General features: G+C 39.5%; 3 protein-coding genes across 8 annotated transcripts; 1 reads left to right on the top strand and 2 right to left on the bottom strand.

Moving 5' to 3' along the window:
- Positions 8,918-54,943, bottom strand: LATS1 (large tumor suppressor kinase 1). Its single transcript, XM_005659149.3, has 8 exons — positions 54,709-54,943; positions 46,784-47,258; positions 39,549-39,696; positions 28,680-30,190; positions 25,591-26,173; positions 22,208-22,390; positions 21,905-22,011; positions 8,918-13,090 (listed from the first exon to the last, which is right to left on the bottom strand). Exons 2-8 carry the CDS (start codon positions 47,123-47,125, stop codon positions 12,581-12,583), a joined length of 3,384 nt encoding a protein of 1,127 aa, XP_005659206.2. The 5' UTR covers positions 47,126-47,258; positions 54,709-54,943; the 3' UTR covers positions 8,918-12,580.
- NUP43 (nucleoporin 43) lies at positions 62,262-80,405 on the bottom strand. 2 transcript variants are annotated; one of them, XM_021086883.1, is made up of 9 exons: positions 80,167-80,405; positions 77,939-78,025; positions 77,510-77,632; positions 76,579-76,656; positions 74,488-74,668; positions 72,973-73,108; positions 71,367-71,518; positions 68,213-68,335; positions 62,262-64,809 (listed from the first exon to the last, which is right to left on the bottom strand). In XM_021086883.1, the coding sequence occupies exons 1-9, from the start codon at positions 80,377-80,379 to the stop codon at positions 64,580-64,582; spliced, it is 1,323 nt and encodes a 440-aa protein (XP_020942542.1). In that variant the 5' UTR covers positions 80,380-80,405; the 3' UTR covers positions 62,262-64,579. The 2 variants fall into 2 exon arrangements, with proteins under 2 accessions (XP_020942542.1, XP_013847949.1); XM_013992495.2 differs by having other exon boundaries at positions 77,939-80,351.
- Positions 80,019-127,039, top strand: PCMT1 (protein-L-isoaspartate (D-aspartate) O-methyltransferase). 5 transcript variants are annotated; one of them, XM_021067017.1, is made up of 9 exons: positions 80,354-80,606; positions 95,247-95,351; positions 96,568-96,599; positions 105,883-105,987; positions 109,502-109,622; positions 111,492-111,577; positions 116,273-116,442; positions 124,410-124,553; positions 126,237-127,039. In XM_021067017.1, the coding sequence occupies exons 1-9, from the start codon at positions 80,378-80,380 to the stop codon at positions 126,247-126,249; spliced, it is 1,005 nt and encodes a 334-aa protein (XP_020922676.1). In that variant the 5' UTR covers positions 80,354-80,377; the 3' UTR covers positions 126,250-127,039.

Here is a 128,731-nt window from a genome sequence, read left to right as displayed (position 1 = left end):
AATGAATACATATTAAATGACTGCATTTATATGAAATTCTAGAACAGGCAAAACTAGTTTACAGTAACAGAAAGTTGGTTGGTGTGTGCTTAAGGCTGGATTAAGGAATGGGAGAAATGGAAAGGATTGGAAGGCAAAAAGTCCTGAGGAAATGTTTTGAGGTGATAGAACTAGAGTAGTGGTTAAGCAGGTGAATATGTTTATTAAAAACTCATTGGGAGTTCCTGTTGTGGCGCAGTAGTTAACGAATCCGACTAGGAACCATGAGGTTGCGGGTTCGGGCCCTGCCCTTGCTCAGTGGGTTAGGGATCTGGCGTTGCTGTGAGCTGTGGTGTAGGTTGCAGACGCGGCTCGGATCCTGCGTTGCTGTGGCCCTGGCGTAGACTGGTGGCTATGGCTCCAGTTAGACCCCTAGCCTGGGAACCTCCATATGCCGCAGGAGCGGCCCAAGAAATGGCAAAAAGACCAAAAACAAAAAACAAAAAAAAAAAACCACCTCATTGAACAGTACCCATAAAATGGATGCATTTTATTGTATGTAATTTATACCTCAATGAAATTAATTTTTAAAATTAAAAAAAAAAAAAACCCTCCCAGAGTTCCCATCGTGGCTCAGCAGATTAAATACCTGATGTGGCCTGTGTGGTTGCTGGTTCCATCCCCTGCCTTGTTCAGTGGGTTAAGGACACAGCACTGCAACAAGCTGCCCCTGTGATTTGACCCCTGGCCCTGGCACTTCCATATGTCTCTGGTGTGGCTGTGAAAAAAACACAAACAAAAACAAACAAAAACCATCCCGAGAGTGGCTTACACTTACTACTTCTGTTTCCTCGCTAGTAGTACTAGTCCAGGAAGACTAGGGTACCTTGTAGTAACCAGTAAATTGAACAGATTTCAAACAACAGGAATTTTTTCCTTCTCATGTATTCTACATGTTCATAGTAGAGCAGATGCAGACACTGGGACCTCTGATAATGAAAAAAAGAAAATGAGATAACTTGCATTACTTCTGCCTGCATATGAGAGATGCCACTTCTGTCCACATTTCATTGGCCAGACCAAGGCATGTGGCCAAACCCGATTTCAGAGGGATGGGATATCGAGCTCCCCAGTGTGCCCTTAAAGAGAAACGATATCTGTGTACCGCCTTCATGACCACGACACCAGTCATTGCTTCTTTTACAGGGTGGCTTCTACAACCACCGTCCTTCTAAAATCATTGTGTTCCCACTGGGACTCAAAAAATTGGAGATTATTTTGTTCCTGGTGAATGGTGAGATTAATTTAGCAGGATCAAAGAAGACATAAAGGGAAGTTATGGGAAAGTAAGTAAAAAGGTAGGTGCCAATAAAGAGTTTCATCAGTTGGCACAACGGAGCAATCTCGAACATGTTCAAGTGAAGGCCTCATGTATACAGGAAATAGATTAATTCAACAACTGTGAGTAGAAAGGTTTGAAGGGGAGAGAGAATAGAGTGGGAGACTGTTGTAAGACGTGCTGTGACCTCTGAAATTACACAGAAGGGAATGACATGAAGACCATCTCTTGGAGTTCCCATCATGTCTCAGTGGTTAACGAACCCAACCAGTACCCATGAGGATGCCGGGTCAATCCCTGGCCCCGTTCTCCGGTGTTGCTGTGAGTTGTGGTATAGGTCGCAGACGAGGCTCGGATCTCGAGTTGCTGTGGATGAGGTGTAGGCCACCAGCTACAGCTCCGAATCGACCTCTAGCCTGGAAACCTCCCTATGCCGAGGAGGGTGCAGCCCTAAAAAGAAAAAGACAACCAACCAAACAAAAACCCACCTCTTGACATTATGCAAGTAAGTAAACTTAATGAAGTTACTTACTTCCTCCATTTAACAGGGGTAATATCTGGCATATTGTAATTAGATAGTTGTAGAATGAATTAATATGTTAAGTCCTTTAAAAAAAAGAATTTGGAGACACTTTTTACATTTTCTCAGAGAAATCTAAAAGGACTTTCAGGACCAGTTTTAATCACCTGGTCTACTGCCTGTGGCCGTCCCCCTCCGCCTACATCAAAAATTTAAGCCATCTCTTGGGATACAGAATATGTATAAGACTAGAAAATTGTAACCATGATTTAAAATATGCTGAATCTTTAGATTGTTACAGTGTTTGCAGGAACAAACTAGCACAGATCCCCAGTGCTGTTCACTCACCTTATGCACTTTAGGAAGAATGTGGAATTCCAGCTTCTGGAGTTCCCACCATGGCTCAGCAGAAACGAATCCAACGAGTATTCAGGAGGATGTGGGTTCGATCCCTGGCCTTGTTCAGTGGGTTAAGGATCCGGGGTTGACCTGCGCTGTGGTGTCGGTCAGAGAGGAGGCTCAGATCCTGAGTCGCTGTGGCTGTGGTGGAGGCCGGCTGGTGTAGCTCTGATTCGACCCCTAGCCTTGGAACCTCCATCTACCTCAAATGTGGGCCGAAAAAAGAAAGAAAAAAAAAAAACAAAAAAACAAAACAAAAAAAAAAAACAAGGGAACAAAAATAACAGCTCCCATCACAGACTTGCTACTCCCAGATTGCTGAATGCCATCGGAAAAAAATCAGACCACCTTGAAAACGGATGCACCACAATTGCATGATGTCTGACCCACCTGAAAGGTTTTTTTCCCTGCATATCCCACCTCTGTTATCTATCTTACTCTTCACATTATTTCAAAACTTTCACCACTGACCTCAAGCCGGCCACCTACCCCTCTCATCCCTTCAGTAAATGACTGTCTCCACCTTCAGAGAAAACAGAAGCTATCAGCTTGGAATTCCCTCAACTTGCTCACTGAGGCAAAGCCGGCCGTCTGCCCGCCACATACTCATTCTCCTCAGAACAGAACCTAGCTTGATTAAATGGGGCTACCTGGAATGAGTAGTTTTGAGTCCCACTGCTTGCCACTGACAAAATCAAACCTCAGAGATGCTTTTAATTAGAATGCTAGCATGTGGCATAGGCCAGTGGCTACAGCTCTGATTTGACCCCTTGCCTGGGAACCTTCTTATGCCATGGGAGCAGCCATAAAAGACAAAAAAAAAAAAAAAAAAATTACAATGCCAGCAATATGAGATGGTGGACTCAATGTCCGTACCTCCAAAAAACCACCTTCGAAGATTCTGCTTGGCCATGAGTTTTAAAGGGACAGTGGGGAGTAATCTCGGTTAACCATTGAGATAGGTCGGGGGGTCAGAGTCCTCGAGATGCCCCAGCACATGCAGGCTCATCGACGCTGTGTGCTCTTCCTCCAGATGTTATCTGGTTCACACTGTTTGGAGATGACTGAAGGGGAGGCTAGGGAAGAGATCTGGTCATCTGTTAATTACTTACTCTTCATTTCTACCTCTTTGATCTATGGAAAGAACCAACAAGTTAGGCAAAGTATTGTGTGATCAGTTCGTTACAATATTGCTTTGCTTAAGTGGCAAGAAAAGGGGCTTCCTGCTGAGGGTGTTTTCCTGTAAAGAGCTGCTTACTCAGGGACTGCGTTTTCCAGAGTCATAGGCAGCTAGGTGTGGCCGTGGATCTAAGGTCTAGCAAGTGGAAGAGCTGAATTCCACTTTTAGGAAGGTATCTGAAAGGGAAAGGCTCTGAAAATCCCCCTTTTACTCACTCCATCCCCTCTTTTCAGCAGAACAGGGAAAAGTGTAAGCAGCCAGCTGCTGACCACAAATGGCCTTTACTATATGGCCATACGATGAAGATGGAAGTGTGGAAGAGAGGAAGTGTGAGCTGACCTCGTGGAGCTGCTGCACTGGGTGTGGACAGATGGCTAACTCTAGATATTGAAGGTCTAAGCAGTGGTTGTTTTGGGGTTTCATATGCAGCGTAACCTAATCCTAGTACTTTTACTCTCCAATTTACAAACGTCTCCACCTCATACTTGACCTTTGGTTTTTTTCCTTTTATCTCAATTAAAGTGTATCTTCCTTTGTCTAAGTCCAGATCATCCACTAGAACTTAAAGATTTTGTTTTTTATTTCCATTTTAGGTACGTATAGTTGGATAAGCAATGCATTTACATGGTTCAAAATTTAAATGATACAAAACCTTATATAGTGAGAAATCTTTTTACTTCTCTTGCTGCCTAAGAAATCCAGTTCCCATTCCCAGAGACGATAACATCAAATTCATAAACTACCTTCCAGAGATACTTTTATTTATTGGCCCTCTCACAAGCTTTCTCATCATCTGCCAGTTTATGTCTTTAATCAAGGAAAATTTCCTTCTGGTAACTTCCTATAGCTTCTATATTCTTGTGGGATTCTGTCTTTACACTTGGAAGAATATTTTTCTTTACATTGTCACAGTTATAAGAGCCATTGTACTGTCTTTGTTTGCCAACTCTAGATGTAGGAAATAGGATCTAGAGGTGACCGTGACAGTGTTTCCTTTTGAAACTGGGTCGTTTTTATTTTTTTTTAATTTTTATTTTGTTTTTTGCTTTTTAGGGCTACACCTGAGGCATATGGAGGTTCCCAGACTAGGGGTCGATTGGCGATACAGCTGCTGGCCTACACCACAGCCACAGCAATGCATGATCCAAACTGAGTTCGAGACCCACACCACAGCTCACAGCAACGCCAGATCCTTAACTCACTGAGTGAGGCCAGGGATTGAACCCTCAACCTCATGATTCCTAGTCGGATTTGTTCCCGATGCACCCTGACGGGAACTCCTAGGTCATACTTTTATATTTTTTTGTAGGTCAGGTAAATCTGGAGTGTATCCTGGATGTTGGATATATTACGTTACACCTGGATTGTGTGATATGACTCTGGGAGTGTTTTGTTTTGTTAAGCAGGTCAATTTACTTGGTTTGATTCTCATCTCAAATGTCAGGTCAATTCTTTGATTCTTAGATAGGATGCTTGAATTCATCCCTACACGTGCAGTTCATGATTCAGCTAGAAAATAGGGCCTTTCTCTGGCAAGATCTCATGAGAATGAGACATCTAGTGCCATTCCTCTCCTTTGGGGGTTGTCCAACCAGAATCTGCCTGCCTGCTCTAGTTCCACTCGAGTATCTCCCCCTGCCCCCCCGCCGCCACAGCTGTGGCAACACTGGATCCTTAATCAACTGTGCTGGGCTGGGAATCGAACTCACAACTCTTGAGACAACGCTGTGTCGTTAACCCGAAGCGCCACAGCAGGAACTCTGCACTTGAGTATCTTTAGGAAGGTTTTTCTTTTTCATTTTTTCCCCGAGTTTATAGTTGTTATACATGATAAAGACAATCCATCAGGAGCTTACTGGGTTATACCAGAAGCAGAATCTGGAATTGTCTTTCAATTATGTCATTCGGTTGTCAGTTGGATAAAACTTGAAGGATGAGAATGAAATCAAAGCCTCCAGTTAGAAAGTTACTTAAGTTTCTTGGTAGCTCAGCAGGTTAAGTTTCCGGAGTTGTCACTGTTAGAGCTTGGGTTGCTGCTGTGGCACAGTTTGATCCCTGGCCCTGGAACTTCTGAATGCCACAGGTGGGGGCCCCCAAAAAAAGTTATTACGGGAATTCAAGCAAGAGCTGATGAGGGCCTTAACCAAATTAGTTTAACTAAACAATGAGGATGATGATAAATTAGAGAAAAACATACCAAGAAACTGCATTTCATGACTCACTGCATGGGAGAGAGTCAAAGTGTAAAATGACCTCCTTAAATTGTTTTGCAAATCAGATTACACACTAACACAGATTATACACTATATTGGGGTACAAGTTCAGCATTAACAAATTACACATACACACACATATATGACTTTTTTTTTCCCCTGCTTTTTAGGGCCACACCCATGGCACATGGAAGTTCCCAGCGAGGGGTCGAATTGGAGCTACAGCTGCTGGCCTATGCTACAGCCACGGCGTCTGCAACCTACACCACAGATCACAGCAATGCCGGATCCTTAACCCACTAAGCAAGGCCAGAGATCGAACCTGCATCCTCATGGATACTAGTCAGATTTGTTTCCGCTGTGTCACAATGGGAACTCCCTTCTTTTCTAACTTTTCTTTAAGTGTTGGCAATTGATCAGACCAAGCTGGACAGACAGCCCTGCCTCACACAGTCTTTCAGGTAATCAAGTTTTATTAATTTTGTTAGTCCACCATCACTAGGGTGTTTTCCCAGTTTTCGTGGTCAATATAAAATCGCGACTCTGTCCATGTTGCATCTTGTGGGAAGAGGGAAAGAAGTGGAGGAGTTTCCGTCGTGGCTCAGTGGTTCCGACTAGGAACCATGAGGTTGCAGTTTCGATCCCTGGTCTTGCTCAGTGGGTTAACGATCTGGCATTGCCGTGAGCTGTGGTGTAGGTCGAAGACTTGGCTCAGATCCTGAGTTGCTGTGGCTCTGGCGTAGGCCAGCAGCTACAGCTCTGATTGGACCCCTAGCCTGGGAACCTCCATATGCCGCAGGAGCGGCCCTAGAAAAGGCAAAAAGACAAAAAAAAAAAAAAAAAAAGAAAAGTGGAGAGCAAACAATAAAATTGAAATGTATCAAGTCAAATTAGCATATATCACACCTGCTCACATCCCAGTGGCCAAAACCTAGTCATGTGGCCACAACTAATTACAAGGGAATAATGAGAAACATGGGCTCTAGTGGGACAGTCCTAACATGAACAGGGATGGGGGCTCTGTTAGTAAAAGGGAACCAGAGAATGGAAGCTGGAGAACAGGAGCAGCCTGCGTCATTGGGCAACGCCTCTGGGAGCCGGGTACTCAGGAGAATCCTTTTCCTCGACAGAACAAGTTTGACCCTTCTGCAGGGGAAACAACTCAAAAGAATCACCCGATTCTGAATCCAGCAAAATGCTCAGGATCTCTGGGTGAGTTCATGGAAGGAGGAAGGAACGACTGGATACTAGCAAGGACAGTAACTGCCTATGTTTCAAGCATATATTTGACATCCTCCCTTACCCTTCACATGCATAAGCAGATATATTTTGTGTATTTGCTTCTGGCCTAACAAAGGACAGTCACAATTTTAAGCATGCCAAATATGGATCCAAAATGTAGTAAAATGAGGAAGCTAGTGAGCTGGAGAGAGGGCTCCATGATCATGCCCCCAGTACCAAGATCCACTCAGTAGAAAGAGCTCCCAAAAGGGGCTGCCACCAGTGTGTGTCCCCCGAGTGAGCTGCAGCTGTCCCTCCACCTCTCCACAAGGCTCTCCAAGACCAGCAGTGTATTCCACCATTCAGTCTTCGGCAAGAAGATGCTATGGAAGTCAGGGAGAAGTAGCTTGGACAAAGGAAGAAATGAAATTGCGATGCAGGTCTGCTGAAACGATAACCAACCTCACCAAGGGCTCTCAATGATAATGATGATGATGATATATGAAGGCAAAGACAATTTTTCCTGGAAACATATAATCAGAGCTAGAGAATTAAAAGGGAAGTTGAATTGCGTGGAGCCCTTATCACCTCCCATTCACCAACAATATACTAGCTAAATAAAAGGATAAATACAGTAGTTGTTTTTTCCAATTTTTTCCAATGTAGTAAAATGAATCATAGGCAAAATATAATTTGCATCAGTTATACAACAGCCTCATGTAAACTAAATTTTAAAAGTGATGGTAAACAAGAGGATAAAAAGAGACCCAAGAATGATGGTAATGCTTGAAAAAGGGAGGGGGGAAGAACCTAAATATTTGTTCATCCATGTAAAGTTGATTTAAGATAATAACATCAACATATATATTTGGTAGGCAGTTCATATGATAAAGTAAAAGACTGTAAATAAAGGAAAAGAGATTTGACAATAGCTTCAGATTTAAAAAAAAAATTATAAATTGGACTTGATACTAAATGAAGAGTTCATAATTAAAAAGGTTTATACCTGTGCTGATATAAAGGGAGTTTTGGACATGAAATATTTATTGTTCTTATGTTGGACAAAATGAAAACATTTTACTGGGTTATACTAAATCTATACAGCTTGCTTTAACCTAAAGAGTTTTTATCATTAGCTATATATGTATTTTAAATCCAAAGTATCAAATTTTTAACCATAAATTTTCTAATAAAAAGATTAAAACACATTTTTGAATTAAAAAATCAACTTTCTTTCCCATATTGCAAGATGGTGGGTAGAAAAAGCTGAGAGGTCAGAATAAAAAGAGAAAAAACCTGAAGCCGAGAAGAATGATGGCGGTGGCAAGGTTCAAAAGGGTAAGAATGTTTAGGGGAAGCCCTGCTGTGGGTGAAACCCTGTCCTGGTCAGAGGAATTAGCAGATATTCCCAGCCAGCTATGTACTCCAGAGAGGCCTTGTGCAAGAAAAGGTATTTTGGAGTTCCCGTCGTGGCGCAGTGGTTAACGAATCCAACTAGGAACCATGAGGTTGTGGATTCCATCCCTGGCCTTGCTCAGTGGGTTAAGGATCCGACGTTGCCTGTGAGCTGTGGTGTAGGTTGCAGAAGTGACTCGGATCCTGCGTTGCTGTGGCTCTGGCATAGGCCGGCGGCTACAGCTCTAATTAGACTCCTAGCCTGGGAACCTCTATGTGCCTTGGGAGCAGCCCTAGAAAAGACAAAAAAAAAAAAAAAAAAAAAAAAAAAAAGGTATTTTACAGCTAAATCCTTAGTTGAAAAGAAAAAGGTAAAATTCTTCACCAGAGAAAGAGGGATAGGAGATTACAGAGCAGTGCGAGGTTGATCAGAAAGCTGCGGACGACAAATTCTGTGAAGGATCAAAGCTGTTCCTCAGCTCCAGGGCTACCTCTGCTCTGTCTGCCCTCACAAATCAGTGTTCTAAACTTCTTACAAAGAAAGCTATTAAATAACTGATCCATTAAAAAAAAAAAAAAAAAAAAAACCCAAAACTACTTAACTAAGCAGCTTAAAAGTCAGCTTTCCACACATAATTTAAAGATCTGAATTTTGCTTTTTTTTTTTTTTATTATGATCCCAGCAAATGTTACACTAGAGAAAATGATTGGGAAATACAAATAGATTCATTAAAAACGCAGGCTGATTATTCATATCTACTACATTCAGAAGTATGCCAAACGATTTAGTTATATTGCAAAGCTGTAATTCCTTTCCCTAACAAAGCATTATTTTATAAAATTGTAGTGTTGTATTGATTCAATTTTAATACAAAATACTTATATACACAATATAATATAAAAGTAAACTGTAGTGCCTTCACAAAGGGATATATTAAGGCCCTTTACAAATATACCAATATGTTGACCCAAATTATTTTGTTTTAGATTAAAACAAACAGGCTAAATGTTTCACTTTAAATACCAAAGGGATTTTTGTTTATTTTTGTTTATTAAAGAAAATTTTCTAAAGTACCTAAGGTAACAGCAGCAGCAATATCTAGAAATCCTCCCACTGTATTCTCTAATTTCAACATATTATTAAGTCAGAATAAAACATTTCCACTCACAGTTTTGCACTTCGCAACAGCAGAAGGTAATAACTTTTTAAAAAAGTCAATCTCAAAGTGACTTCTTAGTCATACATTCTATAGTTTCTATTACAAATAAGGTAGAAAAGATACAGCAATAAGGCCTGCCTTAGGACATCACTGGACAATACGTAACTGTATCTACAATTACACAATTATAGAACACATTCCATAAATACTATTGATATGCATAAAAGGGGGTGAGTATAAGAAAGACAGCAAGTTTTTTTAATGAGTGGGAAAATGATTTTAAAAAGAAAACATGAATAATCAATGTTTTCACTCCATTTCAACAGAGAGCATATAGATTTTTGATGTCATTCTCACCTTTTTGGTCAGGAAGCACCAAATTCTATACGGGAAGAACTGGATATAGTTTGGGAATAAGACAGCTAATAAGTACATCCAAACTGTTAAAAATGCAGATGCTAAAGGCTTGTACACTGCTCCAGATAAATACAAAAAGCTTATACGATTAAGAGGAAATTTAAAAGAATATAAAATTTGTAGTGTTTGTTACATTTGAGGAATAAGGGCAACACAAATTTTGTGGTGGCTGCGGGTAGTGGTGGTGAAGACAGCACCTTAGTTTTCCTACAAAGTACACGTAACAAAGTTGGTTTTGTACTGTTTTGCACCATAGTCCAGAAGTAAAACAACTAAGCGGAAACTTAAATAAATCTGACTGAGAAAGCCTGGGAGCAAGAGAGATAATTTTAAAATTTGAGTACTGAGTTAAAGTTCTTGAACTGATATGTTTCAGAGAATTTTAAAGGACTAATCAAATGTTCCATGAAGTGAAGAATGCCATCTTATATAGTGCATTTTCTTACAATTCTCTGAGTAGAAGTCCTTCAGAAATATTTCCATATCAAACCTGTTAACAAGCCAACATCTATTTCAGTGCCCTCAAAATGGTTTGTTTAAAATGTCTGAGTTCTGTACCCACAAGAGAGGCATTCAAAAGGATATCTTATCACATGGTACAGACCTTTTCCCATCATAAATTATCAGTGTTTATACAAGATGTGCTAATTTGAGTACTAATCAGTAAATTTAAAACAAAGTTCTTAGTTTAACATATCAGTGTTCTTATAGGACAGAGGTTCTTAACTAAGAGTTGGTGACAGGTTTCAACAGGTCCCAAATCCCTAAACTGCATGCAACATTTTATGTGTATGTATTGACGTGCATTTTTCTGGAAAGGGAGCCCACAGCTTTCATCAGATTCTCAAAAGGAACAATGACTCCCAAAGACCCACCATTACAGTGGGTTAAGCAATGGTTTACAAGTTGAGCTCTAAGAAGGCCACCTATAAACAAGTGGGAAGTGTGAGCTAATAAATCTTCTCTGCCCTTCCCAATTCGACTGGAACAGCTCTGCCTTTAATTCTACTTAGATATATGATTCCATTAGCTTTTCTATGAAGAAAGCTAAAGGTTTGAAAAAAAATCACTAAAATTATGCTCTTATCCACAAATATTAAGTTTTCATAAAACAATTTCCTATCAGTGGAGCTTAAGAAAAGGAAATAAAATACAAATTTTACTAATGTCAGAATACAGCCCTTTCCCCCTTCCTAAAAGATAAGCTAAATGTATTTTGGTATGAAACCACAAGTCGTCCTTAAAATCTAAGTATTATATATAATAGTAATGCTGAAAAATGTATCCAACCTTAAATAAGTTAGGATTTGAATTTTCCACTATGACCACTAGGTATTTTTTTCCTAATTATTAATGACCACCTTAATTAGGAGTTAAATAGTAAGTTTTCACCAATTAATCTGCCCACAGGTAACATACAGCCAAACAGCCAGATTTTCCTTTGCCAGTAACAATTCGTGTACGCAGCACTGTTCTGAAAGAGGAAATCTATTACCATCACAGATGACATAAATCAGGAGTTCCTGCTGTGGCACAATGGGATGAGCGGCGTCACTGAAAGATGCAGGTTCAATTCCTGGCCCGCCAGAGTGGGTTAAAGGATCTTCGGTAGGTTGCAGCTGCTGCTGGGATCTGATCCCTGGCCAGGGAACTCCATATTCCATGGAGCAGCCAAAAAGAAAAAAACAAACAAAAAAAACTGTATAGAAAAAGTCCTTTTCTAGTAAGTATCCAAAAATTTCTAACCAAAGTTTAATATAATATTGAAAGTAATCTCTCTGCTAAGGATGTGGAATTTTTTTTTAATTTCAAATATGAAAGATCTTAGCTTATTTATTTTTTGGCTGCCCCACTGCATATGGAGTTCCTGGGCCAGGGATCAGATCCATCCACAGTTGCGACCTTAACCTGAACACTGCATCACTGCAGTGCTGCAGTGATGCTGAGGATCCTGTTGCACCACAGCAGGGACTCCATGAAAGATCTTAGCTTTGATTATTGAAAAGTTAAATTTATGGCAGCTTTGTTCCCTTTAAAACTGAAAGCAGCATTAAAAGTACCAATACAGAAAGAAAAATGGTAGTGCTTTGCTTCTTTTAAAGCCAGTAATTCTTGAGATACATTAGAAAATTAAATATTCCACAGAGGGGAAAAAAGATAAACTGCATTATTTTTTGTTCTCATGAACATATTGTTTCAACCTTGTATTTATTAGTTCCTAAATGTGAATTATACAGATTACCATTAGTCTAGGAATACTCACCACCATGATGGCTTAATTTCTATAGCTTATTTTTTTCTCCAAAAACAAAGGTATGGGGGAACAAAAAAAAGAGCTCTGTATATGTGGGATATATTTCATATTTGGTTAAAGCAAGGTAAAACTAAAACTGTCTTTCAAAAAAATTTCAAAAATTCTTGTCTTTTAAAATTATTTAGCATTATGTACAAATAGATACCAGGCTCTTCTTTTAAAAAAAGCACTATTTTTTAAGTACTTTAAGTACCAAGAACTGACTATAATATTCAGCTCATAATTTACTTTCTTTATAACAATTTTTTTCTAAGTTACTGATTAAAAAGGCTGAAATAAATTATCATTTTAAAAGGGTTTCCCATAATTTAGGAACATAAAATATTGTACACAGAGCAAATATACAGAGCCCTGTCACACTTGCATAATTTTACTCTGAGTTTCAAAAAACCTTGCATTTCAGGCCTTTTTGCAAATCCTCATTATAATTATTTCCTACTGTGTTAAACATACACTAGATCACGATTTTTGATCTCTGAGCCTGTGTGCTGATCATCTTCATCTGACTGTTGCTGTGAGCCTTGTGAATTAATATATTCATACTCAATAGGCTTTGGATAATTATATGGGTAGCCATTGTCATCAAAAAATCTCCGAAAGGTAAATTCATAGAAAGCATGTTCAGGGTGCTTTCCATTTTTATACCATCCATTGAGAGTGTCATTTACATTTTCTTCCTCATTATCATCACTCCATAACTTATCAGGATCGACAGGATCAAAATTTGATGTATCTGTTGGGTGTGTGATTTTAGGAATGTATGAAGCAGACTGCTGTCTCAGGTCACTGGAGAAATCAATTGTTTTAAAAAACGGATGAGCTTTTATTTCATCAGCACCATTCTTGCCTAAGCGATCTTCTGGTCCTCGGCAGAGTTTAATAATAAGATCAGAGGCTTCAGGACTCAGTTTAGCTTGTGGTGGGATATGAAGAGATGTTTGCCAGTTGATTACCTTTAAAGAAGATTTTCACAAATTAGGAGGAAAGAAGAAAACCAAAAATTTCCTTTCCTCAAGTTTTATATGAAAAAGCCTTATGGACAACTTGGGATTTTTATCTCACCCTCTTTACTTTTAACAATGAATCACTGGTGGAAAATAACCTTTCCTCCCATTCTTTCCTCTCCAGGCAACTTATACTCATATTACATGACTCCCTTTAGGTTTCAGCTCCCCTCCTAAGCCCTTCTACCTATGGTAGAAATGACTTTCTTTTGTGCCTCCCCGGTTTGATACATTTACTTGTATCATAGTATCTTTAACACTGTGTGGTACCTATTTATATCTGTGTCTGGTTATAGCATAAAATTCCATAATGCTTTAGACCATGTTTTGTCTCTGCATTTCCTAGTGCTTGGCAAACTGCCTGGCACATAATTAATAGAATAGATATTCAATGGAGTACCCATTGTGGTGCAGTGGAAACAAATCTGATAGGAATCATGAGGTTGCAGGTTTGATTCCTGGCCTTGATCAGTGGGTTAAGGATCCGGCGCTGCCATGAGCTGTGGTATAGGTGGAAGATGTGGCTCGGAACCCTCACTGCTGTGGCTATGGTGTAGGCCGGCAGCTGCAGCTCTGATTTGACCCCTAGCCTGGGAACCTCCACATGCCACTAGTGCAGCCCCAAAAAGCAAATATATATATAATAATACATATTCAATAAATAATCCTGTTTTGAATAAACTGGAATGAAGGAGGAAGGAAGAAAGGAAGGGAAGGAACGGGGTAGGTAGCTCATAAATATTAAATAAATGAACCTCATCTTCCTTATTCATACAGGAGCTTATCAGAGCTATACAGGGAAGAAAATTAACCCCCCTCTTCTAGTGTTGTTCATCTTAGAGTCTTCTAGAAAGGGAAATGCCTCAACTAATAACAAATAATATTTCTTTGGATTCATTTTGGAAAAAAACCCCATGATAGTCGTTATTTATGCCTGGTTCCATATCTATTTCAAATAGAGGAAATGAAAATATACAATCAGCTGGATGTTCTTTATTTAAAGTTACATTCAGGATTTTTTAGTAAGGTAAAAAAATAAAGGCATAGCAAAAAAAAAAAGATTCAGTTAATCTAAAGATCAAATTCATTAGAGATTAATGTAGACTGAAGCTCAGAGACAAAATAAATGGAATAAAAAAAGAAAAAAGCATACGAGACATGTAGGACAATATCAAATGTCTACCATGGATACTAATTCAAATCTCAGAAGGAGAGAAGGAAACAGAAGAAATCTCTGAAGAGGTAATAACAGAGAATTTTCCCAAATTGGTGAAAGTCATAAACTCTTAATTCAAGCAGCTCTGTGAACCTGAATCAAGAGGAATGCAAAGAAGAAGCAAACCTAGGCAACATCATGGTAAAACTGCAGAACAGCAAATTTAAAAAGAAAAAAAATCCTAAAGCAGAAAGACAGTTCTAGTTCTAAGTAAGATGCAATAGTTGTACTTCGCCCTGACTTTCCTCTGAATATAGATAGCTACACCAAATGGACAGAATGCATGAAGCAGCTACCTGAGGATCCTGAAAAGGACACAATAACAGGCAACCTGGAGACAAGGATGCGAATTTGAAGCACCAATCAACCGGTGGTGCATTTACCATTTTTTTCCTCTAATATACTCTGGCCTGGACTCGAGATAGCCCAGACCCTGAAGAGGTTTAACACAGACGGAGTGAGTTCCAGGAAAAGCCCCCTCTGCACAGGCTCAGGGAGGGAAAGGAACTTCCTGGCCATAAGAGGTGCAATAAGGGCCACCTCAAACTTTGAGAGAGGGGACCCTTCCTTGCCGACTGAAAATCAAATCACACAGAAAATGGTCCCAAGAAGATGGATCGAATCCCTGTTACTTTTTTTTTTTTTCACTCTTTCTGTCCACTCACTACTCTGTCTGGATATAGGCACAGACATGAGACATGTATGGCAGAAGAGGATAAATAAAGCATTATTTTTCTGGTCAAAGGACTGAAAAAGTAAGCCAGAAGGAACTGCAAAGAACCTAGGACATAGCAGAGAAAGAGGAGGTTGGGAAATCAACCCCGTAAAGTTATTTACAAACTGCTGGGCTCACCTTCAAATTCTGTGTGGATCTAACCCCAAAGAGCATATCAAAGACTCTGAGAACTGAACTAAGGAAAAGACTACAGATCAGGGAGAGAGCTGTCCAGTCATGCAAAGGCTTTGATAACAAAACTTACAATGAAATCACAAGCCAATAAAGGCTCATTGGAACTTGTAGTCTATATCCAACCAGGTTTATTGCTCGCCAAAACAATATCAACACTGCCCATAAGATTTAAATAAGAACCAGCATCTCATTAATATTCAAAATGTCCAGGATATAACCCACAATTACTAGGCGTACAAAGCACCATGACAATTTCAATCCAAGGAAGTTCCTGGGGTGGCTTGGCAGTAACGAGCCTGACTAGTATCCATGAGGATGTAGGTTTGATCCCTGGCCCTGCTTAGTGGATTAAGGATCCAGAGTTGCCATGAGTTTTGGTATTGGTCACAGATGTGGCTCAGATCCTGTATTGCTGTGGATGTGGTACAGGGCGGCAGCTGCAGCTCCGATTTGACCCCTAGCCTGGGAACTTCCATATGCTGCAGGGTGTGACCCTAAAAAGCAAAAAAAAAACTTCAATCCACATAGGAAAACAAAACTAATAATGTCAGTGTTGACAAGACACTGATGTTAGAATTATCTGACAAAGACTTTAAAGTAGCCATTAAAAAAATGCTCTAGGAGTTCCTGCTGTGGTGCAATGGGTCAATGATCTGACTTGTCTCTGTGGAGGTGCCAGTTTGATCCTTGGCCCAGTGTAGGCTGTAGTTCTGGCTCAGATTTGATCCCTGGCCCAGGAACTTACATATGCTGCAGGGGCAGCTGAAAAGAGAAGAAAAAAAATATATATATATATATATATATGAATACTCTTGAAATGAAAGAAAGTCTGAGAAAAGAAACTGAAGATATGAAGAGGTTCCAAGTGGAAATTTAGAACTAAAGAATACTACAACCAAAATAAAAGCTCAGTGGATGGGCTCAATAGCAGAATGGAAATGTCAGAGGAAAACAGTGAATTTAAAGAAAAGTCAATAGAAACTATGCAATCTGAGCAACAGAGAGGAAAAAGTTTGGAAAATATGAGAACCTTGGGAACCTGTGGGACTATACCAGAAGGTCTAAGATTGGTGTTATTACAGCTACAAAAGGAAAAAGTATGTGGTGCAGAAAAAATATATGAAGAAATAATGGCTGAAAATTCCCCAAATCTGATGAAAGACAAACCTGTAAATTTAGGATCCTCAGAGAAACCAAACATGATAAGCCCTAAGAAATCCATGCCTAGACAAATCATAATTACAACACTGAAAGCTAAAGAAAATCTTGTAAGTGGCCAGTGAAAAACGATGCATTACTTGCAGGAACAATGATTTGAGTGACTGTAGATTTTTCTCTATTTTTGTTTGACTGCGCCCACGGCATGTCGAAGTTCCTGCGCCAGGGATCAAACCTGCTCCACAGCAGTGACCAGAGTCACTGCAGTGACAATGCAGGATTCTTAACCCACTGCACCATAAGGGAACACCTGAATGACTGTAGATTTCTCATAGGCCAGGAGGAATAGGATAACTTCTTAAAGTGCTGCAAGAACTGAATCCCAAACCTGTTCTAGGGAGTTCCCGTCGTGGCTCAGTGGTTAACAAACCTGACTAGGATACATGAGGATACAGGTTCAATCCTTGGCCTCACTCAGTGGGTTAAGGATCTGGTGTTGCCATGAGCTGTGGTTTAGGTCACAGACTCAGCTCAGATCCTGAGTTGCTGTGACTGCGGTGTAGGCCGGCAGCTGTAGCTCTGATTTGACCTCTAGCCTGGGAACCTCCATATGCCAAGGGTGTGGCCCTAAAAGGGAAAAAAAAAAAAAAAAAAAGGAACTGATGTTGCTGAAGGCTGAAGTGTAGATTGCAGATGCGGCTTGGATCCTGTGTTACTCTGGCTGTGAATTAGGCCGGCTGCTATAGGTCCGATTTAACCCCTAGCCTGAGAACTTCCATATGCCATGGGTGCAGCCCTAAAAACAAACAAACCTGTTCTAAAATATTTGCCAAAGATAGAAGAGATATGATATAGAAGGAATCTTAAAACATCAGGAATGCAAGAAAAGCAAGGAAAATGCTAAATACCTGGGTAAATATAAATGACTTTTTCTCATCTCGAGTTCTTTAAAACAAGCTGATAAAATAACCTCTTGGATCTGGCGTTGCTGTGAGCTGTGGTGTAGGTCACAGATGCAGCTCTGATCCCGAGTTGCTATGGCTGTGGTGTGGGCTGGCCGCCTTAGCTCCAATTAGACCCCTAGCCGGGGAACCTCCATATTCCACGGGTGTGGCCCTAGAAAAGACAAAAAACCCAAAACAGAACAAAAAAAAAAACTCTTGGATGAGGTCGAATGGGGTTTTAAATGTATATAGATGTAATGTATAAGATAACTAAAACAGAAAGGGTAGAGAATAAAGGGACCTACATGGTAGTAAGGTTCTACACTGAACTTTTAGTAGTAAGGTATCAATTCAAAGGAGACAAGGAAAACTTAGCACGTGTTCTGAAATCACTAAAACAATGTCTAACAAAACTATACACAGAGATAACGGTCAAAAACACAGCAGCAGGGGAGTTCCTCTTGTGGCTCAGGGGGTTAAGGACCCAACACTGTCTCTGTGAGGATGTGGGTTGGATCCCTGCCTCAGTTAAGGATCTGGTGTTGCCATAAGCTATGGTGCAGGCCTCAGCTGCAGCTCTGATTCAACCCAAGAATTTCTATATGCCACAGGTGAGGTTGTAAAAACAAACAAAACAGTAGAGGGAGATCTCACAAAAACTGGCGAATCGGAAGCCTCACTGGTCAGTGCTTCCACAAAAAACCCATTAAACTGGGAAAAAAAACAAACTATTATCGTAATCAACTGTTTTGGAACTCTGGAACCTGATCAGACACTTAGAGCAACAAAGAGAGTTCTTCATGAAGAGGAAGGCTGCTAAAATTTGGTAAGAGAGCAGTGTGCACAAACCAACTACCATTCACCACTCCTCGGCTCCACTGTACTCATGGAGGGGCAGCCCGTTTTCTTGGAATGGCTGTATGGTGCCAAGGTGGGTAGTAAGGACCTTGCCTTCCAAAAATTTGAAGTTGTGCATTTTGGTTGGTCTTGGGGACTGGCTGAGGAACCAGCCCAGAGGCCTGTCTTTCTTTTGACCCTCTCAAATATTTAAAGAGACAGACATGCTTTTCTTTTTGGATCCAGACATAGAAGAAAATATCTATCAGGTTATTTGGCTTAGTCTGTTTCTTTGAGTTTTGAGAGTTATATTCTAAATATGTGATCTACAAATATTTTCTCCAAAATCCTGGCTTGTCTTTTCATTGTCTTGACTGTGTCATTGGTTGGCTGAAAAGTTTTAAACCCCCCTCACCCCTCTGCACTCGTGGCATGGGAAGGTTCCTAAGCTAGGGATCAAACTCCCACCACAGCAGTGACCCAAGCCACAGTCCTCACAATGCTGGATCCTACCTGCTGACTACCAGGGGATCTCTGAAAGGTTTTAATTTTGATGTGGTCCAATTTCTCAACTTTTTCTTTAATGGGTCATGATTTTGATGTCATTTCTAAGAACTTTCACCTAACCCCAAGCCACAGATTTCCTCCTACATTTTCTTCTAAAGTAAAGCTCTATGTTTTATCTTTAGAGCTATGACCCACTTTGAGTTAATCTTTGTTTGGCTTTTGGTTTCTTTTTGGTTTTTGTTTTTGGCCATACCTGTGGCATGCGAAGTTCCCTGGACCAGGGATCAAACCAGTGCCATAGCAGTGACTCAAGCCACAGAAGTGACAATGCCAGATCCTTAACCCACTGGGAAGGGAACTCCCCAGTCTGAATTAATCTTTGTGTAAGGTGTGAGGTTTATGTTGACATTCAGTATTTTTTTATATGGTTGACCAATTTTTCCATCTCCATTTGCTGAAATACTATCTATCCCTTCTTCCATTTGCATCTTTGTCAAAGATTAAATGGCCATATTTGTGTGCTCCTTTGTATTTTTTTCTCTTTAGGGCCACACCTTGGCATACAGAGGTTCCCGGACTATGGGTAGAATTGGAGCCACAGCTGCCGGCCTACACCACAGTCACAGTAATGCCAGATTTGAGCTGCAACTATGACCTGTGCTGTAGCTTGTAGCAACGCCAGCTCCTTAACCCTCTGAGTGAGGCCAGGGATAGAACCCACATCCTCATGGACACCGTGTTGGGTTCTTAACCTGCTGAGCCACAACAGGAACTCCATATTTGTGTGTTCTTACTTTTCCATTCACTATCCTGTTCCATTAGCTGTGTGTGTATACTCTTACCAATACAGCTTGTATTACTGTAACATCATAGTAAGTCTTAAAATCAAGTAGTTGATTCCTCTTTGTCCTTCTTTTAAAAAAAATTCCTATCAAGATCCTTTGTCCATTCATGTACATTTTAAGAACTGATTCATCTGTTTCAACAAAAACCCATGTTGGGAATTTTTACTGGATTTGAGTTAAATCTGTATTATTTTGAAGGAAATTGATAGCCTTACTATGTTAAGTCTTCCATCCATCACATAGTATGTTTCTCCATTTATTAAGATCTTGACTTTTTTTTCATCAGAATTTGCTTGTTGCTTTTGGCATTCAGATTTGTTTGTGTTCCGTTAGATACATCACTAAGAGAACTACAGGTATAATATAACCTAATACTATACTTAATAGAATTACATCTAAGTAGTTTATTTCGGGACATCTACCATAAATGGTATTGTTTTAAAATTTCAGTCTCCAGTTGTTCACTGCTTGACTACAGAGATACGACAGACGTTTATTGTTACCATTATCCTCCACAACTTTGCTAAACTCACTTATTAGTTCTATGATGTTTTTCAGATTTCCTGAGATTTTCTATACAGAAAATTATGTTATCTGTGAATAAAGGAAGTTTTAATTTTTTCCTAATCTTTATGCCTTTTATTTCTATTTTTTGTTATATTACGTTGGCTAAGACTTCCAGAATTATGTTGAACAAGACTGGTTAGAATAGATATCTTTACTTTGTTCTGGATCTTAGGGAGAAAGCATCCAATTTTTCACATGCAGCGCCCACATAATCATATATATATTTATACAGATGCATATGTTTACATATATATGAAAATCAAGGTGAAATAAAGATAATTTCAGACGAGGTAATGACACAAACCTGAGAATGCATTAGCAGTAGACTTGTACTAAAAGAAATTCTAAGAGAGTTTAAATAGAATATATTAAATGCAATGACAGAAGTTATACTTGAGGGGAGCACTACAGTAGTGATATCACAAGACATTCTCGGAGAATGATTAAAAATGATCATAAGTGAACCAGAAAGGGAGGAAAGGAGTTTCTGCTGTGGCAGAGTGGGTTAAGAATCTGACTGTGGCAGTTTGGGTCAGAATAGAGTGTGGTGGTGTGAGTCTGATCCCTGGCCTGGGGCAGTGGGTTAAAGGATTTGGCATTGCTGCAGCTGTAGTGTAGGCTGCAGCCTTCAGGAACTTCCCTATGCTGTGGATGCGGCCATTAAAAAAAAAAAAAAAAAAAAAAAAGAAAGGAAGAAAGAAAGAAAGGGAGGAAAGCTGTAAAACATGGGAGAGGAGGAAAGAAGGACATTCTAGACAGAGGGAATGGGATGAAGAAAGAAACAGAGGACAAATTTGGACTTTAATCCACAGACAAGGGCCACTAAAGGTTTTTTTTTCAAGGGTCACATCAGTGGCATACAGAAGTTCCCAGGCTTGGAACTTCTATATGTCACAGCCACAGCAATGTGGGATCCAAGCTGCATTTGTGACCTAAGCCACAGCTTGAGACAAGATCAGATCCTTAACCCACTGAGCGAGGCCAGGGATCAAACCCACTTGCTCACAAATATTAGTCAACTTTTTAACCCATTGAGCTACAACAGGAACTCCCACTAAAGGTTTTTTTTTAATTAAAAAAATTTGTCTTTTTAGCACTGCACCAGTGGCATATAGAAGTTCCCAGGCTAGGGGTCAAATCAGAGCTGTAGCTGCCGGCCTATGCCGCAGCCACATAGGATCTGAGCCACATCTGCGACCTTCATTGCAGCTCATGGCAATGTCAGATGCCTAATCCACTAAGGGAGGCCAGGGATCGAACCCGCATCCTCATGGATACTAGTCCGGTTCGTTATCGCTGAGCCGCAATAGGAACTTCTAAAGGGTTTTTAAATGGGACAACTTATGGTCAAAATCATGACAAGCTTCTCATTTAAGTGCCAGAGGTAATTTCAAGTGGAGATACAGACATTTGTTTGTAGTTTGGGGCTAGAATGTGCATGGAAGGAAAGGAAATGTACAAAGCCAGTAGTCAATAGAAAGACAAGGAGCAAACTGGAATAAAACTTCAAAAGGTCCTAAAACTTTCTATGAGAATGAAATATGAGTGTAGTACATGAGTGAGGAAGGATACAAGAATACGCTAACAGTGATGTGATGGAGATGAGTTCATGCATGGCATTTTAGTGGGCTCCTCTATCTGTACAAATTCATTCTTTAGTTCTAGATTAAGACGCTCTAAGTAAAGGACTGATAAAGGTCTACGCTCTAAGTAAAGGACTGATAAAGGTCTACGGTGTTGGGACCTCTTAACTCTTTCGGTACAGATTTTCTATCTTACCTTCATTTGTGTTTCAAATGGTGTTTGTGCCAAGAAAGGAGGTTGTCCCACCAACATTTCAAAAAGAATGACACCAACACTCCACCAATCACATAACTGTGTATAGCCTAAAATGAGATACCAAAGTTATGGTTATTCATAAGCACTTTAAAAAAATGCTCAGAATATAATCAAAGTTAATATTAAACCACCAATTTATACTGTAAAATTAATACTTTTATTATAAACTTGAAAAATAAGTGATATTCTAATGTAAGTTTCAGTTGATCTAAAGGCATATTATTTATGAAACAAACATTTTACCTGTTCGTAACAACACTTCAGGTGCAATATAATTGGGAGTCCCAACCAAAGAATGTGCTAGACATCGTTGGTGCTGGCGTGCAGCTCTCCGCTCTAATGGTTTCAGTCTATCACCACATCGACAGTTAGAGGGGTCACCCCATTCATTACTGAAATCCATGCTATCTTGTCGTGGATGGTCACCTGTATAGTAAAAAAATAAATGAACAAAAATAACAAGAACAAGAGTAAACCTTGAGTCTGTTTACTCTTTTGACATCGTGATTTAGAGTTAACAACACTCTCCCCTGTTGACAAGACATAATGTATGCCATATCACTGATGGTGTTTATTAATGACTAGGGCCTGCACTCTTGAAATATCAATAGGAAAAGTTCTATGCTAGGAAAAATTAGCCTAAGATGCAGTAATTTGCTCAATATTAAATGATGACAATAAAGTCATGAGTGGGTAGGATTGAGAATTTGTTTTCCAGATTGCTCCCCAATACTATTCTGGACAAAGTTTCAAACATACTAGATTTGTGTTTCATTCATTAAGAAAAAGACAATGATAATAATAAAGGCAGTATTTTTCTCTCAGGCAGCTTCTCTGTAGGAAATACAGACACACACGTGTATGTAAGAAACATGGTGATGCCTCCCATGCAGACCATCAGCAGGGGGTGATATGGCAAAGTGTGCTGAGGTGGCTTGGAAAGACCAATTTAGGTGACATCTGTAAACAAATAAGAGGAACTCAAGTATAGTTCAAAAACCAGAGCAAGGCATTCTACATGCTCACAACAGCACCTGGGAGTTCAGCATGGTTAGTAGAGCAGAGAATGTAGGCGAGGACGTGGGAGCCCGTGCATATGGGTTTCGCAAGCAAAAGAAATGGTTTGCCTTTTACTTCAAATACAGTGGGAAGAGGGAGTTTCCATTGTGGCTTAACAGAAACAAATCTGACTAGTATCCATGAGGACGCAGGTTTGATCCCTGAGCTCACTCAGTGGGTTAAGGATCTGGGTTGCCATGAGCTGTGGTGTAGGTTGCAGAAGTGGCTCAGATTTGGCTGTGGCTGTGGCTGTGGCGTAGGCCTGAGGCTATAGCTCCCATTCGATCCCTAGCCTGGGAACCTCCATATGTTGCAGGTGCGGCCCAAAAAAGACAAAAAAAAAAAAAAAAAAAAAAAAAATACAGTGGGAAGATACTAGAGACTTTGAGGCAAGAGAATGGCAAGATCTGACTGATGTTTAGAAGAGAAAATTTTAACTGCTATATAAAGAATATATTATAGGGAGGACAAAGGTGAAAAGAGACCATATAAGAGGCTATTAAAGTTAAGCTTGGACTATGATGGTGCAGATGAAGAAGAGTAAACAGATTCAGGATACATTTAGAGGTAGAGTAAGCAGGTAAAAAAAGAGAATCAAGATATCTAGGTGGGTGGTGGTAGTACAATTTATTAAAAGGGAGGAGGAACAAATACGGAGGGGGAGAAATTAAGAGTTGTTTGTTGGCAATGTTAAGTGTGAAAGGCCTATTAAGAATCCTTGGGAGAGGGAGAGGCAACTTCTGAAGAGAGATTTTCAAGTCATCAATGTAGCAACAACAGTAATTAAAGCCATAACCAGATGAAATCACCTAGGAGAAGAATATCTGAAATTAACCTAATTGTAATAATCATCTGGGATGTTTGGTAAAAATACAATTTCTACACTCCAGTGAAGATTTTCAAGCAGAAGACTGAAATAGAGCCTGAGAATCATATTTTTAAGATGAACTCAAAGTAATTCAGGTGACTCTAGGGAGAGATTAAATTATGTTAAACTGAACATTACAGTAGGTTCAGGAACGTCAGTTCTTTTTACTTAGAACTACTAAGCAGTTCAATCCACTTGCGTTTGCAGAAACACAGGAGGTCAATAATATTTACCTCAGAGGACTTCTGTGAGCATTAAATTAGCCTATATGTAAAGCACCTAGTCATAGTGAGCATTCAGCAAATGTTAGATGGACTTCCATTAGTGCTTGGAGGGATCTTGTGAGGCAACGTGATATAGTAGAAATAACGTGGGCCCTATCATCAGACAAACCTGGGTTCAAAGCCTAGCCCTTATACTTATTTTCTGACTGTGGGCAAGTTTCTTATTCTAAGCCTCAGTTTCTTCATTCTGCCTTACAGTGACGTTGTGAGGATTAACCACAATCATGTACATAAAATGTTAAAGTTAAGCAAGTTGTGTAAATCATACAATGGAATCCTAAATAGCTATGAAAATAAATGCTACATGCAGGAACACAGAGGACTCTCAAATAAAAGAAGTCAACATAGATGAATACATATGGAATGATTACACTTAAATAAAGCTTGAAGAGTAGGCAACATGAAATACATTGTTTAGGGATGTATATACATATGTGGTGAAAGTATAGAGAAAAGAAGTGATTATAAAGCCCTGAAATAAAGGTTACCTCTGTAGAAGAAAATGATTTTTCAGGGTCTTCAAAAGTACTAATAATCTAGATCTTCAGCTGAATGATGGGTATGGAGCTTCGTTTAAAAATTACTTTCAGGAGTTCCTGTCGTGGCACAGTGGTTAACAAATCCTACTAGGAACCATGAGGTTTCGGGTTCGACTTCTGGCTTTGCTCAGTGGGTCAAGGATCTAGCGTTGCTGTGAGCCGTGGTGTAGGTCGCAGACGCGGCTCGGATCCAGCTTTGCTGTGGCTCTGGCATCGGCCAGAGGCTACAGCTCCGATTAGATCCCTACCCTGGCAACCTCCATATGCCGCGGGAAGCAGCCCTAGAAAAGATAAAACAAACAAACAAATAAATAAATAAATAAAATAAAAATTACTTTCAGGAGTTCCCGTCCTGGTGCAGCAGAAACAAATCCGACAGGAACCATGAGGTTGTGGGTTTGATAACTGGCCTTGCTCAGTGGGTTAAGGATCTGGTGTAGCCATGAGCTGTGGTGTAGGTCACAGACGCGGCTTAGATCTGGTGTTGCTGTGGCTCTGGGGTAGGCTAGAAGCTACAGCTCCAATTCGACCTCTAGCCTGTGAACCTCCATATGCCGCAGGTGCAGCCCTAAAAAGGTAAAAATAAATAAATAAATAAATAAAAATTATTTTCAAAATATTGTTAAAATTTGAATGTTAACATTTCAAATTAACAAAATGTAAAGGGGTTAACAAAAATGCTAATGATATTTAGATATAATTAATCCTAACATTCATTTTGTAAGTCTTAAGTGTCTAAGGGATTCACCCACATTTATCCAACAGAGTTGAGACCTGACCCAAGACTTCTGGCTTCTATCCAGTGATAATACCATTTTATATGTTGCTGCATTAATAAACTGTATAAATATGTACAAATTTTATGATTTTACTCACCACTCTGATAGTACTTAGAATCATGTGTCCATCTGAAGCCAGTGCAGAGGCCGAAGTCAGTCAATTTAATGTGACCATCACGATCAATCAAAATGTTATCAGGTTTAATATCTCTATGAATAAAACCCATTTTATGAACACTTTCAACTGCACAGGTAAGTTCTGCTATGTAGAACCGTGCCAGATTTTCTGGAAAGATGCCCATTCTAATTAATAGGCTCATCATATCACCCCCAGGAATATAGTCCATTACAAAGTATAAATTGTCCTTATCTTGGAATGAATAGTAAAGACGAACTACCCATTCGTTGTCAGCTTCGGCCAGGATATCTCTCTCAGCTTTAACATGAGCAACTTGATTTCGAAGCAGAACATCTTTCTTTCGAAGAGTTTTTGTTGCATACAAAGCCTTAGTATCTACTTTTCTTGCTAGACAGACTTCACCAAATGCTCCTATTCCTAATGTCTTTATCTTCACAAACATAGACTTGTCCATTTTAGCCCTTTTAAGACGGATGTAATTAGACTCTTTTTGGCAAAGCATCTTTCTCATTTGATCTTGGGCATCTTGAGATAATCCAACCTAGGCAAATAAACTAAATATTAAATGAGGAATTATCTTCTATACTGAGTATTAAGAAATCGCTTGGAAAAAATTCAGGCATATATTTAAAGGTTAAATGCATAATAATTTTTAATAAAGCATGTTAGAAATCTAGAATATATTTCAGAGAAAATTATCAAAAGTGCAGCCTAAGAGATAGTTAACAGGATATACAAAGTGAGTTATATATGCAGTCTGCTGTGGACAGCAAGAAGACATCAATGGTCAGCTTTCTACTCCTCTCTAATGCACTCAAAAAAATGCTCCCAGTGCAATAACCAAACATGTTAACATGCACCCTCATCTCTCTCTCCATGCATATTCAACCCAAACTACATAATTAGATTGCCTTCATCATATGCTTCTCTTTGTGGAATGCCTAGGAGTACACAGTCCCTTACAGAGTATAAATTGTCCTTATCTTGGAATGAATAGTAAATGAATTAATTTTATCCTTCATGAAAAGAAATTCTTCCACTCCAGGCTCATTTATTCTAAAATACTGATGTATTAAGAACAAAAGAAATGTCTTCTCTAACCTAAACCCTCATTAAATAGTCAGTCTTTCCTTTTGTAACTCTCAGGGCATCGGGGTAATAAGGGTAGGACTCACAGCCACCACTAACGCAAAATGCAAAGGGTATGTCATGTCTTAGTTAAAAGGGACAACTTGTTTGATTACAAGGTATCTGTTAGATATTCTGCAACACTTCAAAGAATAGTCAGTGTGACTTATGAAGATTAACAAAAAACCAAATTCTAAGTACATATGGAATACCTAAATTTAGATGGAAGGAACGGTTTATTTTTGACTAGTTAATAAATAATTTAAGGATTTAAATAGAAAAAGAATTTGATTTGAAAGGTAGAGTATAATTCTAGAAATGCAAAACTAATTAAAATATAGCAACCTCATGCTTCTGTTAGGATGCACATTTGCATGCAAAATCTTTTAAGAAAGGTGGCATGCCAGACTTAGTATAGAACTGTTTCTCTTAAAATCTTACTTGCCTACACAGTAATGGAGGCTACAGAAGTCAGCAAAGCTTCCAACACCATAAAAGTATAAATCAGCTATTAGTGAAAGTGAAGAGGAAAAAGGAAAAATAAACTAAGAAAATACATACAGACAAGACCTTAGTAAGAAATCCTAAGAGCTAAAATGCGGATCAGTTATATAGGTAATCATGGTATTTCTCATCTAACAAAATTCAACTTATAGCAGGAATAACTACACTGTGAAATCAGATTTAGAAAAATTATTTTGCGAGAATGGCTCTCAGAAGTTCCCGTTGTGGCTCAGCAGGTTTTGAACCCAACTAGTATCCATGAGGATTCGGGTCCATCCCTGGCCTCAATCAGTGGGTTAAGGATCCGGTGTTGCTTAGCTATGGTGCGGGTCACAGGTGCAGCTCGGATCTGGCATTGCTGTGGCTATGGTATAGGCCGGCAGCTGTAGCTCCGATTTGACCTCTCGCCTGGGAACTTCCATATTCTATTGCAGGTGCAACCCTAAAAAGCAAAAAAAAGAAGAATGGCTCTCACCGGAGCTCCCACTGTGACACAATGGGATGGGCAGTATCTTGGGAGCTCTGGGACACGGGTTCAATCCCCAGCCTGGCAGAGTGGATTAAGGATCTGGCGTTGCCACAGCTGCGGCTTAGGTTGAGACTGTGGCTTGTATCTGATTCCTACCTGGGAGCTCCTTATGCTTCGGGTTGGCCAAAAACTTAAGAAAAAAAAAAAAAAAAAAAGAAAGAAAAGAAAAAAAAAAGAATGCTTCTCACAAATTTAAGCCTCTTGGATTCTGAGCAATAGCAGATTAGGAGTCAAACCTTTGAACTGTAAACATATGATAAAAATAATAATGGTAATATAATATCTAGTGAAGTGATCGATATGGAACTACAACAGATATTAAGCTACAGTAAGTGTTTACTTATTCTGATCTCCTTTTTAGTAGAGTTTGGTTTAATAATTTCAGTACATTTTTCTAGACATTATAAAAATAAAATCAGAAGGGAAAATAAATGAAAGGAGATGTCTCTGACACTTCTTGTAAGACCAACCTAATGAAAATCCCCCAAGTCCCAAACCTACTCTTAAGTAAAAATAAATGTTTCATAAGTTTTTCAAGAGTTGGGACCTAGATAATTCTAGTTTATTTTGAAATGTAAGATAACATGTAACCTCCAGAAAAGAGCCCTTGCTCCAATTTCCATTAAAGGGATTATTCATACCTAAACAGCACATTTTAATTTTTCTTTTTAATTTATTACAACTTTATTATAGGAAATTGAGTACTTCTTGAAAGACTAAAATAAAATGCTATATAACTAAAGTACTTTAATGTTTACTGACTTTTAAATAATTGATAATATATTTAGCAGAAAAATAAAGAAAAATACTGGACCATAACATTTTAAAATAAACACCAAGCATATACATAATCAAGTGTAAAAACGGACATTTTAAAAGGTTTTACCCGCATCATTTCGTTCTCTAATTGTTTTTTGCGATGTAGACGCTGTTGATGAGATTTGAGTACATTTTCTACATGTTGCTCCATAAAGAATTTAAACGCCTGAGGAGAATAACTTTGAATACGCGATTCCCTCCGCTCTTCATCTTTCTTGTTTTTCCTAACGGTGATAGGTGAGGTGGTAATCTGTTTCTTTTCTTTATCTCCATTATCAACATTTTCATAATTTTTTTCAGCCTCGTCTTCCTTGGACAAGGTCGGCTGATCCTCTTTGCTAGATTTATTGACTGATTCATACGGAGGGACAGATGGGTTTTGGTGGAGCAGATGTTTTGGATAAGGTGGTGGTGGACCTTGATAGTTTGGAGCTTCAGCAACAGGTGGCATAACGGTCATATTTGAAGCAGTACCCTCAGAAAAGGGACTAGGTTGAACAGTTTGGATTGGCTGTGGTATCCAAGAAGGGTGCGTGGGTGCTAAAGCAGTCTGTAACTCTGGTTTTAATACACGTATACTTTTCACAGGCTGCTGAATGGGAGCTGGTGTAATAGCAGTGACTGTGGTAGCCGAAGGCTGAGAATTAGCAGAATGACTTGTTCTATTTCCTAATGGGTTATTAAAAGAATTTGACCTCACTGGTATGTTAGGTTGCCATGCAGGGATTTCATGCCCACTGTTCGGGGATGACTGGGTTGGAGCAGAAGATGACTGAGGCCAAGCCGTTTGCAGTCCGGGTACGTTAATGTTATAAAGTTCCATGTTATGACTATTTCTGTTTGGCACCATCATAGACTGAGGAATATTTCCATTAGTATATGATGAAGGAGTAGCAGAGCCTCCTGTCTGTAAAGCAGAAGGGCTCTGTCCATTAGTTGGGGTCAGGGGATACGGAGGGGGTGGCTGCCGATTCACAGCAGCAGGAACAACATTTTGGTGCATCATAAAGTCAGTCTGACCACTACTGTTCTGAATTCCAGGTCTCCCTGGTGGAAAGTTATATTTGTTAGAACTCTGCATGATGATTGGTTGTCTGCCAACAGGCACAGAATTAATGCCTCTTTGTCCCTGATTAGGAGGATTCATTGGGGACGTGTTAAGAGGTGGTGGAGGATAGCCCTCTTGCCAGGCTCCAGGTGGAACAGGAGAGATTCGGGAGATGACATATTCCATGTTTCCAGAATAGCGCTTTGTCTGAGAGTTTGGTTCCCATGATGGGGGAGGCGGAGTTGTACCTCTTGGAGGGGGAGTCTGGCCTCTTGGAGGTGGTGGAGGAGTGACACTCCTTACTTGAGGAGGTGGTGGGGGATTCACTCTCTGTCCGTTGCTAGGATGAGCTTGAGAGAATGCTGTTATACCAGATCCTGACAAAGGTCTTCCTACATCTGTCTGTGAGTTGGGACTTTCAGAACGATAGGCAACACTTTCTCCTAGTGGTGGGCCATGTCTCTGAGGAACTAAGGATTCTTTAGAGCCTTTCCAGCTTTGTTTGCGGTTAACTGATTGTTGCACATTCCCTATGGTAATAAAATAGACAAAATAAATATTTTTAACTTTTTACTACTAAATGATAATTCTCTTTCAAGAATTACAAAAATAAAATTTCAGTATATGGTTTTATTTTACCTTTCAAAACCTCTCTTTATTTTTGACTAGGTAACACACACACACACACGTTTGTATTTTTACGGCTGCACCCATAGCATACGGAAGTTCCCAGGCTAAGGGTCCAATCGGAGGAGTAGCTGCCAGCCTACGTCACAGCCACAGCAACTCCAGACCTGAACCATGTCTGATCTACACCACAGCCCACAGCAAGGCCAGATCCTTAACCCACTGAGTGAGGCCAGGGACTGAAGCCACGTCCTCACGGATACTGGTCGGGTTTGTTACCACTGAGCCACGATGGGATGCCTCGACTAAGTAATATATTTTCATAACTCAAAATTCAAGAGGTACAAAAGAATACCCCCTCTGTCCCTTAACCAACTGTTTTCTTTCTTGAAGGCAACCAATGTCATAAGTAAGATATTTTAACAATACACAAGTAAACAGTATAGCTCCTATATATATACATTGTGTCTGGCTTTTTTCATTAAAAAAATGGAAGGTTTTGGAGCTCTTGCTGGGTGCAGTGTGTTAAGAATCCAACTGCAGGAGTTCCCATCGTGGCGCAGTGGTTAACGAATCTGACTAGGAACCATGAGGTTGCAGGTTCGATCCCTGCCCTTGCCCAGTGGGTTAAGGATCCGGCATTGCCAAGAGCTGTGGTATGGGTCGCAGACGCAGCTTGGATCCTGCGCTGCTGTGGCTCTGGTGTAGGCCGCTGGCTACAGCTCCAATTTGACCCCTAGCCTGGGAACCTTCATATGCCGTGGGAGCAGCCCAAGAAAAGGCAAAAACAAAAAAAACAAACAAACAAAAAAAAAAAGAATCCAACTGCAGCGGCTCAGGTTGCTGCAGAGGTGAGGGTTTGATCCCTGGCTCAGCACAGTAGGTAAAGGATCTGGGTTATGGTTGCAGTTCAGATTCAATCCCTGGAGCAGGAATTGCCATAGGCTGTGGGTATGGCTATAAAAAAAAAATTTTAAATAAAGAAATAAAAAAAATTGAAGATTCTGTATCAGTACATAAAGTGTTTCTTAAAAAATATTTTTTTTCTTTTTACTTATTAGCTTATTGGAATTACATTTTTAGCCACAAAACTATTACTATAAATTCTACCAATGATAATTTTGATTTATTTTTTTTAATATAATGATTTTTATTTTTTTATTATAGCTGGTTTACAGTGTTGTGTCCATTTTCTACTGTACAGCATGGTGATCCAGTTACAGATTCTTTTTTCTCACATTATCATGCTCCATCATAAGTGACTAGACATAGTTCCTACTTAAAAAATATTATTGGAGTTCCCATCATGGCGCATCAAAAATGAATCTGACTAGGAACCATCAGGTTGCAGGTTCGATCCCTGGCCTTGCTCAGTGGGTTAAGGATCTGGTGTTACCATGAGCTGTAGTGTAGGTTGCAGATGTGGCTTGGATCTGGTATTGCTGTGGCCATGGCGTAGGCTGGCAGCTGCACCTCTGATTAGACCCCTAGCCTGGGAACTTCCATGGGTATGGCCCTAAAAAGCAAAAAAAAAAAAAAAGTTATTATACTTTTTCACTATATGGATGTACCCACATTTATTTAATCAGTTTCCCTACTGATGGCTGTTAAGGTTGTTTCTAGTTTTTTGCTTTACCCTATCCTGCAAAAAAGGCAATGAAAAATTATGTACAGGTATCATTTCATGTATAAATGTTAAGTAAATAAAGTATTAGAAAAGGCATTGAGCCAAAAGATGTGTCCATTTGTAATTTTGATAGATATAACACTAATTTTAAATACATTTCAGTAGGGCTTTTAAAACAAAAAAAAATACCAGGGGTCATTAGATGAACACTAAATGGGGTTGAAATTTTTACAAAGTCTCTCTTTAATGTAATTTCCAAATAAATTAAACAGGTAAGAAAACATATGATACCAAAAAAAGACAAGTATTTAAAATAAGCTGGTTGCTTAGAAAAACATAATACATTTAAAATATATATAAATATATTTGTATAAAATACTATATAAATAATACATCCCAGGAGGATTAAACATTTAAATGTTAAAGATGAAACATATCATACAAGTACTAGAAAAAAAATGAGTGACCATTTGATAACCTTGGGGTACCTCTTTGTACCTCCTGGGAAGGTCTTCCCAAGTATGGCAAAGATAGAGGACATACAGTAAAAGACTTAAATACATGAAGATTTAAATACACGAAGCATTCAGCACCATTCAAACCAAACCAAAACAAACAAGAAACATCCACAAATTTCAAAGGTCAACATTACCCTGGGAGAAAATACATTTAAATAACACATGGGGAAAAAGTGGTAAATATTAAGAATGTACAGTTTAACACTCTATTTAATCTAGGCTGGCCAGCATCTTGCGTCTATAACTCATTTCAGGAAAAGTTGTCATTGTGGGCGAACTAGCTAAGTTCTCTGACCACCGGCTCAGCCTCACCTTCCTCAGATTGGTCAGTGGAGGCCAAATGCAGCAGGTTACTCTCCCAGCTTTTACCATTAAGATGAAATCTCTGCAACCCTAAAGGATACTATCATGCCTATTGCTCCACATCTCCTCTGAAGTTCTCTGTGTTCTTCCACTTATCAAACTCTCTGACTACTGCCCTCTAGATGCGCTCTTTTCTATAACTAGAAAAATGCTCCTGGAACACCAACCCCTGCTCTAAGCTTTCCCACCACCTCCTTAACCTGGTTCTCGTCTGCTAACAGTACTTTGCTTTCAGTACTTTGTAATTCAGGTTTTCTTTAAAAATAAACTGGTCTAGGGAGTTCCTGTTGTGGCGCATCAGAAACGAATCCAACAAGTATCCATGAGGACACGGGTCTGATCCCTGGCTTCGAACAGCGGGTCAGGGATCTGGTGTTACCGTGAGCTGTGGTGTAGGTCAGATGTGGCTCAGATCCCGAGTTGCTGTGGCTGTGGTGTAGACCAGTAGCTGTAGCTCTGATTCAACCTCTAGCCTGGGAACCTCCTTATGTCACCAGTGTGGACCTAAAAGGCAACCTCCCCCCCCCAAAATAACTGGGCTAGAAGGTGAAACTACACATCTCTGCTCTCCATTTATGCTTCTAGACCACTGTTATTTCTTCATACGCTTAAAAAGCCAGCTCTCTGTGGGAAGCCACATTCATTCCTGTAATGTTCACTGAATGAACTCCTGTTTGCTCCCCCCTCATTCACCTGTAACACTGGCACGCGACCCTAAGCCCTGCCAACTTTGTATGACTTCAACGTCCACATGGACAAATGATCCATTACTCTCACCTCTCAGTTTCTTGACCTCCTCCCCTCCACTTCACTCCCAAGGTCACATTTCTAATTGTCATATCACCAATATCTGCTTCTTTTTCAAAATCACTTAAGGTTTATACTCTTGGACTACAAATTCTTCTCCTTCTTGTGTTTAACTGCTACTACTACCAAATGTTCTTCAACCTCATCAAGATCTCCAGTATTAACCCCTTAGTCCATCAATAGTCCATCAATCCTGCTTTTTTTTTTTTGTCTTTTGTCCTTTTTAGGGCCACACCCATGGCATATGGAGGTTCCCAGACTCGGGGTCGAATTGGAGCTGTTGCTGCTAGCCTATGCCAGAGCCACAGCAATGCCAGATCTGAGCTGTGTCTGTGACCTACACCATAGCTCATGGCAACACTGGATCCTTTACCCACTGAACGAGGCCAGGGATCAAACCCACAACCTCACAGTTCCTAGTTGGATTCATTTCCACTGTGCCACGACGGGAACTCCAGTCCTGCTTTCTTTTTTTTTTTTGTCTTTTGTCTTTTGTTGTTGTTGTTGCTATTTCTTGGGCCGCTCCCGCGGCATATGGAGGTTCCCAAGCTAGGGGTTTAATCAGAGCTGCAGCTGCCAGCCTATGGCGGAGCCAGAGCCACAGCAACATGTGATCCGAGCCGCGTCTGCAACCTACACCACAGCTCACGGCAACGCCGGATCGTTAACCCACTGAGCAAGGGCAGGGATCGAACCCGCAACCTCATGGTTCCTAGTCGGATTCGTTAACCACTGCGCCACGACGGGAACTCCCAGTCCTGCTTTCTTTATGGCACACTTGAACTGATTTAAATCCATGGTCCATGTCAGTTCATTCGAAGAAAGAAGTATTCCTTTTCTCATTTTTTATTCTTTTATTAAGTATGTACTGAGCATTTAGATGCCAGGCACTGCTCTAAGCAATCCAAGTACCCTGATGAACCAGATAATATACCTGGCCCATGGAATCTACTTTCTTCAGGGAAGAGACTGACAATAAGCAAATGAATAAGTAAACAAAGTAACATCTAGACACGATAAATGCTATTAAGGAAAACATAAATGGTGTCAAATATAGAAAGTAATAAGAAGATAGAAAACGATGAGATTCAGTGGTCAGAAAAGGCTCCACCAAGGAGATGACATGACCTAAGACTGGGCACCCAAAGGCCCTGAGGTGGGAGCTTGGTATATTCCAAGAACAAACAAACAGAAAAATCAATATGGCTAGAGAGCTGTAAATGGGGGAAGAGTGCTACTGCATCAAGTCTGAGAGTTGCAAAGTCATGGAGAGTGGTCTGGAAGGAATGAGAAGCCACTAAAGGCAGAGAAGGAGTAGGCTCTGCTTAAGAATTTAAATTACCCTTTCAGCAATATTCTGAACTTCATCTTTCTATTATATTTTGAACTTGTTTAGTAAAAGTCTTGTCACAGATTGATTCTAGCTATCTATTTTTCTCATGCCTACTGAGAGATGATGTAAAGAGCAGACTGATTCTACCACAAATTCATGATCGGCTTCATCAAACTGCCTCAGCACTGCCAGGAAGTCCCACAACTCTTCTTGTTAGGCCTCAGTCCCCTCAGATAGACTGCTCCCCATCAACTGCTCTTAGCAAATGACTTGATTTTCTATTTCTGAGAAAACTGAAGGCTTCAGAAAGGAACTTCCTTATATTCCTTACATAAATTAGGCCCATTTGCTCCAGCAAAATGATTGTTTCCCTTCCTGTGTAAGTCTAATAATCTCATCCTACGCTTTGGATCCTGTCTTCTGGTTTCTCAGCAATCTTACTGGATCTTTCTCTCCTGAACATTTAAATTTATCTCCTTAACTGGAGTCTTACAATTATCTTTTAAACATGCCTATCTTTCCTATTGAAAAAATTAATAAACAAGGCTCTCTTTCCACTCCCATATGGACAACTACCTTGCAGTGTTATTTGGCACTGGTCCACAAACTGATATTGGCCTACCATGAGATAAGTATGAAAGTTGAAAGTAAAAATTTTGAAACTTTTACAAAAATCTGACCGAGTCTGATTTTATGTCTGTTAAATATAAAATATTTGGAATGGGAGTTCCCACTGTGGCTCAGTGGTTAACGAATCCGACTAGGAACCATGAGGTTTTGGGTTTGATCCCTGGCCTTGCTCAGTGGGTTAAGGATCCGGCATTGCCGTGAGCTGTGGAGTAGCTCGCAGACGCGGCTCAGATCCCGAGTTGCTATGGCTCTGGTGTAGGCCAGCAGCTACAGCTCCGATTAGACCTCTAGCCTGGGAACCTCCATTATGCCGCAGGAGTGGCCCTATAAATGACAAAAAGACAAAAAATAAATAAATAAAATAAAATAAAATAAATAAATAAATAAAATATTTGGACTTTAATTTTCTAAAAATTCGTTATTATTGTAACTTCATAGAATTATTAATCTGTAATGAATTGGAAATTTAAAAAAAAAACTTCATCACAGATAAGGACACTACTTCTGCTAATGTCCTCATTGTACCCTCAGAGGAAACCTTATCAAAGAGTTTTCTATGCTTGAGTTCTTTAACTCAGATCCATTTTATTCCACAACCCACTCCAAAATGAATAATGTTACCCCGTGCGTTATGGGCTGAACTGTGTTCCCTCCTAAAATTCATTAAGGCCTAACTCCCAGGATCTCCGAATGTGACTGTATTTGGATAAGGCCTTTAAGAGGGAAATAAGGTCATTAGGGTGGGCTCTCATCAAATATGATGGACATCCTTATAAGAAGAGGATGTTTGGACATGGAGAGACATGAGACACATATGCATATAGATGGACAACCATGTGAGGACCTAGTGAGAAGGTGGCTGTGTGTGAGCCATGGAGAGAGGCCTCAGGAGAAACCAAACCTGCTGTCTCTTTGATCTCAGACTTCTAGCCTCCAGTTTGTGATATTTTGTTATGGCAGCCCTAGCAAACTAATGCACCATGTCAGTAAAGGCAACAAGCTATTTTCTAGTTCTCACCTTGGCTGACCTCTCTTATCTCCCTTAAGTGATCTAATTCATAATCACGGCTTATTTTATATATATGTGTATGTGTGTGTATAAAGCAACTCAACCTTGTGTCTAGCTTAGCATCAGACTCAGCATCTTTCTCCACTTACCATTTTATTACTTAGCATCTCTTCTCCCTTATCATTGCCTTTCATAATGTGAGATATCACCATCCGTTTTTCTACACCAGAAGCCTGAGTCATCCCACTCCATTATCACTACCCGTATGCAACCTATCACCATGTCTCTTCAATTCACACTCCTTCTTTAATTCATTCAATTTTATCCACCACCATCTCTCTAATCCAAATTACCTTCATTTTCTGTGAACTGTGTTTCTTATCAAGTTTATGCAGACATGCTACCTTGCTCTCTCTGATCCATTCTCATCCACTCCAGCTATCTTTTTGAAACACAAAATTATCATGTTTGATTACCTGCTTGAATCATTGCCCTGCTTGAAAGGTTTCCATAACTTTCTGCTGCTCTTATGATAAAATCAATAGGGAGTCCTCCCAAGTCAGGCCCCTATGTACCTCTCCATTCATATGTTATACTCTTGTTTTCAGTGCTCTAGTCACTTTCACTTTTTCAAATGTGACATTGAAACCTGCCAAACTTTGTTCCTGCGGTTTTTTTGGCACCAAAACAAACAAACACAAAAAAGTAAATCAAACCTAAGAAAAAAACCCGCCAAAGCCATGCTTAGGAACACACTTCCTCACTAAACCCATCCCCATTAACCCTTGCCTTTCTTCAGGTATCAGCTCCTTCATCAGTTTCAAAGGAAGATTTTCTCTTATCTCCTTGATGAGGTCAAAAACTCCTCTTACATATTTGATCTCTTTACTAGAATTTCAGCTCCACAAAAGGGCAAGAACTTTATACCCAATGCTAAGCAAAGGGCCTAAAATAGTGGCTGATCAATAAAAATTTGTTGAATGAAAGAATGACTGGAAGTTCCCATTGTGGCTCAGCGGGTTAAGAACCCAACTAGTATCCACGAGGACTCAGTTTTGATCCCTGGTCTCGATCATTGGTTTAGGGATCCCATGCTGCCGTGAGCTGCAGCACAGGTTGAAGATGGGTCTTGGATCCCTTGTTGCTGTGGCTGTAGCATGGGCTGGCAGCTGCAGTGCAGCTTTGATTCAACCCCTAGCTTGGGAACTCCCATATGCTGCAGGTGCAGCTGAAAAAAAGAAAAAAAGAAAAAAAAAAAAAAAGAATGACTAAATTAGGCCTCTTACAAATCAAGTTAAAAAAGACAAACACAAGATTAAGAATTAAAATGTCAACTAATCAAAACACAAATGTTCAAGCTTACCAGTGATCAAAGAGATGTAACTGTAAGATGATAATATTTTCATACGCACTAAATATACAAAAGGATAATACCTAGGATTTAGAACTATAGGCATTCTCATAAAACTGATTTGGAGAATATAAATTTGTAACAGCAATATAGGCATAGCTCGGAAATATTGTGGGTTTGGTTCCAGACCAGTGAAGTAAAGTGAACATTGTAATAAAGCGAGTTGTGAGAATTTTTGGGTTTCGCAGTGCATATAAAAGTTGTTTACACTACACACACACACACACACGCACACACACACACGCACACACAGTAATCTAATAAGTGGGCAACAGCATTATATCTAAAAAATAATGTACATATCCTACTAAAAAATACTTTATTGCTAAAAAAATTGCTAACCATCACCTGAGTCTTTATCTTTACTGGTAGAGGTTTGAAATATTTAGAGAATTACCAAGATATGACACAAGACATGAAGTGAGCAAATGCTATTCAAAAAATGACAACAGACTTGCTTGACATAGGTCTGCCACAAACCTTCGATTTGTAAAAAATGAAATGGATGTGAAATACAATAAAGTGAAACACAATAATGAGGTAGGCCTGTAAGAAAAACCTTAAATTCTTGCAAGCCTTTGAAAATTTACTTTTACCAAATATACAAAGACTTAGGTACAAGGGCATTTACTGCAGTGCTGTCTATAATGGAAAAAAAAAAAAAAGGAAAAAAGGCAAATGTCAAAAATTGAGAGACTGGTTAAACAACATTATGTGATAAATCTATCTTAATGTAACTAATTATTTTGTAGGACAAATGGACAAATGTAGGACAAACAGTACACTATGTGAATAAAGTGAGTTTTAGTATGCCATGTTTTTTTTTTGCTTTAACAATAATAATCTAAATATGTACATATAAACTCACTCTAGTTTTCCACAGGATAAAAGACTGAAAAACAAAACATACCAAAGTCTTAAGCATATTAATAGTGGTGTTTTGGGAGTTCCCATCTCGGCTCAGGGTTAATGAACCTGACTGGTACCCACGAGGATGTGGGTTCGATGCCTGGTCTTGCCCAGTGGGTTAAGGATCTGGTGTTGCCGTGAGCTATGGTGTAGGTCACAGATGAGGCTTGTATCCCATGTTGCTGTGGCTGTGGCATAGGCTGGTGGCTGATTTGACCCCTAGCCTCCTGGGAACTTCCATATACCACAGGTGCAGTCCTAAAAAGCAAAAAAAAAAAAAAAGTAGTTTTGTTTTTTTTTTTTTTGCATATTTACTTTCTAAATATTCTATGATAAACATGTTTTACAAGAAAAGATGACATACATAAAAAAGGAATAGCCTGAATGATGATATTTATGGTTAAAAAACAGAAATATTTCAGTTGCTTTATACATAATCAGGTAGTTCTCAACCTAGACTCCTGCTTATTGGGATTACCTATGGAACTTTAGGGCCCCATCTGCAAATTCATTTTGGTGTAACACTATCATGTTATTCTAGCTTGAGACTTACACTTACTATAATGCTTTTAACAACTGCTAAGAAAAAACATTTCATATAAATATTTTTAAATATTATGAAATAAGAGACTAGAAAACAATTTGATTAATCACCTGACTTCAGGTTGGCATTAATAGGTCTGGGAGCTGCTGCAGCCATCTGTTCCCGTCGAGGATCTTGGTAACTCATTTTACTGATGAATTCAATTGCGGCTTCTATACTTCTGTTATTAGTTTTCTGAAGAGCTTGTATAACCATATCCTGATATGAAGTTTAAAAAAAAAAGAAATAAAATTTAAATTTTATACTAAGAAGTTAAGAACACTACAACATCCATTAGAGAAATTCATAATTTTGAAGAACAAGGCCCCAAGCCATAATATTAAATGTCTTGTTTGTAAAACCACTAAAGGGGAGAGGGGCAAGATAGGGGCAGGGGATTAAGGGGTACAAGTTACCCCTTATGTATAAAATAAATAAGCTCCAAGGATTTACTGTACAGAACAGCAATACTATAAAAATCCATACAATCTCAAATTACTAAGGACTAAAGAAAACAAAACAAACCCTCGAATTCTTCAAATGTTACTTTAATATTTTCACTTTTGTGTAACATTACTCTTTTCTTCTAGGGTTTTCTTTCAGCTACAGTCACAGCAACATGATTCTAAATTTTTCATTCTTTTATTTATTTATTTACTTATTTATTTTTGGCCACCCCAAGGCATGGAGTTCCTGGGCCAGGGATCAGATCTGAGCCACAGTTGTGACCAACCTATGCCACAGCTGTGGCAACACCAGATCCTTAACCCACTGTGTGGGTCCAGGGACAGAACCTGCATCTCAGTGCTGCAGAGACACTGCTGATCCTGTTGTACCACAGCAGGAACTCCTAAATATTTCATTCTTTTTTTTTTCTTATTTATTTATTTTTATTGAGGTACAGCTGAGGTATAACATTAGTTTCAGATATACAATGTAATAATTTCAGTATAAATATTTCATTCTTAATTTCACTCTTATATAAACAGAGACTAACAAATTGTTAAAAAGGTATTAATCAACATACTGCAAACCAGTTTTTTGTATCATTAAAGTACCTTTTATTAAGCACCTTTGCCACTGTGCTTACCGGTAAAAGTGCTATGTATTTCTGGTTCCTATCTTCTTAGAGCTTACATTTTCAGAGAATTTTACTTACAAGGACACAAATATAGAACAAACAGTAGAGAAAAAACACTCAGACTATACATGATTATGTGATGAAGATTTTAGGAGGCTAGATGGTATGGTGGAAAAAGCAGGGAATGTGGAATCAAACGGTGAGTTCAGGCAGCCCTGCTTTACCATGCTTTGTTTTTCATGCTTAGAAGCAAAAATATACTTGAGCATGCCCCACTTTAGAACTGTGTGAACTTCGGTAACTTAAAGCATTTCAGAGTTCAGTTTCATCTGTAATACACTTAAGAGTTGATGTGAGGATTAAACAAGAAAACATGTAAAAGCACATAAGCACATTACTTGAAGCTCAGATATTGGCTGTCCTACTCTGTTCCTTGTCCTTTATGTTATATGCAAACATAAATGATACACTAACATACAGAAAGTATACTGATATGCATTTTTCAGGGGGAGGCAGGTACTTACTTGTCCTAGAGGATTTAGTATTTCAAATTATATATACATACATATATATAATTATTACTTTTTTTGTCTTTTGTCTTTTTAGGGCTGCTCCTAATTGGAGCTGTAGCTGCCAACCTATGCCACAGCCACAGCAACGCCAGATTCGAGCCGCGTCTGCAACCTACACCACAGCTTACGGCAAAGCTGGATCCTTAACCCACTGAGCGAGGCCAGGGAACAATCCCGCAACCTCATGGTTCCTAGTAGGATTCATTTTTACTGCGCCATCGTAGGAACTCCCAAACAATATTTTTAAATCAGAAGTGGCTTAGTAAGACTAATGGGTGAACAGGCTACTGACAGATGATCCCCTTCGTGAAATGACTGGAGATGACTTTGAGGCCAAGCAAAAATAGGGCAGAGACTTGTTGCCACTCTAGATCCATCCAAACTTTCTTAGAAAAAGTTACTGATTTTATTGGAAGAATCTTTCTTATAGCTACAGTTGCCACATGACAATTCTGACCAATGAGACAAGAACCAAAGATTTCTGGAAGAATATTGCTATCCCTGATTTATATACTAGTCCTTCATGCATCTTGTTTCCTAGACAATAAATATGACACCTGTGCTAGAGTTTGCTGCTACCAAGAAGGAAAATTCAAGAGATTCATTAAGACATTAATCTCTTTTTTTTTGGCCACCACAGCGTGGTAGTGACAACATTGGATCCTTAACCACTAGGTCACTAGGGAACTGGTTTCTGCTATCTTTAAGAAACTGAACTAATGGTCACTATATTAACTGAGTCACTATTTTGTTTAAAGCATTATTATTTGGATTTTTATTAAAAGCAACCAAACTCAAACCCGATAAAAAGGTAGAATGCAGTCACATTTTATGCCAGTAAGACTTTGTAAATCTGTGGTGAGATACAAAGGATCAGTAAGTCTCACTGTTTGTACAAATTTAAAATAATACTAATCATCCAAATTAAAATTCACCAGGGAGGGCTTCACTTTGAAACTGGTTAAACCAAGTGAATGTATTTAGGCTATAATCACAAGCAGTGCCATCTCAGTTGGTAAGAAAACTAGCACCCACTATTCTTTTTCAACATTGGGGAAACCATATTCTTGTCTTTTTGGGGCCACGCCTGCAGTACATGGAAATTCCAGTCTAGGGGTCAAATAGAGCTGCAGCTGCCAGCCTGTCACAACCACTGCAATGCAGGATCCAAGCTGCATCTGAGACCTACACCACAGCTCACAGCAATGCTGGATCCTTAATCCACTGAAGAAGGCCAGAGATCAAACCTGCAACCTCACGGACACTAGGCAAGTTCTTAACCTGATGAGCCACGATGGGAACTCTAGGAACCGTATTCTTTTATTTTATTTATTTATTTTTTTGTGATTTCTGGGGCCGCTCCCGCGGCATATGGAGGTTCCCAGGCTAGGGGTCCAATCGGAGCTGTAGCCACCGGCCTACGCCAGAGCCACAGCAATGCGGGATCCGAGCCGCGTCTGCAATCTACACCACAGTTCACAGCAATGCTGGCTCCTTAACCCACTAAGCAAGGCCAGAGATGGAACCCGCAACCTCATGGTTCCTAGTCGGATTTGTTAACCACTGAGCCATGACGGGAACTCCCAGGAACCATATTCTTAAATGCGCTAAAACTTCAGCCTAAGATTTTGGTGATTATTAGGCTGGCTTTTATTTTTAAATTGTATTGCTGTGTATTAAAATTTTTGTTGTTGTTGTCTTTTTGCTATTTCTTGGGCCGCTCCCTCAGCATATGGAGTTTCCCAGGCTAGGGGTCGAATCGGAGCTGTAGCCACCGGCCTACGCCAGAGCCACAGCAACGCGGGATCTGAGCTGCGTCTGCGACCTACACCACAGCTCACGGCAACGCCGGACCGTTAACCCACTGAGCAAGGGCAGGGACCGAACCCGCAACCTCATGGTTCCTAGTCGGATTCGTTAACCACTGCGCCACGATGGGAACTCCTTAAAATATTTTTGACATCTGTAACAATATCAACCAAATGTTCCTTAAGTGGGGGTGTTAATGCCAGTATGAAAAAGAGCACCCTCAAAGGAGTAATTTTGGAAAAGAAGTCTTAAGTGATAAGAAAACATTATGTCCACATTACTATGTCTTTTTCATGCTTAGAAACAAAAATACATGCCAGTGATTGCAACTTGATGTGCCCCAAGAATGCATCAATCCTATTTACATTCATTCCTATGAGGAAATCAATCTTGAAATATTGGAGTTTTCTTTTCTTTCCTTTTTTTTTGGTTTTTATTGCCACACCTGCAGCAAATGGAAGTTCCCAGGCTAGAGGTAGAATTGGAGCTATAGCTGCAGGCCTCTATCACAGCCACAGCAATGAAGGATCTGAGCTGCATCTGAGACCTACACTGAAACTTGTAGAAATGCTAGAGCCTTAACCTGCTGAGCAAGGCCAGGGATGGATCCTCATGGATACTAGTCAGGTTCTTTTTCTTTTTTTTTTTTTTTTTTGTCTTTTTGCCATTTCTTGGGCCGCTCCCACGGCATATGGGAGGTTCCCAGGCTAGGGGTCGAATCGGAGCTGTAGCCACCGGCCTATGCCAGAGCCACAGCAACGCGGGATCTGAGCCGCGTCTGCAACCTACACCACAGCTCACGGCAACCCAGACCGTTAACCCACTGAGCAAGGGCAGGGACCAAACCTGCAACCTCATGGTTCCTAGTCGGATTCATTAATCACTGCGCCATGATGGGAACTCCTAGTCAGGTTCTTAACCCGATTAGCCACAATGGGAACTCCTGGAGGTTTTAATTTTATAGAGCACTATAAACATTCTCTAAAATTGCAAATGCCTTGAACTTGGCATACCTAAAGGAATAGATTAAAGCATATGAAATGATGAAAACAGGAACACTGGATAAGAATTTTGAAGTAGCACATTAGGACTTAAATTATGCAATATAACGGGAATGAGTAATTCAGGAGGTAGTAGACATAAACTGCCATATTTTTTATATCACTGTGAATATAATACTGTTCCTTCATTATTTGAATAAATAAGGACTGATAAATGTCTAAATGCTTTTAATAAAGCAACCTTGCATAAGGAGTTATTAATGTCATATGGTAAATAATTTTGAAATGTGTGACTGCAGCAAAGCTAACGTATATTTCTGTAATGCAAAGCAACTATTGTTATTGCTTGGAGTTCCTGTCATGGCTCAGTGGTTAACAAATCTGACTAGGAACCATGAGGTTGAGGGTTCGATCTCTGGCCTTGCTCATTGGGTTAAGGACCTGGCATTGCCATAGGAACCATGAGGTTGTGGGTTTGATCCCTAGCCTTGCTTAGTGGGTTAAGGATCTGGCATCGCCGTGAGCTATGGTGTAGGTCACAGACGCGGCTCAGATCTGGCGTTGCTGTGGCTGCGGCGTAGGCCGGCTGCTACAGCTCTGATTGGACCCCTAGCCTGGGAACCTCCATATGCCAAGGGTGCGGCCCTAGAAAAGACAAAAAATAAATAAATAAATATAGTTATTGCTAACAGACAAAGAACAGGGCATTGGCCAGTGCCTACAACACAACTTAAAATTATCTGCGTTAGAAAAAAATTTTAAGTTCCTTAAAGGTATGGACCATCTTTAGTATGATTCACTATCCTGACTGATGGTTTACACGCTGTAAAAGCTCCACTGTTGAAGCAACGCTGAGTAGTTATGTTGTGAGCCACACAGGAAGTCCTGTAAGAGCTCCAGAAATATATATTTACCAATGTGACTTGCTCGCCATAAACATTACCACTTAAGGCCCTTTGTAGCCAGCCAGGTGATTTTCTCAACTCCCTTTTCCTAGCAATATGTAAGAGGAAAGAGTAAGATCAATGATTCAGCCTTCTCTTCATTCTTTGCTTTTTCGCTAAGGGATTAGGAAGAAAGTACTGTAGAGAATCTCCATTCAAATCATTTTCTTAATCCTCCAACTACTAATCAGGAAAACACCCTAGTCCTCTCCTCCTCCTTCTCTCTCTCTTTCTATTTTCTGGGGCAACTCCAGTATTTTTAGAACACTTAAGTATTAAAATTAACAGGAAATAATATTAATCAAATAGATGAAGAGAATGGGCCAGAAAGAATAATATCTTTTCTTGCTAGTTTAGTTATATAAAATCTCCCTTTTCAAATCCATTACCATACTTGGGTTCTCACTTTTAAAATTAAATACAGGTGGAGTTCCCGTCGTGGCGCAGTGGTTAACGAATCCGACTAGGAACCATGAGGTTGCGGGTTCGATCCCTGCCCTTGCTCAGTGGGTCAAGGTTCCGGTGTTGCCGTGAGCTGTGGTGTAGGTCGCAGACGCGGCTCGGATCCTGCGTTGCTGTGGCTCTGGCGTAGGCTGGCAGCTACAGCTCCGATTCGACCCCTAGCCCGGGAACCTCCATATGCCGCAGGAGCGGTTCAAGAAATGGCAAAAAAAAGACAAAAAAAAAAAAAAAAAATTAAATACAGGCGTTCCCATCAACATAACTCATGCTTTTGGAGTTCCTATCATGGCTCAGGCTCAGCGGAAACGAATCCAACTAGGAACCATGAGGTTGCAGGTTTGATCCCTGGCTTCGCCAGTGGATTAAGGATCCAGCGTTGCCATGCACTGTGGTGTAGGTCACAGATGCGGCGTGAATCTGGCATTGCTGTGGCTGTGCTGTAGGCCAGCAGTTGTAGCTCTGATTCAACCCCTAGCCTGGGAACCTCCATATGCTGTGGGTGCGGCCCTGGAAAGCAAAAAAATAAATAAATATAGAAAATATCTGAAAATGTGGTCACTAAAATATTAACAAGGTGAAAGAATTTTAAGGGTAGTTATTTTTGTGTAGTGGAGCTATAGGTAATTTTCAGCTTCCTTATATGTTTTAATTTTTAACAGGGAACAGATATTACTTTTATAATCAGGAAAAAGTTATAATTTTAAAGGAAAATGTAATCAGTGTTTGATTATTTGCATTTAGTTACAATTTCCATGGCCAATTTTTACCTAAAATGAGTTCTGCCACCTAGTCATATAAAGTACATAATCATAGAAAATAAATGTTTTAAATAACAAAACAAAATATGATTAAACAATATACAGACTATGAAAATGTTCAAAATGAGTTCTGCAGGTAAATACTTAAGATTTAACATAACATGAACTGAAATTTCATCAAAAAAAAAAAAAAAGCCTTTTGAAATTCTTGGAGATGGATCAACAATTTCTAGTTTTTGTGAATTTAAGATTTAAGTCTGAAAGTGATGTGAACATAACTGCTTAATGATAGCTCTGTCTGTACTTTCTTCTCTGTAGTAGAAACTTAAATTTCATATACTTAGGGCTATCATTTCTACAATAGCCACTCAGCTCACCAAAGCTCCTGTGGCAAACAAACATATGTCCTCACCCTCACCTGTGGCTTTCGTCACCTGCACTTCCACTCTTGACTTCATGATGTGACCTTTTAAATCCCAGAACCACAGAGAAAACTACAGAAATAATAATTATTTTGTCTTAATAATTAATGGAATTATAACATTTTTTGCTGATAAAATACACAAATCTGTATACACAGTTAAATTCTCTCAAAGAAAACATTTAGGCACGAAATCTCTAAAGCATTATGTAGTATAAGGTAAGAAAAATCCTTTCTTTTGTTTTTAAAAATTCTTACCTCATCAAATCCAGCAGCTTGCAAATCCTGAAGCATCTGAGGATTAATCTCTGAAGTACTCCGACTTGTTTCATTTGCAAATGGTTGTAAAGAGTTTCGAATTTCCAGCAAGGCTTTATGATGCGTCCCAAATTTGGGTGGATTTCTGACTTGTCGAGGATCTTCAGCTGACATTTTACCCATGGTATGCTCAGCCTTAGCAGCATCAGATGGTTTGGATAAATTCCTAAGGGATTCCCGAATTTCTTGCAGCATCTGCCGGCTGCTGCCAGTGTAGTTACTGGCAGGAAAGGTCTTAGGCCTCATTTGTCTATATCCTTCTGGCTTTTCACTTCTCTTCATGAAAACATCTATATATATAACCCACACAAAGGACTTCTTTAAGAGATACTTGATAGATTCAGAGCTTTTCCTTGAGCAAAACTGTAAAAGATCCTTTGTAGAAGTCCCCAGGAATGTTAAAGTTCTTTACAATCTAAACAAAAGAAAAAATAAACAAAAGCTATAAAGTGACTGACTGATAAAGCAGTACCAGGTCCAGGAGCCACTCCCTGATCTGCATGCTCTGTCCTCCAAGACCAACCAGTGGATACCTGAAACCTCAGACAGTACCCGACCCTACGTATACAGCAGACCCCTAAACAACACGGTTCTAAACAGCATATACAGGGATGCACATACATGGATTTTTTTTTCCAACAAATATGTACTACAGTACAACATGATCTGAGGTTGTTTGAATCTGAGAACTGTGGATATGGAGGGCTGACTGTAAAGTTATATGTGATTTTCACTGCACAAAGGGTTGGCACCCCAACCCTTGTGCTGTTCGACAGCCAACTGTACAGTTTTTTCCCTATACATACATACCTAGGATAATCTACTAATTAGGCACAGTAAAAGATTAACAATAATAAAACAGAACAATTATAACATCATATAATAAAAGTTATGTGAACATAGTTTCTCTCTCAAAATATCTTACTGTATAAATATAATGCCTTTTCCATCTTGACTAAGCATTTATATATTGTGGCCCTAACTTTTACAGTTGTAGGCGTGACAGCAAAATTAGCTCAGGTTGATGGCTTCAAGGGAACTGATACTGGAGGCTAGAAAAATGGAGAACCATATTTCACAGTGGCAAAATATTTGATAAAGTGGTTTGCCTGTTACAACTGACAAGGTAACAAAGAGCCCACGGAACCTGTAGTTTAGTTCTATGAAAATAGTTTAGAAAAGAGAATCTTAGAAGTGTATGTTGGCTGCTACTGGCTATTTAGCAAAGCATTATAAATAAATGATCAGTTCAGGAAAGAAGCAGCTTATTCACAAGCATAAACATAAAGAGTTCAGAAATTTAAAGTCTTGCAGAACTGGAAAAGCAACTTGCTTCTAGACCCCAACAGGAAGAGAAAGGATTAGAAGACCGAGCAGAGATGCCTACTGACACCTCTTAGCTGACTAAAGTACCTCAGTAATTAAAAACCACAAAAACCCAACATTAGGTATGGCCTTCCCTCAACCAATTGAGAAGAGAAATGGGAGTTCTCAAATCTTTGGATGAGAACTTTGGTTATGGTTACTGACACATGAAACTGACTGGAACTAAACACATCAGAGACTTACTAACTATGAGAAAACTGTTTTGTTAAAAATTTTTTTGTTTTAAACCACTTGTCAAACTAAAAAGCCTTCAACTATTCAAAAATTAAAACCCTTGGGCTCTCAACTTCTTGAGCAGTAACTTAGTCAACAAAGATTTGTACCTTCCAAAGTGGGAATATTCCCCCAAAAGTCACACTTCATATGTGGCCAAGGATGATAACTGAAAAAGAAGTCTCAAGAGGTTCTTGGAGACCAATGGCAAAAAGTCATAGAGAACAACAGATGAGGAAGTTCCTGCCAGATAATTGAAACAAGGTCCAGTCAAGGACTCACCCTTTCCTCCAGGGCTGGCTGCTTTTAGGAGATCTGCCCATGGAGATTTTAAAATTATTTCATCGGCAACCACTAGTTCCCACTCTTCTGCTTTTCTAATAACAGTGCTTATCCTGACGACCCTCCAGTCCTTCTTCTACCATTGTGTATGGTGGTGAGGGAGAGGCAGATAGAGAGAAGCACAGGGAAGATAACTTCACAGGTCTCTGGACCAAGAGGAGCTAAATCTGACCTGATGGAGAGATTACTGGACATACGCACCACCTGACCTGTGAATCTAGTTCCTGCTGCTTAAGGCCCAATATGCGAGCAAAAGAAAAACATAATACTATCAAAATCTTTCTAGAACAGAAAGTATAGTGTTTTCTTTCTTTCTTTTTAGGACCACACCTGCTGGATATGGAAGTTCCTGGTCTAGGGGTCGAATCAGACCTGCAACTGTTGGCCACAGCAACACCAGATCTGAGCCGTGCCTGCTACCTGCACTGCAGCTCACAGCAACTCTGGATCCTTAACCCACTGATCCGAGCCAGGGATCAAACCCATGTCCTCATGGATACCAGTCGGATTTGCTACTGCTGAGCTACAAAGGGAACTCCTCTTTTTTTTTGTTTTAATTGAAGTATAGTTGACTTACAATATCGTGTTAGTTTCAGGTGTATAGCACAATGATTAGATACATATTTTTTTCAGATTCTTTTCCCTTTTAGATTATTACAAAACATTGAGTAGTTTCCTGTCCAGTAGGTCCTTGTTGGGTTATTTTATATATAGGAATATAGTGTTTACTTGATTCTAAGATATGTTTTCCACATTCTAACATTTCTGGAATTGAGTATATCTTAAAATCAATATTAAAAGGAATTTGCCAGCTCCAAAGCAGAGAAGTTCTGGAATGGCAGACAATACACATAACTAACCTGATCATAAATAAAAGGTGAAATTTCCTTGTCACTTCAATTACTTCATTATCATTAGTAGTGGTAGTGGCATTTTGCTTTTTAGGGTTGCACCTGAGGCATATGGAGGTTCCCAGCCTAGGGGTCTAATCAGAACTATGGCTGCCGGCCACAGCCATGCAGGATCTGAGTCGCGTCTGCAACCTACACACAGCTCATGGGAACGCCAGATCCTTAACCCAACTGAGTGAGGCCCGGGATCAAACCAGAAACCTCATGGTTCCCAGTCGGATTCATTTCTGCGGCATCACGATGGGAACTCCTACATTATTTTCACTGACAGCATCACATGTAGTTGAATCTAGACCCTTGATTAATGCTCAGAATGTCTTCAAAAAGATTCCACTATGAAGCAGCATCACGTACTTAGAAATTGTCATCTAATAGGCAATGCAATTAAAGGCATAAACGACTGCCAAATTTAGGCAAGATCGCAGAATTTTCAAAAGTAAGAGTCTTTTATGAAGTACAAGTACTCAGACATGAAATGCCTGTCAAAACATTTTGAAGTAGATATATATATATGATTTATTTTGCTGTATACCTGACACTAACACAAATTTATAAGTCAACTAAACTACAATAAAATGTATTAAAACAAAACAAAACTTTGTGAGTTACCCAGAAGAGGCTGTTTGATTTCCAGCACTACTCTTTCAACTTAGGAGAAAACAAAACTAAGAGTTTAAGCAAAAAGGAAAGGAAGACAAAACCCAGTACTCTTCAATATGCCTCAAAATTATATATTTAATCACAAACAATAAAGAGGTTCAAGATAATTAGCTGGGTTTATGAAAAGCAGCATGTCACCATGATGTTATTGGTTAACTAATCAAATCGCAATGTAACTCAGAAGAATTCTAGATTCTGAATGTGAATAAAGCTGAGGCTCAAATTTCATTGTGACTGAAAAAAAAATTAATGGCAAACGACTGAATGAATAAATGTATGCTACTGAAGGTTAATAGAAATTGTTTATTTTCTTCCCTGAAAAACTTACTAAATAGATTGCTTGTTTTAGACTTAATGGTATCTTAGAACTGAGGACATATGACAATTCAACCTCATCTCTTAAATAACTATATATTGAAATACATCATGTAGCTGTATCACCAACTGATCTATCCCCTACTGATGGGCCTTTTACTTATTTGCAATTTTTTGCTCTTATATGTAATGTTTTAAACACTGATAACTTCAATTGTATTGTTAATATTCTAGTTCTGAGGATGGATAGTGAGTTCACGGATGTACATATTATGCTACACAGCTTACATATACATAAATATTCCTTGTAAGTAAAAACAAACAAACATTTTATATTATCTAAATTAGGCAATACAAAATGTAGCAATAAAAATTCTTATGCACACATTGTTGAGCTTTTCCCTTAAGATAAATTCAACTAAGTGGAACTTCTGGGTCAAACAGAATGCACATTTAAAATTCTGATATTTATTGTCTGATTGCCTTCCAGAAAGGCGTACTAATTTACAATCCCTCCAACAAGGTATGGTTGACACTGGCATTAAGAAATCTCAGTAATCTTTGCTAATACGATATTTACAAATTAGTAAAAGGATTTTTAAAAGAACCCTTTAACGCTAAAACAGCTTACCTCTTTAACCGGTGGTATACTTGCGCCAGATCTATCTTCCTAATACGTAATTCCCATCATATAACCTCCCTACTCCAGAACCCTCAATGAAAGAACTTACTAGTGGAATTCCCATCGTGGCTCAGTGGTTAACTAACCCAACTAGGATCCATGAGGATTGGGGTTCGATCCCTGGCCTTGCTCAGTGGGTTAAGGATCTGGCATTGCCATGAGCTGTGGCTTTTTCGTAGACAAAGCATGGATCTGGCGTTGCTGTGGCTGTGGTGTAGGCCAGCAGCTACAGCTCTGATTTGACCCCTAGCCTGGGTACTTCTATATGCCGTGGGTGTGGCCCTAAAAAGACAAAAACGAACAAACAAAAAAACTTACTAGTTAAAGTCAGAGACCTGGGTCAAACACCAGGTAGGGTATATTGGGATGGAAATGCTATAAAATTGAGTTGTGATGATCATTGTACAATTATAAATGTAATACATTCATTGAGTAATACTAAAAAAAAAAAAAAAAAACAAAAAAACAGTAGGGTACAAATCCCAGTTCTATCCATAACTAGCTTTGTGATCTAGGAAAGGTGTGCCTCAGTTCTTCATCTTCAAATATGGACAATAATGGTCCTATTTAATAGGGTAATTTAAAGCATTAAATAAGTTTAGAATACATGCCTAACTAAATAAATGTTAGTTATTATCTTATTATATCTTTTTCCACTATCTTACCCAGATTCTCCCTGTATAACATATATTCTAACCAAGCCAAATTACTTGCTTTCTGCTAATGTGCCTTGTGCTTCTCTACCTTCATGTTCTTACTCTTCTTAGGAGACCCTCTGCCATATTCCTTCTTGTAGAAATTATACCCAGCATTTATGGTGCCATTCAAATGCTTCCTTCATGAAGCTTTCATTGAAGTGCCAGCTGCTATCCTCCTCTGAACTTCAAATGCACTTTACACAGGCAAATAAAACTTGTTTTTGCCCTATTCTTGTACTTGTCTTATTTTTCCCACTAAGCACAGACTGACAAAGCAGAGGTATCTTGGATATTGGATGTGTGTGTGTGTGTGTGTGTGTGTATTTTATTTTAAATTATAATTTGAATTGATCCAGAGTAAATGGATCCAGAGAGGTAAAGTGGCCCCATTAAAATCATACAGCCAGCTGGAGGTCATGCTAGGAATGGACTCCACATATCCTGAAACAGCCCAAGGCTCTTTTTTCCATGTCATTTTTTTTGGTCTTTTTGCCATTTCTTGGGCTGCTTCTGCAGCATATGGAGGTTCCCAAGCTAGGGGTCCAATCGGAGCTGTAGCCACTGACCTACACCAGAGCCACAGCAACTCATGATCAGAGCCGCGTCTGCAATCTACACCACAGCTCATGGCAACACGGATCCTTAACCCACTGAACAAGGCCAGGGATCAAACCCGAAACCTCATGGTTCCTAGTCGGATTCATTAACCACTGAGCCACAACAGGAACTCCCCAAGGCTCTTTTTTATCATACCTACATCTTAGTTTTCCTAAGGGATCATGACTCACATTCTTTGAAGGGATAACTTGGTTAGACTGAACAGACAAAACCTCCATTTCTTAGAAAGTTCGGACCTTCATCAGATGTACAAATGTCAATAAGTACAAACAAATACTGCTGATATCTTACCCAACTTAGGAAAAGAACAGAGCCCATTACATAAGAAGATTTCAAATTGATACCTTAGGTTGAACTAGGCTTGTAAAAAAGATGGTATCTTAAAGCTTTGACTAAATCAGTTATGAGAAAAGCAACAGTACTGTCTTAGCAGTATAGTCTTAGCTGTCCATATGGTAATATGTAAGAATCTCTGCATTCTGATGACATTTTCTCCAATTCACTTTCTAAGAGTTAACCTATCAAAAGTGAGAACAATCATTATATTTTATCATCATTTGAAAAATGACTGCCATTTCTACTTGATAAAAATGTTGTTCAATGACTAAATAACTTTCATAGTCTACAAAAATCCACCACTAATCTAAATATCACATCTAGAGCAAAAACTAAATAACCAGAGCTGGAACTGTTCTAAGGCTACACTATGTAGAGTAACAAGGAGGAGCATTAAAAACAAAAACAAAAACTCAACCTAAAGAAAGAAATCCACATGTGCCATATCATGCCAAATATATCTAGCAGAAATATTTTTATTTGCTTTTGAAGGCTGTCACCATATTTATTAAATACTCAGGCACAGGAAAAAATGCGCCTTTTCTAGCCTGTATCATGATCTAGTTTCTTGCAGTAACAGCCGATCAGAGGAACACAATGCTACTTCTTTCACTGTTAAATCAAATTCCTCCACTGCCTTAGGGAATCAACTAGCTCATTTTACCCGTGTGTCAACTAATTAAAGGAAAAAAATAAACGTAGTTAAATCACGAACATAGATACCTTAGCAGAGCACATTCATTACAATTATAATATCCGACTTTTTCTTCTATATGGTGGAAATCTGACAAAAAATTCTTAGTCCTCAATAACAATCCATAAGACCTGACACCCTTCATGGTTCAAGTCCATTTCCAAAATTGGAGTGATACAATACTGTGTGCGAGATTATAGTTCTCACTAGATTTATGAATTAACTTCTAGATAACGATGTAATATTTTGAGTCGTATTAACATATGGGTCAACAGACATTAATTTTTGTTCCCTTAGAAAAGAACTTTAAACTGAAGAAGAAAATAGCTTCCAACTGGAAAGAATGGGGTTAAATCACTTCACCTGAGAGTCATTCTTTGTGGCACAAAGTCTTTTTGAAGTTACAATAAACAATGTCCCCTGAACTTCCTTTCCTTCATTTTCTGAATTTACAGACATACTCCCTCCATCTCTCCTATCCCTTCCAACTATGAACAGCAACCTATTTACAGTGGACTGTAAATAGAAATTCTCAGAATTTCTTCAAGGTATATCCAGGAGCAGGTCCTTCTGGAATGAAAGAACTGTGGCTCCTTCACTGCACATTTCCTTCACAATCACCTTTCGCTATCCGTTCCTTCCTGAACACCGCTGACCGGTGAGGGTTGGAGACAAGGGTGGAGGGAGGTGTGAGCGAAAACAGTCCGCGCAAGGCCTCCAGTGAGACAGGATCTTCCCGGGCTAACCTGAACCTCCAAGGCCGCAAAGCCTGGGGCTCTTCCTCCAGCCCCGGGCGCGGCCAACCCTCGCTTCCCCAGGGCAGGGCTCCGCTCAGGTCCATGCAACCAGCCAAATCGGGCCCGTACCGGGCCGGCCCGGCCCGCCCGTCCGCAGCGGCCCCTGGACTCCCGCCAGCGGGGATGGGCGTGGGCCCCGACGGCCACCGCCCCGCCAACGCGGGCTCCGGAGGAGAGAGTGAGCCCCACCCGCTACGCCAGCCCCGGACCTACCTGCAGAGAGCGGGGCTCCTGGACAGCGGCCACGGGCCCGAGGGCGGGCGTCGAGGCGGCCGGAGCCCGTCCCAGGGACCCCAAGTGTCCCCGGTGGGGCAGGGCGGGCAGAGACGCCGGGGGGCTGCCGCGGGCCAGCGCGGCCCGTCGCGGAGGTCGCGGGGACCTGGCTCTCCCCTCAGCACCAGGCCGCCGCCGCCGCCGCCATTTTGCCTTCCACTCGGTGTCGCCGCCGCCGCACTCCGCTGCAGGTTTCCCGGATGTGGGCATTTCCCGGCGTCGCTTGCGCGGGGGCCGAGGACTGGGGGCTTCTGCCCGCCCGGCCGTGGGGAGCGGGCGCGCCGCCGCCGGCCTCCCGCCCTCCGCGGCCGCCCGTCCCCCTGCGTGTGCCCGCGCGTCGCCCCGCGTCGCCCCCGCTTTGCGCTGCGCAGGTGACTCGCCACGGCTGATGGCGTTCGGCTCTCCGCCTCCCAAGCCCACTCATTTAGTTCAGTGTCTTTCTCAATTGAGCGCTTTCTGTGGAAGGACGAATGTAGAATAAAAGGTGCGCCTCTGCAAGAGTTTAATTTCCAAAAGGTAACAGCCGTGAGTTGCTCTCTGAAACCTCGCGGTGGACCTCGGGATTCGGAATTTCTAGAGGCTTTGAAATAAACTGATGTTTGCTTAGCACTCTTTCCCCGAGTACATCCGTGAGTTTGTTTTCTGAATCAGTCAGATTAATATATTCGCGAACACGAACAGACTAGGGGTTCAGAGATTTCTGTCAACTGAATAATCTGTCAACTGAATCGGTATAAAAGGAAGTCATTATTACCATAACTGGAATAATTTTGACTGCAGCGAAAGAGGCTTTATCTTGTTAGATGGAATTGGAAGTTTGGGATGGGATCGTTGGGTTTATGATGTTTGAAGATCCCCTCCACTCTCTGCCCATGGCCTTTGCCAATTTTGCCTCTAGAAAATATATGCAGTTAGTACTTTCAAATATCTCCTTTCATCACATTTATGCTGGAGACTAGCTATTATTCGTTTAAACCAAAGCCTCTTTTTTTTCTGATGTTGAGTTAGTGGCTGGCTACTATTTCCAGAAGTTCAAATATGAAAACTTATGATGAAAGAAAAGATTACATTCCAAGAGCATTTGGTTGAAAGTCTCTTCCACAGGTAGAGTTTGTAAAAGGTATGATCTAAAGGGAGTCATTTAAGGGAGTTCCTTTTGTGGCTCAGCGGTAAGGAACCTGACTAGGATCCAAGAGGATGAGGGTTCAATCTGTGGCCTCGCTTAAGGATTGGGAGTTGCCATGAGCTGTGGTGTAGGTCGCAGACTTGTTGGATCCCTAGTTGCTGTGGCTGTGCTGTAGACCAATTGCTGCAGCTTGGATTCCACCCCTAGCCTGGGAACTTCCATATGCTGTGGGTGTAGCCCTAAAAAAGACAAAGGAAACCAAAAACAACAACCAAACAACAAAAACAAAGGGAGTCACTTAATAGCCCTGGGTCTTTCTTCAGCTGGAGAACTAAGTGACCAGCAGGGTATCTTTCAGCCTCAAAACTATATACATTTTATGAATCTAGTATGTCCACAGGCCTGCTTGCTCTTTCCAGGATTATGTATCTGGAAGAGCATGCTGCCCCCCGAAACTTTGTCACCTCTGTCACCAGCCCACAGAATTTTCTCATTTAAGCTCCTCAAAGACGTTTGGTTAACATTTGCTGAATGAATGAACAAATAAATGTTAGAACCACAGACAAGCTCAAAACCTAAAGGCAGGTATTTTCAAAAACCTAGGTCTTTGGAAAAAATCCTAGATAATTCAAGGAGTTCAGTAAATCGCTCTGAGACTAAAGGGTTTACTCCTGTGAATTAGGAGGAACAAAGAGCAGGGAAAGGAGAGAGGGAATGATCAGAAGAACCAACCAACAAGATGAAAAGTGTCTGAGACTTTGGGAGGGGGTGGACATGAGAGACCGAGGTGAAGGCCAGGGAAATGCTTACTAGCAACCCCTTCCAGTGTATTTGAAGGTCTTTGTGTTTCTGTAATGGAACACCCTTGGTCCAGGTTCAGCTTACTTAACTCTTCAATGCTTCATGAAAGAGGGCTTTTTTGGTTTCATTGTTTTTGTTTTGGTTGGTTTTTTTTTGTTTGTTTTTTTAAGTATAGTTGATTTACAATATTGTGTTAGTTGCAAGTATACAGCAAAGTGATCCATGTATATATATTCTTTTCCAGATTATTTTCCATTACAGGTTATTACAAGGTATTGAATAGAGTTCCACATGCTATACAGCAAATCCTTGTTGCTTATCTATTTTAAGTATAGTAGTTTGTATAATTTTGTTTTTGTCAACAGATGTAGGGGCCAAATTCCGTGCTTGGGTGACTGTAAGAACAGAGGCAGCACACATGGAAGAAGTCTGGATTTCCTACCACTTTAGGGGAGGACTCTGAGCAGGCCACACTTAGGAATGGAGAATTATGTTCTTCCTCCTTGAGAGCAGAGGATCTACTACAAAAATTATTTGGACTTCTGAGCAGATTTGTCTCTTGTCCATTTTTTCAAACATTTATCATTTATCAGTGTGGACTCATGGATATTTGGTTAATAATGTGGACATTTTATCATTGGGGACTTTTTTTTTTTTTTTTTTTTAAACTTTCTTTCTGGCACTACCAAATGCTCCAACCTACCTGGTTTATTTCCTGCCCCTCCAAGGAGCCCTGGTTTCCTTTATTGGAGAATGGTATTAGAATCCAAATCTGGGTTCTAGGTGTGCTCACTGCTACTGAGGTATCCTTGCTTGTAGGATCTCTGGCTAAGAAATTCTATTTTATTTTTTTGTCTTTTTTTAGGGCTGCACATGCGGCATATGGAGGTTCCTAGGCTAGAGGTTCAATGGGAATTGAAACTGCTGGCCTACACCACAGCCAAAGCAACTCGGGATCTGAGCTTCATCTGTGACCTACACCACAGCTCACAGCAATGCCAGATCCTTAACCCACTGAACAAGTCCAGGAACTGAACCCGCAACCTCATGGTTCCTAGTCAGATTCGTTTCCACTGCACCATGAGGGGAACTCCTGTTAGTACTTTTTGATGATGGTCATTCTGGCTGGTGTAAGTGATGTTGAACATCTTTTCATGTGTTTTTTGGCCATATGTATGTCTTTTTTCGAGAATTGTCTATTCAGATCTGCTGCCCTTTTTTTGATGGTTATTTTGGTTTTTTTGGTATTAAGCTGCATGAAGACCTCAAGGTGCTTATGTATTTTGGAGATTAATCCCTTGTCAGTCTCTTCATTTGCAAATATTTTCTCCCATTCTGTAGGCTGTCTTTTCATTTTGTTTAGGATTTCTTTTGCTGTGCAAAAACTTCTAATTTTAATTATGTCCCATGTGTTTATTGTCATTACTCTAGGAGGTGGATCTTAGATGATATTGCTGTGGTTTATGTCAGAGAGTGTTTGGCCTATGTTCTTCTCTAAGAGTTGATGCATTTTTTTTTTTTTTTTTTTTGTCTTTTTGCCATTTCTTGGGCCGCTCCTACGGCATATGGAGGTTCCCAGGCTAGGGGTCGAATCAGAGCTGTAGCCACCAGCCTACACCAGAGCCACAGCAACGCAGGATCCGAGCTGCGTCTGCAACCTACACCACAGCTCACGGCAATGCCAGATCCTTAACCCACTGAGCAAGGGCAGGGATCGAACCTGCAACCTCATGGTTCCTAGTCGGATTCGTTAACCACTGCGCCACAACAGGAACTCCGAGTTGATGCATTTTTGATGGCTGTGTTAAGCTGGTCTGTCAGCTACTGTTCCCCCAAAGTCCAAACATGAGAGTTTGGAATTGAACATTAGTATACTTTCAATTAATTTTTTTACGTGACCAGCTAGATTCTAGTCATTCTATTTCTTCCTTCTCACCCTCATCCCCTTCAAAGTTTTCCTCCCTCTTCTACTATAGTGAAATGTTGGAATTGTTTTGATGCTAAGATTACTGCAGTCTAAGCCATTGGTTATTTTATTCTATATTGCCACTTTGCATTAATTGTGGTTCAGAATAATGCCAATGAAATAGTTTAAACTGGTGCATATGATAGTTTGGATCTCCCAAGGTTTTATTATCTGTAAAACAAAAGCATTGCTACTGCTTAAGACCATGTAATTAGTCTGAGCTAGATATTATATTGATACCATAAGCTTAAATGAAAGATTGATATAAACGATACATGAGTGAACTTCGTATGCTTCTTGGACAGGATTTTAGAATGGATTATCAAGAGGATGTTTCCAGCATACTGTGAAATAGAAGTGTTATTCACAAAGGACAAGGAATTTTTCAATTATGCCAAAAGTTTGATAGGCTGCTAGCTATGTATAGCAGAGGTGTTTTCTCACAATAGCCTTGCGAATGAGATAAGTGAATGGGCCAGAATGTCAATAAATTAGGTTGTTTATAAATATTTCACCTGTAGCCAAATAGCAATGATGCACGTATCAGTGCTAATTGGGAAGACTCTAGGAGTGGGTCTAAGCTCTTCAGTCCATTTAACATATTTCTTCACCAACGGCAGGAGGGAGTAGAGGGCCTGCTGGGCAATTCTGAAAATGGTCAGGTTCTGCAGAACAGATTTGAAGGTGGAGTTCCCACTGTGGTGAGATTGGCAGAGTCTTGGGAATGCTGAGATGCAAGTTTGATCCCTGTCCCAGCACTAGGGGTTAAAGATCTGATGTTGCCACAGCTGTGGCTTAGTTCGGAACTGCGGCTGGGATCTAATTCCTGGGAACTCCATATGCTGCAGGACAGCCAAAAAGAAAAAAAAAAAAAAAAAGATTCAAAGGTGATTGTTAGCTCTTTTCTAAAGTGAAATAAAATTTGTCTTAAACAGGAATGATGGACCTATAGCAAGAATCAAAACTATCGGCACTGGAGTTCACCAGTGGCTCAGTGGATTCCTGTCACAGGTTCAATCCCTGGCTCAGGAACTTCTGCATGCTGTGGGTATGGCCAAACAAGACAAAAAACTATCAGTATTAGGTCAAGAACAGAGAAGTATGGGAGTTCCCATCATGGCTCAGTGGTAACGAACCCCACTGGTATCCATGAGAATGAAGGTTCAACCTCTGGCCTCCCTCAGTGGGGCATCACCATGAGCTGTGGTGTAGGTTGCAGATGCAGCTCAGATCCCGTGTTGCTGTGGCTGTGGTGTAGGCCAGGGGCTATAGCTCTGGAATGACTCCTGGCCTGGGAACCTTCATGTGCCGAGAGTACAGCCTAGGGAAGAAAACAAAACAAAACAAACGAAAAGTATGGTTTAGGGAGTATCAGTTGTGAAAAATTAATTCTTTAAACTACTCTGCAGTCTAATCAAACAAATGTCAGAAGAGCTGAAATAAGCTGAGACAGCATTACAAAGGAATATTGTATCCAGAACCAGGATGGCAGATTTCTGTCACACTCTCAGGGAGGCAGACATCACTAGAAAAGTGTTCACTTAGGAAGTCACATTTTACTGACGGCCTTTGGAAAATTCTTTTTCCCCCTACATCCGTGGCATATGGAAGTTCCCAGGCGAGAGGCTGAATTGAAGCTGCAGCTGCCAGGCTACACCACAGCCCCATCCACAACCTGTGCCACCACTTGCGGCAACGTCAGATCCTTACCCACTGAGCAAGGCGAGGGATCAAATCATCATCCTCATAGATACTAGTTGGGTTCTTAACCTGCTGAGCCACAGTGGGAACTCTCAAATGTTTAAGTATTTTAAAATTGTGAGTTTAGTTCAGTTTGGACTGATTCAGTGCTTACTCTATCAGATGTGTTAAACACCGTTAATACAGCACTCCATCATGGGCCCTGTTCTTGAGTCTGTGGTCCAGTAGAGGGAGACAGGCCGCTTGACAAATGGCTGCAAGCACAATACAAGCTATGCACAATGGGCTTTTGATACAGAGTACAATGTAGCCCAGATTGTCAGAGGCTGGAGAAGGCTTTTTGAGAAAATGACACCAAAAAAGGATTCTGGAAAGGTAAGCAGGATTTTGCCAAGAATGGCAAGAAAGGTGGGCAAGGAAACCTTGCCCACAAGAAACCATTGAAAAGATTTAAAACGTTTACCCCAAAGAAGCTGCAATTAGTAGTTTTGAATATTTGAATATATGATGGAAGGAATTAAATTTGTTTTTTGTAGCTCCTGAGGAAAGAAGACAAATGGAAGCAAATTTCAGTTCAGTACGTGAAGATTCATTTCTTTAGTAGAACCTTATCGTAAAGCATCACACCGTAATGCAGATTCGATAAAATGATGGTGATAGGTTCTGTCTCACAGTAGGTTCACATGATCATTTCGTTAACCCACAATAATATGGTTCTACCTTTTCTATTTTTATTTTTTAAATTTTATTTTATTTTTTTTGGCCATGCCTATGGCATGTGGAAATTCCTGAGCCAGGAATCAAACCTGTGCCACAGAAGCAACCCAAGCTGCTGCAAAGACAACAATGGATCCTTAACCCACTGTGCCAGAGGAGGACTCCATGATTCTACCTTTTTTTTATCATTGTTTTAGATCTCACTCACACATTAAAACCCTGCCATAATGCTGTATCAGATCTATATAAATGAGAAGGTTACATTGGGAAATTGGCAACTTTATTGTGGTGTGTGTGTGTGTGTGTGTGTTTGTACATATAAAATATAATTTCTTTTTGGCTGAGGTGTGCAGTGGCTTAATGTGGGATCTCAGTTCCCAGACCAGGGATTGAACCAGGGCCACAGTGGGAAAAGGGCCAAATCCTAACCACGAGACCACCAGGGAACTCACATGGTATATTTTCAAGTCAAGGCTGGATGACAGTGAGTTGGGAATGGTATGGAAGTGATGACTGAATTTAGGGTGGAGATGCTCTCCAAAATATCTCTTACCTCTGCCATCCTCTAATCCTCAAAAGAAATTCTATTTGATAGCTTCATGAATAAAGGCAGTAAGCGAGAATGAGCAAATTCATAAATTAGGGTTTTATTTATTCTACATAAAACTTGTTTCTTATTAAGCCTGGCAGAATTCATCAATTGATGGAAAATGTAACACTATCCAAATGTACTTTCTGATACTTATGACTAAAAATACCCATAAATCAAAGCAAAGCTTCAAACTTCAAACTTCTTTCCAGTCCAATCTAGTATGCTAAATAAGCCTGCGTGTCTGCTTCCCTCCCTCGACCAATTATTTACTGTAATGATCAAAGGAAACTATACACATTGCTGCTGGAAAGGGAGGTTTCATATATGAAACTTTCAAACTTTACAGCAGCAGATACTATGGATCAAAGCAGAGGTACAACAAATTTGCCACTCGCTGTACATGGGAAATGTGCCACCTGGGAGCTAGTGTCTTCCAGGAATGAGATCGACTCTGGGCTCATTCCAAGCAAGGACGTTAGCCTGCTGAGCGGAATGGGAGGGTGCCTGCACTGGGTGAAGAGAGAGACACTGCCCCTTAGGCTGCAGTGAGACATTCATACAAAGGGAAATGTAAAGTCAAAGGACAATTCTTAGCTATATATATTTTTTTATTGAATCCATGCGTTCACTGCTAGAGAATGTGCATCCACAAATACACGTATATTTCATTTTTTTAACAAGGAAATCATATACATTCATGAATAGAAAAAGGTATGAAAAGTATTCTCTGTTTCAGATTCTAAGTACTTAAAATTTTCTTTTGAATGTTTTTTTCCATAATGAATGACTCTGGGGGTTTTTTTTGCCCTTGTCCACAGCATATGAAGTTCCCCCACCAGGGATCAAACCCACGCCAAATCAGCAACAGAAGCCGGTGCAGTGATAACGCTGGATTCTTAACCTGCTGCACCACAAGAGAACTCCTGAATGACTTCAGTGACAACAGAGTTTTAAAAATCAGCCCTAGCACTGAAACTATAAACAGATTAAAAATGCCTACCAGGGAGTTCCCGTCGTGGCGCAGTGGTTAACAAATCCGACTAGGAACCATGAGGTTGCGGGTTCGGTCCCTGCCCTTGCTCAGTGGGTTAAGGATCCGGCGTTGCCGTGAGCTGTGGTGTAGGTTACAGACGCGGCTCGGATCCCGCGTTGCTGTGGCTCTGGCGTAGGCCAGTGGCTACAGCTCCGATTGGACCCCTAGCCTGGGAACCTCCATATGCTGCAGGAGCGGCCCAAAGAAATAGCAAAAACACACACACACACACACACAAAAAAAAAGCCTACCAGCAGAGTTCCTGTCATGGCTCAGCAGTTAATGAATTAGACTAGTATCCATGAGGACTCAGGTTCAATCCCTGGCCTCGATCAGTGGGTTAAGGATCTGGCATTGGTGTCAGCAATGGTGTAGGTCAAAGACGAGGCTCAGATCCTGCGTTGCTGTGGTTGTGGTGTAGGCCGGCAGCTGTAACTCTGATTCCATCCCTGGCCCAGTGCAGTGGGTTAAAGGATCTAGCATTGCCATAGCTGTGGCTCAGATACAATCTCTGGCCTGGGAATTCCATATGCTGTGGGTGTGGCCATTAAAAAAAAATTGAAAATATTTATTGGGGTAAAACCCCAAAACTTCATAATTACTATTATTGGAATTGTAAATAAACATAGAGTTTATTTGTATAATAGGAGTGATTTGTCATTAAGGTCTTACAGTTCAATAATGCATTTAATCTAACAAACTTTGGAAACACAATGTCATTAAATTGTCTTAAAATGCTGCATGTTAGGGTATCATTAACATTTTGGATAAAGATAAAGATGGAAAAACTCTTTATTCTTACCACCCCATCATACTAGTCTCATACATATTACCCATCAAATATCAGTTTGGAAGTCAGCTTACTCATCAATGTCAAATTCTATTTTATTGCACAATGTCCAGTTCAGCAATTTTCAAATACAGTGTAAAAAAAGAGCAAAATCCTTAGGATAAATGTATTTGTCTTTTTTCTTTTCAAGAAAAATGAAGATGAATCTAAGGAGTTGACAAAATTCTGTTCAAACCTATTCTAATAAAGGAATGTGTCAAAACATTTTCAACTTGAAAAAAATCTGAACACTACAAAAAATTTGTCATTTTTGCTCCATTAAATTCTTTCTGGGGAGTTCCCGTCGTGGCTCAGTGGTTAACGAATCTGACTAGGAACCATGAGGTTGCGGGTTCAATCCCTGGCCTTGCTCAGTGGGTTAAGGATCTGGCATTGCCATGAGCTGTGGTGTAGGTCGCAGACGCAGCTTGGACCTGGTGTTGCTATGGCTGTGGTGTAGGCTGGCAGCTACAGCTCCAATTAGACCCCTAGCATGGGAACTTCCATATGCCGTAGGTGCAGCCCTAAAACAACAAAAGACAGAAAAAAAAAAATCTTTCTGAAAAAGTTTATTGAAATCACTAAGGAAATAAAATGTGGAGGAACTGCAGAAAACATGTGCAGTAAAAGGAATAAAGACTAACAAGGGCTAATGCCACCAGGGAGGGGTATATCCCACATACTGCTGATAAAAAAGATTAGGAACCCACTGGTGGTTTGACATTATTAAGCCCTACATCATCAAAAATGTAGAGCTGGTTCCACAAGCTGTCCAGAATTGTTTTGAAAGTGCTACATTTACCAGCACAAGGATCCCTCTGACATTCTTCCACACGTTTCAATTATTTTGCCATTGGTTATCAACTAGACTCTAACAACTGTTAGAGGAATATTCAACTAACAAGCCAAAACAGGGCATAAACATTAACGATAGTTTATGGACGCTTCCCCTGTAAAGTTCACATTTGCTAACAATAAAAATTTGCATAGAAGTTGGAATTTGAAAGGTTCTAACTGTATGTTTTACCTGAAATCTTATAGTTGCTTCATGAAAAAAGTTGTCTAGTAACATAAATTGCTTCTGCATCGGTTCCACAAACAAGACAAGGACCTAAAACATCCAAACTGTTCACAGACAAAGTCCTGCTTGGAAGCAAGCTTGTGATTTCAATACGGTCTCTGGCAGGATCAGTGCTGAGCCAGGAGCTTATAAGAGATTGGTGAACATTAGTCTGGTTACTAATGCTATGAGACAAAAAAGTACTGCTTCTTCCTCCTGGGGAAAAAAAAGAGGAAAACATTTTTTTAAGATTAAATTTATCCTAGTAAACATCTGAAATTCTCACATTTAAAAAAGGCAAGGTTTAAACTTCTTTATTTCCCAGCTGTGCTGCAGCATATGGAAATTCTCAGGCCAGGGGTCAAACCAGCACCACAGCAGTGACAACGCCAGATCCGTAATCCGCTGAGCCACGAGAGAACTCCAACACATCACCCTTTCTTTTTTTTTTATATTTTATTTTATCTTAGTTTATTTTGTAATGATTCACATCACCATTTCTGACCAAAGATCTATTCAGTGATATTAAACACTCAAATTTCCATGAGATAAAATGGCTATCAAACTTGAAAACTTCAGCAAAGGAGAAGATTCATTTTGACTTTGTCTTCCTGTTTATTCTTTAATGGAAAGTCTCAGAAATATAGCAAAATGGCCAAAAGACAAGTAGAGTAAATGTAGATAATATACAGACATCTAAGCTCTTAGATAGTCAAAAAAACGAAGTGATCATAAGAAAATTTTTGGATGTATTTCTAGATAAGTATGCCAAAAAACATCGCTCCCAAGAAATGGTAAAAATGCTCATGGCATATAGAGGTTCCCAGACTAGGAGTCAAATTGGAGCTGTAGCCACTGGCCTACACCAGAGCCACAACAACACGGGATCCGAGCCTCGTCTGCGACCTACACTGCAGCTCACGGCAACGCCGATCGTTAACCCACCGAGCAAGGGCAGGGACCGAACCCGCAACCTCATGGTTCCTAGTCGGATTCATTAACCACTGAACCACGACGGGAACTCTTCTCAGCCTTTATTTAGGTAAATGTTCTTAAAAGTAGAATTTTACAACACTACCGGATTGTAAACTTTTATCTCTGACAGTGGTCTGCATATTTTTTGGTCTTTTAGGGCCACACCTGGCATATGGAGGGTCCCAGGCTAGGGGGTGAATCGGAGCTACACCTGCCAGCCTACATCACAGCTCACAGCAATGCTGGATCTTTAACCCACTGAGCGAGGCCAGGGATCGAACCTACATCCTCATGGATGCTAGTCATATTTGTTTCCGCTAAGCCACGACAGGAACTCCTGCATTTAATATAGGATTAAGTGGGGGCAGAAGCAGTATATTTTAGTTTTAGCCATCATTTGCAATTTTCTTTCCAGATCAAATAAGGACAGATTTCATTTATTCACCAAATGGCTGAGTACCTATTATATATGCCAGGCTCTGTGCTAAGTGCTGGGAATACAGGGCAAAGTCCTTGATACCTTGAAGCTTAAAACTTAGTGGGTTTTAAAAAAAAGAAAAAGAAAAAGCTCAGTGGGTTTAAATATTGCTGATTGATTTTTTTTTCTTTTTGGGGCCATACCCTTGGCACATGGAAGTTCCCAGGCAACAGGTCGAATCAGAGCTGTAGTGGCTGGCCTATACCACAGCCATGGCAACGCCAGATCTGAGCTGCATCTGCAACCTACACCACAGCTCACAGCAACGCCAGATCCTTAACGCACTGAGCAGGGCCAGGGATCGAACCCGCATCCTCATGGATCCTAGTTGGATTCATTAACTGCTGAGCCATGAAGGGAGCTCCTTTCCTCTTCATTTTTATCTTTTCTGCTCCTATATTTTACATTACTTTTGAGTACTGTGAAAATTAGCCTTAGAACCACTGTGCTAAGTCTCCTCCCTGCTCTCTCTGCTTCCACCTTTACCATCCCTCCCCGCAGTCTATTTTCCATGCAGTAGCCAAAGTCATTCTTGGGAAAAACACGAGTTGATTATGCCACTCCCCTGCTCAAAATTCTCCAGTGGCTTTCTACCACACTTAGAAAAAAATTCTGTAGGCCTCAACCCAGTCAACAGAGTCCTGCTCTTGAGCTTCCTCTCACTATCTGGTCCCTCTTCCACACCCAATCACTGAACTGCAGCCACAAAGGCCTCCTTGCTGTTCTGTCTCCTTGCTGTGTCTTCTACCTGGAATACTTTCCTGGCGCTTGTACCTTTACTTCTTCAGATCTCTGCTCAAATCTGTTCTCTCTGCCCAGCGGCCCCTCCCCCGGCTAATTCTTTATCCTACTTTCCACACACTTTATCCTACTTTCCACACACTTCTTCACAGTCATCAGGGTATTTGGTCCAGTACTTTTCCTTTCTGCTTTGGTCTCCTTTTCTACTTAGCTGTGCTCTACTATGTGTCATAGAGACAAACTCCATTTTCCACACTCCCTTGCCTTCTGCCTTCCAGGTGGACCCTGCCCACGGGAGGTATTACTGTGGGTGACTGGGATGGGGAGAAGCTCCAGGTACGACCACACAGGCAGTAATACCAGCCCTGGCTTAGGGGGCACCTCTTCTGCTGATCCAAAACCAACTCCGACAGCACTTCCAATGGTGCAGCAGCAGTTTTAGCAATTGTTCATTTCTGCGCATTCCTCTTCTTTGCTCTTCCAGCATCCCTCCTATTCCCCTTGTTCTTCTAGCTCTTCTAATATATGTGAAACCAATTCCCTCTAAATCTAGGCTAGTTTCTGTTTTTCTGGTTAGACTTTTACCAAAACATTATCTACTGACTTACTCTCTACTGGAATATTTGCCCTGCGTGTTTCAAGGCTTTTCTGCTCAGTGTCGTAGGCTCTAACACCTAGAAGAGTGCCCAGTACAAGACAGTGTTTGGTAAATATTTGCTGAATGAATGGAACCATAGACAAACTCAAAAAAACAAGAAGCTTAGAAAATGTGAAAAACAAAAACAAAAACACCCTTGATGGGAGTTCCCGGCGTGGCTCAGTGGTTAACGAATCCGACTAGGAACCATGAAGTTGCGGGTTCGATCCCTGCCCTTGCTCAGTGGGTTAAGGATCTGGTGTTGCCGTGAGCTGTGGTGTAGGTCGCAGACACGGTTCGGATCCCTCGTTACTGTGGCTCTGGTGTAGGCTGGCAGCTACAGCTCCGATTCACCCCCTAGCCTGGGAACCTCCATATGCCGCAGGTATGGCTGACTTTTACTTACCACTGTCTTTAATCAGGAGACAGGCCCTTATAGTCTGGAGAAACCAGTACCTTATACATAAAAGATGAACTTTTGTTTTGCCCTACACCCTTGACAATGCAATATAAGAAAGTTGTCCATGCCTAGCCTACGTATGGCATGAGGGCCCACAATAATGTACTCACAGACAAGAGCCCTGGCTGCCCAGCTAATAGCATTTCTAGTCATCAGCAGTATAGTGGTAAGTTTCTGACTCTCAGATTTCAAGCCCTATGACCCTAGAATTTACCCTGAGGCCACAGAAGGGAAACACCTTAATGTTAGAAATATGTGAGAATTTCTAATTCTGGTATTGAAAAATATAATAAATTTACACAAGAGAATCTTCATTAAAACTCTTTACCTTGGTGAAAGAGCGATGATTTCTCAGGTACATCTGTGGAGGCATCCCAATGCCAGAGAGATCCATCTTCAGAACAAGTAAAGAGATGATCTGGGTTGGATGGGTGAAAGTGAACTTCCCACACTGAAAGATAAGGACCAAGAAGCTTATTCCCGTGTATATCAGTTGAACCAACATTAAAACCCTGTCTCCAGGCATCGTCTTCCATTAACCTCCATGATATGCCTTCAAACCCCAATCCTGTGATAAGTACCAAAGGCTTTAGGATCAAAGAAAAGACATAACTCTCCAAATGGCTAAAACATGTAGATAGGAGAAAGAAGTCAATTAAATCTACTTGTGTCTTGGGCCAGCAAATGAATGAAAATAAATGCTAATCACTTGACCTATTACTTTTTTTATGGAAAAGTATGACAATGGATAGATAATTCTGAAAATTTTTAAAAAATTGTTAAGTTCTCTTACTTTCAATTCCTGTGTCATTAACATATAAAGGTTATATTATTGGAAAAAGAGAGGGAGAGGGCGATAACAGTAGTAGCCAGATGAACTGCTAAGAGGCAGAGTGCAATTTTGGCTTGTGCCAGGACTCTGGACTTCTGGCCTGTATCGCAGAAATAGAAACTAGCTCCCAGCAAACCAAAACCTGGAAATGATTCAAAAATCCAGATCTGGTTTCAGATGAAGGACTTTTAAGAAGCCAACTTGGGACTGGGGATTCCTCAAGCTCTAAACTTTCAGAGAACTTTGTGTGCCAACAGACATCTGGGAGCCAAGGACTAGCCAGGACGCCTTAGGAGGTTGCCTGCAGCATGAAGGTAACAGTCGTCTATGAACAAGGCATCTGTGATTCTGGGTTAAGTGACCTTAGAGAGGCAGCACAGAGAGTGCCCAGAGTGTAGCATAAAAAGTGCAAGACATATGTCAAGCTAGCTGGCATTTTCATTCTGACGGTTACCTCAATCAAACATCCTGCCGCAAAACAAAAAAGGCCGTCTGCCACAGGAAAAGAATGTGTTCTAGGTAAGTCTCTGTATCAAGTACTGTTTGATTAAAACAAAGTGAGACAAAATAGCCTGCAGAGCCATTAGCAGACTGCCCAAATCTAGATGCTTATGGATTTATATACCTTCAAATTAGAAAACAAACCTCTATAATACATCATATTTCATTTCTAGCCAAGAGTCAGGATAAATGCAAAACACATACAAGACACTACACTTCTGTGTCTACACGACTTAACAATACAGGCTGGCAGTTAAAAACGGGCTGGTAAGAAGAGATCTGAAAGGTTATAATTCTAACTACCGCTGGGTTAGCAAAAGACTCCCTAGAAGAGGGAAAAAATTTCTATCCTTTCATTTGCTTAGTAAATAATCTTAAAAATCACTTACCTTTCCAAAGTAATCATGTGAAACTTACTCAGACTGAAGAGTTACAATACTGGTATACTGTTTTCTCTTTTATACTTTTATTTAAGCATTAATAGCAACTTAAGTCAGAATTTAAAATTATAATCCACTCTAGCAGGTGGTGATAAAATGAAAAATTTCTGTTCAGCCAAAGAATCGCTACCAAAATCAAAAGACAAACATTAAAAAACATGAACATTAAAAAAACAAAAGACTGGAGTTCCCGTCGTGGCACAGTGGTTAATGAATCCGGCTAGGAATCATGAGGTTGCAAGTTCGATCCCTGGCCTCGCTCAGTGGGTTAAGGATCTGGTGTTGCCATGAGCTGTGGTGTAGGTCACAGACGAGGCTTGGATCTGGCGTTGCTGTGGTTCCAACATAGGCCAGCAGCTGTAGCTCCGATTAGACTCCTAGCCTGGGAACCTCCATATGCCGTGGGTGTGGCCCTAAAAGGACAAAAGACAAAAACCCCACAAAAACCAAAAATGAAAAACAAAATACAAACATTAAAAAAAAAAACTATATCTTTTGTTCTCGTTAAAAGGAAAAAAAGTTGGAGTTCCTTTCGTGGCTCAGTGGTTAACGAATCAAACTAGCATCCATGAGGACACAGGTTTGATCCCTGGCCTCCCTCAGTGCGTTAAGGATCCAGCATTGCTATGAATCGAGGTGTAGGTTGCAAACACAGCTCAGATCCTGTGTTGCTGTGGCTGTGGCTGTGGCCAGCAGCTATAGCTCCGTTTCAGCCTGGGAATCTCCATATGCCATGGGTGTGGCCCTAAAAAAAGCAAAAAAAAAAAAAAAAAAAAAAGTTATAAAAATAAATTGAAGAACACATGGATTAGCAAATATTAAAAATAACAGCCTGCATTTGCACGGGAAAAGTGGATTCTTGAAGTTCCTGTTGTGGCTCAGTGGAAAGGAATATGACCAGCATCCAGAGGACGCAGGTTCGATCCCTGACCTTGCTCACTGGGTTAAGGATCCGGCATTGTTGTGAATTTGGTATAGGCCAGCAGCAGCTACAGCTCCAACCCCTAGCGTGGGAACCTCCATGTGCCACAGGTGTGGCCCTAAAAAAAAATAAATGAAATGTGCATTCTCACTTCCTGGCCAGGTATGGCAACATAAACTGGTATTATTTTTACATAGAGTATTTTGACAACATGAATCACAACTTCAAAATTATATTAACTTTTGGCTCATCAATTCTATTTCTAAAAAATTACCCTAAAAAAAAGCACATAAAGATGAACATATAAGGATAATCACAGCGAGTTGTGTGTAATAATAAAACATGGTAAAGAATGTGAATGTCAAAAAAAGATTAATCATCACAAATTTATACAATTCAATCAAAAGCTCTGATGGAGAACGATCCATATGTAACATTTTGAAAAGGTGCTTACGGAGTTCCCGTCGTGGCGCAGTAGTTAATGAATCTGACTAGGAACCATGAAGTTGTGGGCTGGATCCCTGGCCTTGCTCAGTGGGTTAAGGATCCAGCGTTGCTGTGAGCTGTGGTGTAGGTTGCAGATGCGGCTCGGATCTGGCATTGCTGTGGCTGTGGTGTAGGCCGGTGGCTGTAGCTCAGATTGGACCCCTAGCCTGGGAACCTCCATATGCCGCAGGTGCGGCCCTAAACAGACAAAAGACAGAAAAAAAAAAAAAAGAAAAGAAAAGTTGCTTACAATATTATATAGTTCACCCCCCAAAAATACACTTATTTCCACAATACTTACTTTCAGCTTCATGAGCCTTCAGTAGAGACACAGGCATTGTACCTTGTCTTACATCCCAAATACTCAACATTCCATCCTGGCCACCAGTAGCTACCACATGCTGCTGGTTGGGATGTCTATCCACACAGTGGAGCGGCGCTCGGTCACCGGTCCTTTAACGGGAGATACAATGACTTCAAAAAGGAGTAAAATATGATGGATCTTTGAATAACCCAAGAAACATGTTTCATTCCAGGAACTAAATGATAACTTCAGGCTGAAGCTACTAGCTAAACTTAAATCATGTCAAAAACTGACTACATTAAGTATATTTCTAAATAGTAGAATTTTGGGAGAGGGAATTAAAGGCCAAAGTTACTCATTCTCTCTTCAATTTGGAGGCACAAGGAGCAAGATAACTTGATATGTGAAATATTTCCATTTCTTGGCTTTTTAAAAACATTATGTACCAACTAAACAGCATATTCCTTATTTCTACTTTATTTACGTCTTAGTTCTTATACTTTTTTTCAGCTTGATACATGTTATTTTCTTATTAGAGAAGACAAGTTTACACATGGAAAAGGGGTTTCTGCTCAGAAAAAAATCTCTGATTGTATTTTTCTCCCAATCACATCTAGAGTGTATTATACCCACTATTAATAAAATCATTTGGTAGTTCCCGTCGTGGCGCAGTGGTTAACGAATCCGACTAGGAACCATGAGGTTGTGGGTTGGATCCCTGGCCTCACTCAGTGAGTTAAGGATCTGGCGTTGCTGTGGCTGTGGTATAGGCCAGCAGCTGTAGCTTAGATTAGACCCCTAGCCTGGGAACCTTCATATGCTGTAGGTTCAGCCCCCAAAAACAAAACCAAAAATTAATAAATAAAATCATTTGATGAGAAAAATAAGTTCCTCATTAAATAATATAAAATTCCAAGAGATAATATAAACTTTTCAATCAATACAACATGCTGAATGCAGCATGGTAGTACTAAGCCCACCAAATTATAGAGTTGACCCTTGAACAACATGAATCCACTTAATATGTGAGTATTTTTCTTTTTCTTTTTTTTTTTTGGTCTTTTGTCTTCTTTTTAGGGCTGTACCCACGGCATATGGAGGTTCCCAGGCCAGGGGTTGAATCGGAGCTGTAGCCACCGGCCTGCACCAGAGCCACAGCAACACCAGATCCAAGCCATGTCTGAGACCTACACCACAGCTCATGGCAACGCTGGATCCTTATCCCACTGAGCAAGGCCAGGGATCGAACCTGCAACCTCATGGTTCCAGGTCAGATTTGTTAACCACTGAGCCATGACGTGAACTCCAATATGTGAGTATTTTTCAATTAAATAATACTACATGATCTGCAGTTGGTTGCATCTGGGGAATGTGGAACTCTGTTAGAGGATTCTGGGTACATGGAGGCCAACTGTAAGTTTTACGTAATCTACAGTACATAGAGGGTTGGTGACCCTAACTATGTTGTTCGAGTGTCAATTATACTTGCTTTATCAAATTTAATGAGGGATTATTCTAACGTGCAATTAAAATATATGATTTAAAGTTGCTATAAACAATTAAATAAATTAACTTTATACTAAAATTATAAATCAAAACTTACAGTGATAATATCTGAGAGGGTTCATTTCCTTGTTGTCTAAAATCCCATATTTTTAACTGTCCAATTGAATTTACTGTAAGAATCTCAGGAGTTCGAAGGAAGGTTACAGCATGGAGTGTACTGCTATCTGCATTGTCTACAATATAAAAAACAGCAGTGTGTGTTAACGGGTCCCCCTTTTCCATGAAAATCTTAAACTGCATTCCCTCTATTGACTGAAATATTACAAAATAAATCAGTAAAATTTCTACAGAAATATCCAGTAATATACATATTAAAATGGACTCTCTTTGATAGAAAAACTATATCACCCGCAGGACACCTGAACTATTTTCCAAATAGAGGGCTAAGCTTTCCTGTATTTCTCTATTTCCACTTAAGATCGTTACCCTCCATTTCTGATAGTCATTCAAACTCCTCTATACCTAATTTTATCTCCCACTACTGCTTAATCCAGCACCTCTGTACTGTTAGGTCAAACACTGGTTCCTCATTCTGACCCTTTATTATTTCACTGACTCATCTCAAATCTATTCATTTTTATCCTCATCAGCTCTCTCCTCCTCTATGAAGTCCTTTCTGATTGCTTTCATGGTCCTTTTCTTTTTCCTAGCGTGTTTAAACTTATGCCACTTAGTTATAGACTTATGGGACATTCCTCCAAACTGCCACCAGGTCCTTAAGAGTTAAACAAATTGTGTTCCTCTGAAGTGAAAATCATAAAAACATTAAAAACTGCTTTATGTGCTCAATTCAAAGAGGTTCTGAGTTAGGAGGTCTAAGGTGATGGGCAAGTCTGTGCAAAGCATGGTTGAGAACTATTACACTAGAATAATCCTTCTAAAGCATGACAGGGGGTACAGCACCCTTTTGACCAAAAACTTTCAATGGCTCCTTAGCTGCCCACCTAACAAGATGTAACCTTTATAGGTGTGCATTAGATTCTTCACACCGTGACAATTTACCTTTCCTGGTTTATCTCGCACTTCTCTTATACAAATATCTAAAGTCAGTTCAAACTATACTTTCTGTCCTTCTCTGAATGGCCTTACCCTGCCTCCATGATATTCCCTTTATCTGGTATACCACCTTTTAGTATTATTTATGGTGTAGAAACTAGATTAAATTAATTGCCACCTGCCCCTCAATTTGTTATCCAATAATCCCCTCTAGTCTCCCTCCCCCGAAATTTCTCTTTCCTCTGTGTCATTCTTTTACACAGGCCTCAACAATATACTGTCTCTCTCTCTTTTTTTTTTTTGGGCTATGCCCATGGCATGAGAAAGTTCCTGGGCCAGGGACTGAAACCAAGCCACAGCAGTGATCCGAGCCATAGCATGGACAATGCTGGCTCCTCAACTGCTAGGTCACCAGGGAACTCCACCAATATACTATCTTGATAAAGGGATTCTGCTTTATTTTTAAATCCCTCAAACACTTAGCACTGTGTGTACTTAGCACATGGTATGTACGCCACTACTGTGCAACAGACGAAAGAAATATGATTTTTTTTACCTATAGTTTTTATAGCTTCCTTGTAATCAGCTCTGAAGAGATTTATTCGACCATCTTCTCCAACTGTGACAATTTCTGGGCTGTTGCAGACAACACCTGTGCATGGTGCACTGCTACAGGAAGGACTGCCTGGACCCGCGTGGTAGTGAGCTGTTGTCCACTGCTGGCTGACTGACAGAGTCTAGGTGTCAGAAATGAGAATATGATTAATTCAAGCGAAGCTCTGAAAAATGAGTACATTCCCCAATTAAAGTATGTTTTAAAATTGTCTTATACCCTTCTAGAAAAATAATAACTTTTTCCCTTTGTATTCCCAAGTGTTAATGTCTAGAAACTACTATTAAAGCTAAGTATACAGTGGATTCGTTTCAAAAGAAATGCTATTTAATAATATCCTAGGGAGTTCCCTAGTGCCTCGGTGGGTTAAGGTTCCGGTATTGTCACTGTTATTTCTCTGGTTACTGCTGTGGCGTGGGTGCTATCCCTGGCCTGGGAACTTCTGTATGCCAGGGGTGTTGCTAAAAACAAAAACAAAAACAAAAACTGGAGTTCCTGCCGTGGCTCAGTGGTTAACGAATCCAACTAGGAACCATGAAGTTGCGGGTTTGATCCCTGGCCTTGCTCAGTGGGTTAAGGATCCAGCGTTGCTGTGTGTCTGGCGTAGGCCAGCGTCTACAGCTCTGATTAGACCCCTAGCCTGGGAACCTCCATATGCCACGGGAGCGGCCCTAGAAAAGGCAAAAAGACAAAAACAAAACAAAACAAAACAAAAACAAACACCCAAACTTAGCTCAAACTAAAGAAATGTTTTTTAGGGTTAGGTAATTATGTGTTCAAAAGCAACCCTAAATTCTTAAGGGAGCTGGCTTATATCTAAGAGATAAAGCTCTATAGCACTTTCTAAATGACTCCATTAAGAAAAACACTTAGGATTTGGGTCTTATGTTTAGTAGGCAGGCCTATTAGAATCCCCAAATCTAAATAAGCATTCTCTTCCAACAACTTAAAACTGTAACTTCAAGTGGGCCTATTTTATTTTTTTTTTATTTTTGTTATTTTTTTTGTCTTTTTGCCTTTTCTAGGGCCGCTCCCTCAGCACATGGAGAGTCCCAGGCTAGGGGTCTAATTGGAGCTGTAGCCACCGGCCTACACCAGAGCCACAGCAACTCAGGATCCGAGCCACGTCTGCAACCTACACCACAGCTCATGGCAATGCTGGATCCTTAACCCACTGAGCAAGGCCAGGGATCAAACTGGTGACCTCATGGTTCCTAGTCAGATTCGTTAACCACTGTGCCACGATGGGAACTCCAAGTGGGCCTATTTTAAAGGACTGCCCTGACCACTATGCTCTGAGGGTCAGCACTCTTAGGCTTTGGCACACAAGAAAGGCATTGAAAAAATGTCAAGCCTTCATACAGTGTATCCTCTCTTCTAATTCAAACCTAGGGTCTATCCATAGAAGCAAAGTAGCTATTCCTAGTCTCTGTCATGATGCCTGTGCTAGTCCGTGCTCTTCCTTTCTTCAAAGACCAGAACAGGATTTTTTTTTTTTGTCTTTCTGTCTTTTCAGGGCCATACCCACGGCATATGGAGGTTCCCAGGCCAGGGGTCTAATTGGAGCTGTAGCCACCGGCCTACACCACAGCCACAGCAACGCCAGATCCAAGCTGAGTCTGCGACCTGCACCACAGCTCACAGCAATGCTGGATCCTTAACCCACAGAGCAAGGCCAGGGATCAAACCCGCAACTTCATGGTTCCTAGTCGGATTCTTTAACCACTGAGCCACACCGGGAACTCCCAGAATAGGATCTTAAAAGAGAAGTACAGGAAAATGACTTGCCAGACTATCACATTGTTCAATATAATCTCATAGAATTTAAGAGATACCTAAGTTCAATGAAAGTTCACACGAATATGATTCTGGAATTAATCTACTAAAAGATGGTGATATAACAACATTTTTCCCCTCCATGCTTTTAGACTATTAAACTTTATTATTTGTGTCATTATTAAGCACAGTTTTCTTTAAGCCTTCCTAAAAATAATTAAAATGCAAAAATTGAGTTCTCCAACAAAAGTTCTTTACCTGGTTATTTGGATGGTGAAGGAAAACTGTTACACATCCTGTTGATGAAGCAGCTACAATTCTTTCCTGGTCAAAAAACTAAATACAAAATTCCTGCTTGTTATAGATTCATAAATAATAGTAGGGAAGAGCCCCATTTATTTACCTCAATTAGTAGTGTCACAATTTTAAAATGCAAAGTCTCTAAATGCTATGCAAATAAAATGTGAAAATTAAAACTGCCATACAAATAAAAGTATCTTCATCAAGTGTGAATAACAATAATCCCCCCCTCAACTGCACACCTACAATTGATTTAATTTGGGACCACTACAATAAAGGTTTAGGAAAGTATCATTCTCCACAGAAGAAAATGCAGAGACTTTGAAATCATACAGATCAGAATTTGAAAACTTAATTCCATTTCCACTCATTACTAGTTTTGAGATTTAGCCAAGTTAAGTTCTCTAAGCCTTGGCAAACCTGCAAGACAGAGAACTAATCCCTACTCAGGGTGTCATGAGAATTCAAAAAGCAAAAACATGTAATGTGCTTTGAACAGTATTTGCCACACAGTACATGCTCAAAAGATCTTAGTCTCAGTTTTCTCATTAGTGAAATAGATATAACAATATTTAATTCACGAGCATGTGATGAGAATTAAATTACTTATGTAAAGCTCCCAAAACAGTGCTTAGCACATAGTAGGGTCAATTAAACAAACAACAAGCTAGGATTAACTCCACATTCCCTAGTCCTGTCCTGATTCTGCCAATAAGTGTCTATATGATGCTGGCCAATCATACATAACCTTTAGAGAACTCCGTTTCTGCTGAACCCGGGGTGAGACTAGACAAACTTTAAGGTCCTTGATGTTTCTAAATGTATTACTCTCAGTTTTTTCTTTTTGTTTTTTTTTTAAAGTTAGCTTTTGGCTATTACACAGGCTTACTTGTAAATCCATTACATCACCATGGTGTCTGATGTCACACAATAACTGATGGTCTCCTTCAAATCCTCCATCAGAGTCCACGTTCCCCAAATCTCCAATAGACCACAGTGAAACATAATTTTCCTGTAAAGCAAAGACGAAATACACGTCAAACTCGCTGAAATTAAAATTTTCATTGCCTTCAATCAACCTTGTTTTAAAATCGTTTTAGGCAAATGGGATGATAATCCTTGAAAACACAACGAGATTCGAGACTCAGACACACACACCATCGATGGCTTTGAGATACTGGGCAACCGAGCATGAGACAGGCATTCAGGGGACAGAGAAGGGCGAGAGAAGCTAGAATCGGAGAGAGTTCGCGCGCTGGCAGCCGGGGGTGCAGTTCTAGGAGGGAGAGAGGAGGCAGGGGCCCGGGAGTAGGGGTACCTCATTGTCCCAAGAGCCCGTGGCGAAGGTCTCCGCCGTCTGCAGGCTCCCCGAAGATAGCGGTCGCCAGCGGGTCTTGCTGATTTTCTGTGACACAAACTTGGCATAAATTTCCTCCATGCTGAAAGCAACCCGGGGGAGGTAGAGGCAGAAGCAGAGGTAGAAGCACAGCGCGCGCCACTCAGTCCCGCCCCTTTCCGCTAAGCCTTGATTGGACCGGACCTCAAGAGGACGGTGGCTACAGAGGGCCAATTTTCCTCCGTCTCCAGTGCGGGGAAAGAACCAGCAGCCCCTAAGTGGGAAGAAGTTGGGACGCTCTTCCTCAGCCAGGCGGCTCTGAACAGAGGCAAGAGTGTGCCCGTCCCCGTGCTGTAGGATCTGCTCCAAACCTGCAAAGTCAGCATGTGAACAGTGACGCGGTGCATTTCTGCAGTAACTGTGCAATGCATAACAAATTAAAAAGCAAAAAGCAAAAGAGTCAACGAGAGAAAAGCTCTAATAGCCACACCTAAGTATTAAGTCTTGAATTTCACCGTGCATAGAAAAGATTCAAAATCCTTATATTCTCATGGAAGTACATCCATTAACGTACCAATTTATTATTCAAAGCCTCTCTCTCCCTGTCCCCCAAACAAATCCTTCTCTTCAAGGTTTTTAATACACACTATCAAACGAGTTGGAATTCTGAAGACCCCAGTTATAATTTTGACTCTCATTGCCTTTGTAGCCTTCCTCAATTCATTTATGCATATAATTAAAGATGATTTTGAAATGTAACGTCGACTGCTTACCTCCGCCCTTAAAAAAAAATTCCTTTCTGCCTCAGAATCTTCCCTATCTTTCAAGGATTAATTCCTTCCTCTAGTTTTTTTTTCCTATTACTTCAGCCCAAGACGATCTAAATAAATATATCCCTTAATATCTAGACCACTAAGAGCACTTACATTTTGCTTCCTGTTGCTAGCTTTTTTTAAAAATGTAAACCTCCCCAATTAGAAGGTAAATCCTATTATTACAAAAGATAGGACATATTCATCTTAAAAAAAACCAAACAAACCTCCTTTATACTATAGCTATAACTGTGTTGGTTATTTCTTTAAATGGGGCCATGATTTTGTGTCTATCTGATCTTGGTAGTCCTATTTCACAGCCAGTTTGTGGAAGCATCGCATGGAAATGCAATCCATCTAGGTCAGCTTTGGAGACAGTTATCAGGTTCTTATTGAAAACTGACTGGTGTTTTGCTTTTAACTGCAAGATTATTAAGAAATTAATAATGAAATAGAAAATTTAGAGTCCCGAACTGAAAATTTGCCCCCAGTATTGAAGTACACTTTTCTTTACTGTTGCAGAATCCCAAGAAATAATACATATTTCAGATTAGGGTTAGATAAGTGTCACATTTGCCAAGGACTGGTGAGAAGCTTGAAAATTGTTGCTGACACAGTGGCACTGATGTTTTGACATAGCTTTATTTCCTTCCTTAAAAGTTTATTGTATTAAGTGATATGATGACTGGATTTTTCCACTCTCGGTTCTGACTATAAGTCAGTGAGTTGGATGCTACAGGCAATGTTCCTTGTCAGCTTTTCACTCATTCTCTTGCACAGCTAATAGCAAGAAAGCTGGTGTCCAGTCTAACGGTGGAATTTGTGAGGCTTAAATAGCTGAAAATGCACACTTGTGTTGGGAGAACAACACATTTGCCATAGGATACTGTAGTATTTTTAACAAGTTCTGAGAAGCACAGCATTCCCCACAGTCCACCCCCCACGCCATGTCTCAGTATTCTTCCACTCTTCTAATTCAAGCTCTACAGCTGAGAACAAACTAGGATCCCAAAGTCTCTGCTCACAAACGCTAACTTACTTATCACAAGTCAAAGGCTGGAGTACTTGGGTTAGAGAGGACCTTTTCCTTCCAGTTCTATTACAGTTATTCAAGCTCCACCATAGGGAGCTCTGGATCTAACTGACCTATGTATTAGTCATTCATTGGGTTGGGCGAGGCAGGACGGAGAAAGCCCACCGTCTAACAACCTGGACAGCTATAGGAGCAGCCCCGCCGCTTGCAGCAGCTGACCCAGCGGCGACTGCAGAGCCACCGGCAGCTGCGGAACCAGATCGGCCCTACCATCCTTTCACCGCGCTGGGTGACCAGAGCTGTAGTGAGGCACGCGACACCGACCACGCCGGGGCCCACCCCGCCCGCCTGGCCGCAGGGCAAACCCAGCAAAGAGGCGTTGCGCAGCCCGCGGCATCAGAAAGGCCACGCAGCAGAGGCGGTGGCGCTGACTCAGCCGGGCCATCCCGCCAGTCCCGGGCAGCCGCAACGGGACCTAACGCGGGCGGCTGGGCACCAAGCCATCCCCGCCTCCGGCCCCACCCCGGCCGCACCCGAGGCCGCGCGGCGTCACAAGGCGCATGCGTGCCGCGGGGCATGCCGGGAGCGCGCAGTGGCGGCAGCAGCGGCGACGGCAGTCACAGCGGCGGCCACAGCGGGGACGCGAGCGGGGCGGTGACCGTGTGGGAGGTGGTCTCACTCTTGGGGAAGCTGCTGGGCACCGTCGCCGCGCTGAAGGTGGTTCTGTACCTGCTCCGGGTGTGCCTAGCGATGGCCTGGAAATCCGGCGGCGCCAGCCACTCGGAGCTAATCCACAACCTCCGCAGTAAGTGCCACCCCCGCCCGGTGTGGGGCAAGTGGGGAAGGCCAGGCCTGGACCAGGTCCCCCTGGGCCGCCCGGAACGTTCTGTCCCTATCCTCCTCCCCGTGCCTGTTGGAGGGCTTAGGCGCAGGGTTGCACCAGCGGTCCCAAATGGCAAGCGCTTGCGATTGCCTCCCCTGGGACCTGTCACTCTTCGGGGACGTGGACGGGAACCGGAGAGAAAGACCCAGGGGCCGCTGCTGGTGGGGTAGGGACAGGCGTCTCCCCGCGGGCCTGGGGGAAGGGGCGAGGCACAGGTGGTGGGGCTGTCACTCGAGTCCGTCCCCCCCTGATCGGGGTCCGGCGAGGGGCGTGTCCTGAGGAGTGGGATGTTGGCCAGGTTTCCTGGAGACTGGGCTGGAACTGAGGGGACCCCGCCCTCGACCCCCGCGTCTTCTCACCTCCTGCTCTGTCGTAATCGACCTAGCTGCAAGCTTTCTCTCCTATTCTGCCTCCCCCGCCCTCTGATTTTTCCTCTGGAGGGAGATGCCACCGTCTGATACTGGCGAGGGGAGGGAGAGGAAGATGAGAGTATTGTCATTGCGGATGCTGGGAGAAATTTCTGGGGCGGCTGTCCAAGGGAAAGCTTCGTGGGGGGCGGAGGAAGAAATCATCAGGGGATGCTCTTCCCGAGAGACATGTATTTCAGGAGCCGTTAGAGATACTGGGATCCAGCAAAGGATTGTATATGTGGAATGTTCTAACTTTTTCCAGGGCTACTGTATGCTTTAGAAGCTTTGTATGGAAGTTTCTTTACACCATTCTCTTTAGTTATTGTATTCCTTTCTCTGATGATAATTTTAGGGTGACGAGTGCTGTGTCACTTTCTTTTTTTAAATCGAAATATAGTGTCGCCGTCTGGTCGGGAGACCAGAAAGACCAGAGTTCGTAATACTCTCTCACTCTGGTCAGATTTGTAGCCCACTTCTTTGCCCCTGACTTTGCAAATAATCACATCCTGCCACGTGGTATTTTTAATTATATGCATGTATATATATATAATATATTATAGATTATTTAGCTTTTCATGTGTTTGTCATGTTTCCTAATTCGATTTGTAACCTCCTTGAGGGCTGAGACTTTTTAAAAAACGTATTTGAGTTCTCTCAGAGAACTTAATAATCTTTCCTTTTTTCGTAAATGTCAATTAAATATATGTGGGAATACTAAGATTAATGAGAGAAATCAATAGCGTTGTCTGGCAAATGGTTAGTACTTAATATTAGTCATTTGACTTTCTTTTTCTTTTTCCTTTTTTTTTTTTTTTTTTTTTTTTACAATATTTAAAGCTCGGAAATCATGTCCTTAGTGTTTAGTAATGAATGCTTATATTTAAAAATTGGGTCGAGCATTGTCATTATTCACTTTATGGAAGGATATTTGATTGGAAGTGGAAATTTATGTGCCGAGATGATAATTTGGATTTAGGTTCCCATTGATTGAGCATAATAAGCTCAATATGTTCTAAATATTTTTTATAGCATTTCTTAAAATGTACACACCTGAAACATTCTGTACTTGAATTGTGATTAAGTAATTTTCCACCGATAGGTTATTGCAGTAGACACTTGGCTATGGCAGAAATTTGTAAGCAATCAGGCTCTTAAAGTCTCTTCTTTTTGGGCCAAATTTGTAGTAAGCCAAGACTAGCTCTTTTCTCAGTAGTTTTATAATCACTTTAATGTATTGCATTGCTGTTCTTAGCTGAAATTGCTAAGGATGTTTTCTTATCAGAAAATTTAGTAAGAAACATTTAACACACATCAGTGTTGACATTGCACATCTTTAGTTTTATTCTAAGTCTATCATTGGTAAGAGGAAATAAGAGTACTCATCCTTTAGCCTCTTTTGTAACAGTTGTGCAACTTTAGTTTCAACTTCCTGCTGAATTCTAGCTAATAGATTTTATTTTTATTAGTTTATTATAAAAGTAATGTTTACTCTTGTGAAAATTTCAATTGAGCATAGATTGAAAACTTCTCACTCTTTCTTGGTTATTCCATCATTGTGTATTCTTCCTAACTTAAAGCCTTCTAATGAATCTTTAGGAAATGATCAAAATGATTATGCTGATGTTGAACTGTAAAGAGGTCTGCAAATTGGAAGAGGAAGCAAATTACAAGTTTAATTTTTTAATGAAATAAAGTTCATGATTGATTTCATTTTAATATTATAATAATTTTATTGAAAATGTCTTGAATTTTTCTTTTACAAGCCATAATAGAAATATGATTGTTTATGCTTTCATAGCTGCTGTATCACTTATAGGTTATTTTAGACTGTAATGGTACATCTCATCTTATAGCTTATGTTGTGATGATAATTGCTCTTAGAACCATGATCTAAAGCTTGGGCATGCTTCAGAATCTCCTGAATCAACTGGAGAGCTTGTTCAAACAAATTAAGATAGATTGCTGGGGCTCTTAAGAATTTGTATTTCAGGAGTTCCCCTCGTGGCTCAGTGGTTAACGAATCCGACTAGGAGCCATGAGATTGTGGGTTCGATCCTTGGCCTCACTCAGTGGGTTAAGGCTTTGGCATTGCTGTGAGCTGTGAGCTGTGGTATAGGTCGCAGAGGTGGCTCGGATCCCAAGTTGCTGTGGCTCTGGCGATGGCTGGCTGCTACAGCTCCGATTAGACCCCTAGCCTGGGAACCTCCATATGCCTTGGGTGTGGCCCTAGAAAATGCAAAAAAAAAAAAAAAGAATTTGTATTTCCAACAAGTTCCTAAGTAATGTTCTACTGCTGGTCCAGATACTACACTTTGAGAATCACTGACATAGAGAGCTGAGAATTACAAAACCCTTCCAGGGTTTCAGTTGAATCAGGTTTATATTTTAAAATAAAATTTTAGGAAAAAAGTCTATAACAGTCCTGCCTAACAGAGCTGTCTGTAATGTCCCTATCTGTGCTGTTTAATATGGTAGTCTCTAGCTATATGGGGCATTGAGCATTTGAAATGTGGTTAGTGCAACTGAGGTACTGGATTTTTGTTTTATTTAAATTAACTTTAACCACTAGCCACATATTGGACATTACAGATCTATAGAAATGAAAAATAGTTGTTTTATAATTATAGACTGATAATGTGCTCATGAAATGAATTAATTTAAAACAGCCGTGAGCCTGCTTAGCAAGGGAATGTGACAATTCAAGTAATGCTATATTAGAATTTATTTTCTACTGTCATTGGGATAATTTCATTCCATGGTAAATGTTAGGAAAAGAAGCGGGCCAGGAGTAGGTGAGGTTGAGAGAGGTGGTCTCCTAGAGCAGGGGTGTCCAAACCAGACTGTTTGTGGAAGGTTAACTTTTAACAGACTTATAAATGCTGTACTAGCCCCTTAAAACAGTGCTAACACTTGTTCTTTTACCTAGTTTTATTTATTAAAAAATTCAATCCACTACCCTAATGCATCCGTTTTTTTTCTACTTATATTTCCTTTGCATCTTTGTCATTTTGCATGTATAATGTATATAGAATTTGTGGACTCAGGCAGCTGGTATTTGACTGTCTTCTGCATTCCTGGGGTACAGCACTGGGGATACAACAGTGAAAAACAAACATCTATTTTTTCTTGTAACTTCTAATGTGAGCAGACAAAATTATGTCACATGATCATTGGTGAAGTAGGGAAGGAGGAGAGGGAGTGTGGGGTAGGAGGTTTGCAGTTGTAGGGGAGAAGACCTCACTAAGATGTTAGCTGAGTAAAGATTTGGTGAAGGGGGAAGAAATTCAAGAATGCAGATAGAGCTGGGCGACAGGCATTCTAGACAGAAGAAATAGAATGTGCTAGATTTGGATTTGGGGTGTGGGAGAAAGATTGGAGTTAAGAATATGACACCAAGGTTTTAGACCTGGGCAGTGGGAATGATTTACCGTTTTCTGAGTTGGAAGTAACAGTGAGTGGCTAGCAGGGATTTTTAGAGGTGTGGGGTATGCAAAGAAGAGTGGGAGAACAGGAGTTTATTTGGGGGAATGTTTGGTTTGAGTTGCTTTAAGACATTAAAGTGGAGATCCTTAGTAGGCATTTAAATTTGTAAGAATTATGATTTATAGGTTTTGTATCCTTATCTATACAAATAAATTGAAGTTATTTTCTTATTCTATTTAGAGTTTAGTTCTTATCCATCTGTAGCATAACCAGTGGAAAAAAGAATATTTCATTAGTTTTATCATATGCATTCTTGGGCCAAATATAACAAGGTAATAAAATCCTAGGGGACTGTTTTCAGAAATTTGAGCCGCATTAAGAATCCAGAGAATACTTCCTCATTTTAACTTATATCAAGTCAGTCTTTCAGGTACATACCAGTAAGTAAACTTATAGTACATTGAATAAGATTTAATAGATATGATTTGGGGGGGATTTTTTTTTTTAATGACTGCACTTGTAGCATTTGTGTGCTATATAAACTTATAGTACATTGAATAAGATTTAATAGATATGATTTGGGGGGGATTTTTTTTTTAATGACTGCACTTGTAGCATTTGTAGCATTTGTGTGCAGCAATTTTGTGTGTTAGGGGTCAAAATGGGGTTGCAGCCACAGGCCTACACCACAGCTACCACGGAATCTGAGCTGCAGCTGCGATGTATGCTATAGCTTATGGCAACGCCAGATTTTCAGCCCACTAAGCGAGGCCAAGGATCGAACCCACATTCTCACAGAGACAATATCTGGTCCTTAACCTGCTTAACCTGTTCACAAGGGGAACTCCTGGGGAGAAATTTTTGTATCAGTGAGTCTACTTTAAATTAAGTAAAATAAAAAAATTCAGCTCCTAAGGCATACCACCTTTCAGGAGCTCCATAGCCACATGAGGCTAGTGACTCACCTGTTGGACGGTGCATCTGTAGAACATGTCCACCACCATCATCATAAGTTCTGTTGGCACTAAGTCTAGATGCTAGGTCGTATTACAATCTACTTAATGTGATCTTAGTTCCATTGTGCTGTTCACATATTTTTATTAGTATTGCATTTAGTTCTGGCTAACATGCTTTAAGAGTAGCAGTGAAAAACCAAAAATTATCAGACAAGGGTGATCAGGATGACAAGAGCATCAGCATTTTGCATAATTTGATGAGGTGGAGTTTGCTGGATTTAGCAATGAGAAGACTAAAGAGAACAATAGTGTTTAAATATTTAAAGGCAACCATGTAGTAGAAGGTCAAACCAGGACGAATGTGGCTCATTATGAGGAAGTAGTCACAAAACTATCCTAACAGTCAAAGATTTGGCTTTGAAAAATAGTGTTTTCTGTCACTGGGTACGTTGAAGCAAAGACTGATCGACCATTTCACTGTAAGGGGTGTCATGGAAGGGATTTGTTATCAGCTTTCACTATATACTAGATCCCTGGGGACCCTTCCAAATCTAGGATGCTGTAATTTTAATCACATCCTGCTTTGCATGAAATCACCTCTTAGGGGTGTGTGTTTTAGGAGAAAGCCACAGAAGTTAAGAATTGGTTACTTATATTTTAGAGTTTTACATAACATTTTAGTTTGTCAGAGATGTGAGGAGTCCAGGAAACATCCTCCTTTGAGAAATAGTGTCACGACATTTGATTATGTATTATTAAGAGTAATAATAGTCTAGAGAAAGATGTATTTTTGAATAATCTCTACTACTTAGATGATATGCTATCATAACTTGCTGTCAAATTCTTCTTTGATTATAGTGTGAATTTAAAGCTAACCCCTTTCAGACTTTGTGTACGGAGCGTGTCTCAAGCTCTGCTTACCTCTTATTATGCCCAGTTGTTCTAGGTGGGAAGTAAAAGGTGACCATTTTGTTCATTTCTTATTGTTTTACCTGGCGTTTTGTTCCTGGAAAAGAAATAGAGAGTAGGTTATTAACAACTGTCCAAGTCATAAAACTAATTAGTACTGTACTATTTCTTTTATTGAGATATAACTTCATGATAGTTTACTTATAGAAACTTAGAGAAAGTTTCTATATGACTTGAAATACCTTAAAAGGTATTTGGCTTATTTTCTTACTTATGTTTTCAGTGCTTCATACCAGCACAGTATCTCTTCTTTTTTTCATCTCTGTCAGGATCGCTTTTACTTCTTTTTTTTTTTTTTTTTTTTTTTTTTGTCTTTTTGTCTTTTGTTGTTGTTGCTATTTCTTGGGCCGCTCCTGCGGCATATGGAGGTTCCCAGGCTAGGGGTCGAATCGGAGCTGTAGCCACCGGCCTACACCAGAGGCACAGCAACGCGGGATCCGAGCCGCGTCTGCAACCTACACCACAGGTCACGGCAACGCTGGACCGTTAACCCACTGAGCAAGGGCAGGGACTGAACCCGCAACCTCATGGTTCCTAGTCGGATTCGTTAACCACTGCGCCACGACGGGAACTCCCCTGCTTTTACTTCTATTCTCACCAACTAAAAATCTTGGGGTAGTTATTGATTCTTTTTTTTTTTTTTTTTGTCTTTGTCATTTCTTGGGCCACTCCCATGGCATGTGGAGGTTCCCAGGCTAGGGGTCTAATTGGAGCTGTAGCTGCCAGCCTACACCAGAGCCACAGCAACGCAGGATCCGAGCCGAGTCTGTAACCTACACCACAGCTCATAGCAATGCCAGATCGTTAACCCACTGAGCAAGGCCAAGGATTGAATCCACAACCTCATGGTTCCTAGTCGGATTTGTTAACCACTGCACCATGACAGGAACTCCTATTGATTCTTTAATACTGTTACCAGATTAACTCAGTATTGGGTTTTTTTTTTTTTTTTTTTTTTTTTTCGGTCTTTTTGCCATTTGTAGGGCCGCTCCCGCAGCATATGGAGGTTCCCAGACTAGGGATCTAATCCGAGCTATAGCCGTGGCCAATGCCAGAGTCACAGCAATGCAGGTTCTGAGCCGCGTCTGCAACCTACACCACAGCTCCTGGCAATGCCAGATCCTTAAGCCACTGAGCAAGGTCAGGGATCGAACCTGCAGCCTCATGGTTCCTAGTCAGATTCATTAACCACTGCACCACGACAGGAACTCCTAACTCAATAGTTATTACAAATGCCTTTTGTGGTCATCCCTTTCACTGTAGTTTCATTGATATCTATCCTAGCCTAGGGTCTTAGATCTTACCTGGAGCAATGTGCCTCCAAGCATCTGGTCGTCACCCCACTTTCAATTTCTCTCCCCTCAGATTCATTCTACATGTTATACTGATTGTCCTCCTGTGCTGCTTTCTGGTATGTCACTTTTCTGCCCAGACTTCGATTGTTTACTATGTAGGGTATAAACACCTCTTGCGTAGCTTTCAGGTCTGTTCCCCTGCTCCAACTCCAGTCCTGTTCTTCAAACTGATCTCATTTTATTCTTCGTATACCTTGTGTTTTAGGGTATTTATTTGTCTGCTCTTAAAAGAGCCAAAATAACAATGGCTTAAAATCAAAGTTTCCGTCTCCTATAACAATCCAGGGATAAGCAGTTCCAAGCTAATATTGTGGTTCGATGGTTTTGAGAACTGGCACTCCAGTCCTGTTGTGCTCCCTAAAGTCTTTCCCTCAACTGCAAAGTTGAAGATAGTTTACCTCCATCATTTCCATATTCCAGCTGGTGGGGAGAAAAATGGGGAAAGGGGAAGAAGCTCCTGGGCCGGGGATCAAACCCCTGCCACAGCGGTGACCCAAACAGCTGAGTGACACTTGCTGGATCCTTAACCCACTGTGGCACAAGAGAACTCCTCACCTTCCTTTTAAGGGCATAAATTGGAAGCTGCATATATAATTTCTGCCTATGTTCTCATCGACAAGAACTTAATTGTAAGTCTACGCATAACTACATAGAGGCTAAATAATGCACCCAGTTCAACCACTGTGAAAGAAAAGGCAGCCCTGTTGCATCCTACATCTTGCTCAGTGGAGCACACACACATTGTATATACATCTATATAAATAGTATCTATCTGTGAAAACAAGGTTAGGAGAGTTAAGATTAGTTTTTAGTCAAGTAATATATGTGGGTGGTTAAAAGATAAAAGAGTGCAGAAGGGCTTATAATGGAAAAGAGCAATGACTTCCCCTGCCAGAGCAAACCGCTCTAAACTACGTATTTGGGTCTTCTGGTGATATCTCATGTCTCTTAATCATATGCTTAAACTGCTGTTTCTTTATCAACTTGCAACATCATCTGCTGACCTTCTGCCAAGATGGATGAGTTACACCCTATAAACTTACCTCCCTCCCTGCATATAGTTATATCATAATTTTTGCTTCCTCTTTTGTGGTTACCTTTGTAACTTTGAGTCAATATGTACTTTAACCTCAATTTCTTGTTCTATGATTTATAAACTGACAATGTCCCTTAACCTTTTTAAGAAAGGATATTCATTTTTCAAATCAATAGTGACTCTTTTACATTGTCAAAGTTGATAACGTTTCATTTTGTTCAAATCAGTGAATAAGTCATCTCCACTTTGATTTTTTTTTCCAACTTTTATGTTTAATGATCAGTGTTCATGCACTTTGTTGGTTTTAAGTGTTGAGAATTAATAATATCATTACCAACATTAATGACTGGGTCAACACTTTGCCGAGCTGTGCAGTGTGCTGTGAGTTTATTTCCTGCTCTTTGTTTCTAATATCACAGACCCCTCTACTATTAGAGAGGAATAATCACATGTTCCTTTTTTTTTTCTTTTGGCCTCGGCCATGGCATATGGAAGTTCCTGAGCCAAGGATTGACCCCCACACCACAACAACGACTAGAGCTGCTGCAGTGACAATGCAGGATCCTTAACCTGCTGTTCCACAGGAGAATTCCTGTTTTTCCTTTTTTTTTTTTTTTTTTTTTTTGAAAGTCATGCCACAGTTTACCTAAATGTGACTCTTGCATAGTACTTTTGTTTTTCTCCTTTTCTCCTGGAATTTGTCTCCCTCTTCACCCTTCCGCACTCCTCAAATTGAGGAGAGAAAGAGATAGCTTCTTTTATTACTTAGTTTTCTGCTTGGATTATATTGCATTCTCCTTTTTGAATTTGAATGACTTCTTATTTGGATCAGTTGCATATTTGGATCAACATTAGCCATTATTAGAATTATTTAATTAGAGTCCTTGGTCCTTAGGGTACAGGAAAATTGAGTATGGGTGGTTCTAAAGCTGTTCACTAATCCAGACAGCCTAATGGTAATTGTATGTTTACTCATAATTAGACTGTACACAAAAAGTGAAATGTTAAATTACTTTACTGTTTGCTAGAAATATTTCATGATATTGGCAGTTGTATATGACACATTATCAAAAGTGAGGAAATGATTTAGTAATTTAGTAAATGTGGCTTTCTTTAGGCATCTGGAATTCTGGGCAAAAGCAAATAATAACTTTATGGTGAAAATTTTGGAAGCTACCCAATAATAGTCTATTAAAGCTTTATCTTGAGCCTTATGTGTTCAGCTTTTTTGGGGGGTGGAGGTGGGGGTGGGCACGCCTGCAGCTTGTGGAAGTTCCTGAGCCAGGGACCAAACCTGTGCTACAGCTGCGACTGAGCCACAACAGTGACAACACCTGATCCTTAACCCGCTGTGCCACCAGGGAACGCCATCAGCTTTTTAATTAATAACTGGTGACATGCGTTTAAAACTATTTAGGGTTTTTTAGTGAATTCTCTGTGCCTTCCTGAGGAACAAAAACCAGGCAGGAGCATAACTCTCCCAGACTTCAGGCAATATTACAAGTGTGCAGTAATGAAAGAGGTGTGGTCCTGTTACAAAAACAGACATACAGACCAATGGAACAGAATAGAGAACCCAGGAATAAACCCAGACACCTATGATCAATCTTTGACAAAGGAGGCAAAACTATAAAATGGGAAAAAGATAGTCTCTTCAGCAAGTGGTGCTTGGAAAACTGGACAGCTGCATATAAATCAGTAAAACTGGAACATACCCTCACACCATGCACAAAAATAAACTCAGAATGGCTTAGAGACTTAAACACAAGGCAAGACATCATAAAACTCCTAGGAGAGAATATAGGCAAAACATTCTCTGACATCAACCATACAGATGTTTTCTTAGTAATACTAGTCAGTCTCCCAAAGCAATAGAAATAAAAACAAAAATAAACCAATGGGACCTAATCAAACTTACGAGCTTTTGCACAAAAAAGGAAACCATAAAGAAAAGGCAGCCTATGGAATGGGAAAAAATAGTTTCAAACGATGTATGAAAACAACCAAAGAAACTCACATAACAGTTTTGTAGATATATATTATCTAGCTAAAGGGAAGTAAGTAATCTTTAATTTGCTTGATTTTTAGATTGTGTCTATGGCAGTATGTTTAATTTTAAGTGTCACGCTCAAGTATCCATCTAGAGAAGAATGAATAAGTGAATATGATGATAATTGGAAGTATTGAGTAAGGCTGCTTAACCTGAAAAAGATAAGGATTGAAGTAGTCACAATACGTTCAGATATACAAAGAGTGTTGGTTGGTTAGAAAAATCCAGTATATCTTTTGTGACCTCAGAGAGTAGCATTAAAGAACCCAGTCATAAATGATGGCATATTACATGATTGGTTTTAATTTGCATTTCCCTGATGACTAATGATGTCCAGCATCTTTTCATGTCTTATTGGCCGTTTGTTTATCTTCTTTGGAGATCATTTACATATTTTAAAACTGGGTTATTTGGCCTTGTACACTGAATTATAAGAATTCTTTATGTATTCTAGATAGAAGTCCTTTTTTAGTTACATGATTTATAAATTATTTTTTCTCATCCTGTGAATTATCTTTTTCTTGATAATGTCCTTTGAAGCATAGCATGTTTAATTTTTTTTTTTTTCTGTCTTTTTGTCTTTTAGGGCTGCACCTGCAGCATATGGAGGTTCCCAGGCTAGGGGTCTATTCAGAGCTATAGCCACCGGTCTACGCCAGAGCCGCAGCAATGCAGGATCTGAGCCGCATCTGTGACCTACACCACAGCTCATGGCAACCCAGATCCTTAACCCACCGAGCTAACCCGAGTCCTCATGGATGCTAGTCAGGTTTGTTAACCACTGAGCCATGACGGGAGTTCCAAAATGTTCAGTTTTGATGGAATCCAGTTTCTCTCTTTTCTCCTCTTATTGTTCATGCGTTTGATGTCATATCTAAGGATCCATTGCCAAATCCAAGATCATGATGATTTACCCCAATATTCTCTTCTGTGCCTTAATGAGTTTACCTCGGTGTTTAGATCTTTGATCCATTTTAAGTTATTTGATATGAGGTAAGGATTGAACTTTATTCTTTTCATGTGGCTGTCCTGTTGTCCCAGCACCATTTGTTGAAAAAGACTGTTCTTTCACCATCGAATGGTATTGGGACCTTTGTCAATCCCACTGACCGTTTAAGTTCCTTCCTTGTAGCCATTGCTGTGAACTTGTAAGTCCCGGGCCTGTGTTCACCATTTCAGTACTTAGTGTTGTGCTTCCTCTTTATGGAAGTGATTCTGTTTGTGCCTCATCTTTATCCCCTGCTTCCTTCTGCTTAGTCTTTTAAACTTTAATCCCTACCTTTGCTTTCTGTACCCAGAGGCTTACAGAATCTTTGTTGGAATTTGTTGTTTATTTTTCTGCTAATAAAGTCTGGGTATTCTCTATCGCCTAGTAATGCGAAGCATGGGTCATGTGTGGTTTTGTTTATGTCCTGTTTTGATCTTAGGTTTAAGTGGTTTTTTTTTTTTGAGAGGCTCTGTGGAGAAATTCAGATTCTGGTGGCTGCCATCACCCTCTAAAACTTGGAGACTCTATATTTGATGAATAAATTAAATTAGTTTGCATAAATATTTTCAACTTCTCATCATGCATTTACAGAAGTCTCACTTTATTTTATTATTATTTTTTCTTTTATTTTGGCCACACCCATGGAAGTTCTTGGGCTAAAGGTAGAATTCATGCCACAGCTGCAACCTGTGCTGCAGCTGCAGCAACTCCAGATCCTTAACCCACTCTGAGGGCTGAGAATTGAACCTATGCTACTGCAGAGACAATGCTGCATCCTTAACCCACTCTGCTACCATGGGAACTCCCAGAAGTCTCATTTTAAAATTGTTGTGGCAGTCTATAATGGGAGGAAATTATGTGCAAATCATGTATTTGTTAAGGGGTTAATATCCCAAATACAGAAATATGTAAAGAACTTTGTAAATCCATTATATATTACATAAATATAATATATAGTATATGTAGTGTATATATATACACTATGAAAGATGCTCAACATCATTAATCATCAGGGAAATGCAAACCGTAAACCACAGTGAGATACTAGCTCACAGCTGTTAGAATGGCTATTCTCAAAAAGACTAGAAATAAGTGTTTACAAAATTGTAAAGTAAGGGAACCCTATAGGTGGTACTGTGAATTGCTGCAGCCGCAATGGAACAGTATGGAAGTTCCTAAGAAAGTTAAAAATAACAGCTACCATATGATCCAGCAACTCCATTTCTAAGTATTTATCCAAAGAAAACAAAAATACTGATTTGAAAGATATATGCACCCCCATGTTCATTGCAGTATTATTTACCATAGCTAAGATGTGGAAACAACTTAAACATCCATTAATGGATGAATCTATACTGATGTTGTGTATACACACACACACACACACACACACACACACAATGGAATATTATTCATTCATAAGGAAGAATAAAATCTTGTCATTTGTGACATGGATGGACCTTGAGGGTATTAATGCTAAGTGAAATAAGTCAGACGGAGAAAAATAAATGCTGTATGATCTGGCTTACATGTGGAATCTAAAAAAGATAAACACCCCTCTTCCCAAGCTCATAGATATGGAGAACAGACTAGTGATTGCCAGAGGCAGGTGGGGTGCAAAATGGATAAAGGTAGTCAGAAGGTACAAACTTCCAGGTATAAAATAAATGTCATGGGGAGATACAGTATGGCAACTATAGTTAATAATACTGAATTGTGTATGTGAAAATTGCTAAGAGAGTACATCTTAAAAATTCTCATAGCAAGAAAAAAAATTTGTCACACTATGGTGATGGGTGTTAACTTATTGTGGCAATTATTTGGCAACATATGCCGATATTGAATCATTATGTTGTGTACTTGAAACTAACATAATGTTGCATGTCATAATATACCTCAATTTAAAAAGTTCTGAAAAAAATAGTTGTTCATGATGTAGCCAAATTAAGTAAAGCGTGTTTTGGTTTAAACGTTTAATTTCTGGATTGTTAAAGTCAAGACCATACATTTCTTATGGATTTTAGATTTGTAAGGACAAGAAGTATATGCTGTTTTGTTTGTTATCATCTTAAGCATGTAGCAGTGTGTCTGGTATGTATTAGAGAGTCAATAAACACATTGAATGAGGGCTTTATTGAATAACAGCTATGTGCATGGTGCTATAAGGGTTATTGAAGGTTTTGAAGGTTGGTTGGTTTGTTTTTTGGCTGAGCCTACAGTTTGAGGAAGTCCCCAGGACAGGGATCAAACCTGTGCCACAGCAGTGACTCAAGCCATGGCATTGGCAATGCCGGATACTTAACCACTAGGCCACCAGGGAACTCCCAGGATTATTGGAGTTTAACATATTTAATCTTAAAAAATTGAGAGTTGGGGAAGCCAAATATATACAGTCATCCCTCTATATCCATGGATTTTATCTCCATGGATTCAACCCACTGTGTATTGAAAATGTGTGAAGGAAAAAATTTTTTCAGAAAATTTCAAAAAGTAAAACTTGAATTTTGCATCATGTTTGGCAACTATTTATACAACATTTACATTATATTAGGTATGTAAGTAATCTAGTGATAATTTAAAGTATATGGGAGGCTCTACATAGATTATATGCAAGTATTATACCATTTTATGTAAGATACTTGAGCATCCACAGATGTCGGTACCTGCTGGAGTCCTGCAAACCCCCCCCCCGCCCCCCCTAGACACCGAGTGAAGACCATATTGACCTTGCTTTGCTTCTTGAAAACTTTGATTTTCTTGAGCTCTGTAACAGTGCATCTGCTTGATTTTCACCTACCTCTGTGGCTACTTCTTGTCATTATCTTTGAAGGCTCTGCTTCCTTTGCATTTCTCTTAAATGTACACTTTTGTTTTTCTTCTCTGTGTATTCTTCCCCGGACACTTATGTTCACTTCCATTGCTTCATTTGCCATCTGTGCAACTAGTAATTTTTATCTCTATCCTAGATTTTTCTCCTTGAGCCCCAGATCCATTCGTCCAGCTGACTGCTGCTTATCTCCGTGTATGTGGTCCATAGCCCCTAATGGAATAAATAACTATCCTTTTCTTCTTTAGCTCTGATCCTTCTCTAGGATTTCTCATGTCGGCATACAATGTCAGCATCTCAACTATTACCCCCTACACCTCCAAATCTAGTCAGCCAGGTGTATATTACCTACTAGATATAACTCAAATCCTACTTTTCTTCATTCCTACCGTCATTTTTAAGACCAGGTTTTGATTACCTGGGCTTTGGCAACAACTTCCAATCTTGCTCTCTTCTAGTCTAGCCTCTGTAGTGTAGCCAGAGTAATTATTCTAAAGTACGTCTGATCATGCTACTCCTAGCTTAAAATACTGCCTCATTCATTTCAGAAAATGGAATCATCAAAACAGATAAAGTATTTGAAGTAATGCTGGCCACAGACCGCTCCCACTATGCAAAATGTAACCCTTACATGGACTCACCACAATCAATAGGTAAGCTTTGGATTTCTGAAAATGTCACAGATTTTACTCACTTACTCTATAATCTTTGTAAGTTAAACTAGACTGGGACACTTATTTATTATTACCTTGCTACTTTGAATTTATGCCTTAAGAAGTTTTATAACCCCAGGCCTATCTATTTTAGTAACATGATGTTATATACGAGGCATCTTTTCTATTTTCTTAAACAATATATGATATATATATAAGAATTATATAAAAATTTTCTTTAAATATACTTTTAATGAAAACTTACAATCAAGCTGCATGCTTAGTTTTCTTTAGGGTCCTCAGTATTGACTAAGGTTAGTTTTTGCATTTAGCATCCATTTTTACTATCAGTATTAAAGGGAATGTGTAACCAAGTTAGTACTGACTTCTGTGCTTCACTTGCCCTGAATTTTTTGGTTTGTGGTTGTTTTTAGAAAGTTCCATATTTAACTCCTTCTCCTGAAGCAGGTTTTGCTGAACTGCTGAGCCTTGGCAGTGGGCGCCTTTGAGGCTTAGAAGTGCCTCGGGATTCTGTCGGCCAGCTGCCATGCTGTCTTCTTTTGAAGCACTTTAACAGTCAGCAGAGAAGATCCTGGGGAGCTTCTGAACCCCGAAGGCACCTGCTACCACCGCTCAGTGAAAATTGCTTCAGACACAGAAGCAGGTAAATAAGTTTTAAGAAAGCATCACTGGAAGAAGAAACTAAAAGCTAAAAACTAAGAAAAGATTGTGTTAATTAACATCAAGGGATAGTATAAAGAGTAATTTGAAATAGTTTGTTAGTCTCTTAAGCTACTCTGAATACCAGTTCTATTTTTTTCCCCAAGTGCCAAAAATTATGAAGCAAATTAATTTTACAAAGATTTTAAATATTCTATGATATATGGAAACTTATTTTCTTTTTATAAATCTGAAGAGAAAACATCATTTATCCACTCCATGAATTTTCCTTTCTTAACTAACTACATGGGAGAAGAAATTTTTAGAAATAGTAGGACTGTTGTACAGAGCACTCTAGCCTTGGCATGATTGTGTTTTCTAATTTTAACCATGCATGACAGTGCTCTAAAGTACAAAATAAAAGTTTTATTCTTATCATAAAAAGGAAAATAATTGTTATGAAAAGTCACTGATGGATGTTGGAAAAGGAGTGACATGGAGTAGTCCATATGTTTTTACAGCTGAGAGTATCAGTAGTTCTCTTCTTCTTTTGCAGGGTTCCAGGCAACAATCAGTGCTCCACACATGGTGAGTTAACTTTGGTCCTTTGGGTACAAAGGGATCACGTTTTCCTTCTAAGAGCGTTTTCTTCAGTAAAAAAGGTTTAAAGAACATTTTAAACTTTTAATCATATCAATTTTATCATCTATGAATTATGTAAATAGTAGTGGATTAATAAAGAATAATCTAATTCTTAATACAGGGTGTATAGAAGAAACTCTTTTTGGTAGAAACTGTCATTAAAGTTTTTGGTTGTTGTCATGTCTAATGTAAAAATTGGATATAAAAGTTTGCTTAATTAGTGATGAGTTAATTAAAGGAGAAAATATTTTAAATAATATAATGGACGTATTAAAGAAATCTTGAGTTGAAATTATTTCATATTTTATTTGGAAAATTCATTAGGGAATGGCCAAGTATGGCAGCTATGAAGTTGTATAACTTTGAGAAGGACCTGTTTTAGGTCACTTAGCACTTTTAATCTGTGGCGAATTTTCTTGGGTTTTAAATGTCAGTTATTTGAATGAGTACTCTGTTGGGTTTTGATGAAAAGAACAATAGCTTTTCTGATTCTCTGCAAATTTTGGGGGTTGGAGAAACTCTTATTTAAAGTTAAAACCTTCTTTATACTAAAGTAAAAGTAAAGTAAGATAGACAAGTTATTTATAGATATTGAGTAGAAATGACTTTTTTAAAACCTAAGACCCAGAAGTGATTAAAAAACAGTATATTTTGAAACATAAAAATCTGGGATTTCTGCAGTTGAAAAATATGAGGAAAATCAAAAGAAGAAAAACTAAGGGAAATATTTGAAATACATATGATAGTATAGGACAAATCTCCATATATTTACATATATTAGAATTTTATACATACACACACATGTATATATCCTGTAAATTAAAAAGTAAAATACACAAAAGAAAATGGGTAAAGTACAAGAATAATAGTTCATAGAAAAAGAAATACAAATGACATTGGCGTTTAAACAAATGAAGAAATGTCATTTTCATTTATATTTAGTAGATTACAAATTAGCACTAAAGTGAAGTACCATTTTTCTCCTATCATCATAAATCAAAACTTTGTTACTTTGGGAAATGGGAAACTGACATCAATATATTTTTTTTGGTGGGAAAGTAAATTGATAGTGTTTTTAGAAGGTAGTTTGGCACTAGTAGCTATAATGTGAAATAAATATACTTTAGGCTCTCCAGTTTTACTTCATATTACATATTCATCCCATAGTACATTTGCACAAGTACAAAATAACTAAAAATATTTATTGGCACATTATTTATAATAGCAAAAAAATAACTATTTCTAATAGCCTGCTAATAGTAGATGGTTAATAAATTATAGTACATCCATCCAGTGAAATACTATAAAGCTGTGAAATGAAGAAGCTCTGTAAATATGAATATGGCAAAATCTTCAAGAAACATCATAAAAGTATAGTGAAGAAGAGTATTATTATTATTTTTTTTAGTTATAGAGTAGGAATTTTTTTTATGCATTACCTATTCAAAGAAATTAATGAATAACAAAAAAGTTTTGGTATTAAGATTCCTGAAAACAGTTTAAACTGCTACTTAAAACAAAAAAATTATGAAGAAATATTCATTTAATCATAAAAATTATTCTAGAGAATAGGTAGCTAAAATATTTGGGAAATTACTTGGAGGGGTATTTTCAAATAAGTGGGAAATACTGTTGTGAAAGTTTTTTTTCTCCAAGTTGTGCTTAGTGTCCAGCTCACTGCCAAACAGAAGCTGGGAGTAACTCCATGGCAAAGGGTGCATTTATTTATTTATTTATTTATTTTTTGTCTTTTTAGGGCCATACCTGTGGCATATGGAGCTTCCCAGGCTAGGGGTTGAATCAGAGCTATAGCCTCTGGCCTATACACCGCAGCCACAGCAACTCGGGATCTGAGCCTTGTCTGCACCCTACACCACAGCTCATAGCAACGTAGGCTCCTTAACTCAGAGTGAGGCCAGGGATCGAAACTGCATCCTCAGATTCGTTTCCGCTGAGCCATGACGGGTACTCCAAAGGGTTCATTTTTAAACAAAAAATAATAGCTTTATTAAGATATGATTTACCCTTTAAAGTGTACAGTTCTGTGGTGTTTAATCTATTCCGTGTTATACAAACATTACCACTGTCTAAATTCAAAACATTTTCATGACCTCACAAAGGAACTCCGTACCAGTTAACCTTCAATTCCCATCCCTCATTCTGCCCATGTCCTAGCAAGTACTCATCTGCTTTTTGTTTCTATGTCATTGTGGACGTTTCACACAAATGGCATAATACAATATGTGGCCTTTTGTGGAGTTCCCGTCGTGGCTCAGCAGAAATGAATCCGACTAGCATCCATGAGGACGCAGGTTCGATCCCTGGCCTTGCTCAGTGGGTTGGGATTTGGCATTGCCATGAGCTATGGTATAGGTTGCAGATGCAGCTTGGACCCCTTGTTGCTATGACTGTGGCGTAGGCTGGCAGCTACAGCTCCATATGCCGTGGGTGCGGCCTAAAAAGACAAAAAGACCAAAAAAAAAAAAAAAAAAAGTGTGGCCTTTTGTGACTGGCTTTTTATACTTTGCACAGTATTTTCAAGGTTTATCTATATTGTAGCACACATCAGTACTCAATTTATTTTTATTGCCAAATAATATTTTGTCGTATGGATATATGCCACATTTTATTTAATCATTCATCAGTTGATAGACATTTGGGTTCTTCCCACTCTCTAGCTACTATGAATAATGCTGCTGTGAAAATTAGTTTACAGGTTGTGTGTATGCATATATTTTCACTCTCTTAGATATATACTTAGGAGTGAAATTTGCTGGGTCATGTAGTAATTCTGTGTTCAGCATTTGAGAAGACTGTTTTCCAGAGTGGCTATACCATTTTACAATCCTACCAACAATTTATAAGGATTCCAATTTCTCTACTTCCTTCTCAACATTTGTTATTGTATGTTTTATTTATTTATCCTGGTAGCTATGAAGTGGTATCATTTTGGTTTCGACTTGCATTTCCCTAATGCTAATGATGTTGAGCATCTTTTTGTGTGCTTATCGACCCTTTCTATGTCTGCATTAATGAACCTCAAAGTCATAGGTTTGGAAATAACTACAACTCTGGAGTATTTTCCAAAGTCTTTTTTTTTCTTTATTTTGGGCAGCCCTGGGGCATGCCAAAATTCCCAGACTAGGGATTGGACTGTGCCACAGCAGTGACCTAAGCCACAGCAGTGACCTAGGCCACAGCAGTGACAATGCTGGATTTTTAATCCACTGAGACACCAGAGAACTCCTCTAAAGTTTAAATTACAGAAAAATGTGAAATGACATCCTGGTGGCAGTGAGCATATTTAGCATCCAGTTATTGAATCCCAAATAGCATTTCTCACTAAAAGAGACTAGAGCTTCACGGAAAAGTGACTAAATTTTAGAAAGTGAAGAGGTACTCAAAGGCAAATGGGGTAGTTTCAGGAAGACACAGGAGTAGGTTTGGAGAGACTCCCAGAAACAAAATTGGAGGCAATTTGAGAATCAAAAAATGAAGATAGTCAAGATAATGGATTCAGAAACAAAAACCTGAGTCCTTAGAGATTTAAAAAAAAAATAGCTAGATGAGAAAAAATGAAAAACTGAAGAAAGCCAATTAATAAATGTAGAATGAATAATAGAATTTTAAAAATCTTTTTAAAATAATTATCAATGTAATAATTGAATAAGGCAAAAATCATCAATTAATCTAAAATGTAAGTTGTTGGGGAACAAAAATATCCAGGTATTCTCAAATTATTATCCTATATATTACTTACTAATTACAAAGAGAAAAATATGCCTTGATAATAGAGTGAACTAGTGGTCACCACATTTACTGAGTGGCTGAGCTTGGCAAACCCAGTGGTGAGATAGCCCAATGTTAGTGCATCCTGATGTGATGCACAAACACAAGCCCTGCAAGCCCTGTGTGGTTGTAGTGTTCTTGCTAAAGGTCTTTGATCTGAATCTGAACCCGAGGAAATAGTAGTAGGGTATTATGTAGGACACTGGACAGGGCTTTTAAAAGGAGTCAGTGTTCTGATGAACAAAGGAAAGTGGGGGAAGGAACAGAGTTGGGGGAGAATATTCTAGATTGGCAAATGGAGTGCATGAATTTTGAGTGGATTGGAGGCAAAATAACTGTAAAGGAGATTTGGGGGACAATGGAAGAAATTTAAGTGTGGTGTATATGTTGGATGATATACTCAATTGATAATTTTCTTGAATGTGGTGATGATGATGTGGTTACAAAGGAAGATGTCCTAGTTTGTTTCGCAGATACATGCTGAAGTATTTAGGAGTGTAGTATTATGTCTATAGCATATTTTCAGATGGCTTGTAAAATATAACAATATAAACAGTTGGTGACTGTATAAGGAGAAGAGGGTGTTCATTTTATTTCCTGTGGGTTTGAAATTTTCATAATTATCAAAATGAACTTTTAAACTTAATTTTTAGATTTAGAGATGAGCATGGGTTATGCAGAAAAATATTAGTTATAGTGATATAAGCGTGAAAAGAGGTAATAATTGACGGCCTTGACATTTTAAATCTGAACGGGACTTTAATAATAACTTAGCATCCCCTTAAAAAACAAATCTTGTGAGAACATAGTACTGAAAAAAAATTCCTTGAGTTTCTATTGGAATTAAGTTGGGATAGTACTGCCTGTAGATAGGGGGGTTGACACCTTAACAAGGTCCCTTCTCATCCTTTCATTTCTAGACTCAGGGCTTCTTTGATTTCTTCAAATATGACACTTATTATCTTATTAGTGGAAATTATTAAACTTTTAGGAGATACTGTTTAAAGAGTCTGATATCAGCTACAGATTTTCTTCCTGAAAAAAGCTTACAAACTCTCTTTTATTAAAGACTCCATCCTTTGGGCTAAGCCTCTTGTCTAAGAACAATAGCTTTGACAAAATCGAATGTCCCTAGCAGTTTCCTCAGTAAAAGCTAATCCAGTGTGTCTCATAGAAACCTCATTAGTTAACACTTTCTTGTTCCATGGGTTGATGTCAATAATGATGATTCATTCATAGTATCCCGCTGTATCATGTTGGAATATCAAAGAAAGATAAGGTTAGATATTTTTTTAAAATTTTGAAATAATCTCAGACTTACAGAAAAATTGCCAGTACACTATCAAGAAACTTTCTTTCTTTACTGCATTTGAGAGTAAGTTGCTGAAATGATCCCCCATCACCCTTGAGTACGTCAGAGTGTCGTTTATTTCCTACAAAGAACATTCTCCTATACAACCACAATGTACCCATCAAAACCAGAACACGAACACTGACGTGTTACTACCATCTAATCTTCAGACTCCTTTTCAGTTTTTCTGGTTGTCCCTGTGATGTCCTTGATACCAGAGAACCTAGTGCAGAATCACTGCTCTGCAGTGGAGAAGGCTGGCAGACACCACTTTAATAAGTGAACATCAGTAATGGGACGAATCAAAACTGTACTCTGTCTGATAGCATATGTTGTGATAACCCAGCATCACTTCTGTGATATTCCCACCAAAGAGGCGTAACCTGAGTGGAATCAAGAGGAAATACCAGACAACTCAAACTGCAGGACATCAACAGAATACCTGGCCTGACATCTTCCCAAGAGTCAAGGCCATAAAAGTCAAAGAAAGGCTGAGGAACTGGTTCAGATTGAAGGAGCCTAAAAAAGCAGTGATTTTGCACTGGATCCTCCACACATGCAATAGAATAGTATAATGAACCCTCATGTAGCCATCACCCTACTTCAGTAATTGTCAACAATTTGCTAATCTTGTTTTATCTATTTATCTTTTGCTGAGGTATTTTAAAGCAAATGCCAAACATAACATTGTTTTACCCCTAAAATACTTCAGTATAAATCTGAAAGACTAACACAACTGCATTGTGAAAAAAAACAATGTATATATATAAAACTAGGTCACTTTGCTGCACAGCAGAAATCGACAGAACATTGTAAATCAACTGTAATAAAAAATTAAAAACAAGCAAACAACCCCCCCCCCCACCACAACTGCAGTACCATATCATACCTAATAGTGTTCCTTTGTAAATCTTATACCTAGTCCCTGTTCAAACTTGGCCAGGTGTTTCAAAAAATTCTTTTACAGTTGATTTAAATCAGGATCCAAACAAGATCCTTGTATTGTACTTTTTCAGTCTTTTTTTTAGCGTTTTTAGTCTCTTTTAACTTTAACAGTCCCCCTTTTTAAAATTGCACTTATTTGTTGACAAAACTTGTTTGTCTTGTAGAATTTCCCATATACTGAACTTGGTTAAATGATTCCTAGTGGTGTTTAACTTTCTCCTTTTTTTTCTGATCAAGAACACTTCTTAATGGTTCTGTTGTATCACATCAGGACATATATAAATGATCACCCACTTTTAGTGAAAATGAATAGTATTTTTAAAAAAACTTTATGAAATTATACACATAATAAAGTGTACAAATCTGAAGTGATTTTGATGAATGTTTACGTGCTTGCATATGTGTATCCACTATACAGATTAAGATGTAGAATATTTCTCGCACCCCAGAAGCTTACCTCAGTCAGAAAGACTTCTTTTCCTAGTCAACCTCTGTCCTCAGTGTTATCAATATTCTAGCTTTTTTCAGTTAAATTAGTTTTCCAAACTAGGGAGTTTATATTCTATCTTCCATTTTGGATGTTACTAGTTTCTGATGATTAATTTTTTTAAATTTTGGTACAATTTCAGACTTAAATAGTACAAATAATTCCTGTATACTTTTTACCCATATTCCCCCAGTGTTGTCATTTTACTGCATTTGCTTTATCACTTTTTCTCTTTCACCCTCTCCCCCTCCCCTGTATATATATATATGTTATGTAATATATATTCCCTTTTATACCTTTTTAATACTCTTTAAGGATGATTTGCAGACAAAATGTTCTTTACCTTTAAAAATAGGATATTCTCTTAAATAACAGTTAAGAGAACAGTTAAGAGTACAGTTCTCAAAATCAGGAAATTAACATGGATACAACACACTTAGCCAATTTCACACCTTATTTGGATTTTTTTTTTCCCTGCGCCCATGGCAAGTGGAAGTTCCTGGGCCAGGAGTCGAACCTGCTCCATGGGAGTGACCCAAGCCACTGCAATGACACCACCAGATCCTTAACCCACTGCACCACTAGCAAACTCTCAGGCCTTATTTACATTTTATCATTTGTTCTAGTAATGTCTTTTATAGGAAAATAAATTTGTAGATCAGAAATTTTATTGTCATGTCTTTTTAGTTGTTTTTAATCTGAAACAATCCTTCAGTCTTTTTTGTTTTTGTTTTTTGCTTTTTAGGGCTGCACCTGCAGCACATGGCGATTCCCAGGCTCGGGGTTGAATTGGAGCTGTAGCTGCCAGCCTAGGCCACAGCCACAGCAACATCAGATCCTTAACCCACCTTTGGTCTTTCTTTGAATGGTCTTGAAAATGTTTATGAATACAGGCCAATTATTTTATAGAATACCTCCCACTTGAGATTTGTCTGATGTTTTTTTATGGTTAGATATTTGTTAACGTGTTTTTGCCTGGGCTATCCCAGAAGTGATGTATTTTAGTAGATGTCTTGTGATGTCAGGGTGTTCCATTATTGGTGATACTAACTTTAAACATCTGATTGAGGTAGTATCAGTCAGATTTATCCACTGAGAAACTTTTAAACTCCATTGTAAAGTTATTTGTTTTTCCCTTTTGTAATTAATACATGTCTTGGATAAATATTTTGGGATTATATAAATATCCTATTACTTACTCATCAAATGATAATCTACTAGTTTTGACATCCATTTGTGATTTTTGCCTCAATCAGTAATTTCTGATATGGTGCCAAATGTCAATTTTCTAAGTTTTTCATTTCATCTGTATTTGAAACAGTTGGGAACAGTTTCCCCTTATTCTCCATTTATGTTTGTATGGAAGAATGTATTTACTTGTTATCACTATGGATTCATGGATGTATATTTTTATCAACTAGGATCTGGCAGTTTTTTATCAACTAGAATCTGGCAGTGAATGTGCGTATTGCTACTGGATCTGATGGTTTATAGTAAAGAATATACCAAGCAGTTAGGTACAGCTTTTGAGGTACATTTATTAGTTCTAACATTGTATTTTGGAAAAGCAGTGAAGTGTAAGTTTATAAAGAGGATGGAGTAGAGAAGGCTTTATTTCTTGCTTAGGTCGAAAGCATAACCAACATGATTTTACTTGATTTGTGATTTATGTGTACTGTAAACATAAAATATATATCATTTGTCCCTTAATTCCACTTCTAGGAATTTATCCTATAGATATGCCTTATAAGATTATTAAAAGGATTAATCTATTATCTTACCGCTGTGCCTTTTAGGGTTATTTCGTCTCTTTTGTTATGGAATAGTGAAGCTAACTTAAATATCTCATTAGGCATATTTGTTATCATAACACATTCATAGAAAAATATATTCCTCAGCCATAAAAAATGATGAACATACTGTTTATTGTTAAGGAAGCTCCTTCAAGATACAATCGATTTATAAATGCATATATATTTGCTTATATATTCGTAAAGTGAATATGTTCGGAAGGAAGGAATAAGGAGGAGCTGATAACATAGGTTGCCTTTAGGGAGTGAGGCTGGTTGGGCACTTTCACTGTAAGTCCTTTGGTAGCTTTTGACTGAATTAATTACATTTTAAAGATTCAAACGCTTGTGGAGTTCCTGTCATGGCTCAGTGGTTAACGAATCCAACTAAGAACCATGAGATTGCGGGTTCAATTCCTGGCCTTGCTCAGTGGGTTAAGGATCCGGCGTTGCCATGAACTGTGGTGTAGGTTGCAGACGTGGCTCAGATCCTGCGTTGCTGTGACTCTGGCGTAGGCTGGCGGCTACAGCTCCGATTGGACCCCTAGCCTGGGAACCTCCATGTGCCTCGGGTGCGGCCCTAAAAGGACAGAAAGACAAAAATAAATAGATAAATAAAAATAAAAATTCACACACCTGAGATAAAAAATTACTGAAATACTTTAAGTGCAAGAATATTAATCAAACAAGAATTTTCTTATGTAATTCCTGTGTAGATATAAGTATATATGTTATGTTTACATTATTTTGGTAGGTGACCATAGCAGAAAGATTGGGATGAAGTTAGCAACTTTATTTATATGTCATGGTGTATATACTTTATAGAGTCTTTATAAAATGAATACTTGCTTTGTTTTCTTTTGGCAGCATGCGTATGCGCTAGAACTTCTATTTGATCAATTGCATGAAGGAGCTAAAGCTCTCGATGTAGGATCTGGAAGTGGAATCCTTACTGCATGTTTTGCACGTATGGTAAGAGCTTTATTTTCCATCTGGCCCCAACAGAAGTGTATTACATAATTTGGCTACGTATTTTTTTCACTAGCAGTTTTGAGGGTTTCTTTTTTTCTTTTTTCTTGGCCATGACCGCAGCAGAGACATGTTGCCACACAGACAATGCTGGATCCTTAACCCACTGCGCCACAGGAGGACTCCTCTTTCTCTTTAAATTCTATCAGGGAGTTCCTGCTGTGGCATAGTGAGTTAAGAACCTGAGTACAGCGGCTGCAGTCACTACAGAGGCGTGGGTTTGATCCCTGGCCTGGTACAGTGGATTAAAGGATCTGGCATTGCCACAGCTGCAGCATAGGTCACAGCTGTGCCTTGGATTCAGTCCCTGGCCTGGGAACTTCCATATGCCATGGGTTCAGCCATAAAAATTAAAAAAAAGAAAAGAAAAGAAAATTCTATTAGAATAGGAGTTGGAATGTGTATCACTTTGGATTTTTTTTTTTTTTTTTTTTTTTTTGCTTTTTAGGGCCACACCTGCAGCATATGGAAGTTCCCAGGCTAGGGGTTGAATGGGAGCTGCAGCTGCTGGCCTATGCCACAGCCATAGCAACATGGAATCCGAGCTGCAACCTACACCTCAGCTAACAGCAATGCTGGATCCTTAACCCACTGAATGAAGCCAGTAATCTAACCCACATCCTCATGGATACTAGCTGAGTTTGTTACTGCTGAACCACAATAGGAACTCAGGATTTTTTTTTTTTTTTTTTTCTTTTTTCTCTTTTTAGGGCTGCACCCACAGCATATAGAGGTTCCCAGGCTAGGGATGTAATTGGAGCTACAGCTGCTGGCCTATGCCACAGCCACAGCAATGCCAGATCTGAGCCATGTTTGGGACCTACACTACAGCTCATGGCAATGCTGGATCCTTAACCCACTGAATGAGGGCAGGGATTGAACCTGCAACCTCATGGTTCCTAGTCAGATTCATTTCCACTGCGCCACAACGGAAACTCCCTTTTTTGTTGTTGTTTTTTGGTTTTTGTTCTTTTTTTGTTTGTTTTGTTTGACAGAACTTTAGTCCAAACTGGCAAAACTAAAAGAGAATTTATTTGGTTTATAGACTGCAAAGGTATACCTGGTTTCTTGTATGGCTGGATTCATAAGAAGATGAGATGTTGTTATGGTTGATGGATTTCTTTCTGATTCTTGGTTTAACTTTGCTTTCCTCCACATGATGGTCATTATCAGATATCTCTTCTTTCGTGATCAAAAAGTGGCAGCCAGCTCCCAAACTTCATTCTGCTAAGTTCTCATCTGGCAGAATATGATAGAGCCTAACTTTCAAAAACTCCTAGAGGTTTGTTAGGTTTGAAGGACAGCTTCTTTTATATTAAGAAAAATGCTCTTAGAAAAATGCCTTGTTTATTATACTTCAGATTTTATCATCAGAAGCTTATGGTAAATGACAATCCAGAGTACAAGTTTGGAGATCCACTCATGCCCCTTGGAGTAAAGGTTCATCTGTGCTCTGATAATCAGATCAGGTTGATTATGAAAAATTCTGAACCTGGAAGCCAGCTTGGAAAGTTATGGTCTAGTTAAGTTAGAACTTGTGGATTTAATGGTCTAGGATCCATTTAATTTGCTATGAGTATATAGTCTGCAGGCTACTGGAATGTAAGCCCCAGAGAGGTGGGAATTTTGTCTGATTTTTTTTTCATTGATGTGTGTGCAGTGTCTGGCACACAATAAAGACCGGATATTTCTTTTCTGTTGTTTGACTTGTGGTAGACAAGTTAAACCCTCACTAATAGGATGTAATTAAGTACTAGAAATGGTATTTAATAAAGACTTGTTCTCTATACTTGATGTGTTTATGGTTTCAGAGGCATAATTATTTTTAAAAAATCGTTATATTTCTGAGTTATCTTTTTGAAAATGATATTAATATGTTTACACATTTACCATGTGCTTGTCAGTGTTCTCAGCGCTTTTCATGAACTGTCTTATTTACTCCTCCCATCATTTGTGAGTTGTGTATCCCTCGCCTCCTCACTTTACAGCTGAGGAACCTGGTGGACCTCGTAACTTGTCAAGGTTATACAGTAGTGGGAGTTCTCCTGTGGGGTAGTGGGTTAAGGATCTGGCAGTGTCACAGCAGTGGCTTGGGTCACTGCTGTGGTGTGGTTTTGATTCCTGGCCTGAGAACTTCTACATGCTGTAGGCATAGCCAAAAAAAAAAAAAAAAAAAAAAAATACAGTTGTAAAGTTAGTTGTGAAACAGATGTGAAACCAGATAGTCTGACTTTAGAGTCTTTATTGTGTTAAATTTATTTTACAATTAATATTTATACTTGCGGCCTTTTTAATATTTTTATGTATTTTTATATTTCCCACATGTGGCTGTAGAATCATGTATAGAAATTCCTATAAGATTTTTTTTATGTAACATTTTATTTTATTTTTATTTTACTTTGTCTTTTTAGGGCTGCACCCATGGCATGTGGAGATTCCCAGGCTAGGGGTCGAATGGGAGCTGGAGCTGCTGGCCTACACCACAGCCACAACAATGCTGGATCCGAGCCAAGTCTGTGACCTACACCACAGCTCATGGCAATGCCCGATCCCCACCCCACTGAGCAAGGCCAGGGATTGAATCTGTGTCCTCATGGATACTAGTCAGGTTCTCTAACCACTGAGCCATAATGGGAACTCTTATGTAACATTTTAATATTTAAAATCACACTCTTAAATGTGATTTAAATAAAAAGCGATTGCACTGTTGTCTTGGGACAGACCATGATGGAAAATAATGTAAGAGAAGAAGGAGTTGCCATTGTGGCTCAGTGGGTTAAGAACCTGACACAGTGTCCATGAGGATGTGGGTTCATCCCTGGTCTCAGTGGGTTAAGATCCAGCATTGCCGTAAGCTGTGGACCGAGTTGCAAATGTGGCTTGGATCCCACGTTGCAGTGGCTGCGGCTGGCATCTGAAGCTCTGATTGGACCCCTAGCCTGGGAACTTCATGTACCAAAGGTATGGCCCTAAAAAGAAAAAGAAAGAAAAGGAATGTGTATGTATGACTGGGTCACTTTGCTGTATGGCGGAAATTGGCAGAACATCGTAAATCAACTGTACTTTAAAAAAAAATTCTTTCCTGATTAAAAAAATAATGGTTGCACTTATTTTAATATGTCACCATGCTATTTAATATGGTAGCTAACTCCCACTTCAAGTTCCTGGATTTAAAAATTTGAAACTGAAGAAAGATATTTTTTTAATATTACAAGTTTTTGTAATTTATTCTAGCTTCTTAATTACTGACATAGCATTATTCATTTGAAGGTTATAGTTGAGAAAGTTGTATTTGCTAAATAATTTGTAATAAAGTATTTAACAATCTAATTGGAAGCTTAAGCTATTTGTCCTAATTTCTCGTTACAGAATGTCTTTGGATAAAGAAATACTTTAATGACACTTTATAAAAACAAGGTTAAACCAGTGAATTATTGAACTATTCTCTCACTTCTAGGTTGGACCTAGTGGAAAAGTCATAGGAATTGACCATATTAAAGAACTAGTAGATGACTCAATAAATAATGTCAGAAAGGATGATCCAATGCTTTTGTCTTCAGGGAGAGTGCAGCTGGTTGGTGAGTATCAGAAAGCTTTAAAGATTTCCTCTCTGGATAATTTTTTTTTTCTTTTTGGCCTCACCAGCAGCATGTGGAAGTTTCTGGGCCAGGGATTGAACCCAAGCCACAGCAGTGACAGCACTGGATCCCTTTTTTTTTTTTTTTTTTTTGTCTTTTTGTCTTGTTAGGGCCGCACCTGTGGCATATGGAAGTTCCCAGGCTGGGAGTGCAATCTAGGAGCTGTAGCTTCCGGCCACAGCCACGGCCACAGCAATGCCAGATCCTTAACCCACTGAGCGAGGCCAGGGATCGAACCTGCAACCTCATGGTTTCTAGTCAGATTGTTTCTGCTGCACTACAGCAGGAACTCCCAACACTGGATCCTTAACCGTTGAGCCACAAGGGAATTCTTAGAGAATTTTTATTTTCAGAAAAATCCCATGCAAGCTAAATACTACTCAGGGCTAATTATTGTTTGTTTTTTTTGTTTTTGTTTTTTTTTTAAGCATTCACTTTTAAGTACTAAGTAAGAAAAGCTGTTACTCTAAAATATTACACTGGTTCTACTTTTACCATGGGTGACATGACTGTTAACTATCTCAGAAAGTACCATGTTGAGTTCTTTCTTTATTGCTTTTTAAGATGTAATATTAGGAATTCCCACTGTGGCTCAGCAGGTTAAGAACCCAACTAGTATCCATGAGGATGTGGGTTCTATCCTGGCCTCGCTCAGTGGGTTAAGGATCCTGTGCCATGAGTTGTGGTGTAGGTTTGCAGACACGGCTCAGATCTGGTGTTGCTGTGGCTGTGGTGTAGGCCAGCAGCTGTAGCTCTGATTTGACCCCTAGCCTGGTAACTTTCATATGCCCTGGGTGCGGCCGTAAAAAAAGAAAAAAAAGCATAAATAAATAAATAAATAAAAGGCGGAGACGTGAGGAAAAAAGTAATATCAAAGTAACAAGTATTGAATATAAAAAAATTTAAACAATACAGAGAGATGTATAAGAAAGCCCTCTTTTTCCCTCTTGAGTTTTCTAGACATATAAGTATACATATGAGTAAATTTTACACACATTTTTAAAATTGGCTTATACTCTACATATTGTTCTTTAGTTTGCCTTTTTTCTATCTAGTAGTATATACATGTTTCCATGTGAGCACATTTTATATTGTGAAAAATAACATCAAAATATGCCTAAAACGTAAATGTGAAGCTTAGCAAACCTCTCTTTAATCACCACATTGATCAAGGAGTGGGACATTGTTACTACCTTGCTTTTTCTCATCCGTAACTACCTCCCTTTCTCCTGGTGGTAACTAGAATCGTTACTTTTTATGTATTTACTGCCGGATTGAATTCCCATAAATGATGTTTAATTTAATCTTGAACTTTAGGTAAATGGAACCATACATTATATATTCTATAATGAATGATTTCTTTCAGTATTATGTTTGTAAGATTCATCCTTCTTTTTTGCATGTAGTTCATTTTTATTGCTGCATAGCATTCCATTGTAGGAACATTACCAAAATTTGTTTATTAATTCTACTGTACATGGATATTTTGAGTTGTTTCTGATTTGGAGATATTCACAATGCTGCATATTCACAATGTGCATAAGCCCAGATGCACATGTTCACCTGTCATACAAGCACTCATCTCTGTAGCACTCATCTTTGACCTTTGTGATGTAGATTTTTGTGTATGTATGAGATAGGGATCCAAGTATCTATTTTTAATATATAAATAAATTTAATTTTAAATAAATGATGTCCCAGCATCATTTATTTAAGAATCTATCTTTTCCTTGCTTTAAACCTCCTATAATTCTGCACACTGTGTAGTTCTATCTGAACAGATTTTTAAAGTATTTTTTTTTCTTTCAGTGGGGGATGGAAGAATGGGATATGCCGAAGAAGCCCCTTATGATGCTATTCATGTAGGAGCTGCAGCCCCTGTTGTACCCCAGGCAGTGAGTTGGCTTTTTTTTTGGGAGGGGGTTGTGTACTTTATTTAAGATGCACTAAAAGATTTATAGAGAACTTACTTCCAGGTGATGTTCTAAATATCATCTATATTATGTTGCGTGTGTGTGTTTTTTCTTAGTCAATAATGATGCTCAGCTTTTTTTAATTGAAATGTACATTCTCATTACAGTTAGTAGGCAGTTTTTTTTTTCATATGCCAACAGTTGTGTAAATGACATGAAGATTACTGAACCCCAGCTCATGGCTGTCTTATTTGAAGCAGTATTTGATCCAGCTAAGAACTAGTACACCAGTAGAACTGGGAAAATCCGTCCGGAGTTCTTGACCTGCTAATCATTCTGGTATTATTAAATACCAGCATGTGCAGGACTCTGTTAGGTGCATGGGCAAGACCAGGAAGTATTTGTCATACATCTTACCCTCACAGACCTTATGTTCTAGAGGAGATGTGTCCTCCATGTATCAGGGAGATTAATGATATGATAGCATGGCATGAACTTATGATAGATATTGAAGGGAAAAGAAAATACATACTGTAGGAGTTCGAGGGAGGGAGATAATTTTGCATATAATAGTCAAGGAGATTTCATACAGGAATGGAATTAGAGCTGACTCTTAAATAGTAGGATTTGCTTAGTTGCAATGAGAGGAAAGGGGATATTCCAGTCATATATATTACATAGTCAAGGAACTATTTAAGCACAAAATTGAGTTTTTATTTTAGTAGGACTGATAAACTTATGTTAGCCCAAATCCTTGGCTTAGGTTTCTATTATATATATATATGTTTTATTATTTATTTATTTATTTATTTGTTTTTTGTCTTTTTGCCATTTCTTGGGCCGCTCCCGCGGCATATGGAGGTTTCCAGGCTAGGGGTCTAATCAGAGCTGTAGCCACCGGCCTACGCCAGAGCCACAGCAACGCAGGATCCGAGCCGCGTCTGCAACCTATACCACAGCTCACGGCACCGCTGGATCCTTAACCCACTGAGCAAGGGCAGGGATCGAACCCTCAACCTCATGGTTCCTAGTCGGATTTGTTAACCACTGCGCCACGATGGGAACTCCTATATATATTTTTATACATCGTTTTTGACTAGATGACAGGGGCTAAAATTCACACTGTCTTTTCAGTCCAGGCTCATCTACTCCCCAGCCTGTAAGTGCTCTTTTTTGTATGTTTAGACATTTATGAGAAGCTGAAAGTTGGGGGATTTGTTCTATTCACTGATGTGTTGTTTATTGGCTGAATGACTTTAGAAAAATCACCTATTCTCTCTGGGCCTGTTGTCTATTTTTTTAAAAAAAGACCAAACCAGTGGTTCTAAGCCATTTTAATTTTAAATATTAATATGATGTAGAAAGATGTACAAATCATAAATAAATAACTTCATGAATTTTTATATATGAACATAGGATCAGTAGTTTTTTTTTAAACTTTTTAAATTTATTTTTTTAATATTGGCAACCTAGTAGAAACAATTTAAAGTCTGAAACAAGAACAGTGTTTAAGTGAAAGGTCTTGAGTACGGTGCTCATGTTACCCCTAGGCCCCTAGGATGATCTTGAAGGGCATCTGGCTTTAGCTTCATATGAATTTGAACATTTGTAGTAGCACTTTGAAGTGTTGTAGGGGTCTTTACATCTGATCAAATTTAAAGATAGACATGCGTAAGGGTCTTTCCAATTTTGAGATAACAGAGTAAAGGTATTTATGCCTCCGTTGGATATCACCCCAAAACAACTAGAAAAACAAGAAACAGAAACACCAAGTCCATATTCAGTGTTTTGGAGATTATACCTATAATCCTGAGCTCTACAGCGTGTGATGATAGAAAGCAGTTGGAGTAACAACTGACCTGGAAGGGTGCAGGAAGTGGTGCTGGAGGGTGGTATTAATGCAGAAACAGTTTGCTTTGCAGAACTCAGAAAAGGCTTGGAAATTGGAGGCATCAGGTCCTTGGAAATCAGAGATGATGCTTTGAAGAAAGGGGCTGCTACTTGAAATTCTTTATGAGGAACCATTAGCCGTAAACCCTAAGAAAATTGCCGAGAACTGAAGGATGTGATTCTGTAGTTTGAAAAGATCTCTTGAATGCCTAGTACAATGAATTTTTTAAAAAGGAAAAAAAACCCTGCAATATCACCATGAAATTTCAGAATATTAGGGATAGGGAAAATATTCTGAAAGTTTCTGGGAAAACAAAATAGATAATCTGATAAGAATTGGTAATCAGAAGGGCATCAGATTGTAGAAAAGCAGCATTAGGAAGAACAAGTCGGGCAAACCATCACAATTCTGAATTTAAAATGATTTCCAAACTTGAATTCTGTACCCACACATGTCAGTAGATACATAAAGATTAAGGCTCTCTCTTTAAAAATATTCCATGTATTGTTTCATAGAATACTTTTGGAGGAATTGCTTTAGTAATATCCTCAAAAAATGAGGGAGGAGAGAGAGTGGGAAAAACCAAAAAGAAGAAGCTGTGGGATTTAGGAAGGTAGGACCTCTTGTTCAGGAGACATGTGGTAAGAGTTTCCAGTATTATTGCAAAGGGAGGCCCTGGTATGAAAGTTGTGTGGCAGGCCCGAGGAATAACCAGTCCAGACTTAGAGCAGGAGGAAGGAGGTACTGGAACGGAGCCTACCAAAAAATTAAAATAAAGAGGGCACTAATTAGGTAGATTTTATGGTGTGAAAATTTCATTAAGAAGCTGTTGGGAGGCCACAAAAATTTAGACATAGTTACAGAGAAAACTAAGTGAATGAAAAAAAGCTTCACTTTTTAACTGTGGGGAAAACAGCTATTACATAAGAAAGGAAACAATTGGTTACCTCTTGGCTCAGCTGCAGATTGTATTTGCACTGCCATAGCTGAACATGTTTTTTTTTTTTTTTTTGTCTTTTAAGGGCCGCCCCCGTGGCACATGGAGGTTCCCAGGCTAGGGGTCTATTCTGAGCTGCAGCCGCCGGCCTACGTCACAGCCACAGCAAGGAGGGATCCAAGCCGTGTCTGAGACCTACACCACAGCTCAGCAATGCTGGATCCTTAACCCACTGAGCGAGGCCAGGGCTTGAACCCGAAACCTCATGGTTCCTAGTCAGATTCGTTAACCACTGAGCCACGACGGGAACTCCTGAACGTGGTTTTAATTAAAAATTATATTAGTTGTATTGGGGAAAAGAATATAGAATATAGCTGGCCCTCTGTATCTGGGGATTCCGCATTCAAAGATTCAACCCGTCATGTATTGAAAATATTCAGGAAAAAAAAATTCCAGAAAGTTCCAAAAAGCACAACTTGAGGTTGTTGCATTTGGCAACTATTTACATGGCATTCCCATTGTATTAGGTAAAGTAAGTAATCTATGAGTGATTTAAAGTGTATGTGATATATAGGTTACATGCAAATATTGCAGCATTTTATATAGGGAACTTGAGTGTCTGCGGATTTTGGTGTCAGAGGTAAGGTCCTGGAACCAATTGCCCTTGGATAATTGAGAGACAGCTGTTAATGTATGAGAGCTCAGTCCTCATCTAGCCTATAACTTAAAATAAAAAAGGAAATATTATATATCATGGCAACTATAGTTAACAATACCATATTATGTAGTTGAAAGTTGCTAAGAGAGTTAATCTTAAAAGTTTCCATCGTAGGAAAAAATGGCAACCATGTGTGGTAATGGATGTTAAACTTACTGTGGTAATCATTTCACCTTATATATGTTGTATGCCTAAAACAAATATAATGTTTATATGTCAATTATATTCAAATAAAAAAATAAAAGACATGCTTTAGATGTTAGTGCTATAGAAAAGACTCAGCTAAAAGGATTTAAAATGACTGGATTTAGGGAGCAAGATTGGAGTAGGGGGAAGAAGGCTGCTATTTTTCATTAAAAACCTTGAAATTTGGCAAAATTAAAATGGAAAAAACAAGATAGACTTGCTACAACCAAAATTTTAATTGAGAACACCCTTCCCTGGGATAATATCCAGAGTGAGGTATCTTCCTTACTGGTTTTGATTAGCAGTGATTATGTATCACATTGGGCTACATTCAGACGGTAACGTGACTTAAAAATGATCACTCGGGCTTTGGCTGAGTTGTCTTGGTAATGCGTTGACAAGTGTCCTCGTTCTCATGCTGCAGGGACTCCAGCCCTACTTTCCTTTGCATGTCGTGGTGCCAGTAATGCTAAATTCACTCTGAAAACCCAGGTTCCCTTAGCTTTGGTTCAGTGATGCCCTGAATTCTGTGATAAGATAGGGATTCCTTGCTGGCCTTCTACACTGCCCTCCTCCCCTTCACACCGCGACGTTTCGGAATAGGCAGATAGGCCTTGAAATTTTCTGCTCTGCTTTTGGCCTTCCCAAGAGAATAGTTCTACATTGTGTGGTTCCACTCAGACATTTTGAGTATTGCAGTTGTACCAGGTACTATGTTAGATGCCAAGGGCATGAAAATGAATAAGACACAGTCCCTGTCATCAGAAAACTTGGACTGTGGTAGGAGAGGTCGATAGGTAAATGAATAACAAGTTTAACGTACTTTAATAGTATGTACATACTAAATAAATAAATTTCTGCTTTATGTGTGTGCATAATGATAGACAGTGACGATTAATATAAAATCTATAACTTCGTGTGTAAGTGCTTTTCTTTTTCTTTTAGCTAATAGACCAGTTAAAGCCTGGTGGAAGATTGATATTGCCAGTTGGTCCTGCAGGTGGAAATCAGATGTTGGAGCAGTATGACAAGCTGCAAGATGGCAGTGTCAAAATGAAACCTCTGATGGGAGTGATATACGTGCCTTTAACAGATAAAGAAAAGCAGTGGTCCAGGTGGAAGTGATTTTATCTTCTGCTCTTTCTTCTTCCACACATGCAAGGTGAAAGGGTGTGGATTTTAAGGGCTTAGACTACAAGAGCTGCTTTTTTGGTCGTCACCTTTATGCTACTCCATTTTAACATCAGAAATTCACTACATTAAAAATGTAGAAAAATTTTGCATGGTCTGTCCTTCTTTTGGTTTAACTCATCTTTGGGAAAGGGGGGTGAGACTTGGCTGGCACAAAGATTTTTTTTTTTTTTTTTTTGTCTTTTGCCTTTTTGGAGCCGTACGGGCAGCATATGGAGGTTCCCAGGCTAGGGGTCAAATCCCACAGCCACAGCAACATGGGATCTGAGCTGTGTCCTTGACCTACACCACAGCTCACAGCAATGCCTGATTCCTGACCCACTGAGCAAGGCAAGGGATCAAACCTGCATCCTCACGGATGCCATTTGGGTTCGTTAACCACTGAGCCACGGTAGGAACTCCTACAACTCATTTTTACAGCTGCTCTATGGTCATTGGAAACAAAGGTTTTCATCTGAAGAGAAAGGGCCATCCTTTCCTGCCCCTGTTCATCTCTGCTATACCATCGTTGTAAAGAGATGGAAGGGAAGAGGTACTCTTGTCCCAGTTTTCAAAGGTGTGAGAATCCCAGAGAGGACATCCTCCCAGCTTGATTTCTTTCCATCAGGTTCATAGATATCTGACAGCCTGTGCCTGTTTTACATTCCACTTTTTTTTTAGAACCACTATAAGGAATAAACTCATCATTCTTTAGAGCAGGCTGGCCAATTTTTTAGCTGCTGTTAAGTTCCTGGGGAGGGGTGGGGGTTCTGTAAGCTTGGAGTGAGTGCCCAGGTCTCACATACCCACCCAGAGGGCCAGCAGCATGCAGCAGCATCTTCAGCACAGCATGGCTCATTTTCATGCCCACTTTCTGTGTTTCAGCATAATCTGGATATTTCATTTGAAGCCAAGTTTTCTCTCTTTCCTCTCTTCCTCTTCCCACTCCCTCCAGTGGGTGGGAGTGAGATCAGTAAGTAAGAGTGACATTAGCTAAGACTACTTGACATTAAATGCCAGAATAAGAAAGGCCTTAGGGTTTTCATGTTTTAGAACCTATTTTTTATTTGACAGAGGTACTGATTTTAAGATAATTTCTTAGTAAGTGAAATGGCGATTATAAGTTTAACAGACCTCTTAATTTTGTTTTCCGGAAGGAGGAAAGGCACCTTTTGAATGAATGTTTAACAGCAAAAATAGTAATGAATCTAAATCAGTTTGTTCAAAACTGAGTTTTACTTTTGACTGAATTCTGATTGATTAATACCTTACTAGAAATTGTCTTTTAATTCTTCACCTAATGTAGTTATAGCTATTTTCTTTAATTCTAACATGGAACACAGCTACTACTTAAAAAAAAAAATTAAAAAGCTATTAGTCTTATCAGTGAGAATCAGATATAATTTATTAGCAACTAATTACGAACTTCCTTCACTTTGCTTCTAGTGTGGTTATATCATTCATAATTGTATGATTGCTGCTGTATAAAAGGGCAACATATCATGAAATTACTAAAATGTATCAAGTGAGAGTTCAGATTTTTATTAGGTTAAAAATTTATGGTTTTGTATGCAATAAATATTAGTATTAAACATCCCAATTTAATGATGTAGGAATCACAAAAAGGAATTTTGCTTTTATAATCAGAGGTGGATTTAGCTTGAAGCTAATGGAACTCAAGCTTCGGGGCCTTCACTTGCTTTGGGGCCTTCATGGCCTTATACCTAATTTTATATGCATGATCTTTTGGGTATACTTTTTTTCCCCCTTCATAAAGAGGTCCCCCCCCTTATCTAATTATATAAGCTTAAGATTTCCACACACTTGTATTTATTCCTGATAAGACCAAACTATTTGTATTAAATTTAGAATAATTTAAAAATCTGCAATTATTCAGTCATTTACCAAATATTTAAATATGTATATACTTAGTTTTCTATTTGGCCTTCAGCTTTTTAAAAACATTGAGCAATTTAACATGTTAGAATCATTAGAAACTTTCCTTCAGTTATACTAAGAGGACTTTCTAATTTTTTCTATTACAAATTTTCTATGTGTACAAATACATTTTCGTACATCTGAAGAGGTAGTTCTAATTACAGAGATAATCAGTTACTTAATTGTAAATCTTGAAGTTTAAAGAATATAAAGGTAAAATAAATCTGGAAATGAAATTGGAAAAAAACAACTGCCACAGGAGTTCCTGCTGTGGCGCAATGGGATCGGTGGCATCTTAGGAATGCTGGGACACAGGTTCAGTCCCCAGCCTGGCACAGTGGGTTGGGGATCGGCATTGCCACAGCTGTGGCTTAGGTCGTGACTGTGGCTGGGATCTAATCCCTGGCCTGGGAACTCTATATGCTACAGGGTGGCCAAAAAAAGAAAAGAAAAAAAAGCTATTAAAAAAATGCCACATTAAAAAAAAAACTGTATTGAAAGAAATTACTAGAAAATAAGATGTTCGAAACTATCAATCAGGGCCCAGGCAAGAATCAGAAAGCATGCTTAGGATTTTGAATGTTTTTTTAGCTTTTTAGGGCCGCACCCGTGGCATATGGAGGGTCCCAGGTTAGGGGTCTAATCGAAGGTACAGCTGCCAGCCTATGCCAGAGCCTCAGCAACACCAGATCTGAGCCGCATCTGCGACCTACTCCATGGCTCATGGCAATGCTGGATCCTTAACCTGCTGAGTGAGGCCAGGGATCGAACCCGCAACCTCATGGTTCCTAGTCGGATTTGTTTCTGCTGCACCATGACGGGAACTCTAGGATTTTGAATGATTTTCGTGAATGAGCTATTCAAAGAAATACAGGAAGGGTTATGGGAACCAGTAGAGGATGTTGACATACTCAGGGACCAGGGATACCCAGGGTGATAGCAGCTGTCACCACTCTTGACCTAAGGAGAGGAAACGATTTTCCTGGAACCTCTGAGAGCAGGGACAGAAGAAGGCAGAGGGTGTGTATGTTGTCCCTAAGCAGCGGGCAAGGGGTGTGTTTGGGTGTGTGGTCCCGGACAGGAGCTGTAGTGATAAAGGGAGGCTGCTTTTGCCTCCTCCGGGCCTCTTATCTGCCAGGGCAGACTGGCATTTGGGGGCAGACTTAACTAGAAACCTGAAATCAGCTCTCACCAGCCCTCCTCCCACCTCTGACCCCTGTAGCAGATAGCCCTGCTTCTCTTTATATTTAGGTCTGGAATAGATTTAAGAACATGTAGGGTTTTTTTTGTGCCCTATTTCTACCTACCTTAGGCTAATCTATGCTTAAACTGTTCTTGACAGGGAAAAAAAAATGCATTTATTTTAAATTGCCTTTGGAAAAGCAATTATCTAATACTTTTCTCTGGCAATTTGTTCTGTAGTTAACTTCGTTATATATTTTTCAGTGTGAGAACCTTCTTCTTTTTTTTTTTTTTTTTTTTTTTGTCTTTTTGCCATTTCTTGGGCCGCTCCTGCGGCATATGGAGGTTCCCAGGCTAGGGGTCTAATGGGAGCTGTAGCTGCCAGCCTATGCCAGAGCCACAGCAACACGGGATCTGAGCCGCGTCTGGGACCTACACCATAGCTCACAGCAATGCTGGATCCTTGACCCACTGAGCAAGGGCAGGGATTGAACCCGCAACCTCATGGTTCCTAGTCGGATTTGTTAACCACTGCGCCATGACGGGAACTCCAGAACCTTCTTAATACATTCATTAATTCAACGAGAATGTGTGTGCCCACTATGCAGGCACTATTCTAGGGCCAGGAATACACAGCTGTGAATTTGAAGCTGACCCTTTTTGGGGTCATGTAGGGGATCCAAAAAAAAATGCAAAGACAAGACAGTCAAGCAGTTGGAATGTAATGTGTTGACTCTTCCTTGAGGGCGGTAGGGAGCAATTGAAGTGCCTAAGCCAGGCAGTGGTCAGAATTGCATCTCAGAAAGATAACTAGCAGTGGGGTAGAAAGTAGATTGGAAAGGGACAGACGAGGATCAGAAACAGGAGGTCAGAAACAGCCAGTCAGGAGTGCGGGGATGGCGGCCTGGATCAAGGCAGTGGTAGTAGGGATAGAATGTGGTTACAAAGAGTCGCTTACCATTTTTTTTCCTTTTTTTTTGGGGGGGTGCTGCACACACAGCATATGGAGGTTCCCAGGCCAGCTACAGCTGCTGGCCTCTACCACAGCCATGGCAACGCGGGATCCGAGCCTCGACCTATACAGCAGCTCATGGCAATGCTGGATCCTTAACCCACTGAGCGAGGTCAGGGATCAAACCCACATCCTCATGGATACTAGTTGGGTTTGTTAACCGCTGAGCCACAACAGGAACTCCAAAAAGAGTCGCTTACTGTTTTCTAAGTCCTCATCCCACATTTGGGAATTAGCATCTAAAAAAGCTCCCTTGTCAGTTTCTTGCCAGGTTCAGTGATTTATGTTCTTTCAGATTTTCTTCAGGGTTACTTTAAGTACCCGTCCTAGTGCTTTCTTGGGGCGTTTCTCAGCAGCGTTTCATCCCTCTCCTTGTGAGGCATCCAGAGCTGGTTGCAGTGCTCTGGGAGCGTGAGACCCAGTCTTTGCTGAGGAGGTTGATAGAAACTGGATGGAAGAAAAGGGAGAACTTGTGGAGCTGCTGAGTTATAGTGCCAAACAAAGCCCAAAGCTTGAATGTCGACTTTTGTCCCTTTATACTTGGAAACCTGTTCCTTGTGGAGTTCTCTTGTGGCTCAGCATGTATAAGGATCCAGCGTTGTCACTACAGTGGCTGGGGTCACTGCTGTGGCGCGAGTTTGATCCCTGGCCTGAGAGCTTCCACATGCTGCAGGTGTGGTCAAAAAAAGAAAAAAAAAATTTCTTGCAGTTTTGGTAGCTAATAAAAGGGGAGAGAATGCTGGATGGATAGGCTATAAACCTAGAATCTGTGGTATTATGTTAACGACTATAGATGTGTAATATTTATAATGCTTCATAAACATAATGATTTTTAATTTGCATTTTATTTTATATAAGTATATTTATTTTATATACCTAGAAATCAACATTTTGTTAATCTTCTGGCAAGTTTTATTTTTTTGTTTTTAATAGACACAAGAGTCACTGGAATAAGTCCATCTCTGATGTGTGGAACTGAGGAATGTTGCAGGGTTTTCACTCCATAAGTGCTTTGTCTGTTGATGGCTTCTTAAAGTACACATGAAAATGACGTTATGAAGTGACTGGCCATTTCTAGGAATGACAGTTTAGGTCCTAAGGGTATTCACTGATCCTGTGTTCCATATTGTTCTGTACTATCCCTTTTCAATTTCTTTGCATATGTTACAGCATTAGGGTTTATTTTGCATTTTTAAAGGCAAGAGTATATTGTGTTGCTTTTGAAATTCATTTTGTCTCTCAGAATGCTTTGTACAAAATTAATTGTGTGAAGCTTTTATTACCTTAGAAAACCCCTTAGTTAGAAAGTGTTCATGGATTTTGATTGTTATTTCCTGGTAGTACATCTTTTCATTTGTGTTTGTTTGTTTGTTGCTTTTTAGGGCCGCAACTATGGCATATGGAGGTTACCAGGCCAGGGGTTGAATCGGAGTTATCGCTGCCGACCTACACCACAGCCACAGCAACGCCAGATCCCAGACACTTCTGCAACCTACACCACAGCTCACAGCAACGCCGGATCCTTAACCCACTGAGTGAAGCCAGGGATCGAACCCGCAACCACCTGGTTCCTAGTTGGATTCGTTTCCACTGCACCACAACAGGAACTCCAGGATGTACTACTTTTTATTGTAAATGATCTATGCATGTGAGATAAAGATATGGTTCTATAGAATTTTGAACATTAGGAAAAATTAGTAAGTTGAATGGATTTTTGGAGTATTAGGATGTGACAAGGTTGTATATGCCCTAGTAGCAAATTTTTGGTTTTTCTGGCACCGTAAATGTTACAATTCAGGTCTGAATACTTATTTTTTTTTGTTTGGTGCTGTAAATTGCCTTGTATTTTTTTTAATGATTTTTATTTTTTCCATTATAGCTGGTTTACAGTGTTCTGTTAATTTTCTACAGTTCAGCAAAGAGACCCAGTCACACATACATGTATACATTCTTTTTCTCACATTATCCTCCATCATGCTCCATCATAAGTGACTAGATATAGTTCCTTGTGCTGTACAGCCTTCTACAATACTGTTTCTGACTACCAAAGTAATGTGTATACATTGTAAAAATAGGGGGAAAAATGCAAAGAATAGAAGTCACCCATAATCCCAGAGTCTAGAGATAACCACTTATTAACATTTTGCAAACATTTTGTCCTTCTTTTATCCATAGCTCTATATACAGCTCTTTTGAAATCCTAAGGTCATACCGTAGCATTATTTTTAAAAATCTCCTTTTTTATTTAACCAAATGTCATCAATGTTATCCCACATCATTAAACATTTTTTAACATGATTTTTTTCCAGTTTTATTGAGATATAATTGACATATAGCCTTTTTTTTGGTGGGGGGGTCTGTTTAGGACTGCACCCATGGCATATGGAAGTTCCCAGGCTAGAGGCTGAATCAGAGCTGTAGCTGCCAGCCTGCACCACAGCCACAGCAACATGGGACCTGAGTCATGTTTGTGACCTACACCACAGCTCATGGCAATGTCGGGTCTTTAACCCACTGAGCGAGGCCAGGGATTGAACCCATGTCCTCATGGTTACTATTTGGGTTCATTACTGCTGAGCCATGATGGGAACTCCTAGTCTTGTATTAATTTTAAGTGTACAACATAGTGAGTTGATGTATGTATATATTGCAAAATGATGACCACCATTAAGTTTAGGTCTTAAAATCAAGTCTTTAATCCATTTTGAGGCGATTTTTTTGTGTTTGGTGTAAAGTAAGGGTCTAGTTTCATTCTTTTTCATGTGGCTGTCCAGTTTTCCTAACACCATTTACTGAAGGGAGTGTTCTTTCTCCATTGTATATTCTTGGCTCCTTAATTAATTGTGTGGGTTTATTTCTGGGCTCTCTATTCTGTTCCATTAGTCTCTGTGTTGATTTTTATGCCAAATACCACACTGTTTTGTATGCTATAGCTTTGTAATATAGTTGGAAATCAGGAAGTGTGATGCCTCTGGTTTCTTGTTCTTTCTAAAGATTGCTTTGGCTGTTCGGAATCTCTTGTGGTTTTGTACAAATTTTAAGATGGTTCTGGAGTTCCTGTTGTGGCTCAGTGGGTTAAGGACCTGATGTTGTCTCTGTGAGATTGCAGGTTCGATTCCTGACTCAGTGGGTTAAGGATCCAGCATTGCCAAAAGCTTCAGTGTAGTTTGCAGATGAGGCTCAGATTCAGTGTTGCTGTGACTGTGGCATAGGCTGCAGCTGCAACTCCCATTCAACCCCTGTCCTGGGAACTTCCATATGCTTCAGGTGCAGCTGTTAAAAATTAAAAAAAAATTCTATTTCTGTGAAAAATGTCATTGGAATTTTGATAGGGATTGCAGTGAATCAGTAGGTTGCCTTGGGTAGTATGGATGTTTTAACAATATTAATTCTTCCAATCCATGAGCATGGAATATATTTCCATTTATTTGTTTCATTTTCAACGCCTTTTATTAACATCCTATAGTTTTCAGTGGACAACTCTTTCACCTCTTGATTAAGTATTTTTCTAGATATTTTATTCTTTTTGATATAATTGTAAATGAGATTGTTTTCTTAATTTTTCTTTCTGATAGTTTATTATTAGTATCTATAGAAACACAACTAATTTTAGTATATTGTTTTTACATCCTGCAACTTTAGTTTATTCTAACATTTTTTGGTGGCATCTTTAGGATTTTCTATATATAATATGTCATCTGCAAAATGAGACAGTTTTACCTCTTTCGTTCTGATTTTGATACCTTTTATTTCTTTTTCTTGCTTAATTGCTCTGGCTAGGACTTCCAGTATTATGTTGAATAAAAGTGGCGAGAGTGGGCATCCTTGTCTTGTTCCTGATTTTAGAGGAAAAGCTTTCAGGTTTTCACCGTTGAATATGATGTTAGCTGTGGGCTTGTCATATGTGGCCTTTATTATGTTGAGGTACGTTCCCTCTATACCCAGTTTGTTGAGAGTTTTTAATCTTTTCCCCTTTTCAAAAATTTTTTTAAATGGAGAGGCTATTTGGAAATGTTTTATTATGTTGTTGGTCAATAAGGATATTTACTGACAATATCCTTAATGCCTTGCAACAAATAAAATGTGATAAAAGTTATTTTAAAAAAACAACAATATTATCTTTAATTCATATTTTTAAAAGCACAAGTGAATTTAATTCATGAATAGAGCACTTTGCAAGTGAACTCTTTGAAGATTAAGTTACTTTAATGCTTGCGTGAATTTAAGTAAAAGCTGTTTTATGAGAATATAGTACTTAAATTATTGGAAAGAACATATTAAGAGGACCTGGTACTGATAACTTACCATTTAACAGATAACCCAGTGCTATATGACAAAGACAGCTTATGGGAGAAGTAATTTTTTTTTTTTTTTTTTTTTTTGTCTTTTTAGGGCTACACCTGCGGCATATGGAAGTTCCAGGCTAGGGGTCGAATCAGAGCTACAGCTGGGCCTATACCTCGTGGATACTAGTTGGGTTCCTTACTGCTGAGCCACCATGGGAGTTCTGGGAGAAGTAATTTTTAAAATGTTTTCTTGCATATTTTATAAAATTCATATTTTACTTAAAAAAACACCATATTGTCCAATAATCTGTCAGTTCACCACTTTTTAGCTCTTTATTTCCTCATTTATTTTAACAACTTTTTAAAAACTTAAAAGTTTTTATAACAGACAAGCTGCAAGAAGTACAAAGAGCTCCTGAATTTCTTCGTGGAGAGTTACCAGTTATTAACATTTTCTGCATTCCTTTTCATTCCATCTTTTTCTCTGCATATACATATACGTCATATTTTTTTCTTGAATCATTTGAGATTTAGTTGCAAACATCTTAATTCTTTATCCCTAAAGTACCTGAGTGTTTAACGATGTTTTTTGTCACTCAGATTACCTTCAAATATGAAGCTTTTAGTCTTTTCTGGTAGCTTCATTTTTCTACTTTTAATAGCTTTATTGAAGTATAATTTACATACCATGCAGCATGTTTTGGACTGCATTTTCATTCCTTCCTTCCTTCCTCCCCCTGGCTGTTGCCGGAACAGTGCGGCACCTGGCTGAGGGAATAGTTTCTTTTGGAGCTGATAAAGATCCCTTATGAAATCAGCTGACAGGTACATTATACCTACAGATGATGCTTTTTCTCGTGAAGAATTTGGATTGAGATTGACCCAATCAACATTTGCTAACAGATACCCTAAACAAAAGACTAAATTTTTGTCCAATTTTATGAATGTAAATATAAGAACTTATCTGAACTCTAAACATTCAAGGCATCATTTTACAACAAATAGTATTAGGAAGATCCTAGATCTACAAGTTTTCATTTCTCTGAATTTTTGGTCTTGAGAAAGAAAGTTACTTTCTAATGAAAAAATAAAGAATCCAGGTTTATTCTTCATTTTGGAGTAGCATGAAGGATGTTTGAAATGGCTGATTTCCATTTTTGCTTTGACTTGGGGTCATTTGCTCAGTTTTGTTTTTGTTTTTTAATAACATATTGCTTGGGGGTCAGGGTGTTTGCCAGTTTATTTTTTGTATCTAAATTATTAGACACGTTCTATAATATGTAACTCCTACTTAAATCTTTCTCTCTTTTCCCCCCCTTAGGGACGAACTGTAAAAGCAACATCAGCTTGACCAGTATATACTATTACAGTGGATTGCTCATCTCAGTCCTCAAAGCTTTTTGAAAATCGACAGCATCACAGCTTGTTTTGGACTTTCTTACACTATTTTCAGCATGAAAATGTATGGTTTTGTGGGATTTCTAATTCTTCAAAGAGGCACAAAAGCCAAATTGGTAGAAGGATGCAAAGTATAAATTTGTGTATTATTACTTTAACATGCCCACGTTTTACTTTAAATATTTTATTAAAAGAAAGGGTTTTGCAAAATTAGTTTGTGAATTGATTTTGAGGAGTGGTTTTTCTTTTCTTAGACTGTTAATTCTGTTCTGATGTTAGTTTATCAGATTGCTTTTGTGCATCAGATAACACCACCATTCACAAGTTAAGATTCTTGGTTTTTGGATGTCTGTTAGATGCTACTAAGAAAATAGAGATGAGCTACCTTTTTAAAGCTTTTGATGTGGTGTCATAGAATAGCATGTTGTAGATACAATCAGCTGCTTTGTTACCTTAAAACTAAGCGTTTGTAAATATTACAACTTAGGAAGAGGACAGGTGTTGTCCCTTAAAACACTCAGCTGTTCAGGTTGGACATGACTGACATAGTTCTTCCTTTCTCTCTTTAGCAGTTATAGGAGACTTGTAGCTCATTCCTGTTTTTTCTGTTTCTAATCTGCTGCTCATAATATATATGAATTTAACATGCTGTGTAAGCTGTGTCCTAGTTACTGAACGGTTTATGCAGTGCTGCTTTGCCAAATAAAATTAAAAGTGAAAGAGGTATTGGTGGTGTTTGAATGTAGAAGAACCACGTGTCCACCAGGTACAGATGCTAAGATCACAGAGAAAAAATTGTTTCTCCGATGCTCCATTTTGCGAAATCCAAGAGGTTATTAGCATTAATGTAGCTGTACATTTGTAGCATGTGACTATGTTTCTTGAGGACAAGAACTACATTTATTATTCAGCTTGCCTAACACAGGGCTGGTCCTCTTATAGAGAGATGTACAGCAGATGCTGAATGAATGAATGAATGAGTTGACCTAATGTCCTGAAAGAACAGGGTTAAGGATAAATTTGCCAAAACCCATCTGTCACCTATAATACGTTTATTAATATAATGACTGTAAAATGAGTTTCTAAGTAGGCAGTAACACATCGGGGTCTTGTATAAATGTGGTTTTATACCTTTTATAGTCGGATCTTAGTTTTTTCAATGGTCTTGGAACTTGAAGAAATGTCAGCTCTAGAGCTGTAGCAGTAGCAGCACTCCCAGCCAAGCCCGTCCCTCTGGTGTGTGCATGTGAGTGTAATCCTGGCTGGTAGATCCTTAGCATATGAGGCACTTCTCCACCTCTTAAGTTAAAATCTTAAACATTATTTCTTTGCAAATGGCTTTAAAAAATTATGCATACATCTTTTCACTAATGTCTCTTCTTGGACAAGGTCTTAGGCACAGGAAACTTGCGTTAGTTGGTGGCCAATGCCCGCGAGTCTGAGGTCATTGCTGCCTTCACTTTGCTGTTGTTATTGTCACTTCTGTACCCAGGCCAGGAACCCTTTTGATCTGGGACTCAGGCATTTGTGGTAGTTTCAAAGGTCAGGGATTCTTTAGGACTTCACATTAAATTAATTGTTCAACTTTTCCACTAGTCTGTATCCTTCCTAGCCATTACCTACCCTTTACTGTATGTTAAGTCCCTTTATTCGGTCTTAGGGGTAGAAAAAGGCCCTTCCTCTCAAGGAGTTTGCCATCTGGTTGAGGGAACACTTTATAAATCTGATAGGACAAACTAAATGGCATCTGATTGGTGTAGACAAATGCCATGCCAAGCACTGCTCATGGATGTTACACTTCTGTGAATTAAAGATTTTTAAATATTGGAGTTCCCTGTCAAGGTGCAGCGGAAACGAATCCGACTAGGAACCATGAGGTCGCGGGTTTGATCCCTGGCCTTGCTCAGTGGGTTGAGGATCCGGCATTGCCGTGAGCTGTGGTGTAGGTCGCAGACACAGCTCGGATCTGGCGTTGCTGTGGCTGTGGTGTAGGCTGGCAGCTGTAGCTCCCATTCGACCCCTAGCCTGGGAACCTCCATATGCTGCTGGTGTGGCCCTAAAAGCACACAAAAAAATTTTTTTTCTTAAATATTGGACGTTCCCTATTGGCTTAGTGGGTTAAGGAGCTAGCATTGTCACTGCTGTGGCTCAGTCACTGCCGTGGCACACTTTGATTCCTGGCCAGGGAACTTCCCCATGCTGTGAATGTGGCCAAAAAAGATTTGTTTAAAATGTTGAGTAAAGAAGAATGGACTTTAGGGGAGCATCAATAAATGGGTAGAGGTGGAAATAATGAATTTTAGCTAGATTTATGAACTTCTCTCTTGAAAAAAATTGAATATATGTTTTGGTCAGAGAGAAGAAATGTCTCTTTAATCTTTAGTATTCATTATTTCTGAAATATTTTAGCATTTTCCT

This window comes from Sus scrofa, chromosome 1 (genome assembly GCF_000003025.6).
Source record: "Sus scrofa isolate TJ Tabasco breed Duroc chromosome 1, Sscrofa11.1, whole genome shotgun sequence".
NCBI classification, from domain to species: domain Eukaryota; kingdom Metazoa; phylum Chordata; class Mammalia; order Artiodactyla; family Suidae; genus Sus; species Sus scrofa.
The sequence above is the reverse complement of the archived record's forward strand: the minus strand, read 5'-3'. Positions and strand labels throughout refer to the sequence as shown.

Bases quoted from the DNA above. Each gene is read 5' to 3' on its own strand.
- PCMT1 (XM_021067017.1), top strand. From the start codon at position 80,378: ATGCCGGGAGCGCGCAGTGGCGGCAGCAGCGGCGACGGCAGTCACAGC. The intron at 105,988-109,501 runs GTAAGAGCTTTA...TCTCACTTCTAG, and splicing joins CTGCATGTTTTGCACGTATG to GTTGGACCTAGTGGAAAAGT. The intron at 109,623-111,491 runs GTGAGTATCAGA...TTTTTCTTTCAG, and splicing joins AGGGAGAGTGCAGCTGGTTG to TGGGGGATGGAAGAATGGGA.
- LATS1 (XM_005659149.3), bottom strand. From the start codon at position 47,125: ATGAAGAGAAGTGAAAAGCCAGAAGGATATAGACAAATGAGGCCTAAG. The intron at 30,191-39,548 runs GTGATTAATCAA...TTATTACCATAG, and splicing joins TAATGCCAACCTGAAGTCAG to GGAATGTGCAACAATCAGTT. The intron at 22,012-22,207 runs GTAAAATGTTTG...ATCTCATTTTAG, and splicing joins TGAAGTGTTGTTACGAACAG to GCTATACACAGTTATGTGAT.
- NUP43 (XM_021086883.1), bottom strand. From the start codon at position 80,379: ATGCCCCGCGGCACGCATGCGCCTTGTGACGCCGCGCGGCCTCGGGTG. The intron at 74,669-76,578 runs GTAAAGAACTTT...TCTGACACCTAG, and splicing joins TTCACCATCCAAATAACCAG to ACTCTGTCAGTCAGCCAGCA. The intron at 73,109-74,487 runs GTAAAAAAAATC...TTTATATTGTAG, and splicing joins GGAAGCTATAAAAACTATAG to ACAATGCAGATAGCAGTACA.